The following is a 143,616-nucleotide window of genomic DNA, read 5'->3' as shown; positions in this document are numbered from 1 at the left end:
TTTCACATTAGATTTATACAGTCGATAAGATGCGAGTTGAATAGTGAATAAGCAGCCTGGAGGAAATTGCCTTGTCACAGCATATAAGGATCTGGTGAGAGTATTGCATTATCTCTGCTACGCGATTGCAATCCAGGGCAAAAAGAGCCATTCGTATTTTGTCCTGCTTCCTAGCTGGCTTTTTTTCTTTCTTGATTTGTTTGTTAATTGTGGAAAAATATTTAATATAGAAACTGAGGCTATGATCCCGTAGGGTATTTAAACACGTGCCTAACTTAGGGCATGGAATTAGGTTGGTTGGCTTCCCTGGAATTGTATTTATTGGAAACCATATTTTTGCTGTGCAAGGTTTGATTGGAGAAAATCCTTAAGTATTATCTGTGATACAGAAATGAAGAATATCAAAAGATGAGGGAAGACCAATCAGAGTAAACGCTCTGTGTGTGTGTTTGCTCTGACTGTAACAGGAAGCCGGGATTGTACCTTAAAGTGAAGTTTACCTCTCTTGAGAAACATTAAGATCAATTTATGTCTTGTCCCTATTTTGAGGGTTTTTGCTGGAGCCTTCTGCTAGCTTTTACCAAAGTAGGAGACTGATCCCTAAATGATATTTAAACTTTGGAGCGGGAGATCTAGGAACGATATTAGCGGATCTGCTAGATACGAGCAAGCAGACTGAGGTCAAAGCAAGTGCCTTTCCCGCTCCTCCTGAGGCAGGGACGGGCTCGGGGTTCCCCAAGCGTTCTGCCTCTGCAGGGTTGCAGCAGGCGCTCCGCTCCCTCGCCGTGCCGGCGGGGTCTCACCGGCAGCTGGAGCCCGCTGGCCTGCGTGTGCCGGCGCCCGGGGCGGCCCCGGCAGCTACGGCACCAGTGGGTGAGCAGCCGGCACCGTGCCGTGCTGCACCTCGCTGGCAGGGAAATGTCCCCAGCCCAAAAATTATAATTACGGTTAGCATACTTGGGGGGGGGGGACAGGGACAGAAATAGTCTATCCACGTGGCTTTAACAAGGCGTTAGTGGGGAGGCAGGAGCTTTGCTGTTCTCTGGTGCTGTTTTTTAACAGGCAGCCATCAGATACAGCACAGCTCTGAATGCATGACAGTGCTGGCCCCGCAGTTATAATATGTGCTCTCATGGTCCAGAGGGGAGCAGGGGGAGGATAGCCCTGCCATGATAAAAGCATTAAAAAATGGCACGCTTTGCCTGGCACTGCCAGTCAGTGCTGTTTTGCACTTCGGCAGGACAAGGGAGGAGGGCTGCTCCCTCTCAGCCGCACCGCCGCGGGCCAGGGCCCCCAAAGCCACCCTTTGGGCCGGAGGGCAGAGCACCAGGAGGGTCTCTCCACGCAGGGGAGGCATCGTTCCCACTGCCGGCGCGGCCGGCCCCGTGCCGGCTGCCAGGCTGCGTGTACGCTGGGAGGGAGGTTGCAGGGCACAGGGAGGCAAGGCCAGCTCCTCGCGTGCGCAGAGAAGGCGTACAGAGAACGCCAGGCTAAAAGAAAAGGTGCTAGTGCTCTTCGTTGCAAAGAGCCTATTCCCTCTCCTGGGAGAAACAAAGGTCTCCTGCCTATGCAATCAAAGGCAGGTTGTTTTTTTCTGCCCGTTAGCTTCACTCACAGCGTGATTTTCGAAGCAGGGCTTATTTTGGGTAGATGAAGAGTGGTTTTCTCTGCAGGTGACGTGAAAACAAGCACTCCCCTTGATTGGATTGCTCCTTTACAGCAAGTCCCGTGGGTAGATCTGCTGTCTCTGCGTTGCAATCTGAGCGCACATCAAGCACTCCAAAGTTTATCTTTCGGTTTTGCAACTGGAATGGGTATGAATAGAAATACAGGAAATTACATTTAACATCAGAAGAAACTTCTTTGCTGCGAGGGTGGTCAGACCCTGGAACAGGCTGTCCGGAGCGGTTGTGTGATCTCCATCCTTGGAGATATTCAAAACCTGACTGGTGGTGGTCCTGGGCAGCCTGCTCTCGGTGACCTTCTTGAGCAGGAGGGGTGGAGGCTTTATTTGGAAATCATGTATTTGACAATCCTCTTCTCCTTCCCACCTCCAACACTGCCTCAGTCACTTCTGAAAACAATATTTTGCATTTAGAGTTGCAGGTAATGGGGGAGGTGTTATGGAGGAAGGACTGAACCTTGGGCTTGTCAAGAAATGGTTTGGGAGGACTGTAGAGGCAAGATATTCAAATGTTAACGTGGAGGAAAAAGCCTCAAGACGTTCTCTGACTGCGATACCCTGCCCAAATGCTGCAGAAGCAAAAGGGCTGTGGTTCTGAAAGGAGATATTAACACCTCTGAGAAAGGTGGGATGGGGTTCCTAGTGCTGCAAGAGATGGGTGACAGCATCCCACAGGGTTCAGACGCTGTTCGGTCTTTGTCAGCTGGGCTTAAACCACTAAAACAGCAAGAGACAAGATGTCTTTGAGCTGCCATAAGAGCAGCCGTATTTGCTTTATTTACTACTTTACTTTATACAAGAATGAAAATAAAAAGAAGATAAATGAGCAGGGAACCGAACGGGACCCCTGTTCCGAATGTGACATGCGCCAGGGCTGAAGTGCAACCTGCCCGTCCTGGTGCTCCCTCCCCACTCCCACCGCATGCCTCCAGGTCGTCTCGGGGGGCCCTGCGTTGTTCTGGAAATGCACCATCTTCTCAGGGAGCCTTAGACCACTGCAGACTTCAAAGGAAAGGGATACAGGGAAGCCTTCTATTTAAATATATTTCTGCCTTTGGAAGATACACCTTTCCAAGAAAATTATGAGATCAGCCGTGCTGAGCCTGGGAGTGCTCAAATGCTCTCTAATTAGGCTGCTCTGGCTTCACGCTTCCCAGCGGGGGCATTTCTATAATATAGATGGTAGCCAGTTACTGATGCAATCAAGCTGTTCCTGTGGTGGGGTGCATCCTCATAATGGTTTTCAAGGACTGGCATATGACGGTAATGGGAAGTCTGCTGGGACTCCCCAGGCGCCCCGCTCAGCCCTGCCGGGGAGCCCACCTGTCCCACGCATTTTGTTTCTTTCTCGCTTCTTTGTGCAGCTGCAACACCTCAGCGCTCTGTCTTTGGCTGGATGAGCGGTCGTTAATTTTCAGAGCAGAGAATTGCTGTGGTTTCAGGTGTTATGTTCTGCGTACGCATCTGTACCTGCACGTGTGAACAGCCCAGCTGCTGGCTGCCCCCGATTTACCCCTGCGCTGAGCTCAGTGGAGTCGCTCATCTGCTCCCTGCAAAGTGAATCCTGCTTGGAAGGAGGTCACGGAGAGCAAAACACTCAGGAAGAGATCAGCGCTGCCGGGGAAAGCACCTCTGTGAGCAGCAGCACCAGGGAGGAGGATTTCCTTTGACCCAGAACTGCCCGTCAGCCCGCCCTGCAACCAACAGGCTGATTTGGGGTGAAACTTCTCAGAACTTTGGCAACTCAGAAGCCCTGGAGTTCTTGCCAAATTCCTTGGAAAATGGGCAACAGGATAAAATGTATTAAAAGAAAAAGTTTGTGACGGAGGATGAGGAGGTGAGGCTATAAGGTGACCCGCTGGCTAGCACAGTTAAAGAAGAATAATTTCTTGAGGAACTTGAGCCAAAAACTTGTAGCATTGAGAATTTGCACGTCCCTCTCACACCCACGGAGCACCTGAGTCTGAGCACCCTCCCCGACCAAACCCACCGCAGCTCACGGGGCGGACAGCCACCCTCGTCTTGGCAGCAAGTAAACAGCTTCTGCTAATGAAGCCTTGGTTTTCTGAGTCAGGTTTTAATTCCTTGAAAATGTAATATTGGGTTGTTTGTCAGCATGCTGAACGCTAAATGGGCAAGGTGGTCACGTCCCTGTTCCCTGGCCTGTTGTGTAAATCAGGGAGGTGACAAGTTCTCAGTCTCTGGGGGATGGTTTGCAGAACGGATGGAGGTTGTGGAGTGCAGGTGACATTGAAAGACTCGATTGAAAATCTCCCCCATATTAAGTTGGATGTGGACCCAGAGATTGGCTGATTGTGCAACTATGCGTGTCCCAGAGGCTGAAGTTCTTAAATGACAATTTAAAAACACGAGTATGGAGAATGCTACTTCAGTGAGGCTCCTTAGAGACGCATTTCCAGAGGTCTGGAGTCACTGGATAGGACTGCCAGATATTTGAAAAGCCTCATTCACTAACTGCATCATTGCACATGGATGGAGGCATGGCCACAGATTAGAAATATAGAAAGACTTACACTGGAAAATAGTCTAAGATCCATAGTTATTTAGGTGGTCCTGTCCATTTCAGCACGGTAAGATACCTGCACCTCTGTTTAGGTGCCTTTACCTCTGCTCACCGCTGAATTGCTCCTGGGCAGTGTGAAATGCAGCAGCCCCACGACTCCTGTGGGACACCCTGGCTTTCCCCGGCCGAGAGGCTGGCTGTGAAACCAGAGCGTGCTCCCCTCCACGGCTCGCACCGCCAGCTCGAGGCTTTGCCTGCCCCACGGAGCAGATCGCGCTCTGCGGCGCTCGAGTGTTAACACGGGCTTGACATCCCTCTCCGCTGAACAGCGAGTTTCATTGTGTTCCTGGAGCTGGAGCTGTTCCATTTCACTGAGATGCTGCACAAGCTGCCTCCTCGACCCCGGCAGCCCAGCCATCCCCTCGGCCTGCCTCTGTCGCTTCTCTGCACGTCTGATGTCCCGTCCGGGCACGACAAACCCCACTTACTGCCAGGCAACAGGAGCGAGCGCCTTGCTTGGAGCTGCAGAGAGACTCCAGCTGCAGACTGTAATAGCAGCAGACCACGCTCATGGCAACGAACAGCACGCGGCAGCGGGTTAGGAAGCCCACCTTAGCAGAGCTGTTGAGGGAGCTGGAGAAGGCACAGGCACACCTGACAGCTCCCAAACACACGCACAGCATCACTTTCATCTCTATGGGCAAAGGTGCGGCAGGAACAGAAATGGGAATTGACGGCTTAAAAACCACGCACATAATTGCAGGGAGAAAGGGAGTGTGAAATTCTGGATCAAAGAACGTTGGGGTTTTTTAGCTGGCGAGCTCCAGCAGGCAGTGCTGCCCTGCTTCCCTGGAAACAGCCTGCGTGAGATCTTGTCGGTGTTCGTTTTTCACCAGGATTTGTATGTGCGTGACTGTGTTGTCATCAAATGCTGTGTAATCAGAGTTAATATTCACTGCTCAAATTGCATGCTTTTCCTCCGGAGACCCCCCATGCGCTTTGCGAGAGGAGGGGCGGCAGGCAGAGGACAGGCAGCCGAGTGACCTGCCGCGGGTGCAGACAGGCAGGGAAGGGGCAGAGTCGTGGTGCCCAGGGCAGCGGCGATGCCTGCCTGCTCGCGGCGTGGGTCCTGCCGCCCTCCTTTTGGGGACGCGGTGCAGAGGGCTTTCCAAGAGCACAGGAGGCTGGCAGGGGAGGCAGGCGGGGAGGGCAGCATCCTTCAGCAGGAACATTTTTCCCCTGTTGAATCAGTGAAGTTGTTTCAGTCAAACCCCTGAATAACGCCCCAAATGTCGGCACGCTTTGTGGAGGCATTCTGAGGAGGAAGCACGTGTCCTTTCTGGCTTTTGGATAATACTTAATTTTAAAATATCCTTGAATTTATATTTTTCAAAAATAAAGCTAAAGCTGTGAACAAGAAATGTTTCTTTGAAATGCGTTGGGGAGATACAAGAGAGCTGAAGAAGCACAGTGCCCCTCTGAGGTCACTGGGAATTGTTGGACCCCCAAGATTTCTTGCAGAAATTACCTGAAAAATCCTTGCTGTTGCTACATGTGATTTCCTCAAAATGCGTTGTTTTGTGTTTCTGTAGTTCTAATATAAGCGACCTCATTATGGAGGCAGCTGAAAAAAATGTGGGCTTACAACAGGTGCTAATTAGGCTTGCTCTTTTCCTTTGGAAACCAGTTGCCTGGGGCTGGTGGGCATGGGGAATGCGACTGGAAAGGAGCAGCAGCACTGGGGGGACAGGGCTGGCACCCTGTGCCCTGGGGCCGCTACGTACACCGGACGCAGCAGGAAGGGGAGCTTCCATCTCACGGGAAAGAGTATTTATGAGGGGGAAATAACATATATGTAGAGAGAAACAGAGAGGTGTGATTGAGAATGATGAACTGGAGTCACACACAGGGCAGATAATTAAAAAGAGACAGTTCTGCTCCAGGAAAAACCCGAGTGTGATTGATAGCGCGATACCCTGGCCATGCCGTCTCAGGATCCCAGGTGCCACGGCTGTCTGGAAGGGAAGGAGGCTTGCAGGGAAACAAGACTGAATTTAAGAAAATTGCTCGCCGAAAATGCTCTGGAGTCAAGAGGCTGACATTTTCCGATGGTGAAGTGGTCTGTTGGGAAATTTTCACCCTGGGCTGTGCGCGGCAGCCGGGTCCTGCTCAGTGAGCGGCGGCAGAGCCTTTGCTGGCTGCGAGTGGCAGAAGTGACAACGTGGCTCTGTGCCGGGCAGCGGAGCCGGGGACGGGGAGAGCACATCTCCCCTGGGGTCTCCGCAGGTGGTTCCAGGTATCACCCCGTCGTCTGGAGAAGAGACGGACAGAGAACGCCTATCTAAAAATGAGTACTCGTGAAGATTGTTGCTTTTAATTGGTTCCAGCACCGTGGCTTGTTCAATTTATTTATGTATTTATTTATTTATTGGAGAGATTTAATTTTCAGAAGAATGAGTTAGCTGTTTTGAACATGCCTTTCTGGTGCAGTGACCCTGATGGGGATGCAGGTATCCTGTAAGAAAACCAGAGCCACTCAGACTCCTTTCCATTTGTCTTATTCATGAAAGCCGATTTCCTTCCCTTGCTTTATGTAATTGTCTCGTCCTCAATCTAATATTCCAGGTTTATGAGGAACAACAAATCAATACTCTCTTTTTTGAAAACTGCTGATTAATTAATTGCTGGTGTCTGCCTGCATGCTACAATTGTATTAGATGTCAGCAGTAACTAATTTTAAAGGAAATTGTTCTTGCTGATTTTTGAACGCCAGCTCAGATCCCATCTTTACTGCATATTCATCTGAAGGGACATACACTGCTCCCTGCTGGGATGTATTCCTGACTGATGGGGTGATGAGCGGGCCCGGCTCGTGGGGACAAGGGGAAGGTGACACATCTGCACTGCAGCTCCGGGCAGACTCTCACAGCATTTTCGCATTAAATATGTTACTTTGGCCTCTGAGGAAGTGAAAATGCATGCAGAAAACTGAGACAAAGATATATATCCCTTTGGAAAAAGAATAACCATCTTTACCAACGTAGAAAAAAAATCTGCAAGGTCCCCTTCTGCTGCTTTACAGACACATTTGCTGTTGTATCATATATACTTTGGAGGAAAATCAAACCTCAGCTTTCTCTCTGGCATACAAATTACTTCTTGTTAAAAACCAGACTGAACCGAGCTCTCATTGTAAGTTTTTAGAGAGACTACAGGATAAACAGGAAGGAAACAACCTATCCTCCCCTCCTTTTTTCCTCACCGATGATAACATGTATTTCTTAAAGCTTTACTCAGACCGGTTCTCTCCCTTGAAGGTCAAGTGAGGAAGCTCAGTCGCGACTCAATGCCTCCCACCTGCCAGGCCAGCTCGAAAAACATCTGCCTGTTCGTTCGACATCGAGGGGCATCCGAGACCAAATTCTGGGCTCTTCACATTGCCTCTTCTTAACATTCCTGCTCGGAGCCTTCCCCTCTCTCCGTGTGTATAACAGATATACAGTGTAATTCTTCCATTTATGTAAGCTCTCATGTTGAAGCATGCACTTTAAAAAAATCTCTGGTGGGCGTAGGAATGTTATATATATACGGCCATCATTTCACCCCCCACTGAAATGCAGCCACCCCCGGGACTGGATGCTGCGGCTGCTCCGCGGTGCAGAGCAAGACGAGGGCACGGTTACAGAGCGGCAAAGGGAGATCGTCCTCCCCAGCTAACAATGCGGGGCATTTGAGAACGCTAGGATATAATTAAACAAACTGGAATTAAGCCAGGACACCAGTGTTAAGACAAAGCATCAAAAACTCTAATATTCCAGGGGGTCCCAATTCACTGCAATTCTGCCAACTTTACAGCTTAATAAACGACACTAACAGCCCGGGAGCATCGGTACAACACCAGCGTGAGCTACAAGCCAGCGAAACACGTGCGAGTTGGCCTCGTTATAAGCATGTGCTGAATTCCCATGGACTTTAAACAATGGGGGAAGAGAAGAATACCGTTTGTTGATTCACTAGTATGCTTTAAAAATGCCCCTAAAAATTCTAGTGAAACCTCAGCTCTCTTAGTCGTTTCAGTGACTTATTAATTTAAATAGTTTCTTAATCTGATAGGCTTTGTCCTCTCCCTTTACCTGTTGCCTCTGGGTTATTTCTGCAAAATCACTTGAATTTCTTGTTACATGAACAGATTCCAATGCTAGCAGCATTGATTTACTCTACTGTACTGAGAATTAAGGGGTCATTTTCCAATGACGTTGACTGTAGTTGGTATCCTTTCCTATCCCAGTTTGGTCCTCTGAGGGTTGAGCTTTTGATTTGCAGCTCTGAAATAGCTGGGGGAGGCAGGGGCAGTGCCTGGGGGAGAGGTGATTTTAGCCTTGGCTTCCTGCTTGTTTCGCTGTCCTTGCTTTTTGGATACTTTCTCCCACCCTGACCTCTTTGTGCTTTCAGCAGCATCTCTGCCAGCCCCAGGAGGGCAGGGGATGTCGGCTGAGCTGGCGGGTGCGTTTCCTCAGGCTCTGGTACCGGCTGCTGCAGGAGCCGAGCCGAGCCGGAGCCCTCTCATCTCCTGGAAGACTCCACAAAGTTTACTGCCTCATTAAAGCTCCATTTGTCAAAGATGGGAGAAGGGAGAAAAGCCCCTAAAGACTGAAAGTCCTGATGTCGTAGCAGTCTCTTCTATCAGTAGTAGTCTCTTCTATCAGAAGACCTTCTCCAGCCTGCCTGAAAAAACGCTCCTGCTGTTTGAGGTGCCGGGGGTCTAGGTGTTTGATGATGGGGAGTGAGGGAAGCACAAGTAAATCTGCTCTGAGTTGTGGAAAATTTGTAATGAAGGCAACTTGGGCCAAGTTTGTTTTTATACAAACTACTTGCAGCTGCCCTGCTACTCAAAGCTTTGCAATGACAGAAATTTGAGTCCCGCTGCTGCAGGGGAATACGCAGGATATTGGTGTATTTGTATCCGATGACATATGCTGGTGATGGGTCTGCGCTGGTAGACAGTCCCAGTTTGCTGTCATTCTGCTGGGGGCCATACAAACATCCCATAAGGGACTGACATGGGCTCCCCATGCGGCTGCAAGCAAGTTACCTCCTCTGCCTGTATCTCTGCTCCCCCTCCAGTAAATGTTGGGGTGATGGTAGCCTAGGATTTGCCTGTCCTCTCTGTGCATAAAACCTCTTCAGGGCAGGGTCAAAGCTAGGATGTCTGATACTCTGAGTCCCGGTCCAGCCTCTAAGCTACAAGAATGCCTTCTCTGGAAGCTGTAAGGCAGCTCAGCCCTCGGGTGCGCGCAGGGACCCTGCTCACCCCTCCTGCTCCTGTGTCAGCCTGGTCTGTGCGAGACGCTCCAGTGCACCCTGGGCCAGGGGTGCCGGGGGGCGGCTGGCTCCACAGACCCCCTCGACAGCAGCGTAGACGTGACCGTACCAAGCGTGGTAGCTTCTCCCTTACGCAATGTCCCAGCATGGTCCTAGAAGTTGTTATGCCTTTGAATACCCACACCCCGATGCAGGTGAAGCCCTGCTGCCAGAGCAGTGCTTGGCAGGGATGCGGGAGGGCGAAGGAAACGGGCTTTTCCAGCAAATGTATGGTGTAGTTGCAGCTGCATTAAGAGCTTTAGGCGTAAAGGTGTGCAGAGGGTAACTACAGCTCAGGTCTGTGCTGCACGTGTGTGATAATGTCAGTCGGAGATCTGTCTTTCACCAAAACCGTTTTGGACAGAGGAGGAGGATAGAGCTGTGCTAATTCTTCTGACCTCTTGTTTAAAAACATTTGGATCCACACCATTCAAACAGTCTGGCAGAATATTTTTCAATAAATCTTGAATGTGGCAGTTACATTTTCTATACCGTGCTGGAAAAAGGATTACAGTATTTACTGCAGAGACAGGAAGATTGATTCTCACTTGGAAAATCTGCCAGATTTCTTGATTTAGAGAGCTGATGATTGGTGGAGTGCTTAGACTTGATTTATATCAAGTTTGCTTGCTTGCTTGCTTGCTTTCTCTCTTTTTTGGCCCTGCAAGTTCTTTTTATGTTAACATGAGCTAGTCTTATTCTGAATGATTCTTTGTTTAACAAATATTGTTTTCTTTGGATGTTTTTGATATTCAAGTCAAAACTCTTTTCTCTAATACCTGCTTGCTCGAAGTAATGTGACTAAATCTCACTTGCATGAGGTCTAAATAAAGTCACTGTGCTTTACGGTGAGACCACCTACACTTCTCTGTGCTGGGGAGAGAGGCGTGCTATTTCAGAAACATCGGTCCTTCTTGAGGACCTAATCTGAACTCTTCCAAATTATGTAAGCGATCCAAGCTCCTCAACACGTTCTTCTGAAACACTTTAGACCCCCTCTTACATTAGCGAATAATTTGACTCAAAACAAGGCAAATAGGTCAGCCGGCACACAGAGGCTCAGGGGTTTCCTGCGGCGAGGGCTGCCCCGTGCCGTCCCCGCCGTCGCGGCTCGCAGTGCCGGGGAGCAGCCGCCTGCCTGCACCCTCCGGTTCGGACCCCCGGGGACGCCCTGCTGAGGCGGGGAGGAGGAAGGCAGTGGGGAGGGCTCCTGGGTGGGTTTGTAAGTCGATGACGGCGTGCGTCGGCTCCGCAGGGCTCTTGATCCCACCCAGGAACTCCAAATTCAGCTGAACAATTTAAAACAGAGGCAAGCAAGCAAAGAAAATGAACCCATCAGAGGCAAAGAAACTTTAAAGGATAATTGATGCCCTATCGTTATCACTACAGCAAGCACCTTATATCACAAAAGTAATACATGACACTCCTATATTACAACGAGTTCTGTATCATTAATTATACTATGAGAAGCTTGCTTTCCTGTGCTTTACTTTCTGGCCTAGCCAGCCAGGCTCTTAGTGCCTGTAAATAGCTCGACCCAATGCCCATCTCTTCCACCCAAAGGCTTCGCTAATTGGGTACCCTGTGTGTTCTTTTGTCTTCTCTCCTTCCCCTATTTTCAAGCAATTTTATTATGATTCATTAATAAGATGTGTTACTTCGAAAAATTGATTCACCAAATCAAAAGATCATTAAAAAAATACCAGGCAAGAAGTGATAGCTATTGTGTTGTGTAATATTAGCAATTAATAATATTTATGAGGCGATACTCACAGTGATTAACACAGTTGCAGTTGTATCAATCCAACCTGAGACAAAGTGATACAATTAATTATAAGAGAAAAGAGGAGGGAGAGAAGGATTAAAATCATAGAGCGTCTGCAGTAAGGCATTGATTTTTTTTTTTTGTCTTTTCTTTTTTTTCTTCCCATCCTGCAGAGGTATGCTTTGTGAATGAAAAGATCAAATGCTTTGGGTAAACTACACCATCCTGAACCGGGCTGTGCAGCCCTGCACTGTTCCCTACGCTCTGTACCGTTGCACCGAGGTACTTGTACAAACCATCCCCGTCCAGCAAAACATGAGCTCCCGTCCCACAGACATTTAAATCCAAGCTTTTAATCTAAAGCATGGGCAGATGCTTATTCCCCTTGTGGAAAAGTCTTCTTGGCCCAGAGAGCTCTGCAACAGGTTGTCTAGACCTTTAAAAGTCAAGTTAATATTTTCTTGGCCTAGCCATGGGAAGGAAGACAGATCATAGATCTGCGATACCTCCAGTTCCTGGTCTTGTTTTCAGGACTCTGAGCAAAGTCTGTCTCACACCTGGCAATGTCTGCTAAGCCTGGTTGCAAATGAACACATGCATGTCAAATGTTTAAAAATGGTCCTCCACAAAATACCCATTAGAATTTAACATTTACATTCATATTTTGAAGGGAAGTTTTGTTTTATTTTCTTCTGTTCAAATATCATGTAGCTGAGCAGCAGCAGTCAAAGTGAGTAATAGTTGAATGTGCATAATCTTGATCTAATTACATTGGTATTGAATTGCAGGTGAAGCATTAAATTGATTTGAAAAAAATCTCTTTGCAAGTATCTAGTATTGATGAAAAGGTCATTGTGCATTTGCAGTGAAGTCTGCTTCTGTGCAATGAGGTCCGATCAAGACCAGCGTAGTACTTGGGCCTCCAGGGTTTGAGTGGAAGTCAAATTCTGCATTGGACTAGCACCGACCGGCACAGGCATGAATTTCATCCTTTATACTTCATGCAGCTTTCAGCTAATTAGAAGACATCTGGATTTATCTCTTATGAAATCTTTAGTGCTCTTTTAACAATAAATGGATACATAATTAACATAGGCAATCTTATTAAATCCATATTAGGGTGCTTATTTGAGACAATTGAAATTTTTAATTGGAGGTGTTGCTGAGTGCCTCTCCTTCTTACAATAGTGATTGTGGTTCCTTGCTAAATGCGTCAGACCTGAGGCAGATAATGCCATCAGGATGTTCCTCGGCTGGCACGTGAGCTCTGAAACTGAACAAATAATTCAGGCCGAATCATTTCATTTTCAATGACTGTGCGTGGTTCGTCAGTTGATGCACTGGGTGTTTGCAGATGGTTTCCTCCTTTTCTGCGGGAACGGCCTGGGGTGGGCAGTGGGCTGTGCACCGGGCAGCCGTTGGGGAGCACCACGGGCACCTCCTGGCAGGTGAAATCCTACTGAGGTTCTTGTGGCTGCATCAACCTCGTGTCCGCTGCTAATGAGGAAAGACTTGCTCCTCTTGCCAGCTTTAGTGGCTCCTCTCGCCACTCCGGGTTTAGACCTTCACCCGAGTCCCGAGACCAGAAATCTTGGCATCATCTTTGCTCTGAGCAGTTTGCTTTTACCCTTCTCTCTTGTATCTAAATCTGTCTGCCTCACTCCATCTTCATTACATTGACAGGAACTCGGACGTGGTTGACATTGTGCTGGCTGAAATCCTCTTTTCTTTTTTTTTTAACCAGACTTTTTTGTATCTCATTAAGCTTTGGGGCAAGCCCTGCTGAAAGCAGCATGGATCCCAGCCAGTCCTATTAAACATCCCCCTCCCAGCGCTGCATTGTTGTGCAGTGGGCCAGACGCTTATATGCAGCGAAGGGGGGGCAACGCAACCCAAGGTGTTTTGGGTGGTAGGGGCACGTGCGACAGCAGCAGCCGGTCCTGAGATGGGGTCACCTGTGCAGATGGGTGTCTACTAGTACTGAAATACAGATGCTAGTAAATCAACGTGTTTGTTAATACTTTCAGAAGTGACTTGTGGTTTGTGGTACCCTGTCTTTGTGTGGAAAGGAATGTGCCTGGGATACCTTATGGGAACGGTTTGAAAATGGTGGGCACAAACCTTCCTCAGGAGCAATTTCTCTCCTGCTGTGGCCCAAGATGTGTTGGCAGGGAAGGGGCAGGCGATGCTCTTGCAGCGTGGTCATCGCTGTGCTCTTCGTTCAGCCCAGTGGTGGCTCGGGAGGCAGGACAGTGTGGCAGCAGGGCTGGGGTGGCTGCTGGGCCGGGACAGGGATCCTCTGCGTCCCTTGCCACGGAGTCTGTTGGTCACGACTCGGAGGCCCCCCAACGATTTACTAATCTTGGAAATAATCCCCCCGCCAGATCCGTGGTGGGATCAGGACTAGGTGCCAAGCTGGTGGCTCACATCCCGGGCTCCCCAAGCACTGCCTGCAGCTCGGTGCCCATGCCAGCCGGAGCAGCCCCCTGTGCTGCAGTTGTGGCGGCAGTGCTCAGTGGAGTGTCCTGGGATGCTCTGAACATGTAGAGGAAGTGGGAAGTCAGAATAAAACAGGAAATACTGAAATAAAGCAAATAAATGCAAAAGCAGGTGGAAGGAGCTCAAGGTCATTTCTTGTTTTCCTCTGTATTCATTACTCAGACAAGCAAAAAGAAACATTTTTTTTTTGGGTACAGCTGCTATCACTGCTGCTGTCCTTTTTTTCCATCATCTTCTCCTTGATGAATACGTTCAGATTATGTGCCAGAAATAAAAATCAGCCATCATGCTCCTGAAAGTAGAGGTCAAGATAACATCTGCCTTCCCTACTCTGTTCTGTACTTACCAGTGTAATAATCACACACAGGAAACATCTGCTTTGGAAATAACTTAAGCAGCGAAGAAGCCCAGCTCCGTTGAGTCAGAGCATCCTACAGTAACTTGTCATTATGGCCATTTGTTTTTCCTTTGCTGCAGGGAGCCACACTACCCTTTAAATTTCCCTGTTCTAATTGTTTGCTTTTCTGCAAGACAACGAGAAGCTCGAAGCTCCCAGCCCGCAGCCCAGCCTGCCAAACCCGGGTTCAGAGACAGGGGGAGCTGACAGGGCTGTGGTGGTCCATGGCAGCAGAGGCGAAAATGGCAGGAGCCCTTGTCCTCGCACCCCCCAGCACGCCCAGCCTGGGGAGGTGATGATTTGCAGTTGGTAACCAACACCCTGGCTCAGGCACGGGGCAAGCAGTGTGAGTCACAGGATGTACACGCAGGCATATATATGTGTGTGTGTATACGTATATATGAAATCACATCCCTGGGATTTATACTTCAGTAACACTTGTTTATGGTTACACTGAAAGGCATCTTCTAGACCCAAAATATTAAAAGCCAGCTATACTATTTTTAAGAATATGCTTTGTGTGAAGTGGCCAGAAACCCCCACTCCATGCATGACAGACCCTTTGGCTGGAGGACTAAACCCTTGCGTATTCATACAGCTCTAATTGCAAGAAAAAGCAGTGAGGGTCCCACAGGCAGCCTGTGCCCGCGGACTGCAGGAGCTGATCTTCCACTCGGACTGCTGTAAGGAGACGTCTAACAGCATGTGTGGAAGTGTTTGGTTTAAACAAGAAAGAGCTGAGCGCTCGTCTGTCGCTCAGGTGGAATTGCAGGTCACCTCGGCTGTACGGTGCACTAAGGAACAACTGGGGTTTTTAATTCTTTTCCACGTGCTTCTGTAATCCCCGACTCCTGGGCGCAGCACCAAGAGCAGCGGGAAGCTGCTCTTGCCAGGGTGTTTTGACCTGCGTTAGAGTTGGAAATTTTGGCTGGGGCTAGTTCCCAAGGGACGCAAAGGCCAACCTGCATGCCAGGGAGGGCTGCGCAGAACAGGCAAGCAAATGACTCTGCGTGCTTTTGCAGAATGAAATACTGAGCTAAACAGCAGCGGTGTCAGGGTCTGGCATTACTTTACGAGGCGGTGTTTCAGTTCTTGTCAGGACCTCCAGAACCGCTGTGGCAGTGTGCTCCCTGAAGCCCGTTCAGACAGCGGTGTGACAGTCTCGGCTGGTGGGAACGTGAGTCTGAGGACAGGGGCAAAGGCGGTGGAGGGACAGGAGGAGATGGAGCCTGCCTGGAGCAGAGCGATGGCACGCCGGCAGGGTCCTGTCCTCCCGCGCCCTCGGGGCTGTGCCGCCTGGTCTCGTGGGGCTGCGCCGCGAGCCCTGCCGGGGTGGCCCTGGCCCAGCACCCGTGTGAGCGGAGCTGGGACCGTGGCAGGGGCGGCTCCTGGGGCGAGGGGCCGGGGCGATGTCCCCACGCTCTGCAGAAGCACTGGAGCCACGCGTCGGCGTTACGTGGCGAATAACGGTGGGAAACTGCCGAGGGGATAGTCGCAACCCTGTTCACGGGCAGCCTGTGGAGCAGTTTAGAAGACGTGTTTCCTAATGAAGTATTAGCTATGAATTATTCATCCCGCAGCAGGCTGAGTTAGTGCTGCCTCTCCTGCAATCAAGGAGCTGAGAGGGACAGGAGGCCCCGAGTCCTGCGCAGCAGACCCTCAGCGAGCCTTTTCCTTTCTTTTCTTTTTCGTGTCACTTCAGCTTGTGGAGGGGAACGTGGAATTAGTTCTCCTCCTACCAAACTTGTCTCATCGAGCCCAGTCAGGTCCAGTCAGACCAGTGGCATCATCCCAACTCAAGCAGCCATTGTTGGGGGCAGATGTAACGTGAGGGGTGGACGCGAAGCGTGGCTGCAGCTTGTTCCCTGCTGGTCATCCAGGGAAGGAGGAGCTGCTGGGCAGTGCGGGGAGGCTCTGCACGCATCCGGCATGCAGCATCCCTGAGGGGAAGATCCGGCGGTCAGGGGAGGAGGAGGCACCCCAGCCCACCACCCCGCCAGCCTCTGCAGCCAGAGTCGGAGGGAGCCGGCACGTGCCTGACTTACAGCTGGCGGAAAATGCTTCGTGAATCTTGAAGCAGATAATTTAAATAATCCTCACGCTTTTCACAGCCTTTTGTTCCTCATTTCCTAGTGGGCGAGTGTGCTGAGTCACTCGGTAGTGACTCTGTGCTGTAATGGGGGCCAGGACCCCACTTTCCTGGGTACTCTCTGACGCAGCTGAGTCGTCTCTTCCCTCAGGGGCAGCTGGACTTAGACCAAGCCTTGTAGCCAGCAAAATGCTACATTTCTCCTTTGCTGTGAGAGTATTCCCTTATTTATGGACTCAAAGTTTAAGTGCACATGTAAACCTCTTTGTTGTTGTTTTCAGGGTTTTTTTACTGAGTTAGTAAAAATTTTTGGATTTTCTTTTTTTCCTCCCAAGCAGGAACAATTTTTTTTCTTTCCTTTTTGAAGAAGGACTAATTTTCTGAGCCATCTCTCTGGCAACTTGGAGGCCTGCAATTTGTGGAGCTTTTTGTTTTCCCTTTGGGTATGTCGATCAGCAGGGAAAGAATTATGCAATTGCAGGAGAAGCCCAAAGACTGAATTCTTCTATATACAAATTGCATCAGTGAACCTTGTGTGCATAGCACTGAGATCAGGAACAGGACTCCGCCCTTGGTCTGGAAAAAGGATTAAAAAATCCTTTATTAGCATGCAATTCTTCCTAGCATTTTCACACGATTAAAATCAGAGATGGGTCAAAAAAGAATCAAATCTAATCAGAAAAAAGATGTCTAAAATAGGCAGAATGAACAATTCCGTGAATGGTGTCTCACTCTCTGTTGAGTATGAAGGGAGCCCAGGCAATTAAAATGAGGCAAATACATTAATTTATGGATAGCTTGGTGAGATAAGTTCCTTCCTAAGGTCTAGCAAGTAGATTTAGATAACTTGTAAGAGTTTACCCAATCTTCTACACATATGAATGTTCCCATCATGTCTGTGATGATGCGGTAGATTTGAAAAACAGGTGATGTTGCCCTAAAATGAGTTCCTTTGGTCTGTCTTCTAGATTCTGTTTGTGTTTAAGGGTAATGAGGAGAAATGAATCTCACTTACGTGCCTGATATTAAGGTGAGATTTCTCTTAGGGACAACTCTTCCCCCTTGTTTGTTTGACATGCTGGCTCTGTCACCACCACAGTCAAGACGGTGGCTGAAGCCAGCAGCTGGTGAGAGCCACTAAAATCCTCATGCTTTTGGGGGGGCAGGAATTTTACTCTGCTTCCTCTTTAACACTTGCATTTGTCAGCCTGGGGATCGGCCGATCTCACCCCCCCGGGAGGAGCGTGACTCACTGAAGAACTGCCCCGCCACTTCCCAGGCAAGGGACTGGTAAAGGCAGGGGTTAACTTTCCCAGACAGGCAGGCTTTCAGCTACATTTTTCTGTTCCAATACTGTAGATCTTGCTGCATGATTATTGATTTTTTTTTTTTTAAACTACTAAACTGCTACATTTACTGACTCATTCAGTCTTTTATCGTATCCAATAGCACCACACACATTTTAGAAATAACATCTTTCCCATTCCTTCACAGCTTTGCAAATCAAATTTATTTTTGTCACTGAAAATGTCAGAAGGATCCGGCCAAATCAAAGGTTTCTCCTTATCCTATTGCAAGTGCAAGCACAGGCCATGGTTTTCAAAAAGAGTTAAAAGTCAGGCTTCCAAGCTCATCACTAGAAACTAAGCATCTCAATGCTAGAAAACATCTGGAGAGCCTAGCAACTCCCTCTGATTCAACCCTCAGTTGTCCGAGGCATACGCAGCAGTCTCTGCTGTAAACTCACTACTGGACAGGAGGAGCAAACCCAGATAGTCTCAGCTGTAGCTCTGAGTGCCTTACAAAGCAGTCAGAGACTGGTACCCACAGAAAAACAGATGCACAGAGAGGGAAGATGACTTTGCTCAAAGTCAACCACTAGATCGATGACAGAAGAAGGAACGGACCTAGTGAACAAATATCTCCGTTGGGAGAACTGTCTCCCTTACCATCAACCAAGCACATCCTCTCCTGGCATAAAGTTAACGTGCCGAGTGGAGCTGTGCCCAGCAATGGCGTGGCCCAAGGACTGTGCTGCTCCCTCACCAGGGACACACAGCACCGTTTGCTCCCGGTCGCTGGTGACTGCGAAACCTGGGGAGAGACGACCCGCAAGAGAACGGAAGGATGCTTTCCTCAGCGATGCTTGTGGGCGAGGGTGGGTTTTCCTCTGGCCTCGCCTGCGCCCACAGGAGCTCCTCTGCTCCCTTGGTGGAGCCTGGCTTGGGGCAGCCAGGACCTCCCTCTGTCGAAAGTGGCACTGTAAGCCACAGGGCGACGGCGGGACCGAGGGGCGAGGAGAGTGCTCGGCTGGGGTGGCGCACGGCTGTCTGCAGAATGCCGCTCGTCGCCCGGGCCAGCAGCACAGCCCTGCCGGCAGCCAGCGGTCCTGGCTGCGTGGCAGCCCCCGTGCATCTCCTGCCCCGGCTCCTGCCCGGCTGCGCCGGCAGCAGCGCTGCCCGGCCCGCGTGGGGCCGCGGGGCTTGGCCGTGTCCCTGCCCCGAATGGTCCCTCCCTGGGGCACGGACAGGTGGGGGCACCTTGCCTTCTTCCTTGCTCCGCTTTGTTTGCTGGTCTGTCTCTTTTCTTTCACGAACTCTGAAATGACAAAAGCCTGTCTGGGACTTTGAGTGTTTATTCCAAAAGAAGGTTCCATGTTGATTTTTAAATTTTTTTTCTTTATGATAGCCGTGACTGAAACATTTCACCACCTATTTTTGTTGCTGTTGTGGTTGTAATTAATGTAATTTATTCTGTAAAATATCAGAGTTATTTAGTAAACATGTCTATAGAGATTTGTCCTGAATAACAGTGCTGTATTAGAGATAATCCTTAGCTACTCGGCTCAAACAACTTTTCAGAGCTGGAAATCTCTCACAGAGAAGCCAATTGTGAATATTAAAAGGGATTTGGAGGAGAAGGCAAAAATTACATTTTCAAATATTCCACTGAGTTGAAGATTTAACTTAGCAACATCACTGAATCCCTGCACAGGCTCACAACCTCATTTTGTTTTGTACTAAAAGACTCTTGGCTGCATTTTAATTGTGTGCATAATATTATTGATATTTAGCAATCGTTTCTGTCACCTTCCACCTCAATCAGCATTGCAAAACACAGCTTGAACTAACTGGAAAGTAATTTCCTGGCTAATATTCCTTCTCATCTCCTGAGAGGAGCTGATATAACAGCTAGCAAAGCATGGATCAAACAGCCCCTGTTTCACAGATCTGCTCTTTCTCTAGGCTCCATGTCAGCTCCCGTTGAAGTGAGAGTCATTTTATCTTGCATAATGAGCGGATGGATTCTGAATTTTCCAAGCTAAGCAGCTCTTCTCAGCAGTTCAAGCAGGATGTGCAATGTGACTCGTAATTAAGCACGAGAGACACATAGGAAGTGTCAGGGTGCTGATCCAGCTCGAGGAGGACTCGCTTTTCCCGTGTGTTTGTGCTGGGGTTTGGCTGCTCTGCAGTGCTGAGCGTCCTGCCGTCAGACCGGCCGCTGAGCCGCAGGGCTGTGAGCTCCTGCTCTCCGCCGAGGACAGAAAACGATGGGAGAGTTTCATTCAGCCCCTCATTTGACAGAAGCATGGAGGAAAGACGAGAAGTGCCAGCCCAGACAGACTCCATTGTGCTGAATCCCATTTCCCTCCCATTAAAACATACTAACCCTTAATAAAATATTCCTGAGATTTATACGGCCTTCACCCATGTTGCTGCCCTACAGCTCAGAAGCTAATCGCCCTTTAAGTAAAGCACCTACTGCTCGGTCCCTTCCACTAGTGCCTTATCCTCTTCCTGAAGCAGCCAAACAGTGTGTGAGCTCCTTCAAACACAGATGATGGTACCGCTGTTGAAAAACATTTTTCCCTCTTGTCAATAAATTTTGGTAATAATAAGTGTTGTCTTCACTTGGAATCAAACACACTCCCTAACTCCCACTGAAGGATCCTGTTCCACTGCAGAGGCAAGTGTCGAAGCAAACAGCCCCAGCTTTTTCTTAGTTGGTGTTTCTTCCTTGCAGTAGTTACATATAGCAAATTTTGTAGTTAATACAGTAATTGCATTGTCTGCTGGAATTCCCCACTTGTCATTGAATTAATTGCTTGGTTGGGAGCATGTTAATTGTTTATTGACACTGTTCAGCTCCCAGGCTGGGGTTAGACAAATCTTCAGACTGAGCTGTGCCGCGGGCTGAAGTCTCAGACGAGTTCGTGCTCTGCAGACTGTGAAAAAGTTGTCCCTGTCGCTCCCCACCATCGAGGCTCAGCTGTGCTCACTTGTGGCGCTGGGTTCGCCCATCTATATCGATGCCGATATAGAATAGCATGTAGAAAATTCTCTGTATAATTGGTATATGGCTATCTACATTTTCTAGGTCCAGTTCGTGCGTTGGGTCCATGAAATCTGTGTGTGCACCATGATGCATGTTCAGTGCAGATGCTGGCACTGACCCTGATCCACACCCGTGGGCTGTGGAGGCCGGTGGCTCTGCGGTGAAGACAGGGAAGGCATGATTATCCCTGGAGGAGACTCACTGTGACCTTTGCTTCGGACACAGAGCAGCCGTACAGCCCTGCTCGTCTCCCTGGGTCATGTTTTTGGCATCTGTTGCTGGAGGTGCTGGCTCTCATACCGAGCTGTGCTTATGATTATCAGGCATTGAAGGCGTCCAGCAGAGACGGGTCAAAGTTGGCCTTTGTCCAGTTCTCAAAGACTTTGCTCATTGCATCGGTTGATGGTATCATATCCGTGCTGTGAATGGTCCCTGTGGTCTGTAACTAAATAGACATGTCTGTGAGGGCTTTTACTTTTCTCCTGATCACCAGGCATTAACCAGCATTTTGCCGGTGTTCAGAGATGAGCACTGCAGGGCCATCTGAAGCCCATTTTCTGATATGAAAAGCACGTTTTCTTCAGTGAGCTTTGAATCAAGCTCTAACAGTTTCAGACTCAGTCAGAAGTGGAAAAGAAGGCCATTTGGAGAGGGGAAGCAGGTCTATGTATTATAATATCTTCATGATATATATGTATAAAATCCTCTTCGCTGTTCTAATTTAAGCGTGCACAGCATGATAACATGGACGCTGTGCCTGGCCATCTCCTGATTATGCTGCAGCAGGGAAGTTTTAATTTAACCTTTTGCTATTCTGAATGTCTCAGAAGGACTGTTTCTGCTGGATGCTGTAATAGTTTTCATATCACTAAATTTTCCTAACAAGGCTGCACTCTAATAACCAGCTAAGAGCTTCGGTCCCTTCTGATTTTTAATAAAGTGTATCACTGCAAGTCAATAACCTGTCAAGTGCTACTCACCGCGCTCAGCTAAAACAGCCGATGGAGTCTGTGCTGGTACGCACCCAAGGGATGCACACAGAGAGGTTTGAGCCTGGTCCCGTGCAGCGGGGCTTTCCAAACTGCCGTGCGTGGAAGGGGAGCAGATGCTGCCTGCGGGTGCTGGGGCTGTCGGGGCCAGGGCTGGGGTCAGCAGTGCTGCTCAGGGCAGCCCCTGCTACCTCTGGCTCGCCCGCCGCAGGTGACTGGCAGTCAGGAGACTCTCCCCTTCTTTGGGCACTCTGTGCTCGTGTTAGTGGTGCCAAAGGCGAAGGGAAATAACAGCCGGGAGAAGAGAGCATCCAGTTCAGAATACCTGCCAGCCCAAGAGGAAATACTGCCCAGCAAAAGGAAATCAAATTAATTTGAAATTCACCACTGTCGGAATAACTGAGCACTCACTCCAGGACATAATTTAATTGAGATAACTGTAACTGAATAGGCAGTTTTTCTCTTGGAGAATACTTACCTCTTACAATTCCTTTCCACCAATCTCAGAGTGTTTTGCAAATATGGGGAGATGCAGCAGAAGGGAGATCTTCTGTGCAGGAAAGCAAAGGGACAGCACAGATCAGACCCTGCAAAGCTGGTGACAGGCACCGAGTCTCCTGCCGGCTGGACCGGTGCCGTGTCTGCTGGGCAGGGCTGTCTGATGCATTGCTTCATACTTGCTTTATGCAAGAAATGATCTCTCATCGCCCCTAAGTGTAAGGCCCACCTGGAAAGAAATGGCAGCTGTGTTAACAGCGTGTAGCACCATGGTCTGTGAAAGAAGGGCGGCAGCATAGCGTCTAATTGAAATTACAGGACAGCAAAACCTTCTCTCTCAAGTGTCTTTTAATTCATCAAGAGCGACGAGTGTTTCTGCTCTACCACTCCTGCCCCACCAAATGGGGACCTTCTGCCTCGGGCCGACTGTCCCTGGCAAATACAACTGGCTGCCTTTTTAAATGTTCTTTGCCTTCTGATAGTTTATTTTTTTAACTGAAATCAAAACTTCTCTAAAATCACAGTTTCAGTGCCTCTTGAAAGGTTCTACCTTTAACATTTCTGACGTACAGCTTTTCAGCATTTCTAACTCTGGAGAGAATTTCCAAAATGTTAAATTTGCATTCCAGCAAGGGGATTTTGAAATGTCTAAATTTCCTGAGGAACTCAGAAAGGAGCCCAAAATTAAAGAGACTGTCTCAACTGTATGGTACTGACTGTACACAGCAAGGTTTGCTGTAAAAGCATACAGATCTGTCTAAAACTGTCCTTTTTTTCTCCATTCTAATTAAAAGGTGTGAGAAGAGCATCCTTTCCTGATATTGCCAGAAGCTTTCAAAACAATTTCTTGAGTTGATTGCTTGAAAGAGGGTTGCAAGATAAATTCTCTTAAAACAGTAATAAGAGCTATGAAATAGGCACATGACAAGTTTGCACAGTTATTTATTGTTATCAACAAACTAATACACCTGATCTTTATTAGCATGAGGAATATTTCTGTGTTCGTGACGTGGTGATAGTTGCATCTGCAATCCTAGCTGCTTTCACACATTCCACTTCCTTTTCCCGAAAGATTGAGGCAAAGGGTGGCTGCTTGCCGGGGCAGCAGACGGACGGACAGACTGCCCTGTGAGCTCGACCCGTGTCGGGAGGGTTTCTGAGCCTCTGGTTTAGCAGCAGGATTGTGCAGGGGGTCTAATTATAAATCCTTTCGTAATTAAAACAACAGCTGTTATAATTAAAAGACTCCTCCTTGAATCACTAATAACTGAAGGTTAAGGTGGGTTCTCAGTGAAATGACAGCAGTGCAAGATTTCTGAAGCAAGAAAAGGTATTGGGGAAGAGGCGAATGCTCTTCAACAGAAGACGAAATCTATTTAAACTTTCCTTTTTCCCTGTAGAAATTTTTATAAAATCTTCCAGGGAGAAGTCAGAGCAGGAATGTTGGAGAAAGAGCCTTTGCCTTGGACTGTTAAAGGTCTTGCGGAAGCAGACAGACACTACAGCCTCTCCTCTTGGGTTCTGACCCAGGGGAAAAACTGCAGGAGGCTTCTCCTCTCCCCAGCCTCCCCCAGCAGTGACACGCCGGCACAGCCGGCCTGATGGAACCCAGGGCAATGTCAGCTTGGAAACCCACTCAGCCATGAGCATCCCCCAAGGGCCAGCAGCAAGGAAAATACTCTCATCTCCCCCAGTTCATTCCAAGACAAGGCAGCCCTGGATGCTACGAAACAAACAAGAAACCCGACCAAACCAAGGGGCAGCGCGGCTGTCACCTGCCAGGTACGCATCATTGCGGGGGCTGGAGAGTCGTCCTGAGCAGTCTAATAGGATGTTTTAAGCTCGTTCTCCGCTTTACAGGTATTTGGCTTTTTTGCTGCTGATTAAACATTTTGCAGGAAGACATATCACAGGAGGGATTTTGCACCGATATCCATGGAAACAATAGAATGTTTCCATCTAACATACTAATTTTTCCAAGCTGTTATTAGCTGTTCCTGCCAAAGGGGTTTAAAGTAGCATTAAGAAAGCAAAATAATGTAGCAAAAGATGTGAAACAGAATCGCTGTTGCAGGCATTATGAAAACAGGATTTTTTTCAGATATTTTTTCAAACTATGTTCCTACCTAAGGCAAATTTTAGGCCACATCCTTTAAATTTACAGGAGTGAAGTCATTAGCATAAAAAATTGACAGTGAATTAAGTCACACCTGTACTGTCAGAAGACCTATTTACATTCCAAGAAAGACAATCCATAGCAGAGGAATTCACTAAGGTGAATCAGGAAAAAAAAATTGTCTGGTTTGATTCCATACACAGCCATCATTTACATCTCCATAGGATTTTGCTATTAAAAAAAAAAAATCGGGATTTTTTTACAAAAACTCACATTTCAGTTTCTGGTCTGCTCTGTGCCTCAGTCACTCTTTCTAATGAACTATCCTCAATTATCCTTATGCTCAGTGGTTGGTCATCTTCTTCCTACCTATTTTCTTCACCTCACGGGAGTCCATTGCATGAGGCTCAAAGAGCAAGACCGTTCACTCTTCTGATGGCAAACGTGGAGGGATCAAGTCAGCGCCATTCTACAGACTGTAACATGGCTAGGAAGAAAGAGCTCTAAAAGCGTATAGACTTCAACAAAGAGCAGGAGCTCTTTCTCTTGTGACTCTTTAACCACATTCTGTAGCAGCGCTAAGAAGACACTGTGTGTGCAGGCCAGCAGCTCTGTCCGCTCCGGGGCTGGGGAGGTGTTCAGGAGCCGCAACCGCAGTGGCAGGAGCTGCGGGTGCTGCCAGTGGGTGTTAGCAGCAGCCGGCAGCTCGCTCCAGGCTATGGATCTGGGGGGAAATGGTAAGGATAGGCAGGAGACAGGGCAGGCTTGTGGTCGACAGAGACAAGCCCTTCTTCTCTTCTCTCCCTATTCCCCAAAACTATCTGCATCTGTTGGCCAGTTTTGTTGACACTTATGACAGATCTAAGACCTCAGATGGGACAAGAGGAACACGCTCATGTGCTGGCTGAGCTTGTGCGAGCCGCTAGCAATCCCCTGGGAGAAAGGGGAAAGACAGCAAAATCAACAAATGAAGAAGGACCATGAGTGATTTTTCAGCTACTTTGAATCCTGGAAAGATGCTAATTGGCAAAGACTTTTAAATTGTATGTTCACAGAAAACCCATGAAGGTCTCATAAAAGTTAGACCTGAGTCAGGATGGTAACAGGAGAACAATGTCACATTGCTAGTGGCAGTAACCAATTCTCTGCTTTTGTGGAAAATAGGAGGGAGACTGAAAATGCAGAGACAGGATTATGGCACAGTTGTAATACCATGATCATTACTTATTCCTTTAGCATTCATTATTGTTAGATGAATCATAATGAACTCATCTGGCATTAATATAAATGTAAAATGCAAATCCATGCAAATTCCTGTGTAATTCAGCATCATTTAATGTACCGTTAAACTTCTTCATGAGCTTCCCACGAACTGAGGTCTTTCTTTGAAAGAGTCCAGCTATTACTGAAGAATAAAGTGATAATTTGGCTATTGGGCACCTTATGGGACTAGCAGAAGGCAACAGTTAGTCGCCGTGAGTGACTATTAAGAAGAAAGATTTCTTAATTCAGAAATTAAAACTGAGCAATGTGAGGACACTGCGCAATTCCAGCATCAATTAAAGGCCATTTATTTTCTTTCACTGCTCGGTAATTGTGTCAGATCTGGGCTGTTTTAATTGAAGGTCCATTTTATTGTTTTTCCCACTTCCTTGAGCTATTGATGCAACTTTGAGCTGCAGCCTTTTTATGAGAAGGAGGCAGAAACTCTTTGGGAACTCTTCCAGCGTTGCAAACCTGTTTTCTGATGTCCCTCCTCTTCCTGGGCAGCCGGGACGCGCTGGCACTCAGAGTGAAACAGGTTCCAGAGGGAAACAGGTTCAGTGCTGACTCTTCTGCTTTTATTTCTGGGAATACCTTTGTATTTTATCCACTCCTGCAGTTTATGCAACTCTGCCTGGTTGGGACCTGGGACCTGGGTTGCAGCTGTCCTGGTTTAGCAAAAATTCTTGTGAAAGAAAAAACAACAGGCAGTGTCCTGTTTGCAGAAATCCACGAAGTGCCTGCACTGAGAGAGGTGACTGGAGAGAGTTTTTATTCCTTTCCTTTCAGAGATGTACATGGGATACTTTAACAGAAGATGGATGTGTGGTTTCCACTGCTCAGTAAGACTTAGCTGTTAAGAATGGCCTGAATTTGCCTAATTTAAATTCAAAGGAAAACATAATGTTTTGTTCTTAATTGGAAGAACCTACTTTAAAATTGTGGAAATGCTTTTGAAATGGAAATTGCAGTTCCCACTCCCAAAGTAAAGGTGCACTGAGAACTGCTTGGCATTTCTCACATGATTTAAGATCACTTTCCTGATGAAACCATTCCTGCAGAGAGCCACCTGCCTCGGGGGTTCGCCAGAGCCTGTCCCATTCTTCCAGGAGGAACAGCCCGTTCGCAGGGGAGGGGACCATAGGGACAACCTGTCATTTTCTTATAGTAATTTACAAGTCTGTAATATTGCTGTAATTAATTATTCACTGTCCTTCCAATCAAAGGCAGTGCAGAACAAAGGAATAAACTATTTCCTTTCAGGAGGCGAGGTCTTGAAAATCAAAACGCAACTTACAGCACACATGAGACACCTGCATGATTATCATAATTAATTTAATTACAAGTATTTGCTCACTTTTGAAAGATGAAGAACATTAAATACTAGATGTCTCTTTCTTTAACAAAATATCACTAGACACATTAAAGCAAGACATTTTGAAAGCAGATCAGTTCCCATTTGAGCAGCAGCCTTCATACAGAGTGTGATGAATTCACCTCTTGCAACTTCCACCACATCAGTTTCAATTAATTTAATAAGCAAGACAAAGAGCTGGACATGTGCAAGTGTCTCTGCATTGACTGTGGAAGGCTTCCATGACCAGCTGAAGTGGGACAGAGCTTAACGTGTCAAATGACTGTGAGCCACGTTCAGCACACAAATATAATTTTCTGTGTGGAATGAGCAAAATTGCAATTTGTAGGTGATGAGTTCAAAAAGGGAAGATTTTTTCTGTGTTCTGACAAAAAAACCAGCAATCTTTCGTATGACCAGGGCCAAAGTGACTCCTATTACAGAAATGCACCCCTTCGTTTCTTCCCACACCAGCAGAATATGTGCTTCCTTCTCCTGGGGAGGTATTGGAACAGTTGCTGCTCCTACGTGTCCCTCCCATTGTGCCAGCAGGGTTGCAGAATGGGAGTGTAACTGTTCCTTACTTAGACTTTCATTTAATGGCCTTTTTATTTATTTTATATTCCCGTACTGTCTCAGAAAGAGCAAAGCTCCTAAGTGGTGAGCTAAGAATGAAGCGAAGCAAATGTAAATGAGAGACAGAGAAGAGCAGCCTGCGGGAAGGGCAGCAGCACTGCATGGCACAACCAGCACGGCGCGGCTGTGTCAGGACATTGTCGCGACGGGGACGGCTGCCATGTCCTCCCGATAGCAGCGACCTCTCTTCTCTGAAAAAGGGCAGTGACCACACAAGGAAGCTGGAGCACGGTGTGGCTTTGTTTCCAGTGACGGGAGTTTTGCCCAGCCCTGCAGTGGATCAGGAGAGAAAAGGATCTGGTTTGGTTGGCATCATGGTATTCATCTTTCCAAGCAAAAATTAATGGAAGTGTTTCTCCTCTTTATTGCTTCAGGGTTGGCTATCCAGAGGAAAAAAGAATCTGTTTATGATTCTCCTTGCAGTTACTTCTTACAGCAATGCATACCCAATCTTTTTCTGTCTTCCTTTCTTCCCATTTTTAAATGTACATGTTTAAAACATTTTGCCCACTGGGTATGGTTTGGAAAGGAATCTTCAGTCCTTAATATTGGGCAAGATAATTTCTGATAATATAGGCGAGCAGTGAAAGGATAAGGCTTAAATTATCCTACCCTCCCTCCAAGAAAGGGCACACATTTGCAATAGTAAGTAATGAAGGAAAATTATTGCTCTCAGTGTCTAGGTATGGCTCTCACCTGGTCTGTCTTCTTCCAGACTGAAGATGTATATATCCTTTTCTCAACAAGACAGGTTATGAAACTTATAAAGTTTTGGTGGCTGTTTTCTAAATGGAGTGCAACTTTTCATATTTAAGTGCTATCTCTATAAATGCATAGTAAACATCTGGGAATATATATAGTGAGTGGCTTTCGGATTGGCCCTGGTTTGATATATCAGCAGTTTTCTTGTCCTTACTCTATTTCCGGCTTTTGTTTAAATGTTCTCCCCTGATAATTGAATATGTAAAATGCCAGCCTTGCGAGCAGCCAGGGATCAATGAGGGCTGACACTGAGCACAGCAAATATATGGGCTAATGGCTCCACTTTTATTGAGCCCATTTAACACCCCGTGACAAGGGGCCCGGTCCTCCCCTCACTGGCGCCCTACGAGTAAATCTGTCCCCGTCCCCGGCAAGATGAGCTCGGCTTTAACTTCGGCCGCGAGGATGGTTTGTGTGCCTGACTTAGAGTTTGCTGAATCAGGGCCTCATCGAGACGTATATCTAATGGAATCCTGCGTTTGGGGAAACAAAGGGATTAAAGGACAGCAGCAGAGGCGTGTGGGACGTCATCGCCCGCTCCCGCGGCCCTCGGTCGCGCTGCCGCAGAGGAGGAGGAGGATTTAACCCGGCACCTCACGCGAAGCCTTCAGCTGCTCCGAATCCCGAGGGGGTCAGTGCCGCGCCGGCCGCCCCTGTGAGACGAGACGCCAGCGGGCCCCCAAACCCCTGCTCGCCGCGGTGGGACCTTTGGTGAGGACGGGCGAGCAGGCGAGTTCTTCTCCATTCATGGCCCCGCAAAAACTGGAGCCCTCAAAGTCCAGGATTTAAGGAGTCGGGAGGCTCACACACCCCTCCTGCGGCGTCAGGCCAGCCCGGCTTTGCCAGCGGGACGCCTACGCTGTGGAAAACTCCTTCCCTGCATCCACCCATTTTTCTGAGGTAGCATTAAGTGGAGTTGTAATTTAATATTTAGGTTTGTTTGAGTTATGAGTGTGTTCTCTTTTCCACTGCCTGCAAACTTATCACAGCTGAAGGCCTACCTGTCTAAACCCACCTGGCACTGTGCACGCTGTGAAATTCTGGAAACTATTCTTCATTAATGGTATAAATCAAAGCCTAACCTTTATTTCCTGACCCCCAGTGGGGCATTCACGCTTCTCATATTTTCCTGGCCATGCCCTGCCCGTCTCAGCCTCTCAACTGCAAGGGCAGGGCCGCAGCCAGCCTGCGGGGCTGCCTCGTTACTCAGGGGTGTCGTTAGCGCCTTCCCTTCCCTGGGCACGGAACTCAAGCTTCTGGTCGCGTGGTACCGCAGGCGTTATGGAGCTTTGATTTAGTGAGAACAAGGATGGTCTGGCATGTTATGGGCACCAGTAAAAAAGAGGCTTCTTTAGGCTGACTAAGTGCAGTCGTACACAACCATATATTTATGGTCGTATTCAGTGAGGGTTTGGTTTCTCTCCATTTTTTGCCGGGCCCCCCCCCTCAGCCGCCACATCAAAACTGATGCTTCAGGGTGCTCATGTGTCTGAACGTAGGATTTTTCCAATTGAATAGGGTCCTTAATCATGCAGTAATATCTCTGCTTGTGAATTAGACCCCCCTTCTGTGCGTTACTAAAGCATATGTGCAGCTCGTGGCGCGTGAGCCATTACCAGTGAAATCAGCTTTAGGGGTGAGCACGTAGCGTAAGGGGGAAGGACATACGACACGTATGTGTAAGGAAGGACAAATTTCTCAGGAAGCCGAGTTCCCGCGAAGCTCCTCTTGGACAAATAACAACATCTGTTCTCTTAACTAACTTTAATTCAGTTCTCTTTTTGCCACTCTGCCTGAGACAATATTTAATTGCTCTTAAAGGAGTATGCATGATATTGAGCATGTACTTGAATATTTGGAACAAGGTCTATCAAAATATCACTGATATATTGATATCTAACTAAAAACTTTGATTTGCACCATTTTCATTATGATCTTGTTTTTTCTCTAATGATTAAATACACCCAAGAGAGATGGAAAGCACAACACAGACTATGATTACACAGGTACTTTGTGCAGATTATTAACAAGGAAAGGCACTAGCACATCGAAGCCAAAAAAATGTGAGGAAATAGCAAATTTTTCTAAGGCAAAAGCCTATTTGAAATAAAATAATAGGTTCTCTTCTCCAGGCTTGCAGAGCCTGATACGTTAACATGTTCTGACTCTGGATGGACAGATGGAAGGACAGAGGATGCTCTTTCTCCTGTCAGTGTTCAAACAGAGCATGTTGACAGATGGGGGAAAACTCACAGGGTTCCTTCTCTTTTCCTCCCTGAAATGCATGGGGTTATTTTTTTGTCCCAAGTTTTCCAGAAATTTTGATCAAGTCTTGTATGCCTGTCGTGGTTTAACCCCAGCCGGCTGTGTCCCCTCCCCGCTCCTCCTGCACCCCCAGCCTGCTCGCTGGTGGGGTGGGTGAGCAGCAGAAAAGGCCTTGAGTCTGGGCAAGCACTGCTCAGCCATAACAAAAACATCCCTGTGTTATCATCAACACTGTTTCCAGCACAAATCCAAAACATAGCCCGTACTAGCTACTGTGAAGAAAATTAACTCTATCCTAGCCAAAACCAGCACATGTGTGTGTGTCTGTGTACACTACCTTGATTTTCCAGACGTGGTAATAAATTTTGCCTCAGGCATTCAAAATGAGCCACGTCAGGTTTATAAAGGACTAAGAAAAGCAAGCCCCACCTTGTGCTGGCCACACACAATAAGGTTAATCCCTGGTCAGTGGGAGGTTTGAAAATCTTGGATATTGTGACTACATTTTCCTCTCTAAAATTTTTCTGCTTTTTTGTGTAACCCTTCATTATCTTTTTGTAAACTTTCTCTTCTCCTTTTTCATGGGCTCGCATAAGAAGAACATGAATTTCTCACCCACAGTTTTTTAGAAGGGTTTTGAAATAAGGAAATATAACTGCTGTCTTTCCTTTTGTGTGTATATGTTCAAATTACGTTTCACATTTGTTTGTTTTTTGCCTTCCTAGCTATTCTTATGCAGATGTCAGAGTATATTTTTTCAGCAAAGCTGATCACTCTGCCCAAGCCACCAGAATTCTTCTGAGCACCCCTGGCCGCCAGCTAACCTAAGCCAGGCTCTTCAAAGACAAGGTCGCCTTGTTTATCAAAACCATCCGCATGTCTGCATGTGCAAGTTGAGGGTGTTTGGCTTGCATTTTCTCCATTCATCGAGAGGCATCAGTCATGGTGAGCTGAGTAATGTTTTCATTTCCAACCCTGCAATTACTGTGTGGCAGTTAAGATCTGGGCATGGGGAATGCACAGCCTGAATCATTTGGTGTGTAGAGGGGCTCTGTGAAACCAGCAGGCTAATAGCAAAGATGCAGGGGATTGGGAAAGCCTGCCTCCCAGTTTTATGCACAAGAAGTGGGAAATTACATGCTTTCTGACTGCAAAAATTTTGAATGGCAAGCGGGTTTCACTGGGAGGTGTTGAGGAAAGCTTTCCATCACTCAAACATTTTCGCTCTCCAGCACTCACCATGGCTGGGGATTTCCAGGGGAGCAGACACTGAGTTCCCCTCAGACGGCTAAACCTCAGCTGCTCTGCAGGGGTTGCTCATCCACCTCCTCAGCAGACAGCAGCAGCAGCCAGATCTCAGCTGGTGTGACCTGGCAGGGCTTCCCTGTGTAGTAACTGTGCTGTGAAGGGCATAGATCATGCGTATGTCTTCCTGTATATTAATTCAGAGTGTTTGAAACTCAAAATGGCTCTAGGTTCAGGATGGGTGACAGAACAAAAACCAGCCTGTTTTATTGCACTTAAGTGCCTCTGTCTAACACAGCATGCTTCAGCTGTGACACGACCCTTGTGTACTTTTATTCCTCCTCAGCTGATCGGAGCCCTACATCTGTGGCCTCATTAGGCAGCAGAGCAGTGTCATTAAGCCCTGCATGTGGCAGTAGCCCCCAGGAGGGCTGCAGGGTGCTGTGCTTACTGTGGCAGTGGGAGTCAGGAAAAGCCTTGCTGAAGTGCAGGGCGATGCTGCAGCTAGATACTGGTTTCCAGCAGCATTTAAACAGGTGGTCTTGGGCTTAATGAGTAGGGGCTGAAGGCCTGCCCAAGCCTACAAAACCCCTTGAGCTGCTGAGCTTCATGTGCAGAAGCTGCATTAGCCCAGGGAAGGCAGTGGCTGAACGACTCCCATTTGGTTTTGGCTCCATGGCTGGGATGGGTAAGTACCCACGGGTTACCACGCTGAGCAGGAGCCCTGTGGTAGCAGCCTGGGGTGCCCCTAAACATAACATACTCCTGAGTTGTTGTGCCACCGCACCCCGGCATTCTCACGAGACCAGGACTAGATTTCAAGAGTGAAGGATGGGGTTATAGCAGGGCTCAACTTGGTTTTATTTTTCAGACTCCTAAGAAGGGCCTGATATTCCCTGTTAGCAGAGATGTTCAGGAAAATGTGTATGCCCTAGTTCTTCATTCATATCTAAAGTCTGAAATCCTTGAGAAACTCCTGCTCTTTTGTCTTGGTGCTTTTTGCCCTCCTCAGGGCTATCTGACACTGAAATACGGTGCTGGTATGGGGATGAATCCTGTTCACAGCGCTGTCTCTATCACGCTGTCTTTACTTGTATAGTGCTGTTAAAGTTAGCAGGTACTGTGGGAATGAGTGCAAGAGTCTCTCTTGGTATCTGTGCGCCCCAATATTGGCAGGTGGGCACAGGGCTGCCGGGGGCATCCCTCACGACACGCTTGTGACCACGGTCCTCTGCTGATGGCACTGTGGCTGTCCTGGGGCACGCATGTGGTTAGTGTCTCCTCTCCCAGCCCGTAACACGGTGAGGATGTGCGCTTTGGGCTAGTCCTGTTTTTGTCCAGCTGGGGTTTGTGCCCCTGCCCGGCCTCGGGCTGCTGCTTGCCTGCTGGCAGCCGCTCCTTCAGCCATGCCCTGCGCTGGGGGCGCAAGAGCCCCCCAGGAGAGCTGGGGGGGCTGCTGCCCGAGGGCTTGCCTGACCTGCTGCCCTGGTGTGCCGAGGTGCAGGAGCCCCGTACCGCTCCATCCTCCCTGGAGAGGGAGATTTACCATCAGTGCAGAGCGTGCCTCTCTTTGTCATTAATCATCCTTCCCCTTAAGGAAGTGGGAGGATATTGGAATGTGTTCTGGACATTGCCAAATTATAGGCAAAATACGCTGTTCAAACCCTGCCTCTCACAAATAAGGCCAGATCCTCAGCTGCTATAGGCACCCTTTTAAATTACACATGTGGAAACAGTCCCCCAAACTTCATCTGGTTTCCTTCACTTATGTCTAGAAACCTAGAATTATAATCAGCACTAAATTGTAGCTGGCACTGTATTACACGATTGCTTAGATCCTTGTTGCTGCTTTTGAATTTTCATTTTTGTACTTTCTTTTCACAGGATGTGATATGTAGTGCTCCAATATATTCCTATAGCTGCAGGGTGAATATCACCTTCTTTAATATAGTTTAATGGGACTTTCTTTCCTTTTCTAATCCCATGGAAATAGGAGTTGTACTGGATAAGATCACACATGAATGTTACCATAATTTTGCTCTGTGTCAAAGATATGATCTCATCAGAGCTTGACAGTATCGCTAATTTGAGAAAATGGCACAAGCATTAAAGCTGAGATATGCAACCTTTAGCAATCCTTCAGTTTGTATTGAAGGTATCTGGAATGCAAATTGTTGGGCATTATGCTCTGAAACGTTCCAATAACTTTTGAACTGCAAAATTATGTGACTGTCAGAATTGAGGTCACTTCTACCCCTCCTCCTCACCCTGCTCTTCTGTACCAGACTACAAATCTGAAACACTGCTTGTAAGGGAAAGATGAATGCTATTAGTATTCAAATGGATTTCCTTTTCCATATGAAAAATGGAAGACTTCATTTCTAAAAGTAATTTTAGTGTTAAGCTACCTATTTATGGCGAGTCCTGCACTCAGCTTGTATGAAGTAGATGTATAAATACTCTTTCTAACTGAGGGCTAAATCTTGGCCCTAGCTCTAAGACGGTGCACAGAGAATAGGTCCATGTGACTGGATATAATTCCAACAGAGGAATTACTTCTCTGTTTTGTTGGGTCCCAGCGGGTACCTAACTTCTGATGACTTTGGGAACTGAGAGGTGGAGCAATATCAAGCAATCCCTGGTACAGTGTCTCCAGCTGGGCACCCAAAAGCCAAGGGATCTGAAATTGCACCTCATTTTAAACAACATAGGCCATAAAATAATTTATTTAGAAGCTTGACCCTAGTGGATAAATCCCTCTTTGGCTGTGGTAGTTGCTGGCAACGCTTGGAGCTCTGCATCTCTGGCCTGTGCTCTGGTCCAAGTTGTTTGTTGCACATTGTGGTCCTCCCAGTGACCTCTAAGGCATCTCTCCTAGCTTCCATTCTGGCCAAAGGAGGCTTCAGTCTTTCCCTGAGAAGTTTCAACGCCACCCTTAGCTTCATTGGGAATGCAGGAATGCCAGGGAGAAATGCTTTTGCAAACCTTAACCCATGTTTTTATCATTCATCAGAACCTGTCATTTATTCCACCCTCCTGACATATAAATCTGGCCAGGCACAACATAAAAGCTCATACTTGCCAGCTGTTCACCATTGCACAAGCATGTTCTGTGCTGCTGCTTCCAATAGCTTGGGAAATGCTAATATTACAATTATTTTATGGTGGGTTTTGATGGGATGGGCTTTAAATGCTGATAGGTTTACCAAGTATAATGGCTCCCTTCAAATCCTCGGTGGTCAAATTAAGCTTGCAAACAGAGCATAGTCTGTGTGTTTTCCTTAAAGAAAAAAAGAACACTGCAGTCAGTGTTTGCCCTCGGTTTTCAGGTCCCTGTAGTTGTCCTTGGCCACAGCGGAGGAGGGTGGCGTAGCAGTAGGCTGTTCCCCTCCCGAATGCCAAGAGGTTTGGGGTGCCGTTCGTCGTGCCCTCCAGCAACGCTCTCCATGCTCCCGCCACAGCCGCCCCATCTGTGCGGGTGTGCGACTGGGAGGTGTTTGCCCTCGACCTCTGCATGGTCCCGCTTGTTCCCCACCTGGGCAAGTATGGTCGGCGCATCCCTCCTGGGCAATAAACCAGGATTTGCAGAAGGGCCTAAAGGACTTGGGATCCTGAATCCTGCTGAGTTATATGGGGGAATTCCAGCGCTGATGAAACTGTTGGCAGAAGTTTTCCTGGGCTCCTGACAGCCCCCGGTCTTTGCTCCATGGGAGGCAGGTACCCCATCACAGCCCTGGACCCTCTGCCTCCCAGTCCTGCTCAAAAGGGTGGGAAGGCTTTTTCTGTTTCTCTCTCTACACAGGGAAAACAGTGCAAAAAGGCTGTATGGAAATATAGATAGTTTATGGATGTGGCTAAACATGATTGAAATGATGCTTGTACATGTGGGCAAAACTTGTCAGTGGTTCTCTAGAAGTGAGTAATACCATTTTAATTGTTATCCTTACTGCTATAGATCACAATAAGGTTATGTTGATGGAACCATCAAGCATAGTAAATGCTATAAGTACAATATGTTAGTACTAATTATAGAGTAATTTAACAACAATGTATATGAAGAGGGCAATTTTGCATGCCAATTCACCATAGTAAATTTAATTGTAAGGCAAAATATTTTCAAGAAAGAGTAAAATGATAAGATACTGGGTTGCTTTTCCAGTGCCAGTGGCATTCCTGACTGCTTTTGAAAGGGTCGCTGCCACTTTACCTTATTGAGCATCCTGCTGGTATGTATGTCTTTACAGGGCGCAGGAGATTTTGGACTGGTTGCTGTGCAACAGCTCTGAGTCTTCTCTGCCAAAGCAAAAAGATGTTGGTTTTTATTGAAGAAGGTAAGCTGAGAGTTGTAGTGATGTGAAATGTTAATGGAGAACAGGCACAGGAATTACACCTATGGAGGGCAATGTAAAAATAGGTCCCTAGTTTTTTTCTTCTTTTTATCAGGCTGCCAGAAGTCAGAAACTGTTACTCACTGAAATAAATTATCTAATAGCTTTGACCTTTTTTCCCCTTCCAATGGTTGTAATTTACAGACCTGAGAAAGGACTGAATTTAAGAGGAGTTTCATTGTTTTGGGTAAAATAACTTCTCTTGCTCTTTACCTCAAAGATTTTGTTCTTATTTGTACTGCAGTTGCCTTTGACTGTTCTGGAAACACAAAGGGGCGTTTGGGAGTTTGCAAATGTCGCTTCTGTCCTCTTTAAGGCCCCTTCTTGCGGTCAAGGTGATCCAGGTTGCCTCAGTGTAAATGAGCCATCAGGCTGTGGCTCTTGGCGGGTGATGTGGAGGGCTGAGCTCGAGTCTCCTGGGGATCATGACTGGCTGAGCCCCTGTTCCTCCCCAGGCATCGTTTCTGTGGATGCTCCACATCACAAGCAAATGCGTCAAAACCCTTTGAGTGATATTCCTGCCTATTCTGCAGACTAACTCAGAAAAAGATTTAAGTTCAAATCTCAACTGGGTGACTGGCACGTCCTGGTGAACTGGCCGCTGCTCTCCATTATCTGATGTACCTCGGCGGGTCCTGAGATGCACCGGGCAGAGCAACCTCTTCTGGCTCAGGGGGCTTTGGGGCAGACTCCACCCTTTCATCCCACGACTCCAATGCCAGCACAATACAAAGGTGAATTAAAAGACAAATAACTGTGGCCCGATGAACAAATGAGGGATCCAGAAAATCCCTGCTAGTTCAGTTTCCTAAGAGTAACTTCCTCTTCCTTGCTTCCTTCAGATTTCCTCTGTCACAGACAAGAAACCAAATTCACCAGATGCAAATGACTCTTGCCATGTCTGCAAGAAGGCTGAAGTGATTGCAAGAGATCAGTGTGGCCCAATAAGTATATTCTTTATTCATCGCTCATTCTGATCTATGTATTTTTCTTCTAGTGTGCTCTTTGTGTCTATGTAAAAATTCAATTTGCGTTTTATTATGTCAGTATCAAGGCATTTTTTCCTATGAAGTGAATTTTCTCATCCTCTTGGAAAAATGAAAAGTGAAATAGACTTTTAAATAATAAAAAATTATTTACATTGTTTGCCTTTCATCAGTTGCATCAATTATATATAGCACAGGAGTTTTGAAGAATACATTTATAATTTGTAAAATACACTAATGTAATTAAATTCTTGTTAAATATAGCACATGGAACATTTATTCATGTGTTTCTCTTGGAGGATCAGATTGAACTCCACCTGTAACAACAGCATCTGTATTGTAGCAGCTGGAGTGTGGGAGGCATGTTGCAGAGCACCCTGAAAAAGATGCTGCTCGTGGATCATGCCTCCTCCAAGACAGGAATGGCTCAAAGCCCTGTACTGTGACCTGGAGGACTTCTAGTCTGGCTCTGCAATTCTTCAGGCCCTAACAGCTAAACCTCATTTTCATTTACATACGCTTCCTAGCAATAATTTTAACTTCCAGGTCTTGTGAAGAGAAGAGAGGAAATACCTGCACACTGCACAGGACTGGAGAGAGACACTGGCAGACGTGTCTCCTTCTGGGGAGGATGGAGACCTGTTAGAGCCGCCCTTGAGGAGCACCCGGGGAAACCTTCCCCCTGCTTTCTTCTCACCTTCGGAAACGTGAGAATAGAAACCAGTCCATAAGGAAGCTAGCTCGGTGTTCCCAAAGCCCCTCCTTGAAATCATTTCACCCAAGACAGTCTTGGTTATTTGCCCCTTATCTCACCGGTCTCGCCTCCTACTAGGAGCCATTTGGAAAGAGATTTCCCCAGGGACTATTAACTCTGACTGCGATTCCCTATTATGTTTGCTAATTCTGCTCTTGCTTTAAATTGATCTGATACAGATATTACAGAGATAATGAGTATAGGGTAAGCCTCCTCAGCTGCATCTCCAGTGACTGCAAGTATTCCATGGCCCTAACGGGGCATATGCTCTACCGGTACATCAGCTATTGTACATAAACTGTTTTTTCTTGTTAAGGGTAACTTTATATGCTACCTATTCATTGTAAAGAATGATTACAGAAAGCATTGCCCCTGAATAATGCAAGAACTCTGGAGTCTTAGAAAATGCAAAACTGTTGATAAATCTGTTGTAGCTGAAACAACCTTAAAAATATTACTCTGGTCTCTTACCCAAGGTGAGTAAATAATTTTTAGTGGAGGCCAGCTCACATCATAACTGTATTTCCACCGAATGTCCAAGTTAATTTATACAATGGCTACTGTACATGACTAATGGGTCAAGGTGCTGTGGCCTGACTTTGTGCTGGAGTTGCAGAAGAGAGCGTGCAGGCTTCAGTCCTGGGCTGGGAGGGGGATGCTGGCTGCCAGCAGGCATGGGAGGGTGGATGGCTGGAGGGCAATGCCGCGGCTGCTGCTGCAGGTGCTTGGCAGCACTGCCCGACCATCATTGTGGTCATATCGGAGCCAGCAGGTAACCGAGGCTTCAGCTAGGATTCACCAGCTCCTGCTGTGTGCAGCCCATGATTGTTAGTGCTTTTGTTGCATGCTATACATAATCCTCTTCAGGAAGAGATTAAAACATGACTAAATCTCATTGTTTAAGTTAGTTGCACACTGAAAATCTGGTAACCAAAGTGTTCCTGGAAAAACTTTGGAAATAGAGTTCAAAGGAAGAGTGTTAGTTTTTTGCAAATGTAGCAGAAATTTTGCAGGTTCTTGGACTCATCTGGGAATGCAGAAATATAAAGATGAAGCAATAAACCAATAAATGAAGAAAATTATTTATTTGTGATAGGTTTCTTTCTCCCTTTTACATATACACGCATGCACAAAACCACATGTGCTTTGTTGATTAAGATTGAAATGCAAGGATTGTTATTGCCAATTGGAAAATTATGATTTTAATTTAGTAACAATGAAAGAAGTGCTCAACCCCACTTTTCAATCAGCACAGGGTGTCTAATTAGTACATAAGTGGGTAGGGGGTTAGATATCAGTTGGGTGTTGACTGGCGAGGAAGGTGAGTTTGGCTGTTTTCTTTCTCCAGCAATATAGCATTATGTCACTAGTAAAATTTACTAGCGTTCTTCAGAGTGGCAATGCTTATGGAGTGATATTAATATTCATTGTGTGGTTTATTCCTACAGTTAAAATGAACCAGTGATGACAAGCCTGGGAATGCTGCACGGCTTGCCTTTCATGGCAGAGTAGTGAGTGCTCCTGTGCTGCTTAGATACTTCAGGAGCATGCTGAGACTTAGGCAAACCTCCTGAAGACACTTGCAAGGTAAAAATAAAAATTACTTTCTGTGGGACCTCTGTATTGACCTGGAAGTGTGTGGCTGCTGAGAAATTCAGGGAGTCTTTGGGGTGCTTTGGGTCATGATTATTATGTGCCTTGAAGATGGAGACCAATGTCATTTTTTCTTATGTATGCCAAGACCAAAAATATAAATGAGCTTTGGGTTTTAAGGGTGTGAGAGCTTGTCTGCTGACCACCCTCGCACCATGGGGGTGGCGAAGTGACCCCGGTATCCTGTGGTTCGCTGGCCACGGTCCCCCTTTGACCTGGGGTCAAGGACGTTTCCAGGCCACACAACTGTGAGTGGTGGCTTTGTCCCTCGGGCTGCAGGTGAGATGTGCAGACATGAGCCATGGCTTCCCCTCTAGCACCAGAGGCTTTGATGCCCCATGCTGATCTCCAGCACTCGTGTCCGTCCCTCTACAAGACACAAGGTCCACGTTCCCTGCTTGACCCCCTCCTGCTGCAGTCTGTCCAAAGCAATGGCCTCCCTGGAGGAGTCGGCTGGCGGCAACCTTGTGTGGCTGCTGGCGTCAGTTCAAACGTGTGAAAAATGCTGATGTTGAAATTTGTGTTTCTAAACCCACGTGTTGCACCTTGGCAAGGTATTAGAGAATCCACTTTTATATGCATGGTGCTTTTGGTTTAAGATGTGAGTTTTTATTGGTGTACTATATAAAGATTGGTTCTTTAGATACTAATGTCTCAGCAAAATCCATCTGCAGTCATTTGTGGCCTGAAGGGACTGTTTCCTGGGCAGGAACGCTGTCTTGGAGGAACGAAGAGCTGATTGCTGAGCCTCCGGCAGAGAGTCAGCTATGCAGGAGAGGCAGAGTGGTCAAAAGCAAGTCTTGGTCTTAAGGGCAAATGTGGCTGCTTTAGCATTCACCAGTCTAATTACATGCTTGTAATAGCTGTACAGGATTATATACGTCTATGTTAAAGAAAAACTGAACTGTTGAATATGAGGCAGCAACTTGGAGCTGGCATCGATCACCTGCTATGGGAGTTTGTGTAGCATCCAGGTGAATTCTGGAGATGGTGGTCTTCTTACCCAGTGAATCACAGAAGTCACTCCTGATGTGACAGCACATGGTGTTAAGTGTTTTTTACAGGATCTCAGTGTTTTAGACTTTAACTTTTTATTTTTCCCTGGGAAAATGGGATGCTCTTTTTCCTTATAACTCTATTAGAGTTATAAAACTCTAGAGTTTTAACAATATATTTGTATCTGTTTTATTGATGACAAATGCACAGGCAAAACAGCTAATACCAACATTTAAATTGTCATAATTGCATTGTGAAGTAAACATGCTCTTCTGATTAATAGAAGTGGTTTGTTTCTCTGGGAATTATTATTTTAGGCTTTGTCAGTCTGCAGTACTGGATATAACTGGGTTTCATTTGGAAGGTTTCTGAGAGCAGTTTAAGAAAACTGTTTGTTTTCATTTTAAAAGATGGATCTTCTTTCTGGAAAGACCTCGTGTGGCTGGAAGAATGGGCCACAAAATAAAATGCAAAGCCTCTGAATTTAAGTAATTGCACAACAATTTTCTGCACCTTTCAATTTATAGAGCTTATTTAATGCTAGCTTTCTGCTTCATAGCCAGCACAACTTGAGATAAAATCTCTCTTCAGGGGCACCGAAGGGGAGCGGCTGGTACAAGGCCGTTCAGAAGCAGCGGCCCCTCAGCCCGGCCATTGGAGCCGGTGGCTTGAGCTGAGCTGGCTCTGTGCGGCCGAGAGCCGGGGCACGGGATGGGGAATAACATGGTGTGCTTGGACCGAAAAAATGAATGACAGGACAGAAAGGACAGAAAAGGAGCCCTGCCTGAAGAGCACATGGGACAGTCATTTGTGCTGCTCAAACTGGTTTTGTCTGGCCAAAATGGGTTTGTGGCTTAGTGACAATGTTCCTGGCCCCTCTGGCATCATCTGTACAAGGAGGTTCCCAGAAATCAATGTGCTTCTGCCAAATCCGTGGCTGATCTAGATTAACTGGGAACTTGGCCTTGAATGTTGCATTTGGCTGAGTCCAGCGGAGCATATTGTTTGCCTCAGGACTCTAAGATCTTTTGACAGCCTTTGAATTTGCATGTCCTGGGATCACCTTGGCTAGCCTGAGCTGTCTGGAGGGTGCTGACACCCATGGCTCTACAGAGCTTTTCAATAGACGCTATGTCTCCTGATTCTGTCACTCAGAGATCCTCTGGGCTCACACTCAGCCCAAAGCATTGCAATATTTGTTTCCTTCCTTTGGTGGGGTTTGGTGGGGTTTTTGTTGCTTGTGAAAGCCCAACTTGTCTCTGTTAAGCTGATCATGTTGAGCTGTTTCACTGTTTCAGGTGCCAAGACCTTCTCACTCCCGTCACTGTGACTGGCCAAAATACAAATATGAGGGTGACCTTGTCTGTGCTGAATATTAAAACAGCAGAATTATTGATACTTCCTTCTTCAAGGTGGTTACAAATTCTTCTTCCTAAAGTCTGGGAGTTGTTTTGGCAGTTATTATACTATTACTCCCAACAGAGGTAGAAGCCTGTGGATATTAATAGACCTTAGTTTTATCATTCGAGGCTTTTCCATGTAAAACTGCATCCCTGTTTTTGCCAACCTTTTGCCAACCCTGCTCAAATGTGAGGCTAACAGTACAGCTCTACTGATGAGGCTGGTGCCAAACAAGCTGGTGTCTCTAACGCAGAGCTGCGTTATGTGGTGCAGAGATGCACTCCGTCTTGGGGAGAGCTGGCATTTACAAGACCAAATGCTAAGCACTTCTGAGGACCTTACTGTATGACAGCATATTCATAAAAGGACAAAGCCAGATGTTTTCAGTGGTGTTCTGTCACTGCTGCCAGTTTCTGACTCGGTGGCTTCTGACTGCAGGCCAGAAGGGGCGAGTGGTTCGGGCAGTTTGTTGGTATAAACTTAGAAACTGAATGGGAACAGCAAATATTTACTCTGAAGAAGTCACTTCAAAACACAAAGTCTGGAGAAGTGTAAGTGCTATCTTAAAGTAGATGTATAATGTGCAGCAAAGGAATCGTGCAGCAATGGTGCTCATTGCTCTTGACTGACCGCAAAGGGTGCGTAGCTGCTGAGGCTGAAAGATGAGTGCCTGTGCTGTAGATATCTTGGTCTGGACAGAGAAACCCAGCCCAGGTCTGCTAGCAGAAAATCAGGACTGTGTTCATCCAAAACAGAGGAACAAGGTGGGCTGATCCTGTATGATTCATTGACATACCATGGAGAACCTTAACAGAGGCATGGGGAGCTTTTGAATTAATGCAAGAGTCAGCTCACAGGACACAGACATAACTTGGGTATTGCATGGTGCAAAGCCACAACCAGAAAAAATAGTCTAACATGTTACTGCTTCTGGATATTTTTTTAAAGCTGAAGGAAAGCAGTGTCTTTGAACCTTGCCCATTGCCAATATGCTAATCCTTGCAAAATGAAAATTACCATCTGTCCCTCTGATCAGTGACTGGCATTTGGGTCTAACTGCTCTGGTGGGTTTGGATGGGATATTGGGCAAAGTACATGAACACATGTCATTTCCATGAATATTTGGTTTATGTTCCTCCATAACATTATTATGTATGACATCTGGCATATATAATAATTTAAGTTAGCACAGCCTTTTTAATTCTCATTTCTGTTTCATAGAGCCGACATGTAGGTCCTTCACTTCCTTCTGCTTGACCCTCCTGGAAGAGGTAGTGACTATAATGACTGTGATACTGCGTTTCTCTCGCTAATCTCATTATCATGAAAATCTTCTGAAATCTATGCTACTTCAGTGCAGCACTTTCCCCTCTATTTGCCCTTTTGTGTATCCAAAACCAAGTAACTTCATGACTCCCTTGTCTGTTTTATTGCACAAATAGCAATATAAAAATATCATTGAGGCATCTCTTCAGACTTACAACTTGCACTTAGAAATCTTTTTTAATGTTTCCTTGCATGGACTGTTTATCAGTCGTAATGGGTTTTTTAAACAACCTTTTTATTACCCTGAAATGGCTGAAGGAGATGATCCTCAGCAGTTGATAAACCAAAAGAAATCTGTTTGAAGTCGAGAGAATGATGCTAACTTTTACCAGCTCAAGAAATGGTCCTTGACAGCACTAGAACAGCAGGATGACTGACTCCTGAGCCATATAACTTTATGGCAAAACTCAGGTGAATTCAGTGGGGGTGAGAGCAGAGAACGAGATGCTTTTTTATCTAGTCTTGAAAGCAACAAAAGCTCTCCAAACTTATTGGCATGCTTTTTCTTTAAAATCTGGTTTCTTTGAGCACCATTTGCTGATAATTTAAACATTCTTTTTTTTTGTCTTGTCCCAAATTGAAGATTGCTCTGCTGTCCCTTTTGGGGTTTGGATTCAATAGCCTGGAAGAGGAGGAGTTTCTGGGAAAAGGGATCTTTGAGGGTTCTGTGATGCAGACTTACTCATCTTCCGAACAGAAATGGAGCAGAAGTTTTATCTTTTAACATGCCTGATCTTTGCCATAACAACTGTAGTTTTGTCTTTAACAGCACCTTTAGTGGTGGGTATGAATGTGTGTGGATAACAGCTCTCCCTGCACTACAAGGGGGACTACTGCTTTCTGAGGAGATGTTCTCAGCAGCAGCATTGCTGCTTCCTCCCCCCTTCCCTTTCACTTCCTTTTGCTACAAAGCCTATAAAGTAAAAGTACAATAAAAGGATGGAAACCCAAAACAAAGGGTCCCATTTCAAAGGCTGAGAAAGTTGCTGTATAAGTTGCTTCCCTAGTAGGTGATACTGTACCGTGGTTTGTGAGATTCATTCCTAGAGACAGATTGAAAAAAAAAAAAAAATCTTTTTGGCCTGCGGAGGCTTTTGATTAAGACCTAATGCTGTCTGCTCCTTCAGGGATACCCTGTGTGTCACGGAGGTGACAGCTCTCCTTGCAGTGAAAGCAAAGTGCTGCCAAAGCAATGACACGTTGCACGGGATGGGATTCCCCTCCGCCACGCTCTCTTACTGCCCGACTAGTGCTGGGAGTAAAATGCTTGCTGAGCGCTTCTGCCTCAAAGGTTGCTTGCCGCTGACAATTATGGTGACTGTCACTGGCAATTTGGCGCGCGTCTCCCAGAGGAGAGCTGCAGGCGGAGCCGCAGCAGGTGAGGGTGGGTGCGGGCAGCGCGGGGTGCACACCGACAGCCGCCGCGGTGGGCCCCTGTCCTGGCCCCCCGCTTTGGGAGCAGCAGTCAGTCCTCTGCTCTGTGTGGGGACCGGGTCCCATGGGGGCTGGTGTCCTCGAAGGCAATGCAGGGGAGCGGCCCCTCTCTGTTACCCCTCGCCGTCTGTCCTGTGGGGTGCCCTTCGTGGGTGCTCGCCTGGTGGGAACAGAGCTCCCGGGGGCACTGCTGGGAAGAGGGCAGAAATGGGCAAGAAGGGAGCAGTGACAGCCCCCACAGTGCCAGGGACTGCGTGGGGAGTATCCAGCGTCCACAGAGCAGTCAGGGCTGTTTGTAAAACCTTATTTTGTAGGCGAAAAGGCTGCCCTTATTTCATTGATTGCAAAGTTAAGGGGCTGGCTTTCTAAACCCCTGCCATCTTGGCAAATCCCAGCTGTGCTGTGCCAGGCTGCCTGGCACATTTTTCCTGCTTTGCAGAATCCCAGCACCTCTGGTTGCTCCTGGTCTCGTCCTGCAGCATCTTGCTGCCGGGCAGATGGTCACAGGCTGGGGCGGAGGGGTTGTGCCAGTGACCCCCATGATCCCTGTTTGTGTGGCATCCTTTAAAAGCGTAGCATCCTGAGGAAGGTTTTGTCCCTCTTGCCCATAGACTTGCAGGGTGAGACTCCAGCCCAGGTTCTGCAGTCTTTCAGCTTCCGTATCAAACTGTTCCTTTGCAGAAGTTGCTGTTAGGATTCATTGTGAAAACTGCACTAGGATGTAAGGTGAAAGCCAAGTAAAGTTTAAAATTGCCAGATGCAGAATCTGGAGAACAAAAAGCCTATAGAAGCCGAAGGGGAGCTAACAATGGGCTTTTAGTTTAAAATCAAATTCAGAGGAAACCAAAGAGACCATTTTCGGTCCCAGGAAGGTCTGGCTGTGTCATTGCTTCTTTGATGTTGCCTCTTAATGGCTGTTAGGTTAGTTTAGTTCCATTAATGTCTCGGTGGAGCTCTCAAGCTGGAGACTTTTTTCTCAGGAGTGTTCTTCAAATGTATTTCCAAATGCCCCGTTTACCCTTTAACGGTCGTTGACTGCACCCTTTCACGTACCTCGGTGAATATGGAGTATACGGCACCTTCATGTTACCTTTAGACTAATGGAGTCCTCCTTTTGTAAGCTTTCTGGCTTCTTCCCAAAGCCTATTTGCAGACCGCAGGATGCTCGAAGTGCCCGTGCCTGACTCGTAGGGAATCTAGCCTGATCATCTCCTGTGTTTGGAGCTTTTCTGTGGTTACAACAAGCTTGTTTTATTGATTGCTGGAGACATCCTCATGACTTTCAAAAACCATTTATGGCTTTTGTTAAAAGTTATTTAATTCAGGTGTTGACAGGATGGCTCCTGGCAGTATTACACCAAGTCTAAGCGCTGTACAGAGAGGGAATAATGGCATTTGGTAATGAAAAGCATCCTGCAAAGGTTTCCATGTGTGTGTAACTCGCACACTGTGAACAGCCCATGCGCTTCCGTGTTGATATTTAGCAGGAAAGTGAAGGAGATATAAATCTCTTGATTTTTACCAGGAGAGAGACACACACCCCCCCCCCCAGGTACAGCACGAGCTGGCAGCTGCCTGCGGCACCAGCTTGCGGTGGGGGCAGCCCTTCCTGCGGCGAGCGCCTGCACAGGTTTTGGTCCCAGTTCTTACCAAAAGAAAATACCAAATTGTCCTAAAACTGCTAACTGATGCGGAGAATCATTCACACCCCTTTTCACATGGACATAAAAATTAAGAGGTATAAAAATAAAGATTTCACAAAGGAAAAATGTAATTTCTTTAAAGCGGCTTTCTCTACTATGTGATGAATCATGGTTTCAAGATAAAAAGAAACATGATTGTTTTTGAAGCTGAAGAGGACAAGCATGGCTTTTTTTGTACAGTCTTGTTTTCTTTGGTCAATAAACAGGCACTCGGAAGATGCAAAGCACTACTTTATGTGGAAAACAGGAGGGAAGAAATCTGAATGGAGCGCAGATATAGGGGATTAATGCATTAGTAGCACAAAGGAGAAATGCAAAGCATGTGCCAATGTCGGAAAGAGACTGAACGGTCCCTTATCTTTAAGCTTGTCAGATAGCAGTGCAGTTATTTCTAGACTGACTTCTTGGAAAGAAAACATTGTTCAGTGACAAAAAAATTCAAAAGGCTGTTTTTAATTTGGGAGAAAATGAGGCAATATGAGAAAGCTCTGCTTGGCCTAATTAACTAAATCGGTATGTTTTCTTTCCTGAGGCCGGGGCTCTATTTTGTTTACATTGCTGTTAAAAACAGGCTGAAACTGAAAGCTGTATTTTGGGTTCAGTCCCCAGCTCAGCATGGTCATGGTGAGTCTCACTGTGCGTGAGCTCCTACACCAGCACGGAGCCGTTCCTCCCTCTCTTCCCCCGCGGCTCCGGCTCCCCCTGCGGCCGGCGCCTCGCGGCTCCCTTCCCACCGGCACCCCGGATATGCCCCATCCCTTGGGTGTCAGCGCGTGTCCCAGAGCATCTCTCCTTGCCCCTTGGCAGGACGCATCACGGCTTTGGAGGCAGATCGAGAAAACAAAATGGAGCGATAGAAGTGCTTGGGTGACGACCACCACGACAGACCGTGGAATCGCCCCCGCACTGGCGTTACCGGCGTTTGGTTTTCTGCTGAAACACTAACGGACTGGGTTACTGTGCTTTGTTCGGGGGAGCTTGCTGTAGCCAGGGGTTTACCTTTAGCCCTGGGGCTCACAGTCCTCAGGACCAGGGCCAAGCTTGGTGTTAGATCCTTCCAAAAAGGGCCATGCAGCCTTAACAAAGCACAGGATCAGCAAGAGTTATTCTTGGTAACGCCATGCCAAAAAGTTCCCACTCCTGCCTTTAGTCAGTCATAGGGAGGGAGTATTTCCCTTTCTCTTCCCCACCAGGATTAACTGACTTTAGAAACGCTTCACCTGTCTTCTGGTACACCAGCGGTTTTTCGGAGGTGAGAATAAGACCAGTGGTCCTCACAGCTAGGGCAGGCCCTCTTCTCCTAAACCCGGGGCTGACTCTGTGCCGCTGCCGAGGGGTCGGGCTGGCCCTCGGGTGCTGCGAGGGCGGCAGCGTGGATGGGGTGGAAGGAGAGGATGGCGGGACTGGGAGTGGCTCCGGGCCCCCGGCTCCTGCGCCCGGGGGAGCAGGGACCCTGCTCGCGGCCGCGCGGGTTGTTTCACTGCTGTTGGTGGCTTTGCCGTGGTGCGGGAATGCTGCCGTAGCAGCTGCTGGTTTCTGCCCCTCTGCGGGCAGGGGCTCGTATCGGTGTTTTTGCTGCACCCCGAGGCTCTCCTTGCCTGGACTGAGACAGAGAGTGGGCGCTTTGGTGAAGGAAAGTCCTGACAAAGTGGGAAACCACAGGACTGCTGGCTCTTGCGGGTTTGTCGGGTCTCTGCTTGGCTCTGTAAGTAAAACGTTCTCATTTCTTTGGTGCTCAGCTCCAGGAAAGCTTTCAGCCAGAGCAAAGGCTCAGATTCGCTAGGGCAGCGTAACAAACCTTTCAGTGACTTCGTCAAAAAATAATTAGTGCTTAGAAATTCAGCTGTCTTGGGGGACAGCTGTTACTGCACGTGCCGTGTCGGACAATTTCTTGGCTGTTGACTGTAGCCACTGGGCTGGTAGGACACTGGTTCTTGCTAACGGTGTTGACGAGCTTGGTGTTGCTGGCTGTGGGGAAGCAGAGGGGTCCCTCGGAGCTGGGTCCCCGGCAGCCCCTCCTGCACGCCCCTGCCCCGGGAGCTGCTCTGGTGTTATCGGCTCGTCCTGTCTTTATGTAAGAACCCATGCAATGGCTCTGCTTAAACATGCCACAGATATCGCTTCCGCAGAAAAATCTGTACTTCTTATGTGTGTTTTGGTGTTAGTCCTGTTAATGGTGTTGTGTTGAAAGAGTATGAAATGTATTTGTTTGGTTAATATTGTATGTTCTCCTTTAAAATGATGAACCAAACAAGAATAAGGCACCGTGCAAGTGGGGCATTATTTAAATCTGTTTGGAAACCTCATCCTAATATTTAAATTGCTTCTCATTTTAGTTGAAATATTTACTTCTGGGAAGGTGGAAGATAGAGGCGTTGCTTCCAAACCTTCATGGCATTGACACAGCCACGGTGGGTGATAAATACCAACTTGCAGAAAAAATAAATATGTAGAAGCATTTTCTCTAGAGGCTCAGCAATGAGAAAATAGTGAGTTAAAATGTTTTAGTTATGTTGGAAAAATTAGCAAGAGCCTGCATTAATTGAAATTCACAGTTCTTTATGTATATCAGTTCCTTATCCTTCTGGGATTCTTAGCAGTAAGAAAGAGACAGAGCAACAGATTAAGCTAAATGTTGGCAACGACAGAGATAAATTGAGGGTTTAAAGCCTGCATTGAGACAAATTACTACTAAAAACCTGTTTGCTCTTTTTTCTTGACTTCTTATAAGACCAAATACTCAGTAATACAACAGACCTGCTGTTTGTAAACCTGGCTACGGCAGGTACAAAAGGGAATTTAAGCTTTGTGGATGTGATCGTGTTAATGTTTTCTGCCATGACTTGAAAGTGCATGCTGCGGCACCCTTCCACTGTCTCTTCTCAACGCCTTTCCTCAAATTTCCTCTTTGCCGTGTTACCTTCTACAAACCGAGACCTGATAGCATGGAGGGAGCCAGCAGGCAGAGACGGCTGCTGGTGCTGACCCGCCGCCCCTCTGCCTGTCCCGGGGTTTCTCTGCCTGTCCCTGCCAGCCCTTCCAGCCTCGGCGGCAGCTGCCGGTGCTGAGACCGGGCTGTCGCTGCCTGTGCAGCGCAACGGGGCTGGGGTTCAGAGCGGGGCTCCCCTGCTGTGGTGTCCAGACTTAACAGCTAGGTTGAAATCGGGAGAAAGTTTTTTGTCCGCTTTGGGTCAAAAAGAAGCCAGTCTTAAGGTCTTTGTGGTGTGTTTGAAACAAAATGTGTATTTTATGCGTAGCTCATGTAGAATAAGCCAATTTGGTATTTTGTGGCATTGTTCTATTAATTTCCATCCCCTTCTACCTTGCAGGTACTTGTTTAATTTAAAAGTCTGCAATTAGGCTTGGTAATATTAGTAAATTTTAAATCAGCATAAATAATACAGAAATTAAAACCTAAGAAAGCAGGAATGATTTGAACATGGGCACTATCAGAGGCTTTAGCTGCCTCCTGAGCTTTCTGCATGTTGCTGACACATTGAAAATTATTTATAGAGCATGTGTGTACTATTGTTTCTAATTTAAATATGTGCACTGACTGTTTTAAGACCTGGAGGCAGCCCCACTGGAAGCAGGAAGGCTGTTCGATGCTGTTAGTAATACTGATCAAAGTGGACACGTAGACCAAATTGTGCTGTTGTTGGAAAGGACAGTTCTCCAGGGTCAGGACTGAAATGTTTCATGTTGCACACTAAGAAGCAAGTGGAATTTTTTCTCTTGCTGCGTGTGATTTTTTTTTTTAATTATTATTTTTTTTCAGCAAGCTGGTTGAAAAGTGGTTTATTGAATTAGGATAATCAAAAGCTTATAGCCCTGAGACCTCAGCACCGATTAAGTTGTAGCTGTGGAATCCAGAAATTTAAGTCCAAGGTGCAGTGGATTCAATAGCCACAAATGGAGGGTAACTGATCTCTGGATATTGTCATTATTTCTGTATGTTTCTTTGATATCAGCTCGGCATCATCGCAGTTCTCGGTGGATCAGCATTTGTGCGTAGCGAGCCATTTGTGAATCTCTCATTAAATACATGACACTGGAGGTAGTGTTGCAAGCAAACCGCAAGGTCTGGGTCTGCTTTGGTCTCTGTGCTCGGCTGCCGGGGCGCTGCGGCGGGGAAGGAGCCTCGGGGCGAGACCCCAAGGGGGATCCCGGCAGGGAGCGTGGCGGGGGCCGGGTACCCTGGGGAGGCGATGCCGTGCCCTGGATGCCAGCCCTGCTTTTCAGCACACTTGACTCTGCAGGGCTGAATAGTCGACTAAAACACCACCCGGTAGAACACGGGCTCAGATGGCGTGTTTTGGGAAGGGCCGGAGCGAGTTACACCTTTGCACAGTGAAAAACTGCCTGGCATTAACTAATCACAGCTCTAACCACTTAGACCTGTGGTCGCGCTGGGCCCTCTTTGCCAGCATCTAGAACTTGCCTATAGGCTCATTTCAAATTAAACAATAAATGTCTGCGTTTGTAAGTAAACAGTTGTTAAATTTGCTCAAATATTCAATTTGTTCCATCCCAAGGATTTCCAATCAATATTGCATTCTAGCAGAAAAATAATGTAATAAGCCATTATTAGAATAATGTTGTGTTCGTCTGTTGATGCTTGCAACTGACAGCAAATCTTTATTTTAATTAATTCTTAGATTAGTTAAATAAAAGCCATTCTCATTTTTCATTCTGCTCTTTTTTTTTTTAAGTTTTATTGTGCTCCTAGTACAGATAAAATTGGCAGGATTGACGAGAATTTTATGTTCTGATACAATGTAACTTTTATTTCTCAACACTGTTGATGCAGGCCTATTTTTATTTTTGGAAGTTAGTTGAGTACAAATAGCAATATCAGTTTTCATAAAATGCTGTGGAAACAAGTTGTTTTGGAAGTTCCACTCTGCATGGTTCTGATTAAAGGTATTTTGCATATATGCTAATGCTTTAGCAATTTCCAACTTGGCTATATTTACACTTAGCATATATCTCACAGGGTGTGATAAAATGAAACATTTTAGTTTTTCTAACTTGAAAGAAGTGCGCTGATACCAGGTTATGGTTATCCTATAAACCAAGAATCTTTCTCATGCAACTCCAGAGAACATCAGCGCGTGATTCGCATCTTCTGTTCTAATTATAACTAGCCATATATTTACAGCAATCGCAAATAAAACATCATTAACAATCCTTGGTCAAATAATGCAGAAAGTACATTGAAAATAATTTTGTTGTGCCTACTGTACATGGAGAGTAGAGAGAGGTTGTATAAGCGTTTGTAATAAAACTTTCTGTTTAAAAAAGCTCAGAACTTAATTTTAACATTGCTGTAGATATGAGCAGAAGATTTTGTTTCCTGTCCCAGAAGAAATTTGAAATTTCAATTTATTTACCCTCTTTACTCTCTCATATTGCTGCCACTTTAAATGAGAGATGAAAGGACAATTTGTGTGTGCATGAATGTAATTAGTGGGAGGAAGAAAACAGGCCCAGAAAGGATGTTGCTTCACCTTCAGTCACTTAAAAAACAACCAACCATAAACTGAAATTGTAAAGCTAATGTACTTTGAACTAAACCAAATCTTTTTCCATGAATGCTGCTTTGGCAGTTGCAATTTTTTTTTCCAAGTCTATTCTCTTAATCTGGGACACTGTGAACATGGCCTTTTTCCACAAGCAATTTTTGACAGAGCCAGAAGAGGATGCAGGATGCTCTTGTCAGCATCTAATATTTGGTACCTTACCACTCCCCTAGTGCGCCCAAGTGACCTGAATTGGAGAAGTGAAGAGTCCATGAAATTTATTGATCTTTCTTAGCAATGTAATTAACTTGAGAGTTGCTTAGGTACTAGTTATGGACATCAACACAAAACTTGAAGACAGACTAAACAAAGCACTAGATAATAACCTAGAAGCCCCGGGGGGAATAGCCTGTGCTATCAAATTGCTGGACTGGAGAGCCTAACAGGATTTCTGTCCCTGGCAATTAGGATTAATCCTGTTCACAGTTGGTAAAGAGTTGTCAAAGGCAGAAGTTCTTGTCTCTCTCCTTTCTGAATGAACATTAGAAGAAATGAATGCATGCTTAAAGCTCAGGCCTGTTTCATTCTTCAATAAGGAAATTGAATCATGACAGCGGTGGGTGAAATGATATCTGCGATATTGCCCAAAGAGCGTGGAATTTGCAGAGGTATTTTGGGTTTAGAATAGTTTTTAGTTGGTGTCTCAAGGTATGAAGAGGAGTGATTTACCCTGATGAGTTTTTCTTTTTTTGGTTTGTTTGTTACAATCACATTTGAGAATGCAATTTATTTTAGTTTCCATGCAATTTTGATGACGTTTCCCCCACTGTATAGCTATTTAGCATTGGGAATTGCTCCATCCATATACATGCCAGGGTCTATAGGGACTCAGCAAGTTGTGCAGACTGTCATTATTATTTTGTTCCTCTCTCTTTCTCCTGGCTTGCTTGTGTATAGCAGAAAACATGGACTCTCACATGCAGCACTTTTATTTGTATTCTCCCTTGCAGACCATGAGGGTTTTAACAGCAAGCTGCTACTGTCTCTTCTGCATGCTTTGCATGCTTTTCTTGTATGCGTGTTGGAGACAGCCAGGTGAGAAGCAAGTTGCTATAGACAAAATGGGTTAGAAAATGCCCATTAAATTTCATACTGGAACTTGAAAATTAGTCATGCTTAATTTTAATGTAATCTCACAGTAAACTCTTCTAGCTGAGGCGATTACAAGTGAGTACCTTCACAGAAACCTCCTCCTCCTCCTGTGCATGTCACACTGCTGATGCTCCAAGGCGTGTTCTGCTGCGTGGGTTACCACAGGGGCCTCTGCCCTAACTGTGAGGGGCTGAACGGAGCGGAGCTGGCACTGGGTGAAGTAAATCCACGTAGGCTAAGGTGGGCTGTCCTGATCACCGTACGAGTGCGGGCAGCAAACCTGCCCGATACCGTACACGTTAGTGCCAGTCTGCTGTGATGGGCTTGGTGATACCGGAGGGTGCTGTCAGCGGTGCTGTGCGGCTCGAGTCCTGCAGCGCAGGAAAAACTCTTGCGGCCTCAAGGTAAAAGCAATAGGCAGAGGCTACTCTGAAAAGGTAAGGTAGCAAGGCGAGTCCTGTACATCTCACTCCCTTAAATATCGAGGCTGGGAAAGGAAAGTAGATGTGCCATTGCCTCATACATCTCCTGCCCCTTCCTTTCAGGAGATGTTTTACTTGCAAATTTGAAGTGTTGTGCAGACTAAACTCCACTTGTGATGGTGTTTCTCCTTCTCTTCCCTAAAGCAGGATCGGATAATTTGGGCTGTTGTTGAAATATCTCTTGCAGCTGAGGTGCTGTGGGAGAGGATGTCTTGTGTTGAGGATCCTGACGTTATGGGAGAAACTCAGTCTTGCAAATGGATCTTTATTGGCCTTCTGAACTAATACAGCTCAATTTAAACATTCAAAATTGACCTTAGCAGACTGGAAAATGAAAGGGCTGGTGCTGCCATTCGGTTTGAAAGTGAATTTCATCCTTTAAAGTTAACTTTCCCAGTACTTTGAATAGGAAAGACAGTTTTTTCTAATTTATACCAGGTTGACCTTCTCGATAGCAAAGGTGCTATAAACCAAGTAATGTAATGGTCTGTCTACAATCCATATATTTTTTTCAGGAATAATATGCATAATGACCTGGGTGGATTCAAGATATGATGCGAGTATCACTGTAACAGTTACTGTTCCCTGATGTAAAACTCACTAAACTTTGTACAGTGTCCAGAAAGCAGAGTGGGTCTCCCGTGGTTTGGCTGAGCTTGTTGGTGTTCTGCAGAGAGTGCTCGCTCACTCTTCTCTAGCCTCAGAGGAGCACGATGGCCTCAAAAGGACGATTAAATGACATGCTCGTTTGAGAGGGCCTGTCAAGAGGTGAGACCTCTTCTCTCGCTCCCTTTATTTGGGTTACTCAGCTGACTTCTCCTGCAGTTATTCTGGTTTACGCAAGCATCAGCAGACAGAGAATCAGGTCCTAGCTTTTAAGAATCCTCAGAAACCAGAGAAATCAGCGTGATCCAACAGCCGTTAAAGTGAGTGAATAATTAAGACCATCCCTTTTTTGGAGAAGGTCCTTTATATGCAGGAAGTGTTTGTGCTTGCTACATCTCTCTCTGCTTGTAGCATAATCTGTTTCAAATAAATAATGTATGTTGCTGCTCTATCAGTTACCATGCTTGCTGCAAAGAGTGGGGATGCTAACCTGGTTCCTGTGCCTCCAGCCACCGCTGCTGGAGCACAATTTCCAACACTATATCCAGCAAGACATAGCATTTCAAGTAATAAGGACTGTGCCCGTGGCTGCGTTGCTTGCTGTGCAGAAGCCGTCCATCAGCGCGGCGTCAGGATACCCGCCAGCAGCGTGACTTACCGCGGTCGTGCAGCATCGCCGCGTTCTGCGTGTCTGCTCCCGACGGCCCTGCAAAGCGGATCGGTGCACGGGGGCAGCAGGCCATGGCTTTGGGCTGCTGTGCCGCTGGTCTGCGGAGCCGTGAGCCCCCCGTGGGTGTGTGGACAGGCTGGCGTCCCACCAGCCCTGCCCGTGCCCGCTGCTCTCTCCCTCCAGCCTGGCACCAGTGGGTGCACAGGCCAGGGAGCATCCCCCTGGTCCTCTTACCCCTCCTCGCACTGTGCTGGGGCCACGGGGTGAGCTGGACTGGGATCACTTACACCAGAAGAGTTTTCTAGGAGGGGAGGGAAAAAAAGACCCAAAATGTGTGGGTCTTTTATAATAATACCCAATAATAATTAAGAAAAGATTACTCCACCAGCTGATCTGCTCCTTGAGACAAGTGTTTTGTCTAAACTTCACAGCATCTCCAGGTTTTCCTGTGGTACATAGTTGTATGCAAGTGCTGCAGTATAGGAGGACACAGGCTGAAATTAGTCCAGACTCGTGTATACGAGGTACGCTCCAGGTGCATGCTATTTATTGTTGGAGCAATCGAATACAAATCCTTAACTGATCTTCTAATTGGGACTAAATTGTCATTATTATTCCTGAAAACTGAAATACTACTACTGCTTGATCCCTGAAGACTATTACTATGCCAGGAAAATCCTTGCAAATAGACATTTTGACAGACTACATACTTAGTCAATGGCAAACTGGCAGCTACACAGTTTTATGCAAAATTAAAATGCTTAACTCTTCCCTCCTTTTTGGAAAACCTTATGCACATTTGTAGTCTGCCAGTTTTCTGAGCAATGTGTAGATGTTCCATACTGAGGAGAAAAGTACATGCTCGTTTTAGGTCACTTTCTTCCTCTATCTGCTGTTTAATATTAATGATGTAAGTTGCTGTGTCAAAATATTAAATAACTGTAACCTGTATAGGAAAGGAGTTTTAACCTTTGAAAACTATATTTACATGTTTTAGTATATATGAATAATGCATAAAGTTAGGCGCTAAGGTTATTTTCAAAGTCAGTCATTTCAGGACCAAGCTGTAGAAAACAATAAAAGAGAAGAGTGGTTTCTTTTCTCTTGCTCTCCCCCTTTCTTTAATTCCCCAGGATTCATGAAATAGCATTGAAGTCTTATGCCATTGGGATTTCTCACTAAACTTCAAAGCTTAATTTAGTCTCTGCTGGAATGAAGAGAGGCATAAAACAGGCACAGTGGAATCCATTTAAATGAGTGACTGCGAAAGAAATACAGTTTCTAAGAAAACAAATGTTCTGCAGAGTCTTTTAGCAAAAAATACTCTATCGGAGCCCGGTGGCTAGCACGCGGCCGTTCCCCCGTCCTCCACGGCGGTGGGTGCTCCGCACGGCGCTGCCCATGCTGTGCCCTGCCCGGTGCGGGGGCGGTGGAGCCCGGCGCGGGGTGGGGGTCCCGGCCCTGCGCACCCCAAGGCGGCACGGTGGCTCCGGGGGGCTTGAGGCAGGGACAAGCCTCCTGGTCCCTTTGCAAAGGACGCGGGACCAACTGCCCCTGCGGCCACACGTGCACGTACTTGCATGCATTTGACAATTTTCCGGAACATCATTTTAATAGGGTAAGTCAGCATGGAAGATTTGGTTTATTTTCCAGCATATTTGATGCTTCATGAAGGATGCAGTTTTACTTCAGACGGCTCCTTTATAACCCTACTCGTCAAAGAAATGGTCTTGTCATTAGCAAGGTGTTTCCTTTAAATCATTTCCCTATCTGTATTTTTTATCCATTGTGACGTGAATTTTCTTCTACAAAATGAGCTGTGTAATTTTGCTAAGGCAGTGCTAAGTGCTTTATTTTAGAAGCATTATAGGTTAATGCAGACTTTCGACATATCTTAAAAAACCAAAGGCTGTGATCGTTTGTTCTGCCTCTGCAGTGGTTTTATGATAATTGCTTGTAATCCAGTCAATGTGTATCTGCAGGAACTGCTCCAGCTACGCAGTATTTCTTCTGACCCACCCCACTGATGCAGAACTGACCTTGAAAGATCTCTCCACTATGGTCCACAGGAGAAAATTATTCTCCTTTTCAATAATTGTAGAGCTTGCAATTACATAGCATCTCCTGTCTGCAAACCTCAGGGCTTTACGTTTGGCACTGCTGAAAGGCAGCAGCAATAACGAGGTGGGCAGCCAGATGTTACTCACTGCACTGGGGCAGGACCTGAAGGAGCTCTAGCCAAGGCTTTGGTGAGCCTTGAACCTTGGAAAAATCCTGCCTGGTGTCCCCAGGGTGGGCAGGAGGCAGGAGCCAAGGTGGTGGCTGCGGACCACCCTCCCCTGGGCAGGGAGGGGACGAGCAGGCTCCAAAAACAGGGGGGAGAGACAGCTCTGTGGTAAAGGGTGCCGGCGGGGAGAGACCGGCTTGATGAAATGAGATAGCACTAATTAGAATTGATTTCATTTAAAAATCTTCGGGCCTATCACACCATCTTAAGTATTGCATAAAACATTTCATTTTAATAATGCACTTTAGTCGTATCTCTCTTCATTTATGGGAGTGCTTGACACCGTTCCATGTGACTAAGAGTAGCTGTTCTTCTCTTTGCTGCTCTTACAGATAGCTTGGTCAAAAATACGCATCCATTAATGATGACCATGCCCCGTGTGTGGAAATGGTATACTTTCTGATATGTTTCTTGCATTTTCTTGGGCACGCATGTGAGTTGCTGTATTTGTAAGAAAAAAATAGCATTATGGTGCCGCTTGAGAGGCCTGTAGATTGAAACTGGGCCACGGTGTTCGGGTGGTAGGCTGAGTACTGCAATAGAAAAAATACTGACCTGAAAACCATTAATTGAAGATAAATAGATGCTGTAAGGAACAAGAACAAATGCTGAGAGACAGATGTGTTTGCTGGTCTGAGTATGAAGAAGGCTAAAAAATGCCTTCCTATAAGACATTGTGGTTCAAAGGGGAAGAGCTGATTTACAGGCCATTATAATTTGTACATCTGGAAATTTGTTAGAGTAATTAAATGCTAATGTAAGAACGAGATTCAAAGGGATAGCTTCCTTAAAGATTACTCTCAACTACCCAGGGTCAAAAGTAAATTATAAGTAATGCAGTTGAGAAGTTGGATCTTTCTGGCTGAATAGATGTCACAACTGAGAAAAGCGGTAACTCAACTTTCTATATTTGAACATCTCATTATATTCTAGGCCATTGAAAGACACATTAGGTTCCAGAGAGGTGACACATAAGGTCTCATGCTGATAATCCATCCTTTAATTATTTTATGGAGGTTAATGTTGCTGTAGTAGAGTAGTAGCTTGGTCTTAGCAGTGAATAATAGGTTTTAGTAGAAATGAGTTTAATGGAAAATTAATAAAAGCAGTGCAGAATGGCTGAATTGCATATGAAGGCTGGTGATGACGTTCATGCTTTTTTAGTATTGCTTTAAAGGCTTTATTTTGCAGTTGGTTTCCAGGAAGCAAAACCATTTTCTCTCCTATTATGTCCTCTGTTCCTAGTAAGGTTTACCTCCTTCCCCCCCCCCCCCCCGATAGAAGAGTGCAAGTGCACTCGAGGTAAGTAGATCTCTGAGATACCGACCCAGTCTCTCTCTATAGAGAGGTTGTCTCCCACCTACATGTAGAAGCTTTCCAGGACCTCAGCTTTGCCGGGGGAGAGGGGCTCGCTGTTCCTGTCTTCAAGCCAAGTCTGGCAAAACTTGGTTTTGGTTTTGTGCCGTTACAGTGCGTGTCTGTAGCAAGCTCACGTGCATACGGCGGTTTCATATCTGGCCTGGTTTGTAGGGAATGTGTCCACCTGCCTTGTTACTGCCTGTCATCTTTGGACATGTTAGCTTGAGCAACCAGGCTTTTTGGTATTGGAGCACCTGGGGAATGCTGCTCACTGACATGATGGACCTTGCATGGGTTGCAGAGTGGTGGGGAAAGTGTCTGCAAATGTTTTATCCTGTAGGTCCTGGCAGTGGCTATTCTGGAAGGAGAGGAGAAATGCAAAGCTGAGCAACTTCTTTCTTGAAGAGAAAAGCCTGTTGAACTTGGTGGTGTGGCTGGAGGTTGGCTTCGAGCTCTTGCGTCAACAGGAGAGCGGTCGGGATCAAATAGGAGAGTGGTCAGGGTAACCTGAATGCAGATGTGCAGCAGGACCAAATGTAGCTGCAATTTAATGGAGAATCTTGATTCCAACTTGTTTATTGTGACAGTTGTTCACTTTGAAAAATTCAAGTGTTAAACTCTTCTCCTTTTTCAAATGTAGCATCTCTGTTTTGTTCTAGTTGCCTGCTTATGACTCATCATAGCCTTAACTTCCTGCAGAAAACTGAAAGCTTGAGGGAATTGCATGCATATTTCTATTTCTAATATGTTACTATTGAATACAAAATAAGAAGGAAAATGTACGTGGAGTGAACATCAACATGGCTTTTAATGGCATGATGGCTTTTTTTTTTTTGACTAAAACATCCTGGTTACTTAAAGCTCAGTGTGACAAGCATAGAGCTTGTTGAGTGTAGGAAGACCTGCCTTGCAGGGTAATTGCTTGGGGGTTTTTTAGTAGTTTTCTTCATCTGCCCCTATGTTTCATTAAAATGGATGCAGGGGGAGAAATAATTCAATAAAACCTAACATTCACCAATAGGCTTCTACTGCGTGACAGTCCCAAATGCAAGTTAATTTGGCTGATTTTAGTAGATTTATTGCTAGTGTCACTCCCTGACCTGGCATGAAGCAGAGGAGTCCCAGTAAAATTTGGTCCAAAATCTGTGCTGGATATAACAAACTGCTTCTTCAGAGCCTTCTGTCCTCTCGCTCCTGGTGGCAGGTTTTGGATTCTGACCATCGCTTCACCTGCCCAGATACATGGGGAGGTTTACCTGGGCAGCTTGCAATGTGTCAGGGTCTAAAATGTTATGTTACTTTGGGATATTCGCTATTTAGAGATAACCCCATGGAGAGTGGGAAGGATGAGCAATCTCTAAACCACGTTCTGGGGAAAAGAGGACAAATACAGCTACTTGAGTCAAGTTCTGTGGGTCTTAATCTGCCAGAAGTCCTCTGTGGTCAGAGGGAGGTGGCTTTCCAGGTGAGGAAAGCAGACAAAAGCTTTCCTCTCTGACCTGGACAGCACTAGCCACACATGGTGGTTCACTCTTCTTTTGCGCGTCTGACCAGAGTGCGTGCACCCAGTGGTGACACAAGTGAAAGTTGCACGCTGTTTTTGTAAGAAATGCATATTTTCATATTCCATGAATGGGTATAATATCTGTGCAAAATTCTTACGGTGCAGTGCAGCATGCCAGCATCAGTGTCTGCTGTGCAAACCTGCTGCAGTGCTTAGGTCAGCTGTGGCAGAGAGCTTTGTCTTTCCAAATGCCATTGAACTGCTGACTTAGGATACAAGGCTAAAGCAACACAGATTATTTGCCCTTGCAAGATGGAGCTTGAGGGAGGATATGATCAATGTCTGTGCGGGTATCTGGAGGCAAGTAAGAAGGGCTACTTAAGCTAAAAGACAATGCTGGCCAAAAAAAAAAAAAGGGAGGGCAGCATGACTACACGTATGTTCAGGCTGTCGGTTTGGAGATGGTTCCTAACCATTAGAGGAAAAAGATTCTGCAACCTCCTTCCTAGGAGAGGAAGGGGTAAAAATACTGCAACAGTTTTTGAGATAGAAGTCGATGTATTTGTGTGAATAACTTGCATGCGGTGATGCAGGCAGTAGCAGGGATTGTGTGCAACGGCCCAAGAAGTCCTTGTCTATTCCTACGGTCCTAAATGAACCCTTGCAGAACATATAGCAAGCTGATACATACATATGTGTGTGTACACATATATATGTGTAATGTATATAAGGTGTGTGTATATGTATTTTATATTAAAAATATATATATATAAATAAAGAGGCAGTCCCTGTACCTCATCTATTAAGAATTGGTTAGCTACAATTTCATTTTTAAATGAGCTGATATTTGGCATGCACAGAGCTAATGATTATTCATGATTTTTGCCGGTTCTAATTTTAGCCACCTAGAGTCTTCATTAGAGGACATGCACATAATTAAATAGCCTTCTTCAGAGTTCGCAAACTGTCCTTACTCTCACCATTTACAGGTTTGAAATGATCAAAATATTTTTCAAATGATCCTGTAAAGCCATAGCAGGCTAGAAAGGCAACATAATAAAATGTCATTCTCATAATCTTAATGTTTTGTGGTAGACCCAAATTCTGGTCTGTGGTCTCATGCATGCGATTCAGTGAGGCCGAGAGCAACTTCTTTCTGTGAAGTATTTGTGCACCTCGCATAGGCTGGGCTCAAATTCTGCGGGACGTGACCCGCATCCATCAACAGCAACTGGTGCCCAAATGGACCTTCGAAGCATTTTAATGCCTAATTTCAAAAAGAATCTGCTCTTTACGAAGTCACAGTAAAGATGATGATAGTCCTGTTTTGTAGCATCCTAATTTTTCCACTTTATGCATATGTTTCTGTACCTGCGTGTTTATATACTGTTGACACACTATTGGTGTTTGCTACATCTGTCTAGCACAATCTTCTTTGTTTTTGAGGCTAGTGGGGGACCTGAGGAGAGAATATTAAAACCAGAATAATGCGCACAGCAAGGTAGCAGTCCCAGGCACAAGGAGCCCGGGGGTTTGGCTTCTTCTCCCCAGCAGGCGCTCTAATGGCTGTGTTTGCACCCCTGACCCCCTGATCCCCAGCCCAGGCTGCCAGGAAGCCGTGCTCTTGCGGGATGCGTGTCCATGTGTGCATGAGCCGTGTTCCTGCAGGATGCGTGTCCGTGTGCGAGCTGTGCTCCTGCGTGGGGGCCGTGCGGCGTCCCGAGGAGGGCTGCGCCCCGTGCAGGCGCCGCGGGGTCTGTGGCACACGGCCTCGTGCACGCTGTGCCCTGGCGCCCGCCCGTGCTCCCAGCAAGCACACACCGACAGCGGCCGAGTGCGAGGGAAAGGAAGGCTCCAGCTCGCTGAAATCAGGATTTGCCGATTTGAAGGCAATGTACAGTGCAGTGCATGTATTGTTTTAGAAATATGACCATTTTTGCTATTTAAAGCAAGTACTTTTTAAAAATTCTTCCCACTTGCCTTTATCTGGACTTGCAGCGTCGTAACTCAGTTGCTTTTCTTCAAGCTGTGCCACTTGCGTAAACAAAAGGAGATTTCGGCTTTCCTTGTGAACCAGCTCAGTCGACCACAATCCCGTACTGCTTCCCTGCTGCCCCGGGGCCTTTGCTTTGCGGGGGAGCTGGGGATTGGAGATGGGGGCACGAGAGCCCCCGCGGTGAGGCCCACGCCAGCCAGGTGGTCCTGAGCACAAAGACGAACCGCGCACGGAGCGCAAACAGGGAGAGACTCAGGCCAAAGTGTGCTCTATGTCCTGTATTTTTTTTAAAGCACCAATGATACACATGCAGAGGAAGTCCAGCTCCCTTTATATAAACTTCTTGTTTTATTAAAACTAGTATTTTCACTCAAGTTTTTAAGGAATCCTTTATTTCACATGAACAAAAGCATCTCGCAGCAGGGCAGCCCCTTCAGCTGCGCAGTTTAACCATCTCTGAGCTGCTCGCCGGCGGCTCCTGCCTGCAGGCAGGACCACGAGGCCGGCTGCCCCCGCACCGCACACGCAGCCTAGCGCGGGATGATACAAACCGCAGGGAACCGTAATGAGTTAGAAATAAAACACGCATCGCTGCTGGGGGTGGCTCCAGAAAGCAGCGATAAGTAGCTTAACGTTTTTCAGGTTGGACTGCCTCGGTCTTCCTCCAGGGACGGAACGGGAGGTGGGATCCTGCCCATGCTGGGGCCAGCAGGGCTGGGGCTCATCCCCTTTGCCCCCGCTCCCCGGGTGGTCCAGGCGCACATCAGTGCTGCCTGGCCGTGGCCACTTCTAGCACCAAGGGCACTGAGCACAGTGACGTTTGGCCCCGGTGTCTCCCCGGACCCACCGTGACTCTCTGGGCACAGGGATGGAGGCACAGAAACCTGTGCCGAGCCCCTGGCATGGGTGGCAGCCCCTCCTCTCCCACCCCTCTGGGGCCTCCTCCATGCCCCTGGGGCCAGGTCTTGGGTCTGTCTGGGACTGGTGGCACGCAGGGATTTCCACCTCTGGCCATGCTGAATTTCTGTTTTCTCCTATGGGTCCCCGGCTGTGCACCTCACCACGGGGGGATGCTGCGGCTCCCAGCTCCCTGCGGAGCTCCCGTGGCCCGGGCTGTGCTGTTCCTGCAGGGAAGCCTGGGGTCGGCCCTGAAGCACCTCCCTGCCCAGCATCCAGGGCACCTTTGCCCGCCGGTGCTTTTCGCCCCCTGCACCTCTGACTCGGCTGTGGCAGGTGACCTGACCAGCAAACCCAGGAGAAGGAAGCTAGTGGGCTATACTAAGAAGAAAGCAACTGATTTTCTTAAATGCTCAGATGAAAACTGATGATCAGTGTTAAGACTTTTTTTTTTCCCCTCCCCCTTTACGTACGTCCATTTCCAACCCAGTTGCTGTGAAAACCCCAGCAGCCCCTGGCAGGTCTGTGATGGCAGCGGGGGTGAGGAGGCAGGATGCTCGCCGCAGAAGCAGGGGTGCTCCGCTGTGAAGTTCTGAGCTGCTTGTGCAGGGAGGGGCACGCGCAGGTAGACACTAATAGCTTTTTGCCTTGGTTTATAACCCAATTTCCATCCTTCATTGCTTGCCTTCTGGAGCACTTAGTGCCCTGAAGAACGCCCAAGAGTGGAGAGAATTTGCACTGCTCAGCAGACTCCACAAGTATCTTTGCTTTAACTGCTATAAAGCTCTGGTCTTTTTTTTTTTTTTTTTTTTTTTTTTTAAGAAAAAAATTATTTTATTTTTAAACACAGCAGAGTGCTACCAGGCTATCATCTTGGCACATACTCTCTGGGCAGCCCTGTGAAGTTTCTTCCCCTTAGGGCTTCATCCACTGTCAGGATGTATCTGTTGATAAGATCTTTCATTTCCTGGGTGAATGGCTCAAAATCCTTTTGCTTAGCACCAGACCGCTTGAAATTCCCGTCCCTGTTGTTCTCAACGCAGAGCAGCCGGTCCTCTGTCACTGTCATATTCAGAAACTCCACCATTTCCTTTAGCTTGGGGATGAGGCTCTGCTTCAGGTCCTCGTAGTGGACGACGAGCAGGCGCTTCCCGTACTTCAGCCAGTCCAGGACATGGGAGGCCCACCAGGAGGCATAGCTGTTCACGAAATCGGGCCACTCTAGATGACCGGAAAACCAGGAAAATGAGACAATGTTAGCCGTGCTGCGTTTCAACAGTTTTCCAAACGTTACCTTGTGCAACGAGACTGGCGTTACTGGGCATGGTCTGATGCTGCTGGATGAGCACGCGCTGGAGAAGCGCAGCGTGGCCGGCTGCTGGGGTACGGCAGCTCGGCTCTGCAGCTTCTGGCATGGAGACAGATGATGCTTAACCCTGCTGCGCCCCGGGCACCTGGACTGCGCCGGCTTCGAGGCCCTTGACAGGGCCGGGGGTGCCGCCGAGCTGCCTAGGAAGGCCCAGGGGAGGGACAGGGCACGGCAGCGGCCGGGTGGGCAGAGCTGCAACTTTGCATCTTTACTGTGCCTTGGGTATAGGAGTTGAGCTCTCCGTGCACGCCAGCGGTGTGTGCACCGGGCAGGCGGCTCCGCGCAGGGGCTGGGGGAGGACGAAACGCGCTGGGGAATGGGTGTGAGCAGGGAAGGCAGCGGGTCCCGCTCCGATGATGGCTTAAGCAACGCTTTGCCATGTAACTTCAAGCAGATTCTTTTACTTCCGTGGTTTTCCTGCCCTTTTACCTCCATTTCAAATGTAGACTGAGAAGGAGACAGGTTTATTTTTTAATATTTGTGTAAACAAATAATATATTAAAATTATATAATAATATATTAACTTTTATTATGTAAATGCAGCATCAAGACACTGATCTTGGCTGGGGCCCAAGGTGTTCTTGATTTCCGAATCTGTCAAATAACATATCTTTCTGCATGCTTACCAGCCTGCTTATGGGGAGACTGGATAAGGAAATAGGATTAATAGGGAAGTTTCTTCTGTTCCTAGCACATGGGAGGGATTTAGGGTCACCTGCCAGGATCACTGGGACAAAATTTACTAAATTATTTTCCTGCCTTTGCCTTGGGCATTAATGACACCTCAATCTCTGTTTGCTGTCTGTGATAATTTAATTTTCCAAGGGTCAAGATGGTTCTAGCTAAAGCTTTTGGGCTGGACAAAGAGCATTTTGGCTGCAAAGTAACAATTTGTAGTTTGCAGTACAGGAAAGCCATTCCTTCCAGACTTTTTCTCTTTTCTAAGGGCTATTTTGTGTGGGTTTTGATGTATAGGTCTTGAGTTGTGACTGATGAAAGGTGATACATGAACTTGGGAAAGAAATATTCTGTGACAGAGGACACTTCCCCCAGCCCCCCCAGCCCTGTGCTGCGGGGTTTGCCAAGCCACAGCTGTAATGCCTAAAATGTGCACGAGGAGAAATGCAAGCCGAATCTCTTCTCTGCTGCAGAGTCTGAATGCAGCAGTGTATTCAGTGGGGAAATTGTAGTCACACCATCCAGCTTGCTTGCCACGCTTCATGCCTTTGAGTGGCATATTCTGAAGTCTTTTCATGTGTTCAAGGAACACTGAATCTCAAGTCCCCTTATTGCTATTATCCTTATTTATCTGCAGTGCAGTAGCACCTGTGCAGTGCTGTAAAATTTCCTTCAGGAAATGTCATGCTCCATTGAAGCCTCCAAATCTTAAATTAGATTTCTCATGGTTATTACATGCTGCAGGGGCAAATTTCTTCACCTCCCATAGACTGGCAAATGGGCTGTACACAGGGGTGTTGTACCTGGACATGTTTTCTCTGCCAAAGAGTACGATGGCAGTAATGTTGCTGCATGCCTGTGGCCACAGCATTGCTGCTGCACTACCCTCCTCTCCACGGTGGTGGATGTATGGCAAGACTACAACCGCTCCCAAAGTGCGGGTCTGAGTGCTTCTGGGACTGATCTCGGCTGCGGTGGGACTCAAGTCCCACTGAATTTGTCTGCAGTGCTCACTCAGGTCCCAGTGTGTTACCCCCTCCCCAGCATGCCGAGGAGATAGGTTTCAAACTCTGTCCAAAGCGGCAGCGGGCACCCCAGCCCGGGTGGGTTACCTTTGGGGCGGCACGTTACCTTTGCTCTTCCAGTTGCGGTCGGTGGCGTACCCCAGGTGCCCGGCGTATTTCCTGTTGAACTCCGCCATCAGTGACTTGTACGGGTTCCTTATCAACAGGATCGCCGAGTCGAACATTTCAATCTCCGTCTTGCCACTTTCATGTGTTTTCACACAGATGGTCCTTCTACTTCTCCAGTGGTCTTTTTCTCCTTTAAAACCTGTTTTACAAGACAGGATTGTTGGCTTTTTCACTTGATTATATGTCTGTGCCTTTTCACACTCTAAATCATTCCCTACAGTGGTGTAGAACTGTTGTGAAAGTACCAGTCAATTAAACCCATCACCCAGGACCTGGAACCAGGGCTGAATTTTATTCTTGGCCTGCCACTGACCTGCAAGGCTTATTGACTCTACTTGCTTGGGAATCATCTTCCTGTGTGCTTCTCCATGCCTGCCGTAAGGAGGACCCTGTCCCTGGCTGGAGCCCCAGCCGCTGAGCGGGCCGTGCGCTGGGAGCCAGGCGTTCCTGCGCTGGGGAGGACTTCGTCTGCACCTCGCTGCAAAAGGGCTCTTTTTCACAGGGCCAATGCTTGGTGCTCGCTAAATATCGTGCCCCCACAGGATACTGTCCTCCCAGAATAATTACTACCATTTAAAAATTCAACCCTTGTGTTTCATGTGCTACTGAAGAGTCTTACCCTCAGGGTTTAGTCAACTTTTTTTTAGTTGACTTGTCTTTTGGACCAGTCTTTTAGATGGGAGCTGTGCACGTGCACAGCAGCACCAATGCAGGCAACGTGCAAATTTTGCAAATTGAGAGCCTGTCTGTCTGTGAAAGCAGCTGCCTGTCAGACTCAGAGTGCTGCTGGAGCAGTCCCTGCTGCTGTCTGCACCACCTGAAACCGCTTGTTCCAGGCATGTGTTTAAATTTTACCAAATGTGCTGACAGTGGCAGCCTTTGCTGGCTCCAAGCAGAAGGATGCCAGAGCAAGTTAAGCAAAGCTACGTGCCTCGGAAGGGCTTTGTGTGTCCCATCCCTCTGGATGCAGTACCTTTGTTGTAGAGGGCTCCATCGAAGTAATAGCTTCCCGTGTAGTATCCTGTGGCATGCTCTATCAAATGGCGAGCCCATGTATTCCCAGCCCCAGGAAAGCTCGACAAAGCAACGAACACTTTGGATTTGGTGGTTAAGAATTTCCTGTCCGTGCAGCGGGTGTCTGCGAGGACAGAAGATATTTCATTGTTAGCATTGTGGCTTTTTAATAATTCCACTGACAGCCGTTGATTACAGGGTTTATTGCTTCTTTCTTCTCTCTCTTACGAATATAGGATATCAATTTGAGTCCAGTTGTGAGTCAGCTACTTCCCCAAATTAATTCAGCCGTAAGAGGCCAAAGAGATTATCCTCAGAAGAGGTTTTTGCTGGTTTTGTGTTAGGCAACGCTTTTTTGATAGAGCTGTGGCAAACCATTGTACTTGCCAGCAAGTTGTGATAAAAGCCCCTTGATGCCTGTTTGTTAACGGCTATTTGCCTGGCAGGTTGGCTCTTCAATGAAGCCCTGAATGTGCCATTACTCCTGGAAATTGTGAGTTTTATAATGCAGGAGAAACCCCTCCTACTGAAAAGAGCTGGCATTCAGTTAAACCTCTACACTGCCATTCCTCTCCGAAGGGCCCAAGGCAGTGACGAGCCTGCGTTGCGTTAGTCTCCCATGGGGGCTAGACACCTGGTTTCCATACATGCTTTTGTAAATCCTAACCTTATTTCTTAGCATGCCAATAAAAGCAGGGATAGGATGAGAACCAATCTTGACCCTCTGTGATGATTCATCAAGAAGCCAGGAAATAAATTAGAAATACTCTCTTCATTCTTCAAAGCAGCCTCTAGATGAAGCCATGGCTAGAAAGCGCCAGCACAGTCCAGAGGAGGCTGTCTTCTGCTACTACTGATCTACACAGATGTGGGAAGCACTAGCAATTTCATGAAAGCAAGCGTTGTTCTTGCATGCTCTTTTCATGTGCTGGTGTCTGCAGTCTACCTCTGAACTGGGAGGTGGAAGAAAAAAAGGGTGTCGGGTTAAAAAAAGCCTAGAACCAATCCAGAAAAGCACTTAATTTGTTTAACTTTGAGCTTGTGAGAAGTTTCACTGAACTCAGTGCAAATCATTGCATGGATAAAGTTGCTGGTGCCACATAAATGGTTTACTGGATTGGAGCCTTACTCTCTGCTTTATTTTCCAGCTTTGAACCATGTATGCAGATGAATATTTTAGAGGAAGATGGGTAGAGCAAAATTAGTCTGCAGGGCTGCCTCGGCGGCTGCGTAACATGGGGGCTGGGCGTGCGTTTAAGGAGCAGGAGTGGAACCAGAGTATGGGGTCCTCGTCCCCGGCTGCCCGCGGTGCTGCATGGCTCGGCGTATGCCTTCCCAGGCTCTTGCCTTGTTCTCTCCATTTGCAAAATAATTATATTTTTCCAGGGCGAGGGGAGGCTGTGCTGCTTAATGAGAGAACAGAAAGATGCATTGCGGGATTGCAAGGGGGGATTTAGATAAGGGGTGTTTCCTAAATGCCTGCCTGTATTGTGATGCCAACCATTGTGGCTAAGACTGCTCTAAACGAGATCACTTTGACCCACCGCAGAAGGGGCACAGGGGCTGTTTCCAGCAGTGGTGGCTCTGGCCCTGGCACAATGAGGCTGCAGCTCGTACCTTGCACCGGTGTCTGATAGACCAGGCAGTATTTTCCCTTGGCGGCGCTGCCGGCGTTGTGCATCCCGCTGCAGAGCAGCCCGTCTGCGCCGTCGTGCAGCGAGAAGCGCCCGGTGGGGTAGCCGCAGTAGCACTCCCGCCCTCGGATCACTGCCAAGGGAAACTCCTACGAAAGAGAGAAAATAGATCAGTGCGTAAATGCCACGGCATCAACAGCCTGCGGGGAATGCTGCTGCTGTACAAAGAAAAATAAATCTTCACAAGGCCACTGTCAAGATCAAAGCAGTGTTTGATATATCATTGTAAAGCTCATGCTTCTTATACTACTACTGTCTTTCATATTGCAATTTCTTAAAAAGTGGTTTTCAGACACAAACCTCGTAAAGCTTGAAGATTCACAATATTCTGTTTTTTTCATTATTCATAAAAAATAATTTTATAATGTTCCTGCAGCACCTAGTACGTAATTCCACCTGCAAAACATCAGTGTAGGAAAAGTTGTTCGTATTTGCCCCCAAAATAAGCATTTTGAATTGGATCATCTTTTAAACTTCCATTTATATTCCCTCAAACTGAGGAGTCAGCTGTTAAAAGGTTTGCCTTATTCAGTTGATTTTACCAGAGTTTGTGTAGAGGAAACTTGCCCTTAAACTTAAAGAATTAAAGGGAAGAAGGAAATTTAGACCCAGTAACTGCTGCAATCAGGTTTAAAAACAGAACGAAAAAAATCAAGCCATAAAAACCAGTATGCATCTTAGTCTGACTTCTTCACAGTTTGCAAAAAATGAATGTGCATAGAGGAGGTGATATAGGGTTTGAGAGCTACTGTGTATATTTTTGAAAAAACTAGTTAGAAATCCAATACCAAGTAATTTTTGGCACATCTATTCAGAGGGACCGTGCTGACGGCGAACGTGGGGCTGCACCAGAAAAGGCAGAGGGGGACCTGCGGTGCCTGAGCGGAGCCGTAGCCGTACCTGGTGCTGGAGTGAGCTAAGGGCACGCACAGCTCTGCCTGCCGGTGCACGCAGGGTTAGCTCAGCTGGCGCCTCAGGTCTGTCTTCGGGCACGGACACTTCTTGTTTTATGTTACCTTGCTTCTAGACAGGGAAACCTCAAATGAAATCCAGACTGACCGCTGCAAATGACAGGTATCTCAGCAGAGTGTAAAATGTGCAACCACAAGAAAGTTGCAGGTAGTGTTCATTGCAAGGAAATAATTCCCAAGGAAAATTTTTGGCTGTAAGAAATTTCTTTTCAATGGATTTGATGAAAAGTAATCAAGTTTTGGTGTAGCGGTCTTACCCAAAAGAGGCAACAGGCTGCAAAGCAGCGTTGCTGTGTGGTGTCAGAGCAGTGAGGCTGGGCTAATAATGATGAGAATTAAGAGAAGTTTGAGAGAAACGTGTGCTAATTATTTGCTGAAGAAATTAGCTGTTGCTTGTGTGCTCAGTAGGAAAAGCACACTTACTACTGTGCTGAAACTAGCCCTAAAATTCAGTTTTTCTCCTTGTCGTGGAGAAAAAGCACTCTTTACCAGGAGGACTGGGGTTGTTTTTCCTTGGGTTTCCGAAGTCCCCTGATGGCTCGCTCAGCGGCGCCGGGGTGCACTGGCGTGCAGGGACGGGCTCGGCGCAGCCGCAGAATGGCTGAAGGAAGTTCGGAGGTTATTTGAGCACAGAGCGTTCAATTCCACCTATTCCATGTCAACAGTTTTGCCTTTTAAAAGTCTTTTGGAGTCCGGGAGTGCATGACAAGACTGCTGAGCAGCTTATCTCTCGCTCTTCCCCACGTGTTCATCCTCTGATAAGGAGTCAAATGCAACACATGTGCCATCTGTGCCCAAACAGCCAACATTTGCTTAGCGAATGAGATATGACACTGTCAAAACCTATTTACAGATTTGATCGAAGGGCAAAATAGTTTTGTTTCTGCCTGCAAACAGAGATTTTCCCTCTACAATGAAGCAGTGTTTCTCCATTTGAGAAATTAATAAGTATCCCGGCCCTCAAACACAGCCTAGAATAAAAATGTACCTTTGCCCTGGTTTCAGCTGGGGTAGAGTTAATTTTCTTTCTAGTAGCTGGTACAGTGCTGTGTTTTGGATTTAGGATGAGAATACTGTTGATAACACCCTGGTGGTTTAGTTGTTGCTAAGCAGTGTTTATATTAAGTCAAGGACTTCTCAGCTTCTCATACTGCCCTGCCAGCGGAGGCTGGGGTGCACAAGAAGCTGGGAGGGGGCACGGCCAGGACAGCTGACCCAAACGAGCCAAAGGGGTATTCCACACCATATGATGTCATGCCCAGTATATAAACTGGGGAAGTTGGCCGGGGGACACTGCGGCTCAGGGATTGGCTGGGCATAGGTCAGCGAGTGGTGAGCAATTGTATTATGCATCACTTGTTTTGTATATTCTCCTCCTCTTCTTCTTCTTTTCCCTTCCCTTTCTGTCCTATTAAACTGTCTTTATCTCAACCCACAGATTTTACTTTTTTTTTTCCAATTCTTTCCCTCATTCCACTGGGCGGGGAGTGAGCGAGCGGCTGTGCGGTGCTTAGTTGCCGGCTGGGGTTAAACCACGACAACCTTGTACCTCATGCCAAGTGGCACCTGCAAGCGGTTGACTTTCTGGAAGGCTGGAGATTTTGTGAAGAGACCGAAGCAAACGCTTCTCCGTACTTCTGCATCTGCAGAAGCGCTGGCCGATACGGTGCTGTTCTGCAGCCACTCTGCATGCGGTTCAGGGTAACGGCGGTGCGGCGTGCCCGGCCCTTCTGGAGGCAGGGCGGCCGGGCCGACCCTCGCCTGTGCAGCGTTCCTGCTGCTCGGGCAGCGAGTGGTTGGAGGAGGGGGGGGAACAGGGAGTGAGCTTCACAAGTGAGTTTCAGTGACAGCAGCACACGTGTTGAAAGGAGCACAACAGTAGTTCTGGGAATCGCACCAGGATCCACAGCGTCGGTGCACAGCGCTGTAATCAGCCAGCTGATTATTCGGACTGTCTGTCTACCTGATGCAGCCCACAAAGTGATTGCAAAGTAACGTATTCAATCTTGATTTCCCATCAGTATTTAATCAAAACTACAAGGCATCCACTTTGCTTACCTGTGTATTTATGCATGCCCCAAGCTGTGGTTATGGCTTTAAGCAACCATGTAACTTTTAAGTGCAGGACTAGTCCTCAAGCTCAGTGCGCACAAATCTGCGATGCTTCACTTCGGTTAAACACAAGTGTATCGCCAGAGAAATCTGCGGGTCTGTGAATAAGCATTTTTCTGGATTGAGCTTTAGAGCATGCGTTGACAGGCTCAGGTGTCTGTCCTGCAAGCTGTAACTCAGTGAGAGCTGATGTCAATGGGACTATTTACCTAAGAATTTGTGAGATGAAGCCTCAACAGGTAGTTTAAGTGCTGTAAGGAAAGCAATCATTCTCCAATAGCAACACAGATGATGTGATGATTCAATCACTGATTGTTTTTTATTAGCTTGTATCCAAATTAAGAATTATGAATAGATTAAAAATACACTTATCTGGTTCTACTCTGATTACTCTGTTAAATTCCTTTCTTTTCCAACTTCCTATACTAACTCTCCTATTTGACACAGTTAAAATTTTTCTCTCAATCTACCAAAAAGAATAAGAGATGGGGGGCTAATCATGGAAGGAAATTTCTCTCCCAAGTAAAAATGGTGGGTTTGGTTTATTTAAAAATGGGCATGTTCATTTTGCAACAAACCTAGAAGTCATTCTTCAAGTTTTCATTGAACTGGATATGCTAAGAGCAAAGAATAAATACCATAAAGCCAATCACGCCCTTGCATAAAAATTCTGGCTTGTTTTACACTGTGATCTGTTGAGGCCAGGGGACAATTCCTCAGTGCGCTGTTATACCCAATGTGACCCTGATTTGAAATACTCCTCTCTCACTGCTGCAATGAAGTCAGCAAGGCTGTGATTATCTGTGCCAGCTGAGGTTCTGGCCAACTTATCTCTGTTTTATTGTGTTTAAAAAAAAAAAAAAATCTAAATGAAGCTGTGGAAACACTCTGTATGAATTCTGCAATGGGATTTGGATCAAAATCCCAGGAGTCTTTTGTTTATGGGTAAATAATGGCATGTAGCTACATCTGGAATCCAAAATAGCAAGTCTTTTTTTGAAATTAGAAGATTGCTGTATTCTGTATATTGCTTTATAAGGAAAAGAAAAAGCACCTTAGAGTTGGTAATGTTCAAGTGTGCAAACCTGCTGGCATGGCTTTTGGATGCATTGAGATGCTGGGGTTGTCTCCTCAAGATTTAGTGTTCTTCCAGATTTTATTCATATCATCATATATAACTGCATACAGCAGCTGAGTGGTAAAAGGCCTGTTTATTTAAAATATAAATTCAAATGGAGATGGCTCATTTAGTAGGCAGGTTGGCTTATAAAAGAGCATATATGAAAACTATGGCTTCTGGCCAAGGGACCTAGCATAGAAACACATTCATGGATCTGTGTTATGGGGTGATAATGGGTTGCTATTAAGCCATGTCATCACTCTGTTAATTAAGAAAGAAATTGATAATTAAGGGTATTTAGCAGGTTTCATCTGAAGCTGTTACCTCAAATTCATATCTCAAATGCTTCTAAGGGCTGGAGCTACCATTTCAGCTGCACAAAGCAATTTGCAAGGCTAACAAATGAATATGGTATGCCTCAATTTGCTTTTCTTTTAAGTCCCAAAGAGCAAAAGACTTATTCATGTGTTTAACTTTAAGCATCCAACTAGTTTCATTTAAAAGCCCAATAGCTTTTTCAGGATACATAGAAATTGGTGGGATAATTCCTTTCAGCGTAACAGGCTGGACTAAAATGACAGTGCCTTCCTGATTTCAGGAGAGCTAAGTATGTTGCTATCGGCTAGGAAGTTGCCCATCTTATTTTGAAAGGAAAGGAACCAAAGTCGGGACAAACGTCTGTAGTGTCATAATAGGACTTGTTTTGGTATCTAGAGTTAAAGACAAATCGGTGTGTAACAATTGGACTTCTGGATATGCAATTGCTGCTTCTTAAGTGGAGGGAGACCTTGGCAGTCTTTATGTAGGCAAATACTCTCTAATAGTCACTTTCCAAAGGGTAGCACGGTGCCTAGCTGAGCTAAAGGCTGCAGGGGGGAAGGATAAGCAGGTTGTTACCTGCACCATTTTAGGGAAGGAATAAATGAGAGGTACCAAACCTTTTCTTCACCTTCCTTCAGTACCTTTTCCTCTTAACGTTATCATTTCTGCAGCCCTCTCTGTGCAGAGTCTGTTCAGATAATCCTTTAGAATATCTGGTTTGCTGATGGCTTTCTCACACAAGCTTCATCAAGTCAATATGCATTGACTCTAACTCTGGAAAGGCACTGGCTGTTCTGCGGAGATGGACAGTTTCCTCCATCCTGCTGCTCTCCTCTATCCTAGTCCTGTCGAATGTCACACTAATGTGGTACATTTTGGTTGTGGTCTTTTTCCTATCCTTCTGTCACCAGTAATTTCAGATGCTTCCACTTTTTGGCTGCATGGCCAGAAAACTTTGAAGGAACTATACCTCTGAAAACCCACTTATTTAGAAAAGTCATCTCCCAAAACCAAAATGGCATGACTGTGCTTAAAAACATGGACCTCATGTTTGAGCACATCTGAAAACAACTTCTCCAGATATTTCATACCCAGACAGAGAAGCAATAATTAATTGTACTTCATCAGTAAATATTAATAAAATGATGTTACATGTGGGTAAACTGACACAGAAAGATCAAGATTTTTTTCCACCATTAAACAATAGATTAATGGCAGAGCTTGGAAAGAACTGCTCATGAAGTCCTGCTTTACTGAACATTTATATGCATAGAGGGTGTGAGAGTGTTTGTATGCATGTTTGTGAGGTACTATATACAGGGTATATAGGTGATTCACTGCAATTTGCTGCACAGAGTTAATTCCATGATGCATTCTTAAAACACTGATGAGCTGGTATAGAGGGTATGTTGACTGGGAAAAGCTTTCCCACTCTACCTAGTAATTAAGAAGATTTGTTGTTCATGCCTTAATAGTTTTAATCAATTTTGTGATGCTAGAAGGCAAAGTAGTTGAGTGTTCAGTTTAGTGCATGAGGCTGAATGTGGCTGCAGGCTAAATCTGACCACACGGTGAACCCTCCTCTGTACCAAAAAATAAGCCCCACCGGAGTGGGGAGGAAGGGAAGGGAACCAACCACAGCAACAGCCACTAAAGCAGAGGGTGCCCTGGGCCAAATGTTCCCTACCATGAGGATACCCAAGTCCATCAAAGTCAAACTCCTTTGGTTCTTACATCCATGGTCTTACTCTGTGGTAAGCGTGGAGGATGAGCAAAGGTGATGCTTTGGGCCAAGAGTGTGCACAAGGACAGCAGATGTTAGCATGTCCCTTCTCACCTTCTGTCCAAAAGCCAATAAGCACACAACTGACCTTAGTCGTTGCTTTCTTGTAGTCTTATATATCGGCGTGAAGTTCACAATGATTCCGTTTTAAATTAAAATAAATTAGATTTAAATTACATAGGTTATAGTGAAAGTGGTATAAATTCTTCTGGTGTGGAAAGAGACACATTTGTATAAAAGTACCAGGAAAGTCCACCTGCTTTCAGTGTGCTTATCTGCTAAAATTTTTCTCTGGCAGCTTTTTTTTTTATATTTAAGATGGTATCACGTTTCTAGCCAACACATTTACACACTGGTGTAAAAATTGTGTGTAGATACCTCAGCATTAAATCCTCTTGTTTGCTGTGGCAATGCCTACTGCTGCACTGTCAAGGAGCCTGAGACCAAAAGGGCCACCTTGGAGGGGAGCACACAGGGCTGCACGAAGTGGAGGGCTCTGGGGATCGCTTCTCCCTGCCATGCTTGTGCACCGCGCGAGGCTCCCCGAGAGCTGAGCAGGGACCAGCTCCCCGGAGGGCGCTGGAGCCACATTTCGGGTGCTGCCAGCCCACATCCACCCTCCGGCAGCGTGTCTGTCTCCCCATGAGCCGCAGCCACCGAGACCTCCCCCGGGGTCAGATCTGGCTCTGGGCTTGGTTTGAATGTGACACGGAAATGGTATCGATTTCCTCATGGTCGATACTCGTCACTTAGAACGGCTTTTCTGTGCATCATATTCAGTGGCATCACTCTGATGGCTTTCCCTCCCGCCGTCCCCACTCGAGAGAGCGGTTGGACCAGATGCATCACTGGGTATTTACTCTGATGAGTTTTGTCCTTTAGAAACTCATTTACAAATTCAAAGCTCTAAGGCACTAATCTCTGCTATTCCCTTAGTAGATTAAAATTTAAAATAACAAAAAAGAAGAAAGGATGTGAAATGAGAACTGTTCTTACTTTCTTGGAGCAAAATTCAGAGCACATCTCCACCGTCAAATTGGGCTGTATCAAAGAGGCTGGAAAGGTGTCTGTTAAATTTTCTGGAGCTCTAAAACATCCTCGATAGATAACATTCCTCCCTGCAGGGATATGAAATAGGTTTCTCTTGAGAAAACAATGTCCGTAGTATCCTGCCTCTTTCACAAAGAACAATATTAGGTTCAGAAGCTAAAAATAATAAAAGAAATTTTATATTCCAAATGCTGTAGAAATAAGAGAAACCATGATATACACTAGAAAAATGTGTTGCAAATCCTGTGGTATTGAAAGGAGCACATGCCTTTAGCTTTGTACAAACCGCTGAAAGCAGGGCTGCAGCAAAGAGTTTAAATTAAATTCCACCAGTGGAGGGCATTGCTATTGTTTGCAAGTCCCAGTTTTCTTTTGAAGACATGCTTTCCCCTGAAAGACTTAAAAGCCCCGATAAAAATCTACAAAGCTTCCCATGATCTGCACCAGAAAAGGAAAGGAATTTGAATGAGTCCTGAAAGCCCCCACAGGGACCCACCTTCCTGCACATCTGCTCAGCTGCTGAGCTATCCCTCTCCTCTTCCCACTCGCTTTCTTTTCAGGCCAAGGGAATTTGCTGCTTCGAAATCTAAACTAGGCTTTTGTAAGCTCTTCAGGGAGAACAGCTTTCTTCGAGTCTTTAGCATCAGCCTCTGATCTCACCTGCTCCTCTATAAATGCCACAGAGCTTGGCAGAATTGCTCCATTTTTTCCATCACTGTGATTGAAGTGAGGATTTGGCCCAAATACTTGTTACAAGCAGCAATACAATTTTCCCTCCTTAAGAGAGAAAGGTCTCCTGACAGAACCAAATGAAAACCCAAAGCTGTCATGGAAACTCACTACCCTGGGGTGAGGCTGTGTTTGCACGGATGAACTAATGGTAATGAAGAAAATAACATTGTGTGGCTGGTTAGAAAAGAAAAAAGTCTGCACGCTGTATGACACTTCTGTAATTCTGAGGATTTTGTGGGCTTTACAAAGGTGGAACGTGCCTTTACTTCACCACTCTACTAACCCTCTATTGACAGAATTTGCCTAGCTTGACTCAATAGGGAGAAAGGCGGATTTGGGAATGAATTTGGGTCTTCTGAGTCCTGGTCCGCACCCACTGGCTGCCTTAAACAATACTCACCAGAACTGATGTGGGAAATGTGTGGGATGACAGGAGAGATGCAGTGCAATTTTGAAGGAAAAATTTGGTTCTGCATGAATTTGCTGGCAGAAGGGCCCAGATTCTCCAGCGTGAGCCAAGAGCAATCTAAGGAGAAGCTGCTTAAATATTGTTCTAATAACTGCTCAAACCAGTTACTAGAAGCAATGCTGTATCTTTGGGATCACTCAGGAGATGTGAAAATAAAATAACACGATGCAAGTTGGGGGGAAACAGGAGTCTCCCTGGGACCAGGTCACGGCAAGCACGGCACCAAAGAATAAAGGAACAGAAGTTTTTTGGCTTCTCAGGATGCTTTTGAAAGACTTCCTACTAAATCTCACACTAATATTTAATTCCTGAAACAAAATGTTTATGAACGTGTTTAGAGTTGTCTCAGCAGGTCAGGAAGAAAGCCTGAACTGCCCACACCGGCAGTCGGGAGGGAGCAGGGTTCGCAGAGAACCCATGGATCACACTGGAAATGTGCTGCATTTACATCGTCTGCCTGCTTTCTGGGGAGGGATGGCTGAATCTGGCCCTGAGGACAAAGGCACTCTGTGCCACAGCGATCCCCGGGCTGCAATAGCTGCAGACTTTGAGCTTCATTGCATTTAATGTGACATGGGGGCATGAGTCCTGCGGGGCAGGAGCTGCGCAGCTCATGGTGCCCAGGGAGCCAGGGTGGGAAGGGGGAGGCGAGGGAGGGAGAGGGGAGCCAGCAAACCCCATGTCTGGGAAGGTTTAAATGGAGATGTCACTGGATCTGCTCTGTGTAAGTAGAAGCCTTATGCGAGGTCTGTTCTCTGTATTGCATACTGTAAATCATGGATGCTATTACAGTTTCAGAGTTACTTTCCAATATACTTGTTCATCGTGATTAATACTTCTGTTGGCCCCTCAGCTAGCATGTGTCAGTGGGATTCTTCAAACAGTCAAATATCAGGTATTACTAAGGGCAAACAAAATACAAATCTAGCTCCAGGCTAGACTAATTTGATGACTAATTCATTAATACTTAAGAAAAAAATAAATGCCGCCTTTTCCTGTGAAATATGTATATATATTTTATGCTGAAGATTTAAACAGTGATGCATGTCCTGGGAAACCTGCCAACATGCCCGTCAGCCTGACACTAGCAATTTAGGTCTATGTACCTTTGATATATAATTTATATATAGCTGGGTGGATTATTGTACAAACCTTGACTTGTCTTTAAGAAGAAATGAAGTACCATCAATACTGGCACAACCTAAGGTCTTGGTGCTTCTTCTCAGCAAATAACATCCGTAAGGTCTTGTGAGCTTGCCAAAAGTAAAGACTGCTCAGCTGTTTAGATATTTTATGTGCTTTGTGTTGGCCCAAAGGTTTATCTATTGTATCTCCTATGGTAGCTAATTGAATGACAAGTAGAGTTAAGTGTTGTCCTCTAAAGATGAAACAAAAATCCCAACCGCCGCTAGAACAGAAGTCCTTGGAAGAGCAAAACTCTGTGGTCTCATTTCTCTCACTTAGGAAAGAGATTGGTGTGCCTTTCTCTCTGGCCTTTACTTATTCTCCTGCTGCAGTCACACAGCACTTATTTTGTGTAGGATCATTTCTGAGCTTAGGGTGGCATTGACAGGAGTGCTTTTCTGCCATTCCATTATAAGGCACCCACTTCCAGGGCTGTTTCTTAAACGCATGTGGGTTTGTCCCTCTGCAATGGATGCGAAAGGGAGTAGTTTTTCAGCTGAAATTCTGCTGTTGTTGCAGTCGCTCTGCACTGTATTTTGTTTCTTCCCCAGTGACGCTAACTTCCTATGTGGCAGCCCTGAGGCAGCCGCGCCAGGCACGTCTCGCCGCTCCGAGGCGGTGAGCAGCGCTGCTATTTCGGGGAGGGAGCCAGGGACCGGACCAGCAGCAAATGGACACCGGGCCCCGCGGGCACCTTTGTCCTTTGCTGTTTCAAACTCTGGTGACAAATGGAGCGAGACGAGCCGCGGGGACAGCCCGCGCGCTCAGCCCGGCCGTGGCGTCTCTCCCCGTGGGGTGAGCATCGCTCCTGGGGAGAGCGGCCTCCTCTCTCCGGTCACACACTCACTTACGTCGTCTTGCTCCTGCCCGCAGCTCCTCCACCCTGTAGACAGAGAGCCGGTTCACCCCTCCGCAGACAGAGCCCTTTTCCCCCTTGCACTCGCTGTTGCACTCCTCGGGCTTCGAGGCGGTCACTGGGAGCTTGTTCCCGCAGTAGCACTCTGCTCCGTACGCCAGGCCCGCGTAGGTGTAAGCCCTGTGGGGAAAAAAACCAGGCGCTGTCAGTACAGGCACCCCGTCTATTCCCGAGTTTATACCTAACGAAGGCAGGAGCCTGTCACCATGTACAGCGTGCACTTCTGCCGCCCTGCTCCAGAGATGCAGCTGGCCCTGGGGGCCAGCGCAGCCTCCTCGAGGCGGGCAGCCACCTCGTACCGCAGGCAACGGCAGGGAGCGGTGGTGGTCAGAGTCCGCCTGGCACAGCCTGCCCGGGCCCGGGGCAGTCCTCGGGAGGGTGAGGCGGGCTTTGCCTCCTGATGCGGGTGTCTGAGCGACAGCCCCATCTCTGGCTGCACGGACATGCTCGTGCTGTTCCCACAGGAGCACAGCTCGGCCTTTGCCCACCCGGTGCCGCGGACATGATGGCCTCGCCACTGGGGGTGACGCCGCCCCCACCCAGAGCTACCACTTCAGGTTTTGATCAGAAGTGCTTAGGACGGTTTAGAGTGACAGAGAAGAAAAGCCCCTTTCAGAGGTTCTGTTAACTGGCATTTAAAGTTGAGCATTTTGGATCCAGTCAGGCAATTTCCAAATGCTCAAACCAAGGCAAGGCCGTTGCTCGAACAGCAGGCCCAGGGCTCGCTGCCTCTCCTGAGGTGCCCAAGCCATGGCTTGCTTTCCGCCACCGCGCCGGCTCCAGGAGCAGTCGCTGCAGGCCGCCAATGCCTCCTACGCCGCGTGAAACCACCGCCCGGTCTGGGTGGGCTCGTGGCATGGGAGCCGACACTTGCATGGAGGTGGCAGCCTGCGGTCGCGGTGTGCAGACCCTTGGGTCCCCTTTGCAGGGTGAAGCACTCCCTTGGGCCTCTCATGCCAATGGTGAGCATGTGTTGTGCCCGCGCCGGGTGTGTGAGGGTCCCTCCGGCCAGGCCCACAGCTGACCCCTCTGCTAGCTGCACCGAGCCGGGGCCTGGCTCCGTGTCCTCCAAAAAGTGTCTGACGAGGCCTGATGGTCTGTCCTTCTGAGAGGAGAGTATCGTTTCCTTCACCCAAGCAACAGCTCCGTCTGGAGTGTTTGTGTGGCTGCAGGGGACTGGGCTGGAACTGGGGGGTCTCAAAGCCAGCAAGATGGGGTTAAGCTGCAGTTTGGGCACCCCTAAAGCGATGGGCTCCACGTGCACTGCATTGCTCTATGGACCAAGGGAAGCAGATTTCACAGAAATAGCTCTAAATTGCATTGTTTCTTCTGCTTTCTCTTGTGCTTGGGAGCAATGGGAAGTCTTTTTCATAAATATTTTCATATAGTCCTGCCCCAGGTACCAATGATCATCCCCGATCCGCACCCTGCCTTGGCTGACCACGGCAGGCAGAGCAGTGGCAGGAGCTGCGCCTGCCTCTTCCCCGATGACCAGCAGCTCCCTGGGCCGTGCTGGGAACAGCCCCTCTCCTTACCATGCACCCGGTCGTCTTGCTCTCTCCTGTTTCTGGGAGTGCTAGTTTGTTCGTAGCTTTTTAATATTTTAGATCAAAGATTTGGGCTAGAGGGCAATATCTAACAAATATCTAACAAACACTATCTAACAAAACAGTAATTTTTGACCAGGGCAACAGAAAATATATTGTAAGTAGCCATGCTATAATAAAGAGAATAGGCAGCAGTGAAATAGTCTACTTTAAGCAAGGTGGCAGAGCTATCCCATGCCTGAAGGTATGAGATAATCACAGCTTTCACAGATGCTGTATGTTTAACGTATGCACGCTATTCCCGTTTCAAATTCAGTTCCACTTATTGTCAGAAAAGAGAAAACTTGCAGTGAAAAAATACCACTCACCTCTCAGCACAAGCTTCCTGACAGTGAGATACTGTCATTTTTCTTAAGTCATAAAACACAGCTCCCTTCAGTGTCCTCTCCCTCGAATCATCGCTGAAGCATCCCATGTAGGTGCCTGCGTGCATGCAAGACCAGAGTTAGGCAATGCACATGGGATGGAGATGCGGGAGAGGGAAAAAAAACATCCAGCGGCGATCCAGCGCCATAAGTTGCAAGCAGGGCTGCATTCGATCAGGTCACAACCTGTCTGGGGTCCTGCCTGCTCTGCAGACCTGTCTGCTGGTACCGAACCTTTGCAGGTGCTGTTGAAGGGGTAAGCTCAAATGTCCAATGGAAATGAACAGAAGGGAAATTGGACTTTTCCCTTACCCCGGTTACTTTAAGCAGGCCTGCCTGTGCAGACCCAGAGTCTGCGACCACCCCAGAGCCACGGTTCCCGCAGGCGGCTGCCGCCTGCTCGACTCCCTCTCTTCGGTGACAAAGCATGGCGAATTTCTAAAGTAAAGGAGAAGGTAGTCTTCAAAATGGTATAAACTTCAAGAAATCTTGTTGGATTTCTCCCAAGTTTTCTTGAAAATCTCTCGTTGATAATGAGATGATGCAAGAGAAATATTAAGAAAATCAATTTTCTTTGGGTACATAGAGTTATATGGAAGCTATAATGGAAAGATAACTTCAGTCTTAACTAGGCAGCACTGTCTAGCTATTGCATTGAACTATCTCTTTCTCTCTGGTGCAAATGAATCTCTTAAAACATGTCTTGCTTTACTTAGCATATGAAAGATAAATATTTCTCTTAGACTGCATCCTACGTTAAGCCTCTTTTTTGTTGTCATGAACAAAATACTATAAAAATCCAGCCCATTTTTTAATATACGATTGGAAGGATGATGTGGAGTCCCACTATTATACAGCAATTGTGTGTATATAAGTACATTTTATCATTAAAATATGAAGGAAAAAAGGAAATTTGATTTTAGAAGTAGCAGTATTGAGGTGATAACACAGGGAAATTAAATAACATGAGCTGTGGACGGGAAGAGAATATATGATGAAAAATGAAACGAAAAAGCATTATATTAATAAAATAATCCACAAGAAAAAGAAAGTTCAAGCCACTCTAACAGAGATTTTGGAGCTAGGAATAATAAATCAAACATTTAAATATTACAAACACAACAGTAGATTCGAAGACCTGCACACTGGTAATTTGCAAACATGCAATTAGCAAATGCACAAGCTGCGAATATACACCCACAGCACGCTGTTAACGAGATGGGAGTCACACACCTGCAATAAGGATGTTCTACATTTTACTGGAGACTTTTCATTTGGGTACTTTGATTCAAACCAGTAGCAGCAGAAAATGCAGTGTGTGGGGCCAAAGAGCCCAAGTCGGGAGGCACGGGCAGGCCAGCTGACACAGGCGGCGTCCGCTCTCCTCCCTGCATCCCTCCCACGCTGCCGCCAGCCCGGCAGCAATATCTCATTCACATCCTCCTATGAATGAGTCACGGAGAGACTCCGTGGTCTTAGAGCGGAACGTCACGTCAGCGATCCAGTCCCTGTCACCTCTGCATCCTCTGCAATGGCATAACCAGGCCAGGGGAAACAGTATGAAACATCCCATCCACTGGAAGTGTTTGTAACAGAGAATTTTCATTTTTTACCTAACAAATTCCTGTCTTCATTTGTTGTGCTAATAGTATTTGCCAGTCTCCCTGGCAGGATAACATGCAGTCCCTACCCTGAGCCACTTGCAATGTAAGCAGGCAAGGTAGCTTGATTGGGGGGGGGGGGGGGGGGGGGGAAGGACTTGAATTTTCTCACCCAGGGCTGCGTGATCCTGGGTGGACACAGAGCGAGGCAAAGTGGGCCGGGAGGTGTTCACAATATGCTGGAGCAGATGCCATTGTTTTTGTCTCGAGTTAAGGGTCTGCCCTGGGAAGCCCACTGAGGGCTGGCTTGCAATCCCCGTGCGTGAGCTGGGGCAGAGCGGCCGTGCCGCATTGGGAAGCACGGGCGTTATTAGGATGGCACTGATGAGGAATGCCCAAACACAGCCTCCGCGGTAAGGCAATGTGCCGCTTTACTGAGCAGGAACTGCAGGGCAATGCTGAAACTTTAATAAGCATTATAACCACGGAGGAGTTCATTATATCTTGGAAGGGATCCATAATGAAATAACAAGCCTGTAAGTTTACTAGGAGAAGTGGGGGGGGGGGGGGGGGGGGGGGGGGGGGGGGGGGGGGAAGATAACATGCTCTACATAGGTAGTTAAATTTTTAATTGATAATTTCCAAAGGCATTCCAATGCTTGTTAACAATACTGTTATTAATAATGTCACTTCATGTTCAGTCAGATATTCAAATAATGCATATTTGAATCAACATAATTCAGTGGGATGTAGCAATAAATAGTTCTTCTGACTCCTCTCAGTCAGCAGTTAGAACCTGAGCAAGGCACTAGCTTAGTGGCTGATACAGGCAGTAGCCTTAACTAACTTTAAGGATAATTTTCAAAATTAATCTTTTTGGTTTTAATTGAAGTTTTTAAAGAACAGGTTCATACTCTGCCTGGTATTGGAGTAGCTCATAAAGACTCGCCACGTTTCTCTACTTTTTATCTATTCTTTCGTTCATCGGGGGGGGGAATCACCAAACGCAAGGGGGACTAGGGCAGCCCAAGCAGCTACAGTCCATGAAGTGAGAACCAGGCGTGCTGTCTTCACACAGGTGGGACTGGGTAAGAGGCAAAGCCGAAGGGCTTGTGGCCACCCGCCGAGTTCAGTGAGCCAGGTTTACTTCATTGAACCCACCCAAATGATCCGTGCTGCCAGAGCATGTGCAGCATGGAAGTACAAATCACAGGGCATCCGGAGCACAGGAACGTAATGTGCCCTGTTTTATTGTATTGCTTTCTCTCCTCCCCGGCCCCCTCAAATCTCCCGACGTGGAACAGCAAGCCTGCCCAGGCAGCACCCCGCCTCAGCCATCGTCAGCCTCTACTGAGCAGCTGAGACCAGGGTGTCTGCTGCTTGCAAAAGAGGGAAAAAGTAGTACTTTGTGAATATTAAATACTGGTTTTATGAGGTACAGGTACAAAAGTGGTAGCCTAGAGGATTCGTGTGATTCTTTTCTGCAGCTGTCCGTGAAGAGCTTATGAAAGTAGGTGGTGACCAAAGTCAGCAAAAGACATGTTTGCTGAAGGTGAAGGTGCGTCTTCCTCCCACACAGAGCCGGTGGTGTCTGCGTCCAGCCCTTCCCAGTGGGGACAGGGATGGGGACAGGGCCCCTCCCCAAAGCTTTCTCCTCCCCTGCGCCAGGCTTGGTCCCTGGTGCGTGGGATGGAGTAGCTGCAACCTCGTGTTTCATGCTAGTCCAGGGGCTGTCATTAGGCTCTGAGCACCCAGGCTACGTGCCTGGGGCATGTCACGAAATGCAGTGGGGTTCTCTGGGAGACATCTGCGCTTTGCGGCCTCTCTTCTCTGCCACCAAAACCTGCTACCAGCGGGATGTTATGAAGCGCCTGTGGAGCACTCTTGGAAGCTCCCGCGTGGTGCTTCAGGTAACTCCAGCGGTTACAGTTTGCCTGACTCACGCTGTGTGACTAATCTCCCATACACCATCACTATCTCCTTCTTGTTTCCATTTCTGACAATTCACTCAGTAGGATTCATGAGGTGGCACCCATTTTGTGGGATTTTTGCAGAAGGTGCCCCTTTGTTTGGGTAAATTTATTCAACAAACTAAGAGCAGTTTATTAATGTGGTGTCTAGTCATCCAGATCCCATTCCTTTTTTATTATCAGTGAAACATCTCCAAGAACAACTAGTTCTTCTAAAAGGCAATGGATCGAAGATCACAAACTCATAATTTGATGCTGCAGCCTTGAGAGCATGGTCAGTCACCTAGCCTGAATCCTGATGCTTTCTGTGCTGGGCTCCTCAAGGGGGCTTGTCTGCTCCCTGGGGATGCTCAGCCTTTGGAGGTGACTGCAGAGTTGGGGCTCCAGCTCCCCGCTGCACAGCGAGCAGCTCAGCTGTGTAACAGCCCAACACCGTGGGCATCCAGCTTTGTACACCTCCCCGGAGCGCGGCGTGGGCCCGGCGAGGGGGTGCCGTCCCAAACTCGCCCGGGACGATGCAGCTCCCTGTGGGGGGGTCGTAAGGGTATAAAGCCATGCAGGAAATGTGGACATCTACAGACTCCTGTCGTGCTTCCTTGCTTGCTCTGGATAATAGTTTCTTAAAAGCTTTTCTACTGAACAAACCAAAGCAGTCCATGCATGTATTTATCAGCAGCACTTAGGGCAGCAGAATCAGGCTCACAGTGAAGTGAACTCACATTTCTGTCAAACCTGAGTGGCTTTCCATTTGGACTGGAAAACGTACAGTTTTGTACCCTGTGCTCTGGCCGCTGACGCACTGCACCCGTGCAGCGGTGGGAATTCCCCTTGCATTCCCCTTGGCCTGTTGCAAATTTCCAGCAAACTCGCCAAACACCAGGAGTTCGTCTCCGATTCAGGAGGGTTGTAGGGCCCACGTCTTGTCCCCCTAAGGACAGTGTGTTTGCAGAGACGGTCACAGAGGGCAGGTCAGGAACAGTGAATGTGTTTGCAATAGCAGAATTTAGTATATGCTACAAAGTTTTAGCAGCAAGGAGGCACTTCTAGACTTAAGGTATTGTGTGGTTTTGGATAGTTAATTTAATAAAACCCACTTTTAAAGTGTTCCCTGTTCTGAGAAAGGAAATCAATTAAACAGTGTTCATCTCTGCCTGCTTGAAGAGAAAATAATTTAAATTAGGGAAGCATATTTCACTGTCTGGGCTTCCATTCAATCAATAAAAATAATTTTTTGGAGGAAGTTACAGCTCAGCATGACCAGGGATGTCAGGATCATACTTTGGCCTGTGCAGACACTTAAGAACTGCTTTGAAAGTGGTGATGAGCCAGGAGGAAGGCGTTTGTGCAGGGACACTTTGTGGTGCTCGCCAGTCTCTGCCTGGGACGGTCCTAGGAGGAGGCACAGTTTACGTGCGTGCCAGAAAACGGAGCAGGGGTACATCCCTTACCTTTGTGTTCAGCAGTGTGCTTCATCGCTTTAAATCCTGCTGTTTGCATGGGCTCCTGATCGCTAATGAACCTGTGAAACCACCTTCTTCTCAACTGCCTGAGCTCCGAGTTGCGGGACACGAGCCACCGCGGGCTGTGCCGCTGGTCCAGGGCCGGCTCCTGCAGCGCGTCCATGCCCACCAGCAGCCTGGGACCGGGGTGGGGGTTTTGCAGCGTCCTGGGGTCTACGATCCCAACCCCGGCCATCCCATCCGGCACCGGCAGGGCCTGATTAGCGGAGGTCCCACGCGAACCTTGCTGGATAACCAAGCGGGTCCGCTGTAGCAGCAGGAGGCTGCCAGCCATCAGGTAAGCTGCTGTGAGGAAGAAGAGCAGAAACTGGGTCCGACGGAGAAACTTCTGTAGCCTGAAGAAAGCTTTGGCCATGCCCTTACTGAAACCGGGCCCTTCACGCCTCCCGACAGGCCCCTGAATCTCCGCCTGGCCGGGCGCTGGTTCCTCCCATAAGTTCAGCCCATCACTTCGGTGCCTTCTCCCGACGAAAAGCCTTCTTCCCGGACAGCCGCGGCAGAGAGAGCAGCCTGGTGCGGCACTGCCGCTGGCCTCAGGCGCCCGGCTGGCCGAGGGGCTCCGCACGCAGCCGGGATGGTGCCATCGTCGTGCTCTGCCGAGCTGCCTAACAGCCGATGCTGAAACCTGAAATAGCAAGAGGGGAAGGTTGGTTCACATCCAAATAGAAAATACCCATCATCAGGGTGACTGGCCCCCACTCACCCCTTTGTTTTTGAGCTGAGCGTTTCTCCATCTGTTGTTTATAATTATGCACTTTAAAAACTATAATCCAATGAGAATGACTGATTAAGCAGAAGCTAGTTTCAGATCTTCAGCCTTAGGTGTTTTGTTTTTTTTTTTTTAACTTGGAATGCACAAGAAATACCTTTATGATGACGTTATTTCTCTTGGGATGTTTGGAAAAAAAGTTCTTTATTTTCTTTTGTCAATAGCTGATATCTCCATTCTTTGTCACTGGCTGGAACAGGCAGCCACAGTATAGGCATCTTTTTAGGAAGGTATTATCGAATTCCTTCCTTTCAGCTAAACAGTAGCTAAGCTACAAATGCAGATCAGAAGGAAACAGCAGTGTGGGGGTGTGGGGAAAAAAAAGAAATTGCATCGACTCACAATAGATAAGATAATAATTATTAATCTCTTTGCACCACAATAAAGTCAGGCTTTATGCTGGAAAGATATTTGGGGATTCTGTACTTGCACACAGAGCTGTGTGAGTTGCTGTGCATGTCTCTTTAAAAGAAACCAGCGATCCTGCTATTTTTTTAGTAGATTTCTATTGCTAAATACTGACGTGTGGATGCACGTGGACAAAAACTAGTGAATGTTTGAAAAAAAATTCAAGTTTCACCAGATATCTCTTGACTGCTTCTGAGCTTTGCAGGCTTTAGTTGTGCTGATGTATACCATGATGGGATTGTCTGGGCAAGAAAAGCTCCTTTGTGCTCTAGGGAACCTTTAACCTCCCGTAGCAAATAAAAGCTGGCATCTCCCCATAAGTTCCTGTTTTCCCAGTCAATCACTTCTCTGTGGAGCCAGGCAAGTGTTGAGAAAAGATGCAGTGTTTTCCAGAAAAGAAAATATTATGGCTTTTGCTTAACTTGCAATTGGGGCACACTCTTGAAATCCACAGTCCTGGCAAAGAAACATCCGTTCACTGTATTTCTTGTTTCAGTATCTGATTTAAAGTTTTGTGGATATTCACTTACGCCTCTTTCTTAAATAGATGCTACCAATTAAGTCTCCACCCCATTCCCTTTTTCATTTAGTTGTGCAACTTCTTTCTATCTTAAGCAGCAATCAAAAACAAAGCTTAAAAACTTCTAGGCCAAAAATATATTAAAGCTCAGCTGAATCTTTTGTCAATTGAGCCTGAATTCCTTTTGTGTGACCTTTCAGCCTTGATTGCTAAACGGGGTTGGCGCAAGGCAGAAGTCCTGTCTTCTGATCTTACAAGTCGGGTGGTCTTGAGGACCTGATTTAGGTGCTTTTTAAAATATTTTTTGTTGAAGTTCATATATGCTGATCTCAATTTTATAGAGCTGAGTAATATCCAAAGATATTCTGTGTGTTTGTCTCTGCACTTTCTCCAAGAACTCGGGAGAGCAAGCAGGTGCAAAGGGCTACGGGGCTGTAGCATGCTGTAGTAAATTAAGACCACTTTCTCCACTGTAAAAGTTAATACACCTCCCTTCTGATCAGCTCCAAAGCCAAAGAAAATGCATTGATTTACACCAGCTAAAGAGCTGACCCTTGAAGTTAAATTATTGAAAATCTCTGATCAACGTTGTGAGTGCTCAAGAATTACAGTAAAAGGGTCAGAAGTACCTAGACAGATGAACAGGAAATTAGCCATAATTAGATACTGCAGATTGTTACTGCGCTAATTTATCTGAAGAAATACTGTCTATCAGCATAGGTATGATTTGATTCACTAGTTGTTCCTAACATGGGGCTACTGGAACCTTGAGCTATTCCCAAAAGAGGCTGTCTAATCTAAAAGAAAGATGCGTGCGTGTATTAGCCATTTGAGATTCTGACTGGGAAATGACCGTGCCCCTTACAGCATACAGTATTTTGAGGTAGGGCTTGGCCAACGGAGGAGGCAGCCGCACGCCTTGGCGGCTGGTGGCTGGGCAGACAGCACACTGTTCGAGTTGTCATCTATAATGCAAAGGGATGGCCCTTCTTAACAAAATGCTGCTGCAAAGTCTCATCGGTGAGATGATAATCACACCGGTGCAATCACACAGGTATTCAAAAAGTTTAAGATCTTTTTTCCCCCCTAGGAGCAAGATGAGGCTAGATAAATTTATCAGACTTGCAATCATCTTTGCCCAACTGTAATTCAGAGTTTCATAGCTCTTTCGGTTTACTCACAAAGTGATCAAGTTACAATATCAAGAAATGCTTTGAGCCAAAGTTTTCAAGTGCGTCCAAGTCATTTGCATTGGAAAGGCAGTGCTGCGGCAGCCGGGAACCTTCAGGCGTTGCTAATCGGCAATGCCCAGAGTGGCAGCTCGGCTGGAGAAGGACCATCGAAGCCATGTAGCGGAGGTCGGGCATGTTATGCTTGAAACTGCATCACGGGCCCAGTTTATTCTCTTTTAATGCCACTGTGTGCTTGAGTCTTTCAGCGGATTTCAGTCGAGTTTCTCCGTGTTTGCAATGATGTAAAGTGGAGCAGCTGGAAGCTGCATCATCCCCATGATGAGAGGACCTGCCACTTGTCTGGGCAGCACGCAGAGATGCCTCCTGGTGCCACGGGAGACAGGTCTGGCCACTGCCTGCCCAAACAACGCCTGTGCAGGGCACGATTGCTGCGTCCCACGTTAGCAGGATGAAAAACCTACTATGCATCAGCAGAACTAGGGTAACTGCCCAAGATCTCGAACCTAATTTAAGTCTGCGGCAAGCTCTGCATCCAAACACCAAGAAATGTTTGGCATTGCTCCTGTTGCTCTGCCTAGTTTATTTATTTATTTATTTATTTACTAAGGAGAAGCTGCTTCTGGGTCTCAAAAGGCTAATTTTGCCCTTGCCCAGTGGTTCAAAAAGTTTAAATGGTACAAGCCAATTCTACTGCAGTCAATATGACATATATAAATTACCTCCAGATGCATTCGCCCTCAGTACAGTTGCCATGACAGTACATTGTAGTAAAAACCAACCAAATAAATAAGCAGACTCTCCGCCCACAGCAACTGCTGCAAATGTGCAACTCAAAAATTAGATGTTGCTTTTTAGTGGGGAAATAGCAGAGTGCTGCTGACATAAAAAAAAGTCATTTGATTTTTCCATAAACTGCATATTGCAATATCATCAAAGTATGCCTAAAAGAATTGAAGTGCATCATTTTTGATGATGACATTAAAAAGGAAAGAGTAAGGAGGATATGAACTAGTATCTGGTAATAGAAAATGAATCATTTGTCTTTTTCATACATGTTTCACTTAAAGTGAATTAAGTGAAATGGAAGAAATACCAGTTCTCACAGCCAAAGGGGTTTTAGGACCATATTAATTGAGAGTTGAGTTAGTCAGTAAAATCATAAAACGATAATTGAAAGGACTTTGAGATGGGCAATGAGAACTGTTAAACAGCAGAGAAGACCTCTAGGTGAAGAGAGCAATGAAAGGGTTAACACTGCAACCAAAAAAAAAGGAAAATAATTAGCACTGGCAAGGATCAGCTTTGGAGATGGTGAGTGGTAGTGCAGAAGATCTGCTGGGTGCTGTGCCTTCAGCAAGGAAAGGATCCCTTGCACCACTAAAAAGGTGGTGCGTCTGGTGGCTGTGTTTTAATTATCTGGTTATTGAGGGCAAGAATTTGATGGGGTTCAGAAAAGCATTGAGTGATCTTATTTTATAAAATATTAATTTATCCACTTTACTAGTGACAGCTGAATTATTAACTGTTCAGAAGTCAGATAACCATCCAGTTTTTTGAACAGCATTTTTAGCTGTTTGTGCCTGAAATTTTTTGTCTGGAAACATCATTAGAAAAAATAGTTTGAGGTTTTTTTCTGTAAGACCTCTATATATACCAGCAGGACTGAATGCAGAGCTGAAAAATGCATCTTACCTGAAATCCCAGAATCTCAAAATATGCATCTGTTCCAATCTGTTTCCTAAAATGGGCAATGCTGCGATTCTTCTCACTGTCTCTGGGAAAGCCAACATCTTAAAAGAAAGATCCCTGTAAACCTGGCATGACTTGACCACCAGTGGATTTGCTGCCTGGTAGCCAAGTTTTCAGACCACTGTCCCAGTGCTGGGGAATCCTCCCAGCACTGTTGCAGGTGGGTTATTTGTTTATTCGGGTGCTGTCAGGCTTCAGAGTGCGTGGTGCTGGGCGCCAGCTGTAAGAGATGCTCTCCCAAAGGTTTTGCACGAATCTGCAATGCTCGGACAAGGCATGGTCCTACCAGCACCCACAGAAAAGCCACTTTTCTTTTCTGCAACTTCCCTGCAGGCATATTGCTCAGAGCCTGCTCCTGTGGGGTCTTGCCATTGCCCAGAAGAGCGGGGTGGCAGAGGCAGCAATCCTTGAGGGGACTTCAGTGGTATCCTCTGAGATGAGCTCTGGTGGCCACGTAGCACCCAGCTCCTCTGAAAGTGTCTGTCAGCGGGCAGCCGGCCATTTTCGAGGGGCTATGAGCCCCCTGGTTGAACTCACTGCAGACGCTAGGAACAGCCGCCATGCCTGGTAAAGGATAACGTATCTTTGTAGAGCTCTATCAATATTTCATAAAAATGATGTGGCTAACAGGTAGAGGAACACCTGCACCACTGACATGACTGTAGGGAGCTCTTTTTGGAAGGAGGCAGAGAAGCGGGTTTTCCACGTGTGCTACTCATTTCAGACCACTCTGGAAGCGTACCCCTCCCTTGGTGTCTTTGCAATGCTGCGAGGTTATGCACAGCGTTGCGAAATGCCAGTGCACAGATTGTGAACTCAGCACGTTGCGTCTCAGAGTGCACTGACGGGACTAGGCACCAGACCCGAGGCATTTCCAATTTTAAGTGCTGGTTTTCTTTTAATCCTTATTTTTCTTTCATTACATATATAACACCAGATTTATAACTACCATTGAAAAGTTACTAAGGAAAAGCAAGTCAGTACCTTTCTTCCAAAATGATCTCACAAAGTGTGACAGAAGATGTCACACTAGGCAGCTGCATTAATATACTCGTAAAGAGAAATAGAAGAAAATGTCTTCTATTGGCAATTCTCCTAGCCAAAGGAGTAGTTACAGAATTTTTAAGGGAAGACTGAATACTTTCAGTGATGCTATGAAAGCCGGTAAAGGCTGAAGACACTAAAGAACAGCCCCAGACCTGCAGGTGAAGGGTTGCTCAGTTGAGGGCTGTCCCTTAATAGGTTGCTCAATGCAGAAACTTAGGTCAATACTGCATTGATGGCTGCAGCTCATCAATGCTTGATCTCGTCTAAAGACCAGCAGGATTTTGCAAATTCAGAGTTCTTGGCACAGAAGCAAGACTATGTTTTCTGTTGTAAACTGAAGGGAATTGGACTCATGAACACTATTTTTAGAAAAATCCATCCCTCTTCCACATTTCTCCTTTCTTTTGTCAGCTTTTTTTGAGGACAAATGTAGTCAGTTAGGACCTAGCTGAAGGATTCTGGTTCACAGCCTTTCTTTTGGATACACACTGCCATTTTCTTGAGGCTGTTTGGAAAGTCATGGCCAACATCATACTGCGTGAATGCACGTAGGAAGAAAAACTCTTGAGAAGCCGCAAATTTAATGTTGGGATCCTGTCAAATATTTGCAGTTCCCTTTATTCCGATAGCTAAAAGCACCCTGAGTAACCCTGAGTATCTGCCAGTGTCGGTCCCGAGACGGCCGACAGCAAGTGCTTCTTGCAGCCGTGCTTTCACATGTGGCCAGAGCCGTCTCTGGAGTTTTGAGAAAGGGGTTAAAAAAGATGATGAAGGTGAGCTGTCTGAGCTCTCCCCTTATACCTCGAGTGGAATCAACAGAGAAATTCCACATTATCCCAGTTTCCAAATCATGGGAAAAGAGAGAAAAATGAAACTGTGGATCACATTTCTGTGGAAAGCAGTACATGCGAAAAGTAAAGCTTAGAAGAAACATCCTGGTTCTCTACTGTCTTAAGCCAAAATCCACTCAGACCAAGCTATAGGTGGATGCTGATGGATTTTGGCTCAGGTCTATTGTTACTGTTTCTGGCTCCTTAAGAAAGTGTCATGTGGAATCGTCTCACTAACTTAACAATGTAATTTAGGAATTCATGCAAAGGAAAGAAAAAGAGGTAATTTTGTAATTCCATCACCTTTCCTAGGATATTCTTTCACCAAAGAGAGAGGAAATTTTCGATAAAGAGTTACTATAATATTCATGTCCTTCACCAACTTAAACATGCACTTTTCTATGAGATAAGGTCTATGGAATATAACCTGATTGTTGACCTTTCTGGGAGTTACAATGCAATGCTCAGACGAGACCCATCTAGAATCCAGCAACCTGGCCTTCCCAGAGCATTTGGCTTCAGATGGAGAGGCAGAAACACCCTCCAACTCCGGCCCTGGGCAGGGGTTCCCCCCCGCGCTCTTCCCATGACCCTGCAGACGAGGCTTTTATCGCAGGCCCTGGAGCAACCGCAGCCACTGTCCCAGCAGTGCGCGAGCTGTCCTGCACGGGCAGGGCCAGGGGACAGCCCTGGCACGGCTCGAGCCTCGCGTGGCGACGTGCCATGCGGCTCCAGCAGCCCCTGCAGCTCACACCGGTTCTGTTGCTCTCCCGTTTTCTCATCCCTGCCCTTCCTGCAAGGCAAGTGGAAAACTCAAGTTGCTTTTCTTCTTTGTTCCAAGGCAGGATGTCTAGCTGAGGCACGCGAGGCTGAGGACGAGTTAGTGCCTGTGCTTTGCTCGTGCACATCCTGCATCACCCTCCACGTGAAACACGCCATGTCATTCAGTTCTGCTGCTGCAGAACTTGCTGGGGGTTTGTATTTAAATACAATAAAAGGGTTTGTTCCCCATCTCTTCCCAAGTCATCTCCAATTGTTTGATTTAGAGAATAATTTGGCTTTTAAATATTTCTAGAAACTAACTCTTCCACTCCTTTCCCATCAAAATGAAGCTTACCGTCTAGGGATTTTCAGTAAAGTAATGAGGTGACCAGTGAGACATAAGTGAAGGGACCTTCAGCCTGTCCTCACCACTGAAGCTCTGACGTGTCATGCCAGCTGCCCTACCAAAAGATCTAGCCTTACTATCTGGGCTTTCAGAAGCAACAAGCACTTCTTCCAACTTACAAAGTTTCACTTGTTAGCGGATGGATCTGTGCTGACTCTATGCACATGGCCCCTCGTGAGCAGCTCTTTCCTGACACAATGCTGCTTTGAGCATTACTTTAAGCACAACATACGGTCTGCCAACAAACTAGAAATGAGGTAGAAGCACCACAATTTCTCCACATGCTGTAGTGGCAAACATTGCAGCTTGAGAGGGCTTTCTAGCAAGTTTACCATTGCTTGTTACGAGTGCGCTTGCTACAAGATGTAATCAGATTGCAAAGTTATCTTTGATGCTGATATTGTGTTAAAACTGTTAAATAATGATGAACTGTGATAAATAAAGCAGAAAAAAATCTTTATGCAGAGATAGCAGAAAGATGGAGAAAAACTCTATAGTCCATAAACTAGCCAAATCAAATTGAAAATACACAAGTTAAAAATATACATGATAGCCACTGTACACAATATGGGAGGTGTTTTACAATTGGCAGATAATTCAGCTTTGGAAGTGAAAGGCAATGTCACAGAACAGAGCTGCAGCCTGAGGCTGGAGAGTCAGCGCTAACTTGTGCAGATTTGGTCACAGCAGCTCCTTCACTAGATATTCCACTTTTCTGAGACCAGTTTTCCAGCATAGGTAGGTGTAACTCTGGGCAAGAATTCTGCTGGTGACCGCAGTAGCCTGTGGTGAGGGATGCAGAAGAGCCTGGAGGAGGCAGCTGGTCCAGGCAGGCTTGTGAGAGAGTGCTGACTTGGAAAGTGTTCCAGTGACAGCTTGTCACAGAAAGCACACCATGGTGACAGGGTATTTCTTCCATTAATCCAATACTTTTTACCGAGCTCAGTGATATAGTAACAATCAGGAGGACTGATTCCATGCCAGTATGGAAAAGATGCAGACATATACATACCTACATTTTATATGTATACATACACACACATATATATGTATGTGTATGTGTGCCTTCTGTACGTAGAGCGTTGTGTACTCAAAAGATAACATACAATCTGCTGTCACCATTCACTGATAAACTGAGACCTATCAGCAAACAGTATTCTTGAACCTAGAAAGTATTTTGATCAATAATAAACCATTCATGCATAATGTACATCCCTTTGATATTAAGAACTCAAGCACCCAGCAAATGATGCTTTATCTGCAATTTCAAAAAAACCCCAATACGGTTCTGTGGCTATAGGCTGAAGTTTTGTGAGAGATTGTTGTAAAAAATGTACCATATATTGATTTTTGCCTGAGCCCACAGTAGCTAGAGATGAGATCTTATCCTGTGTGCGAGGAAATCTACTGGAATTAAAATAAGATGCAGATCTGTAACTAAATCATAGGTATTTAAAAAGTGTCTTTCGTAAACCCCTCAACATCCAAATTCCTGCAACGTCCACCTACTAAAGATTATTAGAGTCTATTTATTTAGCATGATGATGCTTCAGAAACTGTTCAGAGAAGCCGAGCATTCTAGTCTGCCTCACCAGGCTCTGTGACACAAACACACACTTGCATTATCCATGCCTACTTTTCAAGTATAATGTTTCGTGGATGCTCAGAGAAGCGCATCTCGAGAGCAAGCTGCAATCTTTATAAATAATGCAGCTAAGCCTCGTGTACTTAGATGCCGTGGATAAATTTAATAAATCAAACAGCTATTCAGACTGCAATGAATGTTAATACCTCAGCCTCTGCAAAAAGTTGTCTGGTTATTACTTGTGTCAAGGCCAGCTGACAAACAGCTTGCAGAAGCAGATAATGCAACTGTATAAGAAAAAGAGGAAAAAACTCACCGTTCTTTTACGGTCGAGGAACTCCTGTTGTAGCCAGGCAAAGTCCTAGACAATCCAGTGAAATATTATAAAAAGCTGTAATGCATGTCTGAAAAGCTGATAAATCCTGCTCCCTCTGCCCTTCCCCAGTAATCCTTCTCCTGCCTCCCGCCTCCAGCGCGCAGAGCCGTAATCCTCCCGAGCACCCCTCCGTGCTCTGCCTGTGTCTGTGCCGCGCTCCGCTCCCTCCAGCTGTTTATATCAGTAAGTAACCCAGCCGCCACGCAGCCCCGCACATGCTCCCTGCTCACCGCCGCCCGTCGCGGTCCCTCGCCGGGGTCCCTGCGGCTCACCGGGCCGGGGCGCCGGGGTCCTGCGCCGTGCAGGGGCTGGCGGGAGAGAAATGCTCCATGGCCTCCTGCGCCAACAGGCAGGATCGAAGCAGCCTCAGCGCTGCGCTGCCAAAATCCTCAGCCACAGCGGTACACTCGTGTTTCATAACGCTCCCCCTGTTCGGGGAAACAGAGCCTCTCCTTTACGTCTGCTTCACGGAAGAGCTCTGCAGCCTTCCGCAGCTACAGACGTTTCCAGACCTACCCGTACGCTCTATCTGTCTATATATTTGTCTAAACGCACGGGTGGCTGCATCGGCAGATACCGAAGTGGCGGCAGCAGCAGCGTGAAGACCTAATGCGATCAGCTGAACGGATGCTCCTGTGTTTGTTTCTCGGTGCCTCTTCCCACTAGGGGCAGATCCCTCTGGAGCTGCTCCTCTGGAGACCCAGACCCCTTCCCAACAGGTCCAGAGGGTCCCGGGAAGGCGAGTCCCCAGCAGCCTCCCGGCACCAGCTCAGAGATTTCAGGCAGCAAATTGTTATTCTGGGCACAGGTGGATAGAAGTAAATTATTTATAAATGTGAGAGCTAAAGGCAGTTTGCTTGGTGTCCTTAAGACTGCCTGCTCTGCTCTGCTGTCTTCACTGCACACACGGACTCCTTTCTGCTACAATGGAGATTGATCAATTTATAATTATTCTTAAAGCATCTGCATTTAAATGGGAGTAGGCTGCACACTTGTAACTGCATGTGGTTTTGAAGCACCCCATAGTCTTTGCATATTTAAATGAAACCTGTGGAGATTTGGCTCTTGGAGCCAAAATCCGATGCGGTTATGGGGACCCTCGTTTACTTCCTGTGCTGAGGAGTGCGGGTCAGTAGTGTCAGACCGAACACCTGCCCGGCCGTGAGAAAGCAGCACTCGGGGATTTTCTTGGATCTGAGAGGAAAGAAGGAATTCGGATGCCACGTGGGAACTGATCCTGTTTCCCTTCTCTGTGCTGCACAGTACTTCACGCTCTGACCAGCCCCGTGGCTTTCAGTGATGCTGCATGTGTGGATCTCTCTCCATACAGCACACCCCATGAGTGGGATCTGAACCTGCCAACGCGATGCTAACACTGCTTAAATTACACTTGGCTTTCCCTTCTCCGCACAATTTAGGAGAAGAGAGACCTGGTTGTTCGCTTCAGATCTCTGCACACGTGCTAGCTCATTCCAAAATCCTCTAGTTGTGAAGCAGACCTGGATTAGAAATGCACCCAAAGATGGGAGCTATAGACTACAAAGACGGGAGGTATAGACTGCAAAGATGGGAGCCATAGACTAATCTCACTTGTTCACCACCTTGCAAAAAATAGCACAGTGATGCTGGAAATGTTCAATCTTTAGTTGGCACCAGCATCAAGGGACGAATTTTGCCACCTTTGTGTTTGCATTGCTTTAGTTACATGTGTGTTTCTTGTCTTAGACCTATGTAAGCAAACCGTGCTGTGCCTGGCTACCGGAGTTTGTCAGTTTACTTTTTCTTTCCTTTTTTGAAGGATGTTTTGTCTGGTTGTGCTTTGCTTTAAAAGCAAGCAAATGCAGGAACTTCTGTTTCTGGCTACAGAACATGGGAAATAATTTGCAGTCACGGCAGACCAAAAAGAAGGACTTTGCATTTCTGCTCACTACCTTTCAAGGGCCAGATCCTTGACCCCCCCAAAATCCTCTTTGCAAGCGGCTTTGGCTGGGTGGCAGTCGGGAAGCCTCGGCTGGGCGGGCGGCAGAGCCCCCTCGCCTCGGCGGCAAGCCCGTGCGGGCGCTGTGCAGCGGGAGCACAGCCCAGGCTGCTGCCGCTGGCACCCAGCACCCAGCAGCGCCTCTTCAAACGGCGACCGCGGCGCTTTGTGCCTGGCCCCTTTGCGTGCGGCATTTCCAGCCCTCTGTGCATTTCCCAGGGGCGAGGGGAGCGGGTGAGGCAGACACTGGTGCCAGGGGGGGACGGCTGCGACATGGGGGTCTCCTTCCAGCTCTGCCCCCAAGGTCCCAGTGACCATGGGCAAGCTGTGCGCCTCCCAGCACCGCGTGCCTCGTCCTGCTGTTTGCGTCCCTTGCCGCGTCCGGCTATGTGCACCGGTGCTGTGAGCATGTGCTTTGGGGCTCATGTGATAGAACTTAAAAGTATAAAATCATAACGACAACTGCAAATCCATTTAGCCATGCCTGTCTTTGTCTATGAGAGAAAAATTGCAGTTGCTGGCAGAAGATCCTTCTATGAACAATTTTGCAATAGTTGCAAATAGTTTTCATATACAGGAATCCAGGAAGGAAATATAGAGAGTTTCAAGCTGTTACGGCATTCACATAATTCTGATGGTCCTTCAGACTTGGTAAGATGTGAAAATGAACAGCTAAAATGCTTTTGCTCTTAACAAATATTTTCTGGGACTTAATGTATTGATAGCGCTGCAATTGTGCAGTGATTTTGTGAATTTTGATTAACGGAGAACCCTGAGACTTAGCAATGTAAGGTTCAAATTTTAAAATACTGATGTCTGGAGATGTATTCTCACCCCAAGAAGTTGTGCATCTGTTAGATTGCAACCCATCCAACCTTTATGTGTGCTTACAGCTTTAAGGCTGCAAAAGTCTGAAATTAATTTAATTTTACTGAAATTAAATTAATCAAATGTTTAATGTAATGACATTTTTAAATGTTATGCTGGGCTGGGGCCTAAATCAGTAGAATTACAGGAATCTGCCCAGGTGAAGCAGTGGCAGGAAATGAAGTTCAGCATTATCAGCGAGAAAAACGATGCTGAAAATGTACCAAACTCCCGATTTGCACTGCAGCGTATCAGCAGCGCGACACGTGCACCCGTGACGTTGCGTTGTTCGGTGCCGTAGCCATGAAGGCAAAGCTCCCCTCCCCAACGCCTGCAGCCGCAAAGGAGCCCTTTCCCTGCCTGAGGTACCTGGTATGAACCGAGGGGTGCCTGACCTCTGCCAGGAACGACCTGGTGCCGGCTGGAGCCGGGGCTGCGCCGGATCGCTTCCCCGAGCAGGCACGCCGGTGGCGCGGGCAGCGCAGGTCTCTGAAGGTGCGTGCAGGCAGGAGCGGCCACCCGGGACCTTTGCTGCAAGAGTGAGCACCAGCTCGGGTCTGCAGCCGTCTGGCACGCTTCTGAAGGTGTTGGCGAGACCTGCTTGGCATGATGAGCGTATCCCAGGGACGTGCTATCGCTTTGACGTACGATCTGTTTTCACAGATTTGACATGAAAACAACCACTATCGTTTGGGGGTCTTGCAGCTGCTCTGCCTTGATTTCTGAATTCAGGCAAAGCCCAGACAAACTGCCAGGTTTTACAAAACATCAGCCCCGCTGCACTGAGCCCTCTTTAATGCCAGCTTGTTTTCCAGGATTTTGTGTACAAAATACCACGTGGGGACTTGCAAGACTCAGTGCAGCCATGAGCAAGTCCCCTGCTGCCACGAGTGACCCGACCGAGGGGGTTACGGGCTGCAAACAGCAGTGTCATGTCACTGTTCAAGACTCAAACCAGCACCATTTTGGGGGGATCAGCAAGGAAAATGAAGAAAGGGTAAGGTTGTATCCCAGGGGAGATGGCAACACTCCTCTCTCCTGGAATTATTGCAGCAGCGCATTTTGGGATGGGGGTAGGAGGTGCTCTGCGTCCGCTGCTGATGCTGCATCACACTGTAGATAGCAATCGTGGGAGCGTGCCGTCGGGAGGCACGGCTGCCCTGGCCCCTCGCAGCGGGCACAGGCAGCGGCAGCACGCACGGTGCTCTGCTCCGCTCGGGCAGAGGGCCCTGTGTGGGTAGGCATCCAGAGTTTTTCTGTACACAAAGTTTCATTGGTTTAATTTAACTTAGTCGAAGCAAGCAAAAGACAGTTTTAAAGCTTGCTTTATTATTTCAGTTTAGCTTGTCTAGAGAGACTAGTTAAGAAGTTGGTAAACCCTTTGGACTGGGTGATGTTAACAATCACGGGGAGCCGTGAAATCTCAGTTCTGTGAAGATGGGAATTATAGCATAGTTTCAGTAAACAAAACAAGGCATTCATAAATTGAAGTAAGGTTGTCCACATAAGGTTTGCAAAGGCTCAATTAAGCCAGCTGAATTAAATCGATGTATACTTTTACAAGGCCACCAGATTAGATGCCATAGTAAAGTGCTTTCCTGTCACCATACTCAGCACTGGTGAGACCTGCGTCACATTGGACAGTCTCTTTTTTAAAAAAAAAGAGTTACTCTGCTGTGATTAGGTAATTAACAAATCTCTAGTAGTACTATCTGGCAACTGACATGAAGTTTGCTCTCTTTGAGAAAGAGAATTGAATCTGCGAGGTCTCCTCTACCCTTTGGTGTGCTGGTACTTCATTTTTTCTGTACGTTGCAATTATCTTTCATTCCACAGTGCTCATGTCAGCTCTGTTTTGTTACTAATATGCTATTACGTGGAAAAAATAATAATCAATAGAGTGTTCCAGTTGAGAAAACAGGAGGCCAAACTCAGCTTTTTCTGTGCCCTGATGTAAATCTGAAGTGATTCCCATAAAGGCCATGGGAACCACTCCAGGCCTGCACCTCTGTAAATGAGAGCAGGACCCTGCCTGGTGAACCTGGGAACATGGAGGTGGATGATAAAAAACAGGACGCTATTAAAAAAAAAATAATCAGAAGGTTAAACGTAATGAAAGCTTCTGTGAAAATGCCGCATTTTTTGGTAAATGGAAAGGCAGCTGAGGTAATCGACCTCTATATGGAAACTGTGATGTGAAAACTAGGAGTGGTTGTAGGAATCTGAAGGTCTTTTGCTAATGCTCATCAACAGCACTTTGGTTTTTCTAATCCAAGAATGTGCAGGATACCAATCCACCAACATCTGGATTTCAATTAAATCCTGAGAGGCAGTACTGGTTTTAGCATCTTATCCTGCCTGCGCATCTAGACTAATACTTTATCTCACATGGCTTCAATAAAAAGTAAGAGAGGACTTTCTAGGACTGGGAATACAGCTCTGACCGGAGAAAAATAACTGCAGAAGCCCTCTGAACCAGGAAAAGCATTTGAATTTTGACAAGGTGGCTGACTGAAGCGGGCCCGTTTCTGCTGTTGGTTATGCCAAATTCTACTCTCAAACATGGATGAAAAAGAGAAACGCGGCATTTTGTCTAAGACAGTGACCAGTAACTTGAGGGACCTGGGCTCAGTTCCTAGCTTTGCCACACACTCACCGTGTGATCTGAAGATATGGGGGGGTCTAAAAGCCTTGACAGGGAGACTTCTGGTGCCTTGTACAGATTTCAGAGAGAGATGGAAGCCTAAATACCCTTCACAGTCCTGGCCATGATCTCTCCACTCCCTAATTTCCCATCTGGTTAATACTACTATTTTTCTCCCATTCCCTGGGGAATTTTTCCGTCCCTCACAAGGAGCGGAGGTTCATCTTGCGATGCGCACTCTGCCTCAAAGCTGCGAGATGATCACCTCTGTTTAATCCAGCCTGACTGGAGGGGGTGCTTGTTTTAATATTTTGTTCACAGTTACAGCTTAAATGCCTTAAAGAGAAATATCTGTTCTGCGTTTGAAGTGCTAACACAGTCTTGAGTATGGCAAAGCAAAGTCATCACTCTAAAGGGTGAGCACAGAAAAGCCTACCTGAAAAGCTTTAAGGTGATTGTGAATAATGGGCCTTCGGCATCCATCTGCATTAGCTCTTGTGCCACCACCTTCCGCTCCCTCAAATGGGACTGCTGAGAATACCTGCCGTTCGGAAAGAGAAGTTAAAAATATAATGCGCTGTATGGGAAGAGGCATGAGCGGTGTTTTCAGACTCAGACCTACAGGACATTATTCCTGTTTTACTCGCACTATTTTCTCGTCTGTGTCATCCCATTGTCTACAGAGAAGTTGTACCTTGACAGGACCCATGTAAGTGCATGCTGCAGCTCCTATTAAATTAAGAGGGAAATGGATCAGATTGTAAATTCAAAGGATGATCTGATTTTTTACATGGCAGAAGTAGTGTAAGAATGAGAAAAGAAAAGGAAAACTAGGTACAAAGCTGAGCAGGATGCAGACGTGGAAAAATTATATCTAATAACACTAAGAGAAAAGGGGCAAAACTAGGAAAATAAAGCATGTATGCATTATGGTCATGTTGTAGAATCAGTCATTTGATGGAATGCGTGGCAGGTGGAGGCATTCCGTATCTGAATAAAATTCTAAGCACTTTCCTTCTCTGCTGGATGGTTCTGCTTGGTTTTTGCACAAAATACAGCACGGAAATTGCTAAATGAGTGGCATTACTTTTAGAATCCTGTTGTGGGAGCAGTTCTTGTGCTAATGACTCAAACTTTCAGTCACTTCAGAAAATAGGCTCAATTGTAAAAGTAAGGATCGGTTCAGAAAAGTGGCAGTTTTTGCTAGTGTGGTTTCAAGAAGAAACATCTAAAAGACTGTGTGGTTTCATAAATGAATGTATGTAGCAAATAGTTTTCTTGTTCTTTTTATTTAATAATCCTAAATACTCAGGGATTAGGCATTCCATGTAATGCCTACCTACAATTTTCATTTTTTTCATGAAATGACTGAGCAAAACAGCTGTTTGGTGCAGTGGTTGACAACGTCATTCTTTTTTCAGAATGACTGGTTTCATAACATAAATGCCGTATGATGCATAACGTAGGAAAAATATCAGGTCTAATACAATTATTGGCAAAACTCCCAGTGATTTCGGAGCACCAATACGTCAAATGCCGTGCACAGAGCATTTGTTGAAGATTGTGCAGATCAGCGAAGAATCTTACGTTCCTAAGTCATCTCTCGGAATTTGCTTTAGCTGTGAAGATAAAGGCAGATGCTAAAATGGTGCTGATCTGTATAGCAATACGGTGTGCTCTGTAGCAAGTGACGCTGTAGCACAGGGTGTTACGCTGTTGCATCTGATTCAGATAATGATGGAGTGTGGTTCAAAACGGTGGGAAGAGGTGCTGGAAGGAGCAGCACAAATCCGCCCATCTGGGTCTGGAGCCTCCAGCTCCAGAGTTTCCTCTTTCCTGCTATCATGGCTGCTAAGGTAGGTTGTAGTTTTGGAAGCAGCTGATAATCACTTCGCACTTTTGGGGGGTCTGAAAGGACAGATGTTGTTCCCAATAACGAGTGCTTGAAGAAACAACCCCTTAAAAGATAAATGAACAAAAAGGATAACATAGGTGAGGCTCTTAACACATTCCTCATGTCTAAGTGGAGGTGAAATAACATTGGAAAATATAAGAGATGTAATAAAGGAAAGCTAAGTTAATTTCCAAGTTCAGGAGGGATTTGAAAGGTGAAGGTAAACTTTCAGCATAAATAAGGATTGGTGTAACTATAGCTGTTCCTATTGCTCATCTTCCAGTTCATTAAAGACTGAAGTATGCTGTGAAAAAGGAACAGGTAAATATGATGAGTTTTGATCAGGATGTTGCTGGCCTAAATGCTGTTAAGATTTTGTTTCTCACCTTTGACATAGCATCACATAAAATGGTAAGAGGAAGCTTCAAACTAAACAAAAAGTGGCAGTGGTTCTTTGCGCTGTGTGTAATTAAGCTGTGCATCTCCTTACTGCTTCAGTAATCATCATCTAGCGCTAGCACAGAAATGTGGGACTGGTTTGATTCAACTGAAAATGGAAAAGGTTTGTGGAAAGCAGCTACCATGTGCACGTTTTGGGAACAGGCTTGCTTTGAAGCGAGTGGGTGTGGAGGGATTCTAGCAAACTGGTGGGAGAGGGGGATTGTGTAGCACTTGTGCAGGGTTTTTTTCCCATTTCAAATATTGTGAACTTGTTGATGTTCCCTTACTTCAGGCGTACATTATGTTGTGTTACAGTTTTTGTCATGTTTCATTTACACTCTTATAAGTTCCACAGATATTTAAATATTTTTTGAAGAAGTGCCAACTACACAGATGGCAATTGCACACATTGCTGCACAAGGAAGTATTGGTGGTATGGTTAGCATCCCTGGGAAAAGAAATGCAACTGGTGGAACAAAAATCAGATGACGACATGGCTTTTCTGTTCTGTTGACAAGGAACTAGACAGCTAGGTGTTGTCAGTGAACAGGACAGGATTCAAGGGGATCAGCTGCAGGCCCTGAGCAGAGTAGATGGGCATGTGAACATGAGTTCTGGGGTAGCATTTATTGTTAGTTTTGCAGTAGAAATCAACATTTTGCTGATCTCTGCTGGTCTTTGTGCTTGCAACTTCATGCAAAAGCAACTAAATTGAGGGTATCATTTGGCCTGACCGTTAAGAGATGATGGTGTTGCAAAGGAATTGTTTCTAAGTGGCTGCTAAAGGTAGATTTGCTAGAAGCACCACTCAAAGATTTGGACCCAAAGAACATAGTAGTGCCTCTGGTGGGTAATGTACATGTATTGAGCATATTGCAATATGGGTGCAGAAACGGTTTTATATACCTGTAATCTTTGAGGTGATTTGATTATGATTTCAGGGGTAACAACCTTAGTCATAAGAGATGGTCTCTGGTATAGCACGACCACAGGACACAGCTATGATGCAAGTTACTGGGCATATAATGGTCTGTATTCTATGGGAAGCCGGACTAGATGGTCTTCATTCTTTTTGGCATCAAAATCTGTTCAGCACTTCTGGTCGCATCTCCTATAGCCCTCTCCGTTCTGCCCACGTGTTTCTGTTGGTTCGTGATGCGCACCTTCCTTTGCCTCAGTAGAAGTACTTCAGCCTACTGGGGTGGCCATGTGTCGGGGGAGCTGGGGGTGCAGATGAGCTGCAGACCCCCCAGTTTGTTCTGTGGTGCCTCTCCACCAGGGCCAGCAGCGCTGGCCGTGCCCGAGCCCGGCAGGACCCACCGCTGCTCTGCGGTGCGTGTCTGGGCCCCGGCCATGCCACGTCTCCACGCTCGGCGTGCTCGACCCGCCGTGGCCCGAGGAATGGAGCCAAGGAGCAATGGCAAAATGCAGAGCGTCCTGGTCTTGAGTGTGTAAACACTAAGGTTTGTGAAGGTACACGGACTAGAAGAAAACAGCATGTTTGCAATCATGCTGTGTGAAGCCGAGCGCTTCCTGCTATTCAAGTGCCTTCAAACGTAACTCGAATGTATATTCCTTCCTGGTATTGTGTGTCTAACTGTGGGATCCCTTTGTGCTGAGCTCAAGGGAGATGGACAGTCCTTGGCCAAATCAGCTTACTATCTTTGTCCTTCCTATTCGAGTGTTTTTCAGCCTCAGAAAACACATTTAGCTTAAAGTACTGGTATTTTTCTGAGTGGTGCCTTTTGATGTTCTTGACTGGTATTATCTTTTAAATCAGCTGTTTGTTGAAGAGAAGAAAGGCCAATGTACCTGCAGTTTCATCAGCACCTTGCATCACTGCTGTCTTAGTTGCACACCACCAAGCTCTTGAGATGTTGCCTCCCTCCCTCCCATTCAGACCCAGAGCTGGATTTCAAGGGGTGCTTTATTGGAGCTGCTCAGCCAGACCGTGTGAAGGAATAATGTGGATGACAAGACCTTACACTGCAGTAATCACAAAGCAACACCAGCTAAAGTCTTCAGTCAAATAAGTCTGCTTTTGTTTTCTGCTTGAAGGCTTGGTCTTTTGACAAGTGCGAGTAATGTCTTGTTCTTTATTTTTAGTGGACCTTAATAAACCTGAGTAGATAGAAAGTCACCCGAGCCATAAACATTTGAATGTCTCCAATGTCTGCCCATTTCTGAGAGGCACCTGCGCCTCTCAGAAACCTTCGTATCCTCCCTTTCAGATTCTGTAGAGAAAAGTGAGGTTGTTAGAGCATTAGATCAGGGGGTTTGTCACATGCTGGCTCAGCCATTCATTATCAGGAACCGACAGCAACAATTAGTGAGCCCTGAACACCCAGCACAACAAAGATTGCACTGATTCAGAGTTTAAATGAGAGTCAGGATACTGTACAGTCCTCTTTGCAAGCTGGCCTTGCAGTTAACACTCACCACCTTTTCCCAGCTTTGAAAGGAGAAATAGTTGAGTCATGGCAATTAATCTGCTGTCTGCGGTGCCTGCGAATTAGGTTATTGTCTGGCAGCACTATCGAGTTGGCCAATTAGGTTTTCTGTGGCAAAAGCTGCCCCCTCCCGCCAGTTCTAAGTGCATCACAAACAACAAACATGGCAAACCGTCAGACGTGAATCCAAAGGGTCAGAGATCACGAAGGAAGGACAAGGGCAACATCACAGAGAAATGTAGGAAGATGAGTGATAGAGAAATAGTGAACTGGAGGTTCATTTCTCTTGTAACATCGGAACAAGCAGGTGTTCAGCAATGCTCAAAGTGAGTTTCAAGACTTAAAAAACTGCTTGCACAGTTGCCTGGTGGCACACAAAGACAGTGAAATATATTTATGTAAGGAAATAATAACAGTGCCATTAGTGATAGTTAATGGAATGAAAGCGGAGTACAGCAAAACCTTTCTTTTCTCAGTTATCCACAAAACAATTTTCCTGTGCACTCACAAAGTCTGTGCAAGTAGTCGGCACCAGTGACAGGATGCGGAATTGTGTGGACAACTGGTTTATGTCCCCAGTCCTAATTCTTTGCGTGATGAACAGAGCAGATGTAGATGGGCATTTTTGGTATTGGCGTCCTCAGCCATCTTGTATGACATTTAATCACTGTCTTTCTGCTGATTTTTCAAGCCGAGACGTTTGAACCCAGACCTCAGCTCCAGACAGCTCGGGGCATTTGGGGGTGCATGCTGCCAGGGAGATGTCTGGGGCAGTGTGAGGCTATGAAGTTTCGGGGCCAGTTCTCTTCACCAAATGGGTGGAAATAAAACCCCTCAGCTCTTTGTGCAGCTTGGATATAGGCTTAGATTTTTGCAAGCTCAACTCAGCCTAAAGTAAGCACATGTTGTGCCTAATTCTCGTTTAGAACAGTGGTGGAGGTAACGAAACAGCTCGTGGATTAGATAAGTGTAATGATATCCTTGTCTGGAGTTACTGGGATGAAACACCGTGGAGCTCTGGACCCAGCCGGAGTTGTGGGTTTTCAGCTGCCCACAGAACCAGCCTTGAAACGTTAGGTCCCAGGAGGATTTATTTTCTTCTTTCCATTGTTAGATCCCTGAGCCATCCAAAATCCTGCAAAACACTTCAGTGTGTCCAATGCATGTGAGAACTGTTAACTTTAATTCAGAGGTTTGTTTGCTGTTTCCCTTAGTTTTAGTAATATACATCAAATAATGCTCACAGTTACACCCCCATAAAACTAGAGCTCTTCTGCTGCAGTTACTGGGTTTATTTCAGATTTTCCTCTTCTCCCTGTTCCTCCATCAGACTCTGTCAAGTGAAATGCATCAGTCGGTTTTCCATCCTCATTACTTTCAAAGCTCGGGTTTGTTTCTGGAGCAGGGGCTGGGCTGTGGCCGCTCCCCGTGGAGCACCCTCAGCTCCGCACGCCGCGGGGTGTGCCTGCTCTCCGGACTGCCCAGCCGCACGAGCTCCCCGGGGCCATTTCCAGCGTCGGGGGGCTCAGCGGCGGGGCTTGCCCCCCGCCCTTCCCGCCTCGAATCCGGAGGCGCTGCTGGCAGCGGCGCGGGGGCTCAGCTGTTGCTTGGTAACCGCAGCCACATTTCAAAAATGTACCCTTTTACAGCCAGCTTCCCAAACCAATGGCTTTGAAAGGAACAGTTGTTCTTTCAGGATCATTTTCATTTTGTTCTTTCTTGAAAAAAAAAAGGGGAAAAAAAAAAAAAAAGAGTCTTTCAGCTCCAGCTTTGCTTTTCTTCTCCGCTCCCTTTCCTCGCATCTGGTCCCACAAAGGGGAGTAGTGTCACATGCCCGGGAGCAAAGCCCTTTCATCCTCATCTCCTTAGGGTTTAGCCGTTATCATTTCTGAATTTCAGTCTGAGCGGAAGGAAACTGCAAGCGCTTCCCATAACGTCTGCATTTGTCTTACCTCTACTCTTCCCTGAGCATGGTTTTCCTCTTCTAAGAGTTATATATTTCACCCTCTTGAGGGAGGATGGGTTAGTGTGGTAGGTAGGACCAGTGCCATAGAAGTGTTCGGTGTCTGTTCTCAGCTCTCATCGTGGTTTGCTGGATGTCCCTCTTGGACGCTGAAACTAGACTGCTGCTGTTCACCTAATGGCAGCCTTCTGTTCCTCTTTAGCCTAACGGACAGCCATCTCAGCCCTGCGGGACGCGTCTGCATAAGCCACTGCATCATTGACTGAGGTCAGCAGAATTACATGTAAACCTCCACAGGCAAGATCGGTTGGCTTGGCTTTAATCTTCGTGTTCCTGCCCATGTAGCATCTCTGTCATGGATGATGCAAGTGCTTTGATCTAGTGGGAAGCTGAACAGCCATTGTATGTCACTCACATTGCAATTATTCCCAAAGACACTGTACGGACCTGTTGTTAGTAACTAATTTCTATCCAATCTTTAGGTTTTGTATGGCATCAATATCGGGGCATCTTCCACATAATTACTTTTACAGAGCTGATAATAAATACCAGGAGGATGATCACTCTATCCTGATCCCTTGATTAGCAATTAGAAACTTTCCAAATTGTACACAGAAGGGCGCAAATTCTCACACCCATTAAATTGCTGGGGATGGAGAAGTGGCTCTGCAAAATAATCAGAGTTCACTGGTGTAATGAAATATAAACCTTTATCATCAGAGCAGTGAGAAGGTCTACCTGGTATTTTCATGCCAAGGCAGGTTTTTCAGGTTTTAATGATAGTTCCACCAACTGTAATGTTCCTTGGCTGTCCAAATGGCACTCTTCCTACCTCTGAAAACATCAAACGCTGTTGCTGTTGTTTTGAATTTCAGTCCAGCCTTTAGAACAGGATGTCACAGAGCAGCAGATGAGAAGGCCAGCCACATTACCCGCAAAAGAAAGTAGTAGTGAGGTATCTTTCTATGCTGCTAGCAGAATAACATCTAATTGTCTCAGCCAAATTCAGAGAGACAAAGCAGGTTGTAAGCATCCTGATGACCTGCAAGTTGCTGCAGTACTCTGTGATGAAGGTGTTAGCCATGCAATCACATGGTGTAGGATACCAAGACAATTTTGTCTTGGTCCCTGTTGCTGTAGACTCTCAAACATCAGTGAGTGAGCCCATTTTGGGATGGGGACGGGTCAGGTTCTTCATGCAGATTCAACGCTGGGCGACTGGTGGTCTGAAGAGGCTGGTGGAAGAGCCCAAGGTCATTCCTTGTGTACAGGACCGTGCACCTTGCCAGGATGTACAAGTAGCAGCGGCTCCAGTGTCAGTGCTGTGCATCTGAGAGGGCTCCTGAGCGCAGATGCACAACCCCTTTCCAGCAGTACCCAGATCACTGACTGACTGGCAGCGGCAGTGGTATGAAACGTTAGGTCATCCTTTGTGTTTTAAACGACAGCACTACGTCTTGGGCTCAGAGGTCAGTTCCACCAATCATGCTAAAGCCATTTAGTGCGTCTGAAGAGCTGCATTCAATTTGTGCCTACTCCATCTGTTTAAAAATTGAAATGACAGTGTCTTAACAACACTTGACGTGGACTGTCACTTTTTATTTCACCACTGCTGTCCCATCACCTAGAAACACACACAGCTGCAAAAGAAGATACGGCTAACAGCGCAGAAAACACGTCTCTGAGCCATATCCCAAATTTGTAGTGTCATAGCAAATGCAACAAGCTGGGCACCCAGATTAATTTGGTGCTGGAGCCGGGGATGCCTGGCTTCATGAGTTCAGCCCACTGCTGGAACCGGAGGTAAGGCTGACTTCAGATGTCTTTGTGCCTTCTGAATCCGAGCACCAAGGCAGGTCCTGAAGGATATCCATCATGGCTCAGGACTACCTGTGAGCTGTTTCAAGTGCCTGGAGCTGTCTTGGCTCTCTGGGGACCATTTCAGGGATGAGATGTGAGAGAGCACGTCATGCCCCAGCTCTCCTGCAGGATGGTGGCCTCCCTTTGGGAACGCTGGGCTCAGTGCTCTGGTATTTGGCTGAATCGTGGTGGATCAGGTTTCTGCAGTGTTAGTGGGCAACAGTCTATTTTCTGTTTGTTGCCTTTCCTTTGCCCTGTTCCCCTCTTAGGAGATACCCTGCTAATGCATTTGCTTGTGAAATCTGCCTGGAACTCTCAAAGAAGGTGAAGTGGGATGGGGGAAAAGAGATTTTCTAGAATAAATTGTAGGGGAAGAAACATTTCCTTGGTAGTTTCCTTTCATTCCTTTTTTTTTTTTTTTTTTTTTGACTTTCACTGTGATGAACAACAAATCTATAAAAAGTCTCTATGCATCAAAAAAATGCCAATACATAAAACAAGAACGCTGTTCCATAACACAGTTAAAAACAGGTATAATTCGAGCAATATCAATACTCTTTCAGAAGGCAGTGGCATTACAGAAGTAAGCACTACTAACACATTTATAAACAGCTGTCGGAATTATTTCCGGAGGCAAGGGAAAGTGACATCCAGCACAATCTCATTACTGAATTTATCCTAATTTTCACAGCTGTGTATGTAACAAAAAATAACGCTTACAGCAAATACCATCTCGTGCGGTAATGCTTTGGTGGGAACTGGGCTGGAGGAAGGAGTACTCACTTGGTCTTCACCCATGCCAGGAACTGTGATTAACACCTTGTAGACCACCTGCCAAACGTATCTTTCTTCATCCACGTCTGTGTTCTTGTGTCCCCTTCAGCTCCCGCTGAAGTCCCCAAGCCCCTTGTGCACTGGCCCTCTGTGCTTCTCCATCAGACCTGGCTGGGGTATGATTCTTGAGGCAGAGGGGGTCTTCACTTACGCCCCAAGCAGCGCCATACCCGTCCCTGGGATTATTATTCTTGATAATAACCATAATCGTTATCATCATTGAGGTGCCCTCACTTGGTTTTATATTACAGGATGGGACAAAAGAATTGAAGATCTCTGTACCCTTGGCGCCATTACTGAGTCACATTTCCACACCAATTAACATCTCTTCCAGAGCAGGCATTCAGGGCATCTGCTCATAGTCCACACCTCGTAGCCAGCTTTTGTTCACATAAATATTAACCATGGTCAGTTGGGTGTGGAAAGAAAACTCTTAGTCTGTATTAGTCATGTATCGCTGATCTCCTCAGTCAAGCCAACCAAATATTCAGAATGTTTAAGAAGAATGAGACAAGAAAACTGCCCATCTTATTTTTAGACTAGCAGTTAACAACATCCAGAGAAACAGGCTGTTTACACAATGAGAGTATATGACACGGAAAGAGCCATGGAAGAAAGCTAGCTGGACAAGCTGGGCAATATATTGGCACTGCGGTAGCTGAGTACAGAAGCTGAAAAGCTGTCATGGTGAACATGGTGTGAAGACAGAGCTGGTGGGAATCACACGAAAAGGAGTCAGTGCTAGTAAGTGTTGCATCTCAAGCTGCATGTATGCTCACCTCCTCTTTTAACAGCAAGTCCAGAACCAAGCGTTCGTTACCAGGTTTTGTTCTGCCTCTTTGCTTTTAATTTCTGATTCTCTGTTCTGGGTGGTTGCAGCCATCTGAACCTTTGGATGCATTAATATTTTAGCGAGATGGGCAACAGGAGGCTGTGAAATGTCAGTCATCTTTGAAAAGCAAAAAGGGTTTGGAAGTAGATGATGGGCAGGTGGTTGTCTTAATTCAGCATTATAACAGCTGAGATAACACTGACTCCCTCCTCTGTCTCCTCCCACTCCCACACACACTCACACTGAAAGAAAAATAAAAGACATTTGCATTCATTGGCAAGCTGGTGATGTGCTCAAAAGGATCTTTATCCAGCCTGTAAACACAGTCATGATTCCCTCCCCTCTCCTTCCCCAAATTCTGGGTTGATGACTAGTTTCCCTTTGCTTCTCAGATGGATAAGGCTCTTCAAAACATAAGCATCGATGTAATAAATCAGAGAAAGAAAAAAAAAGTGCGCACTCATACTTATGTATCTCGGAGGGCTTGCTCAAGGCAAGCAGAAATGAAGTCAAATGGCACACTACTCAAAGCCGGCATTTTCAGAAAACTGGAGTCAGACCTTCCAAGTCCACACTTAGTGTCCTTTTAGGAACTATTCATTTATCAGAGTATTTCATATAATCTGACAGGAAATTATATTTACGATGCTTTTAGCTCCATTTGGGACATCTTTTTAATACTACTTCTGGGATGTAAATTATTTAAAAATCATCAATTTAGTTCTTTACATGAAGAGATGAAAGCTTAACCAAAAAGCTTTCCTGTTCATGGCAGTCTTAAATTCTGCAGGAGATCTATGTGTTTTTGCTTAATTGAACACCTAAAGAAAAAAAAGAGCTTGGCCTCATAACATTTTTAGTAGAAGTAAACGTTAGATTTATTTAGCCCCATTGACTTTTGAAATACAACCACTAATAGCATCTGTTTAAATATTGTCCTCCAGAATGGATAAAACGTTTTATCACTAGGCACTAAATTCACCAACAGAGCATTTTATATACCTCTCTGTCCCTCGTACGGCTTTTCTGGCGGCTCCAGCCGTGTATTCCCAAGTGATGGGTAAAGACGGGCTCCCCCGAAGAGGCGTTTGCGGTGCAGCCGCCCGGTTTGGAGGGGGGCAGCCCCGAGAGCCCCGAGCCTGGGTGGCCAGAGGACGGCTGGGGCTCGGGACGGAGCCCGGGAGCCCTCCTGCTCCACCTTGCCCATCCGGAGGTGGGGAGGTGCCCACGGCTTGCTCCGACCTGGTGGGTGATACCTTGGCACTTGCTGCTGGCAGAGCAGAGGCTCCAGGACATCGGGGGGGGGAGAGGCTCCCGACCCCCTGTGTTAGCCAGCTGGGCACGCCTAACCTTACGTGTTCGTGACTCGTACTTTTAGCTGTGGCCCAGGGCAGTGCTTTGCGCTAGCTCTGTGTACCTTTCTTCCCCGTAGCCAACCTGGTCTGGATGCCAGCAGGGCTTGTTCCTGTGGTGTAACCTTCTGGTCACAGAAACTGATATTCTTCTTCCTTAGGTGGTATTTTTGGTTGCATATGATTCTTTTGTCTTGGTAATTCTTTTAAAGAAATAACGCGAGCAGTGTCTAAGAAATACTTGAACTTGTGGCAGATATATAGCAGACGTAAACAACCTCAAAGACCAAAGGTAAATGTAATTGAAAAGTCTCCAAATAAAAGATGTCTGTATGGATACCATTTTCCTCTCTGAACAGTTCCAACCCCAAACTAATCCTCAGGAAGCAGGCATGGGATGGAGCCACAAAACTGACTGCTCCTAGAAAAGGGACTGCTCTAATTGCACAAGAGAATTGCAGTGAATGGTTTTGACATTCTTTTAAATCCAAAATACATCTGTCATGAATAAGAGTGTGAGAACTTGCTGAATATTCATGAGTCTGGGTTTTCTTTTGTTCCAGTTATGCATGGGGAGTATGAGATGTTTCCCCCCTACCAATTATTGGCAGTCTGATCCCTGTCAGCGCAAGTCTGAGGGCAGAAGGACACATTTCACGTCAAGGTGCTGTGCCTGATGCTAACCTTAAAATCAATATGTGAAAAGTTGGTGGTTGCAGGTGAGTGTCACTACAGATGCACTAGAGACACTAGGATTCCCCATCGTAATTAGCATTGATTCCCCTTTCATTTGGGGGCTTTGTTGTCTGTAAACTCATTAAATTGTGACCTGCATGTGAGACTGCCATTTATGCTCTGGAAAAGTTAGCATATTTGCTATAGGTTATTATACTCCTGAGGCTGGAGTAGTTTAAATGAATCTCATGAGAGGACTGTTTAGAAATATTTCAAGTAAGAACTATAAAAGCAGGTTCCAAGGGTACTTTTTTACAGCCAGAATCTGTTCTCTTGCCTAAATGTGACATACTAAAAAGGCAGCACTCTGTTTATAAAACCAGCGTGGAATCTCAATGCCTGCACTCATTGTTCCTGATGAATAGGGGGTGGCAACAGCACTGATGGAGCTTACTTGGAGGTTGATTTGGCTCGGTTATTGCTTTCTTTAGGAGGACTTGACTCTTTTTTTGTGCTGCATTGACTTCCAAGTGATTCTGGAAAATCCAGATCCAGGACAAGGTGCAATACATCCAGCGGGGCTGGATACATCCCATAGGAGTCTCTGACTGAGTGCATCCAGTGAGTACTTCTCCTTGGCATAGGCTCTCCTCAGACTAAGCTCCTATAACCAGGTATTTGGGAAGAAGCACTGCTTGAATATGGCTTGATGTAAATAGACATCTTTGTCCAAAAGGAGTGAGAAAAAAAGGTAATTTTCATCCAAGAATGGAGGTAAATAAACTCAGTTCTAAGACAAGAATCAACACACAACAAATCAGCAAATCTTTGGTTTCAGTGTGTGTTTAGACTGATCTGTGACACAAAAAATAGCATGCTGTCTGTGACATGAAAGTCCTGAGTCACAAGTTACATCTGGGAAACGCTTTCATACAACTAATCTTCTGGGTTGGACCCCTGTACGGCTGTGAGACCTCTCTCTGGCTGTTGATTACCTGCAAGGTTGAGATGACTTGAATTTAGTTTGGTTTGACGCGTTTGAAGTACTTAGCAGGGCAGCGAGAACCAATGAGCTATTTACTCTTCCTTGCCAGAATAAAATAATATTGGTGTACCAGCTAACAGGAACTCATAATAAGTAACTCATGTTGCAAGAGAAAAGAGCTGGAAAGAACTGCTCCATGTGCTGTTGGCTACCTTCAACGGTAAACAGCTCTCCTAACAAATGAAAAAGGCTGCAACTTAGGACTAATCCTAAAAAATAACGCATTGTTTGGAGACCTGTAAGCTTGATTTTCCAAAGCAGAATTCCCCAAGGCATAGGGATACAGAACAATTCCCTAAGGCCATGTATATACCTGAAACCCTCTGTTTAAGGATGACATGAATTTAAAGGGATGATGAGAACTTCTATTGGCTCTCTGCAGAGAGATAAATGTCTCCCCTATGTGACGCCCAAAATTTAGAAGCTCTTCTTACACTATAAGAGACCAGGTGAAATATGTTTATTTTTAGACCACACTCTGCCCGGAAAGATACCCTGAAGTGAATGCTGTAAATAAATACACAAACCAAAACCATGCTTGAATACGTCTAGAGATAGAATAGCACATATTGGCATTGTGACAAGAAATTTGTGGTCTACCCTGAGTATTTTAAATGATGCAATGGACAGCGATAACCCTGAGAGTGGCTATGGTAACACACAAAAACTTCCTTTGTAGATAAAAACACTTCTGCATTTTTATTGCCATCAGACCACTAATTAAAAGACAGGATCACAATAGAGAGGTCATGAGAATTTAACACAGTTTTCAGCTCTGGGTGAGGTTTGTGTCCACATTTGAAATGTGAAGATTTTGTGCGGTGGCTGTAGGACTAGTTCTGTGCAAAAGGAGGAAATGTTGCGATGGAAAGCATCTCCCCTCTCTGCCTGTGGTGTGACACGGGGCAGGTCACTTCACCCGTTTGCTCTGCTCCACCAAAGCCTTCTTGTTTGCCTGCTGGTTATTCCCCTGGGACTCTGATCCTGACCAGGGCCACCTAGAGTGGTGGTAGCAGAAGTCTGCAGTTCGTCATTTCTAGAGCATGGTTTGCAGGGCAGGCATGGGGGTATGTGCAGTCAAAGCACCTAACGGGTATTAGGTTAAAAGACCATGAGTTATAACTATAATTTCCCCCAGGAAAAGAGCCATGGAGATGTGGCTGTGTTTAAGGGGCATAGGGAATAAAAAAAGAATTAAAATGGGGAAAAAGGCAGAAAGCACAACAGGATCATCTTAGAGCAGCAGGATGGTGATTAAGCAGTTGAAAAGTCTCCCCCTGAAAATTAATATGATGTGAAAGTATAAATGACTTACGCAGAACCATTTCCTAATCCAAAATAAAAAGAAGCCCTTATTAAGAGATGAATCTTGTTGCCCTTGCATGTGTTAGGCTCCTGGGATATGACTGTCCTGTGTCTTCATTACCCTCCTGAACATCTTTATGTATATTCTTAACTTTATCAACAGATGCAGTTTCACTGGGACCATAATTGCACTGTGCTGTATTATTCTACCCTATTCTCCTTTACTCTTTTTTCCCCTCTCCTCACTTTTAACCCTGGGTATTATGTTATTCTAGGATGGTTTTTTTTCTTCAGAAGTCCTCCAATTTGTTTCAGTTGATGAATCAAGGACTCAAGCTTCCTTTTAAGCACTAATTGGGAATGTGCTTTGTCCTTAAAATGAAAAATGCACTGAACATCCTCGTGCTGCTGACTGGGCTGAGGATATTTACATGACTTATGGTTCTGTTCCTTTAGGTAGCTGCAGCACAAGTTTTGACCCTGTTGTCAGGGACAGAAAGCAACAGCTATTACACAACCCAGTGCAATTTTAAATTAACCAAGTGAAGTTCAGGTTTTTTTGCAATTCTGGAGCCGGTTTGTTTGCTGATGTCAACAAGCACCACTCCATTGACTGGCTGGGGTGGATCTTTGTTGGTTCGTGCTGGCCGTGTATCCTGTCCATCGTGCAGTTCTTGCAGTGGCCTGGTGCTTTCCTGCAGGATGCTCTCACTCTGCCTCCAGCAAAGATGCTAAAGTAATACAGTTTCCAAAAATTATTGATGTACCAAAACTGGACTATTTTGGTCTTGAGCTCAAATACTTGATCACTACTGCTTTTTTTGGCTGCTGAGGCCATTTGTGATTGCCTGCTCATCACTGTGTGACAGTTACCAGTGCTATCTAGACACACAGTTGACTATAAAGTACAGATCCCATTTTCCCTGTGCCTCTGCTAAATATTCTATGTTTTAAATTAATTCTGAGTTGCAGAGCTGGTGCGGATTTACCTGGCAGATCTAGGATAGCTCCCCTTAGCGCCGTTCCAAGGGACACGAGTTCTGTCTCACATCACAGGAATGAAATTGCATAGAAAATATAGCCCTGCAGTAACTGCACCAGCATTGCAAAAGGTGTAAGAGAGGAAAGTGTTCATGTACCTGCATGTGAAAAGTAAGACTATATCTGTGTCCGTGACCAGAGTCACCTTCCACCTGAACGCCCGTTCTGGACTAGAGAACCGTCAGCCAGCTTCACCTCCACCAGCAAGGCTGGGAAGCACAGAGCAGTGCAATAGGGACTGTTACACCTCAGGGTACTTGGTCTCGCCATGGATGTTTTCCTGCTGTACAGGAGGCACATGTACTGTGCCTGTACTCAATCACTGACATGGGCAAAGAGGACAGTACTTCTACAACTCAGTGGATGCAGCTCCAGAAGTAAAAATGTGAGGAAGATCTAGAACTAATGTGCAGAACTGGGCTCATGTAAAATTAAAAACACCCAAAAATCTTACCGAGATCAAAAATAGTAATATTGATTTGTCATAATAATATTGTAACTCTTAATGAGAAGCTGCCCTACAGATATGGATTGTTGTAGCACAAGTTGAGTCATTGCTGCATCGCTGCGCAGACTGATTCGTCATCCATGGCACTGACACAGAAACATCATCGGCAGATGGCGGGTTTTGGTATAGATTAAGCACCTTTGATGGAATTATGCCATTATCGCAGTATCACACATTTTGATGATATTCACTTCCACTGATACCTCAAACTCATGAGCTTAAATTTAGGTTAGTAGTGCTGGAATGCAGTGGCAGCTGAGTAGAGCACAAATTTGCAACTATGCGGACCACAGTAGGAAAGTAAATAATTCACCAGCATTTCTTTTCCTACAGTTTTACACTCTAACAGCAATTAGCTTAGGTTCTGCTGGGATTTCTCTGTTTACACGATGCCCGTGAACTTTGATCTAGATAAATTTCAATCTTCTTCAGTAACAATTTCTTCTTAAGTGCAGTTTGTTGGGTGAGCAAAGCACCGAGTGCAGAATGCAGATCCAGCCTAAGGCCAGGTGCTGCAAGTGCCGTTAAATCGGACACCAAAGAGGAATACAGTTATAAATGAGACTCGGGCCAAGCTATCCTGCGCTGGTACTATTCCACATTGATCTGAGCACTTCTGTGAGCAATTTTCACTTGAGCAAAGCGCATCTGCAGTGATCTCGTAACAGCAAGGGGGGGTTATTACAGCTATCTACATGGAAAACTCACACTACAGTGTAAACTACTTCATGCAAACAAATTGGGTTTGGTGCAGCACCAGGGAATGCCCTCGAATGCCAGTTTCTGCTGGAGGAACAGACCAAATATTTACAATAAACGTAAGGGCAATGCAACCAGGTTGCCTGCATGGGACCATGTATTTCAAACAGCTGACAAAATTCTCTAACGATCCGTAACCGGAGTGTTAATGGCTTATATGTAAAGCTGAGCTTTCATTCAGGTGCAAAAATATGAATTAGCATATGTTGCAGATCAAAGTTGGAATAAGAATATTTGGGATCAACTGCAAAAAATCTTTTTCTTCTGTTTTCTAACCTGAACAGGAAACTTAACCAAACATAATTCAGTCTTCTTTGGTCAAACAGTTCTTTCAGCCTGAAACTTAACTTGGTCAAAACCAACCTAGTGGTCTCAAAAACTGACTCGAAAATGGCATCTCTTCATCCTGATTCAGTTCCAGCTACCCACTGCACCCAGCGATATTTGACTGTACCACTACTGATAGTATTTCCACAGTCAAGATCAGAGATGTTAAACTCTCCTGGAATTATACAATTCCCAATAGCATTTTTTTCTTTAATAGCATTGTGGCTCTTTCTCTCTCTCTCTCTGCCTTCAGTACAACTCTTACTGATTATAGCAGACTCCCAGTATCACTGCATTCACACATCTTTCAGCAACTGAGTCCCTAATAATTTTGATTCAGTTTCTTCTGTTGCTAATCTTCTTTATCTACAGATTGCAGAAAGCATTTTGCCAAACCAACGGCCTGGGTGCATGACCTGGATTCGCCCCACTCTATACTGGAAGGCACCCCAATACGCTCCTCTTCCCTCTGAGGACGACCCTGGCAAACCACCTTTTTGTCTTACTTGCAAGACTTGCCCGGCTGAACTGGGTGTGATTTCCGTGCAGACCCTGGGTTGTCTCGGAGCTCAGCCTCAGCTCCACAAGTGCCGGGATGCCTGAGGAGGACAGGCAACCACTGCCGGCGTGGATAAACCCCCTTTTACTCACCCAGGCTTGAAAATAAGCATTGCTGTTTTGGTGGCACAGAAGTTAGACAGCGTTGGAGTTTTTTTGTTTTATTTTGTTTTGGTTTGGGGTTTTTTTGTGAAATTTGAAGCTGAACATCTTCATCTAAACTGGGGCTCTCAGAAACACTTGAATTAATTACACCTTGCTCATCAAGCTCTTCCTTTCAAATAGAAAATGATGAACGACTTCATTTCACTACGTGAGCTATGAGGGCTGCCTGAGTTCGGCATCGGTGTAGCTGCCAGGCGTCTGAAGAGCTCTTGACAGACCTGCTACTGTCAGCTCTCCCCACGTGCTCTGAGAGAATAGTATGCACTTTTTGGTGTTTTTTGTGGTTTCGGGGGGCTTTTTTTACTGTTGGATTCAAAACAGAAATTTCACACAATAAGGCAATTTATTGTCCCCACTCTTAGGCCAGTATTCATCAGGGGGCCAATTAAAATAGTGCAGTGCTTGTTAATAATAGTTCAAAGTAACTTTTCAGTTCAGTTTTGGTTTATTTAGCGATGCACGCTGGGACATACCCAGCAAGCTTCAAAGGACCAAGTGCATTGCATGGACCAGACGTAGCTCAGGTTCTCTACTCTGTTAACCATGACTTACTAGGGCAGCTGAAGGGCAGTTTTACTGACTCTCAGTGGAAATATTGATAAGTTAAGGAGAAATTAGCCCAAGGTTTATATATTGTTTATGTCCCACTTAACTGCTGGGCGCTGAAGTGGAATTTCAGTTAAAATGCTGTTCTGGCTCTTTGCAACTCTGATGGACAGTGTCTCTACATTAGTCATTATACTACATCATAAAACCATGGCATGATTTACATGCTTTAGTAAGTAAATGGACACACATCCATAGGTCTCATAAACTAGTGCAGCTCCAGTGATTTCACTCCTACAGTTAATGAGTTGCTGGAATTAATTACAAATTTGGTTGATGATATTCACCTATATATAGCTCTATTTAAACCTCTCCCCTCCAAAAAGTAAGCATGTGCTTACATTACTTGTTCTCAAGAAAAACTCTGACCTGTGTTTTAATTTATAGTACATGATTAAACCTTACTAATCTCAGTGGGGTCCCTTATTGAAAAGAGGTATTGTCTTTAGATATGCTTTAAGGCATATTCTTAAATGTGGGTGTCTATGTATGGTGACACTTTTGAAGTAACTGTGTAAGATCAGAAATTATGGAAATTTTCAAGGGGGAAAAAAATTTTTTTTAGGCCTACTGATACAGCTGGCAAATGCAGATGGTTTTGGGGAGCTCCAGTCCCGCCGGAGCAGGACCCTGGATGCACTCAACAGAGTTGCATTTATAGCCCTGTGAAAAGGCTCTGCTGAGGCTTCCCAGTTAATTGCATTTGTCCGCAGGGGCGGGGGCTCAAGCATCTTCTCCAAAGCCCCATTGTCGAGGGCTCCCCCAGCTCGTTGGTTGCCCGGGTGGGAGCACCTGGAGCCTGGGAGGGACCCCGGGCCAGGTGAAGAGGGGCTGGAGGTGGCCGAGCCCAGCCCCTCCGTGGTGGGGTGGCCGGTGGGAGCGTGGGGTGGTGGTGCATCCTGCGCAGAAGGCTCCGAGCTCACCGGAGCGGCTGCAAAGCTCCTGCTCTGGGGCAGGGAGGCTTCTTTTGCGTTGTTCCTTGGTCTCTCAGGTGGTGATCTGTTTTCCTCAAGGGTGGAGCAGCGACAGAGGTGAGCTACATCTTCCTGCTAATGCTGTGCATGGAAATTCCCGTGGTCTCTTGGGGAAGGGTGGGGGGCTGTGTCCCTGCTCCTGGCTGATGGCACCGGGGCACCTCATGGAAAACAGTTACAGCTTGTTGTAAAACTCCTGTTTTATATCCTTCCTGCTGGCTATTGTTCATGCACACACAATACCTCTGGCCTGGGGATGTGGGGAATTCCTCAGGAACCCCTCAAGGTAATGGCATCCATCGAGTCGGAGTCTGATTTCCTCTCGATCCAATAACAGATCAACCTACGGGATCTTTCTGACTCGGTGCATTCTGATAAAGTGGTTGTACAGATCAGGTCCTATTGTTCAGCTAATGTAAGTATTTCCTCTGACATTTTCTTTTCCTAATAGTAAGATGAAATAAGTCCAGGATTATCACTGTTTGATAAACTGAAGCCTGGTAGCCAGCAGTGTACAATTAGCGTGCATGTGGGAGGTACAGCATGGTGTTTTGTGCAACCTGATATTTGCTGGTTGTCGGCTCACAAGTCAGAGAGGAGAAATGAGATGTACAAGGGAGGGCAGGCTGGGCTTGGCCCTGGCTGAAGTAGCAGCAGAGGAGGGGCAGGGAGAGGACCGACCCCCTTGTTCTCTGAAAACCCAGCTTAGGACTTGGAGGTGGTCAGACCTTTGGGTAGTGGCAGATGCTGCGTCCCAAAGGGACTCGGGGTGTGACAGTGAGCACTGCCAGCTGAGGACAGCCAGCCCCTGGAGCAGGACCCTCTGTGTGCGTCCCCAGCCCTGGAGCGGGACCCTTGGGTCAGGGCCTCCGAGCCCTCCCGTGGTGCCTGGGCAGAGCTCCGGGGTCCTGCCGCCCGGGGTAACGGCGATTGCCACCCACGGGATGAGGGCAAGGAGGGCCAGCGGGGTCTGAGGACAGTGACGTCTGAAAAGCAGAGGCAGACCTACGCGTGCACAAAAGGAGAACTGGGCACCGAGGGGCCTTTACTGGTGAAGCTGGGGGTGCTGAGGGGCTTTACCTGTCTGAGAAATCTGCTGTGCAGTGGAAACCGCACCTTCACGTTAGCTCTGGGATTCAGCTGAAGGCTGCGCCTTCATTGTGCAGAGCCATGCTCTCCGTGCTGCTGTGCAGGGAAAATGCTTGTACCAGAGGGGTTTTGCTGAGATGGCCGCTCCCGCCTCGTGCTCGGGCAATAGGATTAAGATACACAATAATTGGGTTCTGTATTTATGAAACCTTGTGAGAAGAAAATCAAGCTGAATATGTACAATACATTGAAGTGTAATAAAGCCAACTTGAATGGGTATGTTATTGCAAAGCAGACTGTTTAAATGCATAACATTGGTACGTTGCCTGACAGTACAGTCCTCTGAGAAATACAAGAATCCTTGTCAAATATGACTTGCAAAAAATGTGAATGAATTCCACTACCCCTGGTCTGAAACCTGTAACGACTCAAAAAGCCTCCCCGTGTGCCGAAAAGCCTCATGGCAGCAGCAGGTCTCTCCTTGACCAGCCCTGAGTGGTTCACCCGTGCTGCAGAGCAGGGGTTTGGAGCTGGGTGGCCGTGACATACAGCGGGCAGAGTGTCCGGCCGGTGCACAGCACCGCGAGGCAGGAGCCCGGCAATGGCAGGAAACCACAGGTTTCCAAAGCTAGAGATTGCAACGCTTTTGGATGAAATGTCAACTTTTTGCTTTCCTGAAAAAAATGTTGGGTGCTTCCTTTCCTCTGCTAAAGCCCTGTGTTGTCTCACAGAGCAGAGAGGATCCATCCTGGGAACAGTCTGCTCAGCCTGTATCAGTTCCTGCGATTTTCTTCCTCCCCAGGACCAAGAAATGCAGAAACAAAGATAACTGCAATGGTTCCAGCCTTTCTGGTCCCACGGAAGAAGCTCACTGTGAGAGAGAAGAGCCAGATAACTCCCGAGCACTAAGTAAACTCTTACTTAACGGCACGCCACACTTAAATGCTGAGTGCTCTGAAACAGTGTGCGCCGTGGTTACAAGGGGTAGTCTTTGTGCACTTGCTTTGCTGTATGACTATTTAAAAAATACTCCCATCTTCATCTCTTGGCCTAAAAGTATTTCCTGCCTTCAGTGTGGATTTGCGAATACTTCAGCTTTTCTTGAAACTCTTTTTCAGATAGTTTTTATTTGTCAGAATACAAGTTTTGCTCATCTCTGTAGCCTAGCCTCCCATTAGTGATGCGATCCAGACCCCTTAGAGGCCTGTGTTCATAAGGCTCATACTGCATTTTCTCTGTGAGCTTGTGTTTAGTTAACGCCATAAGGACATATCATAAGCTCTACCATTTTGGTACGATGATAGTTTTCTTTAAAAAGTGGCTGTAAGTGTAAATTTATTCTACTTATTTTTGATGTCCAGTGAAGCTTTAGACAGCAATTTAATCATTATTATTGCTATTGTACAGCTGTTCTCTGGAGGAGCTTAAACCATGTCAAAAAGGGAACCAACATAATGAGTCTGACAGAATTTCAGAGGGAGCGATTAAATTTAGGATAATGAGTTCTGCTGAATTTTTAATGTTATTGTAACAATTCACACCACTGCAGCCTGTTCATCTCTGGACTCAAAACTGAAATGTGCAATTGGGAATTGGGCTGTGCAGGTATGTCCTTCTCCAAGTCTCTTCCTCTTAAGAAAAAAAGAACAATCGAGACAAAAGGAACCCTACAAGCACTCGTGCTCCCCGCCCCCGCTTCAGTTTTCTCAAATCTTCAGGCCGTGTTGCTGCCAGCCATCCTTCCCAAATTCAGTGCCTGCGACTTGCAAACCTCCAGCCCAGGTGAGGGTATGGGTATCTCTGTCCCGCTGCTTTCCCGTAGCTGCAGAGAAGGTCCCAGGCCAGTTTTCAGTTGTGCGGATTATACTGTCTTTGATATTTGGGGACCAAATGAGTAGAGGTAAATCAAACTTCATTAAATTGGCTATTTTTCACTGGTTCTTTAGAAATGGGTAGTGGGAACTGAAAAGTGATTAGCTGCAATGAGAGGAGGACAGTACTGTTTTGTTTAGTTTTTATTTTGCTCCGATGCATGCTGGGGTTTCTCACACTCCACAGCAGCTGCTGGAGCTTGCAGATTCACAGGAAGAAGCTCTGATATCACAGTACTTAGAACGCAACGTGTCATCCAAGTCTTGTTGCTTTTTGCTACGCTAGCTGTAGCCTGAAGATTACAGCCAGGGTAAGCTGTGCCGGAGTCTTATTATACTGTTGCAATGCAAAATCATTGGTAAGAGGGATTTTGCTCTGGAGGTCAATAGATATTAAAAGATGTACTGATTTTTGTATGCAGAAGAGCTGGAAATGAGAGATGTTTTGTGCTATTTCTGGCTGGTGCTATAAAAAAAAAATAAAATGTTTGTCCAACACATGAACAAGCATTGAATTCAAGGCTGTTGTGTTCCACTCTGAGCTCTGCTGCATGCTTTAGAAAAGCTGCTGAAGCTGTGGACCCTCGCAGCTCTCTCTAACTCACCGTAATAAAATGAGCTTCCCTCCAGCGCATGCACGTGGCAGTGGATGCTTGCTGCTGACCACCAGCAGCCTGCTGCCGGAGCCGGGACCCCTCCGGAGTGAGGCAGACGAATGCCCACCCTCACCCCCGGCCCCCGCGGCGTGCCACAGCCTCGGCAGGGCTGGAAGGCATCTCCCGCTCTTCCAGACGTGCAGCGGGTCCTTTCTGCTCCTTTGACACTGAATCTTTTTTCAGATATATTCCGGTTTCTGTATCTTCTTAGCAGCCTCTGAACAAAACCTTTATCTACTCCTAGTCGGGATTGAATAAATTCTACCCGCGTACGAGCTGAAGGAGCCCATTCTTGCTTTCCTGAATAAGACACCAACATACAGATTAACTTTAGCTTTGTGAACTCCTATCTGTGAATTTTTAAAACTCAGTGGCGACTTCAGAGACAGGGAGGCAGTGCTGCGTACGCTGACGTTGCAGTGGTCAGTGTGTGTGTATGTACTCACACACAGGACAGGAGTGGTGCCTGGGGAGGTGGCTTACTTCCACTGGTAGGAACGTGTTATTTTCCTGCCAGGGCTGCAAGCAGAGTTCAGAGCTCAGAAGTGCTGGTAAAAGGCATCTTTCACTGGTGAAGCATTACTTCTGGACTTGCTTACCTATTCCTCTCGGCCTCTCTCTCCTGACAGGAACGGCATCTCTGTTTGGTATTGAGAACAGTAATTCCTTTATCTTGGGTGTTGAACAATGTGATATAATTAATGAAAGTAATGACAATTTATTCACTGAATACCAATTAGTGTTCAGCTTTCTAAGGGAATGGAGATTGGGAATGGAAAGCAGATTGGATGATACCACATAAAGAAATTATTTCTTTGATGTAAAAGACATTAAGAAAGCGTTTCATCCACGACAGGATGAAAAATGAAGCAAGCTTTATGGAAATCATAAATATTTTCATCTGTCAGTGGTTCATTCTTTAATGGAGACATGAGGGAGCATAGTTCAACACAAACACCCTGGTGCTCATGGCTTTAAATGTCACCGCTTTACTCACGAGTTAACTCTGTTCTGGGGATGCAGTCGCTGTAACAGGATTTCTTCCATCTGAAAAGATGCACTGGTGACAGAAAGGAGAAAGCACAAAGCAACTCAAAATTATTCCAATAAAACAGAAGAAGTAGCCCCAAATTATGTTGTTACTCTCGTTTAATCAGCCCACCCTGCTGCTCCTGCCCGCACAGAACATCAATTGCTAAACCCATCTGTGAAATGTGGCATTTGAGTTGCATTGGCTGAGAAAGAACAATATATCTAATGGTTGCTTAATCTGTTGTGTATTTTTTTTTATGGTGTGCTGAAATGCCAGGGTGAAATCTGAAATGCCTCATTTATTAGCTCAGTATTAGGAAGCATAAAGATGCAATTAGGATTTGGAAAAATTAGGTTAAATACCCATTTCCTGATACAGAGATATTAAGGCTCCTCCTGTTTCACATTAAGCTCCAAACTGGAGGGCAGACTGGACGGCAGCCCTGTAATTGGTGCAAATGACACAGGACATGCTTGGAAGCACCTCAAGAGTTTAACTTCAGCTAATCTGACTCATAAAGAGCTGCAGGAGAGTCACATATCCTCACGCTTTTACTGCAGGCTAAATTGCCTTTGTCCTTGCTTCTCCTTGTTTAGCCAAGTCCCATTTCCAGTTCAAATCTCACCAGCTTCTGGATAAAATGGATGATCTTCATTGCTGCCTGTCCTGCCCTCGCTCCTCTGATTCTTCTCCATCCCCTTTCTCAGTCTCTCACTTACCCCTCAAAAGTGTTTCTGTTCTCTGATGCCCTGGCATGTGAAAAGAACTTGACGCCGTTATGAGAGGTGGCATGCTGCTGAAAACTCACGGTCACCCAAAGCATACCCTTCTCCCTACGCCAGGCCAGTTAAACCTATTTCTTTCTGGATGCTTGTATTAAGTCTCCTGAAGGACCTGATTTCTGGAGATGCCATAACCTCTCTGAGCAAAGAATTGCATTGCTGGGCTCTTAGTCTTTGAGCCGGCTTGGAAATGCATATTGCTGGGATAAACAGAAATGTACAGCGGAGAAGTTCTTAAGCTGGGACCGCTAATTGTACGTTGGTTATTTCCAAGTGCTGGGATGAAATGAAGCAAACCCTCCCAAATCCAGCCGTACCTGTGTCCCTGTCTCCCTGCAGAATCATGAAATGACTTTTAATGTGGAGTCAGGACCATCGGTTTGCAGCAAAGTACCATCCTCTGTTAATATATCCATAGCATTTCCTTTGAAGTACTGATGAATTGGCACAGCATTGTCTCACTGATGAAACTCAGCAGCTAATTGGTCCCCAGATAAATGGCCTTCCCAGTAAGGCAAAGCCTTTGTCCTAGATAGCACTCTTAGAAAAACATCTTTTTCTTGAAAAAATATTTTAAAAATATACTTACTTTCCGCTGTGCGTCCCCTGGCAAAAGGAGCATGATGTTGTTTAAATGCTCTTTGAAAAGCGTTCTTGAGATAAGATCATTAGTATATAAAAATGGTTTCTTAACAGAGGCAGCTTTTGTTGGAAAACCTTCATTGGTGGTAGATTGGGAGTAATTAAGTGCAATGTAATTTAATGACTCAAAACAACAAACAAGCTTTGGCATAGCTATTTATGAACATGCTGTTCTCCTGGGGAAACCTTCTAATTTGAAACGAGTGCAAAGCATGCATTGTTGTCAGGGGGTTGCCTCTCTGCCATGACAGACAGACAGACAGGAGGAGCATTTCTGAATTGCAGAGTTGCCTCGGTCCCGTGCAGAGCTGGCTCTCTCCCCCAGAGACGCGACCCCGCAGTGCTGTGCTCGCCGCTCTCAGAGTGGTTTGACGCATTCACTCGTCTCACACGCCGTCGGTTTGATCCTGACCGTGCAGTTCCGTTTGTCTGTCCTGGTCTGTAAGCTACTGGGGACAGTGACCTTCAGGTAGCTCTGGTTTTGCATACGATTGTGGGTCTTAGTTGTTAACCTGAGTTCCTGTTGTCACTAACATTAATATATATCCTCTCTGTGCATCTCCTAATCCTTTACGCGCTGCGAAAAGCAAGTGGGGGAGTTTCTACACCAAAGTAGAAAAACCAAATGCAAACGAGAAAGTCTTTACAAGGATTTATACAGAAAGCGAACCTCCACTGCGTGTGTTTTACTTCAGCTAAGTGATGTACAGTAGTGTCCCGGAGGACAGTCAGTCCTGTGGTGCTTTTTAGTACCTCTTAGAGACACATGAAGATCAGAAGTTAAGTTTCATGCCTCTTCTATAGCTGCTTCATAATTAATTTCTCTGAACCAGTTTGTTTTTCTGCTGCCAAACACTTCAACACTTATATGTAAATTATCAACATCTGAAGCCTTCTTTCTTTAGAAAAGAATACAGGGCAATCATCAGATAAAAGTCATTACATATTCAGAGCTATTCTGCTCCACTGATAATAAAACATTCTTAGGGGAAGGTGACCTTTTTACAATAGACTTATTAACGTCAGGACTTCAGAATTGTCTTTTCTCATTACAAGTCTTACCAAAAACATTAGAAAGAGTAAAGTTTATGATCTTAAAGATGTGTCAAAGCACAACCGTTAAAGACATTTTCACAGAATGTTATTTAAATAACCCATTTTTTGTGTTTTATGTGGCAAGTATTGTGAGTCTTAACAGAACTCTCTGTTCATGACTACTCGCTATTTCTGACCTTATTCTAGAAATTTCAGGTAAGGTTTCCAACACTCATGTTTATAGCCTTGGAAATCTCCCCGGCTGCCTATGCAGTGCGGTTGAGTTGGCCTCCAGATGAGACGGACTCACCCAAACTGCTACGCTCCATTGAGGAGCAAGTGTTGGGGGACAATCTTTACGTGAGGACGTACAGAATTATTCTGCCAAGGAAAAAATGAAAACTCTATTGTATAATTTAAAACTAAGTTTAAAAAAAGGCTGCTAGTACCAACTACAAACATGGAAGAGGATGTTAACTTCCCTTGAAAGAGTTAGATGGCTCTTCGAGAGGAATCCCGTTAGAGCACCCATTACATTAAAAATATGCGTGTGAGATGACAGTCCTAAAGAAGCATAACTTGGAGGGCACAAGCTAGTAAGAAAAACTGAAAGATGTAGAATATAAAGCTGCAAGTTTAGGAATTTTTTTTTAAAAATATGTATTACCAGTATGCCTCCAATGTAATGGGGGGCTGGCTGGGAAGTGTATGAGAAAGAAGGGAGGATGGCCATCTCAAGGTTTAATGGGTTGTCCTTTGACATTCAGTGGTACTGAGTATGTCACCTTTGTAACTCTGAATACCGCCATGCCCCCCAAGTTTTGAAGGCACGCTCTCTGTCATCTCTAGCAGTGATCTATCTATCACACGTGTGTTGCAGGGGTCTTTTATAAAAGCTACCATATATTTTTCATTGCTTTTACAGAGGAAGAACTACAAGTTATCAAAGGCCACTGCTGTGGTTAATGTTCAGGAAGGGTATTAATATTATTAAGTACGTGCCCAGCTACAGGCATTTGAGCTTTGAAAAAAGATGCAACTCCATCATAGTTTCTTGCATTTTTTCGAGTAGGGGATGTGCGTGGGTACACCCTGAATTGTCATCTGTCTCGGGCAGAAGATGGATGATGTGTAGAGCCCTGTTGAGAGATGAATATGTGAAAACAGACAGATTTCCTTGTCTTTAATTTCAGATTTTGAACTCAGCAGTTCTGGCCAGGTGCTGTCACTAGTGTTACTTGCCTGACGTCGGCCATTTCAGCCGGTTAGCCTGGGCTGAAGTTCTGCAGTAACAGAAAAATCACATTTTCATTGCCTGATACGTGCTGGGAGCTTGTGTCTCCAGAATTGGTCTCAGTGAAGGCCAGAAAGCTCCAAGAAAGAGATGAGCACACTTAGTGGCAATGAAAAGCTGATACAAAATGAGTTTGGTTGGTGGAGGTTTTTTATTTTATTTTTTAGTTAAATGAACTAGTTTGTGAAACTGTTGTGAAAGTGGCAAAGATGATTTGAAACATTTTAACTGAAATGTGTGACAGGCTTTAGCAAAGGAAGAAAAAGGTGGAAAAAGAGAAAACTGGGACTTAATTTCCTAAATTTATCTTTGAAAACATTCATAAGATTGAAAGGTGAGCCCATTTATCCAGTGAGTTACAGTGATATATGCAAGTGACAACTTGATAGGTCTCTGTCGTCAAATATTCCTGTACACATGAGGAGAACATCAACTCCTTCAAATGTGAAAACATTTTTGTGCTTTTTCTGAATTTGTGCACCGAGCTGAGGATAGCTCTATTAAAACGCTAGCCCAGAATTTCCCTCTGCTTTTTTGGATTTCCATCCCGCCGTAGCGTGGCCGGTGATGCTCATCCTTGAGCTGCTGTGACAGCAGGAATTCAGCCCGTATGCCTGCACTTTGGCATCTTTCCAAAATCAATATTTTAAAGAAACTGAAATTATTCCTCCTACTGGAATCATGATTCACGCAATGATAGCATCAATATTAATACAATAATCGAACTTTAATTTCAGTTGCTAAGTAACCTATCATCCCCACAGAGCAAACTGGACTTGAACCAGAACAACTGAAAATGGAGAAAACTTAATATGAAAAAGGAAACATTAAGGGGAGGAAAACGTCAGTCAAGTACCAGTTTCTGCAGAACCATCCTCTTGGCTCGGCTAAAGGCTTAGATCTTCCTTTTTTAAATGTTCCCTTTCTGTCTTTTCTCCAGTCCTAAGCTCTCTTGCCTGAGACCCAAGCCTCTCCTCTGTGCCAGATGCTAATCGTGGGCAGCGCTACTGCAAAGGGCTCGCAGGCAAGATTTATAGCAGAGCTGTTTGTTGGCTGTGTGGCTATTCAAATCTCCTGCCACTCAGTATTCAAAAGGTAATGGTTGTAAAGAAAAATTATGTAAATATAACCTGTGAAGTTCATTCTGCTGTATGGGTGACGTCTGTAAGGTTTTTCTGCTTGAAATGTGAGTCGGTAACAGTCTGAGCCTCAAAAGGTCAAACAGATTTCTCAGTTCAGGCAGTTTTCATGTCAGAAACGTTCAGCTACGACCGCGCTCGTGTCGCCTCGCGAGCGCTGTGGTTTAAGCACCTGCAGCCGCCGACGCTCCCGGCGAAGGGGCAGGCTTGTGGCTTGGCTGACCCCGGGGCTTGGGCCACGGTCTCGATGGCCACAGGCCGCCGTTCCTCAAGCGGCGGGCGCCGCTCGGCTGGGTCCAGCGCGGTGCTCGGCACCCGGTGCAGCGGCATCTGCGCTGCCCCCGCGCCCCGGCCGGCGCTCGGAGCTGCCAGTGACCGTGGCGGCTGGCAGCACCGGAGCTGCGCCGCAGCCGCAGCGCTCGTCGTCCCATCGCTGGCAGAAAGGGCCACGTTCTGCTCAGTTAAAATTCTGTTGAAATAAAGAATCAAGAAGAAACACTTAAAGAAAAACTAATCTGATTTTCTTTCTTTTCAGAAGTGTGCAGAAAAAAAAAAAAGACAACCAATTCAGTGTTTTTCTTCTGGCAAACTATTTTGTCAGAGAAATCCCAGAGAGCTCTGTTTCTGCCATTTGAAGGTTATCTAATGGGTTTCAGTGTGGCCAGTTTAGAAAGATGGGTCTTGATGTGTGGAGAGCTGGGATTAACAGAAGAGAGAAAAATGACTTATTTCAATAGCTCTTTAAGTAAAAAAAGTAAGTACATTTAAGAGAGGGAAGCCCATGCAAAGTATTTCCATTGTACTGGTTTTTTTCATTAAGCATTATCTTGAGGAGCCCAAAGAAGTCTGTTTATCTAGGAAATGAGATTCTGTTTTGGTAGATGATGTGAGTGGAAGTTGGGAAAGGGTATCAGAGCCAGCTGGTGGAGAAGGAAAAAAGAAAAGAGGTCATTCATTATAATTTTTCCTCATGGTTGCCAGCAAAACAGAGGAAGGAACATGTCCTCTGGGATTTCCCAGCTGGCAAGAACATCCTTACAGGCTGACTTCCAAACACACCAGCAAATGGAGGCGGGGGGGAGGGAATCACTAGAGACCTACATCTTCGTGGATTATATCAGTGTATTGGCTAGCACTCTGGTTATTTTAATCTGAAGAGTTGCAGGATGAGGTGAAGTAGGAAAAAAATAAGATCCCCAATTCTAGGAACAGACCCAAATTGCTCCTGTTTTTGTTTTTCAGGGCTCATCAATGTTTCTCTGCCTCTTCTGTCTCTGCTTTGCTGTGCTTTCCTCTTCCTAAAAACCAGTTCTGCCTTTTGGCCCCATGTGATCCCTGTGCAGAGCATGGCGATGGCCACGGAGAGACGCCTGGCAGGTCTGTCACGGTCTGCAGGATGTTTTTTCATTTTCCAGACATCAGCTACCTCATTTTCCACTGACTGTAATTTCCTTCTTGTCTCTTTAATTAGCTCACCTAATGCATTGGCTGCAAACAGCGACCCAGTCTGCTCTTTCTTCTTTTCACATATCGATGTATCATCCGCTGTGACTACTAATTTATGCAGACCCAGCTGTCCTGCTCCCTTGTCTTTCTGCTCGCCTGCTTGTTTATCCGCCTGAGGTTTGGTACTGCAGAATGGGAAGCCTTCTGACAACAGAGCTACCTTCCCGTGCTCGCCACGAAGCACACATGTTGAGCTGGACCTAGACCCGTATAAGTACATTTCTGGATCAAAAGTTGCCTAAGGGCAAGAACTGTCTCTGTGGCATTTGTTTGTACAAAAGGCAGTTCAGGCAAGTCCCCGTCACTCTTCCGAGTCTTCTGGTGCTCCTGCAGAATTACTGTTAAATGATCATCATTTAGTCATTTCTTGGGAACCTTGACCCTGCCTGGATGCGGAGATCAGCAGGCGCTCGGCAATTTTCACTCAGATTTATTGCTACTGCAAACAAATGAAATCATGTCGAGCTCTTTTCTCTCTCTCTTGTGCCATCATGTAGTTGATTAGCTTTATGGGCAGCTATCAATTTAAGGTGGACTGTTTTGTGCTAATCGTCAGCAGGTCTCGTGTGATTTTTTTCTGACTGTTGTCAGCCTGTTCACACCATGCAGTCACAGCGTGGACGTTGGCAGAGGTGCTCGGTGTTGTCTCCTAAGTCAGAAAGGAGGTCCCACAGCATGTGCAAACCTACCATCGAGTGAGAACCCAGCGGCCTTTTTCCCATAAACCGTTCTCAGGGATGTTCCCCCTCTGAGCAATCCTCGTAGGCGCTGCTTAATTACCTCTTAGCTCCCCAGAGTCTTCCCTGTTCTGCTCTGATTTAGTGTCTCCATGGCTCTGCCACAACTGGAGCTCACAGGTCTCATTTGCTAGGTCTAATCTATATTTTCCCTTAAACACATGATATGTGTTTTATCACTGCAGGCACAAGGCTTGAGCAGTCACTCCAAGCCCGCTGTCACCCTCAGGTGGTTAGTTGCTGTGGTACCTGATCTCGGCTGAGTGCCAGTACTTAATTGCAAATCCTAATCCTGTTTATAAGATCTGGTCTGAAGAAGTGAGAAAAGCTTGTAGAAATTTATTTGATTTTTAAAAACATCTTAAAATTCTGAAATTCAAATTAAAGCAGGAAGTAGGATTAAATCCACTTACTCTGGGAAGTATCCTTTTGTTGTTGTTGTTGTTGTTGTTGTTGTTTTTGTTTTGTTTCACTTCGTTTGGACGGTTTTCTTTCAAGGCATAGTCCAGGAGCACTGAAGTCAATGAAAATTTTGCTGTTGACTTCAGCCACAGCAAGATGATACCCTTGAGGCAAATTCGGGTTACGCAGGGCTGGAATACAGAACAGGGCTGCTGTAGCGTGCACATCCTGCTCAATAGCTGGGGGAGGAATGGACTCACTGGACCTGGAGGGGTTTTGAAGAGCCTGTGTGTTGTGCAGTTGTTTAGGCAGATGGACGGATCCTTCTCCCTGTCAAAGAGCAGTAACTGCTGAAATCGGCGGTGCTGATGCAGACACCAGCCGGCCACTCCTGCTTCATCACCAGTGCTGAACCTACCACACCTCCGCTTGCAGGAGAGTGTCTGGTGTTATCTGAAATTAAAAGCTCACTGTCCTGCCGGGTGAGCATTTAACTCGCTGAGCTTAATGTGATTGTTGTTAATCCTCCGATCGCTGCGTTTGTCTTGCAATGATAAATGATGATAAAGTGAGCTGCAGTGCTCGGTCTGCGGTGAGCCCCGGGTAAGCGGTGGTGAGTTTCCTTAAGCCACAGTGCACCGCTTTAGGAAACAGCCTGGTGTTGCCCCCCGGGATGGGGGGGACGTGTAAGCCCTTGGGATTCCCAGCCTGCTTCTAGAGAAAAGAGCGGCGTGCAGCGCAGGCATGCCCCCGCGCCGTGCAGCTCTGGAGCCCTGCCGAGAACTGGGTCTGCAGGGTCTCGTTTGCTAGGGCTGCTTTATCTTGAAATAAAGCCTTGGTGAATAAACGTGATGAAACGGTGCCTGATAAATAATAACAATAATGGGTACATTTGACTTTTGCTTTCTGCTGGTGAGTGTAGCTAACGGCAAGTTGAGAAGTCTCTGTTTGCACAGACATAACAGCACCAATATGCTCCAGTCACCGCCGCTCCTGTTCAGGATGCTGCCCCAGCCGAATCGTGCGCTGCTGAACCACGCTGGGCACGCAGAGACAGAGCCCTCAGCAAAGTCACCTCCGCGCTCTGAGTCGAGGTAATTTGCAACTCGGGAGAACTTGACATTTTAGACTCTGCTGCTTCAGAAAATGCATGTGGCTGGAGCGGTGCAGCCGCGGCGCCGGGGTTTCAGTGGAGCCAGCTGCCCTCGCAGAACTTGCGCACCACCGGGAAGGCAAACCGGCCACCTTCTGGGCTTTGCGGCAGGGAAGCAACACTGTGCTTTGTATTGCTGAATTTTTCTTAGTCTACGCACAAAATTCTCGCTAGATAAACCATTAGCCTGGGGTTTCAAAGGAGCTTGGAGTTAGATACCCAGCTCCCTTTGTTCTGCTTTTTCAAAGGTGAAAGGAGAAATTAATCACAAATGCACGTGAGGAGGGAGTGCTACAGCAAGTGAAAGCTTTGAACATGGTGCTTAGTGGAGCTAAATGAGCTGTTGCCTTCAAAAACCGAGCTGACAGTCGGGAGAGATGGTAAACTTATGCTTGGACAGGGAGAAAGTCAAGTCTCTGTTAACCCTGTCTTCCAGCCCGCACTGATCTGCACGAGTGAGGGGTTTCTTCCTCCCCAGTGTTGGCAAAGCTATCCCACATCAGACCTTGTGTGTCTGTAGGAGTTGAGACGGCCTGTACAAACATAGTGACATGACAGAAATGTCACTAACCTTTACCAGAAAGTAGAATTTTTTCTTCCCTCCGCATCTTCTGGCTTTCCTGAGAGTGTTGTTGACATTTCTTAACAACAGTGCTCCAAAAGGCTCTTCCATTTCACTGATGTAGGATATATGGAGACCACTTGTAGTCTTTGTTAATTGGAGTTATCTTTATCTTATGGGAGAACACCATTGCCTGGGCATCTGTATCAGTATTGCATCCCTCAGTGTGGCATCTGCACTTAAAACTGATCCATCTAGTTTGTCTGCCATAGGAAATAATTTTAATTGTAACTATATAATGTAGTTCTACAGTCCACCACATTTTGTAAAGGTGTCTGCAAGGTTTTGATCCCACAGCAGCCCAAAATACTGCCAAATACTCAAAAAAACCCACCACCATCACCCCCCCCCAACCCAAAACCAACCACAAAACCCACCCAAGCCCCAGCCTGCAGCCAGGTCATTGAGAGACTTGTGGCTGGCAGAAGGTGCTGTGCGCTGCAGTGGGTGCTGTTACTGAGGTCCCTCACCGGAGAGCTCGGGCGCATGCGATGGACTCCTTCAGCCCCTCAGCTCCGTACCTCAGAAGGCACACCGGTGTGCCTCCTCACAACCCAGGCGCCTGCTCTCAGCAGCGAGAGGTCTGGGGGGCTCCCCGAGCTCGGGCACCCTTGTGAGCACGAAGAGCGTGGCAGTGCCGAGAGCTGCGCGAGTGGTTTCAGCACGAGCTCGTACCTTCCTGCTGCAAACCGAAGCCGCTGGAGCCGTAGGAGGGAGCGAGGTCAGAAGGCAGAAATGGCTATTAAGCACACAAATTTTGCTGACTTTCAATGGGTGTCAGGTCCTCCAGTGCCTCTTGTGCTCTCAAAAAAATAAAGGACCTTGATTAAAGCAATCACAACAGAGAGTAAGCCAGGACTTTGTAATTGTAGGGAGCCTTGACATTGTCTTCTGAATATGTTGAGGGCAAATTATCCATGGCAAATTACTTTGATCACTACCTCCGTTATTTGGTCTTAATCCTAACTTGATACCTTAGGCTAGACGATAAAATTCTCCCGTTGCAAACAAATTACGCTCCCCCCCCCGAGGGTTTCAGTCGTTCTTGCTGATGTGATTTCTCGGTGGTAGGCTTCTGCTTCTTTCCTTCTTCCAAACTATGTATTTTTCACGGTTCTGATTTTTCTGCAGCTATTTATTTTTCCTTTGAAGGAAGGTAGAAATCAGCCCTAAATAATCTGCTTGATTTTTATCTGAGGCAGATGTGCTGGGACAGAACCCATCGTTCAGATCTGTTACCTTTTACACAACAGAGATAAATTAATTACAGGGCTTTCCCCTGACATCCAGACTCTTGCCTGCAAATGTTCACATAAAAGATGAATGACAATGAGATTCTCATTATAGCTTGATGAATTAGCCTTTTCACTTCAGTTACAGCAAAGTCTACTTCATGGTCAACAGTCTTGTTTAGGCCCAGCCATTTTTTTTTCTCTCTTTGAATTCAAATCAAACAGTTGCTGTCAAACTACTTCTCTTGGCACAATCCGTTATTTTGCACTGCCCATTAGAATTTTCCACTTTTCCAGGGAATTTGCCACACTCGTTTGCCAGGAAAAATGTTACTCAGCAACTGCATGTTCCTCATTTTCTTTAGTGCAACATGTTGCAAACCTAAGGCTGCCTTGAGAAGTGGAAGCTTTCTATAAAACAAAGGATGGACCAGAAGACCATTGCCTCTGCAGTCCTGGGCGTAATCCTCTCAATCAAGGTAAGCCAAGCCGCTTCCCCACGAAGTTTGGTGTCTCAGTAGGCAAAGCAGGCGAGATGGGGTGGGAGGGGAGGTGGCCCCGGCGGCCCCGCGGCCAGTGCTGGCCACAGCAGGGCTCCCGAGGCCCGGGGGTGCGGCCCTGTTGCAGCCGACGCTCTTGGGTGGTCAGCGCCGTCGCATGTCCGCTCGCTTGCCTCTGGTGGTGGTGTTGGGCGTTTGGGAAGCTTGCAAGTGAGACTGAGCCGTGGGGTTTTCAGCTCTACCAAAGTAAAGACAGACATTCGGAAATCCTACTCATTTTAATGTAGCGTGTCTCTCTCGTTTTCCCAAACCGTATTTGGGAAACACCCTTCACCGGCTGCAGGACCCGATGTCTCTGTTGTGCTTCCTACCTTTGTTCCTGCACAGTAATGTTTTGATTCTACTGCTATCTTTTTTTTTTTTTTTTTTAAGTAGCAGAAGCTTAAAATAACGTAAATATTTTATTTGGCTGGAGTGGATGTTGTAATACAAAAGCTAGAAGGGAAGGAACACTAATTATCCTCCACTAAAGCGAACTGGGCTAACAACTGTTGCTAACAGTGCTTCGGGTGTTCCGGACGGAGAAGAGGGGACACGGCTTCTGCACGCCTCCCAGTCCGACCAGGCTGCGAAAGGAAAGTGCAAATTCTGTCTGTCTCTTCCAGGATCTTGGGGGGCTGTGATTTAGTCGCACTACGTGGCACGTCATGAAGCTTTCATCTTCAGGTGGATGTGGAGTAAAGCAGTGGGATTTCAAGGCTGCGTGCGCTCCAAGTCGTGCACTGGCATTTACCCGTCTGCAGCCCGGTCCTGGAAAGGGCTGACGGCTGAGGGTTTGTTGGTGTAACAGTTCGCTTCTCTAAAAACAACTGAGCAGAGATGTCTGTAGTGTGAAAACGAACATGCCTAAAGCTGTTCACCTCACCGAATGCAGGCTTCACCATACAGAGATATTACAGCAGTGCAATACTTACATAGTGTCCCTGAGAGCCCACTGCACGTGTTCACAGATTTTCCGGGGGTGGTGGGTGGGGGTGGTTACAGCACCCTCAGAGGCATCTGACCCTGGCTGCGGTCTCCATCAAGGCACTGCCTCGACTGGCTGCTCGACCTCATCCAGGGAATCAAGGCGATTTGTAGGAGCGCTGGGAAGGAGTGCCTACAGCTGCACAGGGATCTGAGGAACCCTGGGCTGCTATAAGGAAAAAAGCACAGGAAGGGAACGGTTATTTTACAAACCCTCTTTGCAGTACTCAGAGTTAATGATTGGGAAATGGACTTGGAAATAGCTATCAGTTCTTTCATACAAACTGGGCATATACACACAATAATCTTGTTGACGTATAATACGTAGTTTAGTTAAAACTGAAATATAAATGGGCAGGATGGAAATGTGCAGAGGTTTTTACTGGAGTTGTACACGCAGTTATTTGTTTCCAGTTTGTAGGAGGCTGGGACGACTGAGGATACAGCCCCCGTGCCCGCTGCGTCGCCCTGCAGGAGAGACCAGCCCCGAGCAGGCTGCAGCGCAGGGATGCCTTGTTTTCAAGGGCACCAGTGCTGTTTTGCCGACCCTTTCTGCTGTGAGAGGCCAAATGGTTTTCCTGGGTAATTTGAAAAGCTATTGACTACACAAAAACAAAGTCAAAATAACCATCCCTGCCAGGTGCTATTTTACAAAGAAAGAACATTGTGTTTCTTGCTCGTAGTTCTTGGCAGTTTATCATGTTCATTTGCTTGTATCTTTAAGTGTCAACATCTTGATCAATTTTATTGCACCTGCCTGTGGTCAGAATATTACTAATGGTAGCTCTGATTGGTGTTTAGGGACAGGAATAAGTCATTTATAATGACCATAAGTGAAAACATCAAAATATCGGTAGAAAAATAGTAGCCATAGCGTCAAGCTGTCATTATTTGTGTAGCAATATTTACTTGTACATCTTTTCTATGTATCCTAGTGCTTCCCAGGCCACACTTACTTTGCTGGCTCTTCTTGGTTTTAGGAAGTTTGTGTGCTTTTGGAAGTATTATCAGAACAAGATGCCAAGGCAGAGTGATGGTGATGGTCACTTCTGCATCAGGAGGCAGTGCCTGTTCCGACCGTGTCATTCCCTCCCTCTGGGGCAGCCCCAGGAGCAGAGGTGTCAGTCTGAACCTCACCGATACATTCACGCATCTGTGGGGACATAAGGTTTTCCAGAGTTTTCCAAGCCCCCTTGTCTGTCTGCCCAGAAACTCCCTTTCACTGAGGACAACGCAAACGTCTGAAAAAAGTATTTTTCTGTATAGCCAGTGTGCGAAGGATGTGTGTGCAGAGGTATCGGGAAGAGTGGAACTGGAGGGAAAAGTAACAAGTCTGGGGCCCAACTGTAGTTTTGAGGGAAAAGACACCACGATTTCATTACTTGTTCATCGTCTCCCGAGACCCTCGTAAACGCCAGCAGAAACCGGGCTTTGGCTCACCGTTTGCAGAGGTGATGATCGGGATGAGGACTCCCATGTTTCACCGCTGGGCTGGACCCGGTGCAGCGATCACTCCCTGGGTTACGCTCCTGGCCTGGAGCGGTTTGTCTGTCTGTCTGTCAGCCCCAGCTCCCCTAACGGCACGATCGCGGGTGGATGGACCGTGGCACTGCTGGGTCTGGTGGGGTGTCTAAGGCAACCCGGCGTTTGTCTGTACAGCAAGAGAGAGCTGCTGAGAAGCGGGTGGCTGTGTCCCGCAGTGGGGCTGTCCCAGCTCTCTGGTCCCAGCCCTGCGGCCTCGGGAAATCACCTCCCATGGCACCTGCCGCCTTCCAGCCTGCTGGCAATTTTTAAAGTCTCTGTAGGGAATATAGATGAGGGGAAAACATGTTCAATCCTTTGCAAGATGCAGCAAGCAAGTCTCCTCGCATACAATGACTGCACCAAACGCAAAGTCTCCGTGTGTGCCATTTAACCTGCAGCCCCTTTGCTGCAGCTGTTTGTGGAGTTGCTCAGTCATTGCTGCCGCTGCTCACAATGATGTTTCTGTCTGTGTAATCGTTATATTAAAGCAAGGCCAAAATGGTGATTGGCATAAGTGACTTGCGTGGAAGACGGCTAGGGCTATCCATCAACCAAGGAGGAAATGGCTTTGATATCATAGTTTTCTCTAAGAGAGGTATACGTATAATGCAGTGTCACCAAAGTTTTAGGTATTTGTTCATGGCTGTATTAAAAAGCGAAGGCCTTATGCAACTCAGTTGAAAGAACAAGTCATTGAAATCATGAAACCCCTGAATGACATCATTACTGCAAAATGAGCTGGGGTGGGAGGGAAGGAGGGTGCTACCTCTTTTCCCCCTTGCTTTCCCCCCGGGAAGGGGATCTCGCCCGAGCTGGCGAGGCTCCGCAGCGGGATCCTCCTGGGCGGAGGAGCTGGGCGGCTGCTTTCCTGGGCACCCTGCCCGTGGCTCTGCGCAGGGACCTGCTCTCTCAGGACTGCCACAAACCTGGCTCTCCTGCCTTCTCACTAATTGAACCTGCCTGGATTAATCTCCTCCAAGTGCTCCTTTGTAAATATATATGAATTCAGAATTTCATTCTAATCTGTTTCCAGCTATTTTATTGCCTTTAAAATGTTGTTTTATTATTCATTTCAGACAATTGCTTTAATTCTTCATTTTAGAAGTCTGCAGACAGTGAAACATGGGGATAGAAGGATGCAAAAGTCACACGTACTAAGCAATCAAATGTTTTTGGCTTTTACCTGCTCTTAAAAACACTTGTAAAATAATCCTCTTCCTCCTCAAACAGTCACTATTGAACATAGTTGCTGAAGAAGAGCATAATTATATATTTGAACAAAATACAACGGTTGCATAAAATCTAGTGAGGGACTTGTGCATTTCCCCATTGGCGTTGTGCCTTGGGATCCCCTAAGCCTCGGCAGAGTGTCTCCTCACGGCTCTGTTGAGGATGTTAATGCTTCCCTTGCCAAGTCACACGTGCATCGCATCGCCAGCCGTTACCAGTGGGAGCCTCTTGGTTGATGCTGCTGTGCTGTGGATCAGGCTGTGAGGAACGGCTTTTCAAGGCCTTGATGCCTGTGATCTGGGTCATGCTCTCGGGGTGGCTCAGCGCCCAGGAGAATGCCAAGCTTTCAAAATCTCTCAGCCTGCTTTTGGTTATTTTTTTTTTTTAATCCAGTTTTAGAAATTGTGATCATAAAGTAACCAGAGGGAGCCAATAATAAATAAGCTAATCTGGGAAATGACGTGTGCTATAATCACCTTTGCCAGAGGCCTGATGGCACTTCCCTCCCGGCATTCGAAGGGACCTTCACTGGTGTTTGAGGCACGGGGTCGTCCCTTCTCGCCGTCGGTGCTGGCGTGGGTGCCGTTCTGCAGGGAGGGGCACAGCCGAATTTGATGGCTGACCTTGCTGGGGATGTTTTGCTCAGCTCTGATTCCCAGGGCTGGCTCTCCAGCAAGATTCCCTTCCTGCTACTCCAGCACTTCTTGGAGGAGTTGTCCCCAGGCTCCTCCACGATAGCTCTGTGTCCTGGCACGTCACTACGGCTCCAGAGTGCTCTCATCCGCGAGAGCCCCTGAGGGACTCTTCTCCTTGCAGCGAGCTGCCAGAACAGGAAAATCCCTTGGGAATTTTGTCTGCTCTGCCTGCCAGCTCTTCAAGGAAAACTCCAATCTCTCCAACCGTGAAATAAAACCGAGCAAAATATCACTGAGCCATATGGACACAGAGCAGCGTAACACCCTGATGTAAAGTCCTCCCTGCTGTCTCTGGTGCCGATTATCAACGCAGCTTAGAGCAAAGCTGAGACTTTTAATGCCCAAAGCATGATGCACTCCTTTGACCTTGTAAATTATTTTTATTGCTACTTTGGCTAGCTGTCGTCTTTGCAGGTTGCTGGGCTATAAGCAGATGCAACAGAAATGGTGGAGACAGCTAATTTCAAAGGTACACAGCGTTTTTCCACAGCACGTGGGAAACGTTAATATTCTGAAATCTCATTCTTGTGGCATAGGTTAAACTTGGAACTGCAAATGGTACCACAGAAACTCCTTCAGTCGCTTGTTGTAGCAGAAATTACACAAACGTCCGTGCTTACATCATTGCCTGTGTTCCTGCTGCCTGGGCTTCTCTGTGGGATTTTTTCACAGTGGCTGGGATGGATGGAGTATTTTGGCCATGGGAGCACAGGGCTGAGCTGGGGCCGGAGGAGAGGAGCGCTGCTCTGCTGCACGGGCACTGCTGGAGATGTGCAGGGTGCTCAGCCTGGAACGGCTCGCTACCTGGGCTTCAGAAGCAAGCCGAATGCTTTATTGAAGGTTACTTAGCCTCCAGGCTCTTACGCTTCTTTATTTCCTCTTAAATGGATGTTTTCCCCAAAGACAATCTTTTTAAAGCAGTTCTAACAGGTTTCCAATTACTTTTCATCACATTAGTCTTCCATTCTAAGAATTTCTCTCTGAACATTGAGTCCATTTCGAGAACTTGGGAAAGAGTTTTTTTCTTCTTGTTCTATTTTTGTAAGATGAGTGTGTTCACCAAAGAGCTTTCCCAAGCCTCCCTCCTCTCTCCACAAAGAAAACGCCAGCGAATTGGTCAAAAATAGGACCAGCCTCTTCTGCTCTAATAGCCAGGTGCTTTTACCTGCTCCCAGTTTGTGCTGTGGAAACTTGCTGACAAATGACACTCTTGTAACAGGAGACTTGAACATTTTGGGTTAGGAACATATTTAAATACGTGAACTTCAGATGTAGCGAGGAGTGCCTCATGTTGAGTAGGTACTTAATCGGTGCTTATGCTGACCGTATTCCAGACTACATTTAAGCCGGTTTTCTGAAACCAAGGCTAACAGATCAGATATGGTCCATTTAAATCAATGAAGTTATTTTCATCAGCATTACTGGTCCCTGGATCTTCCATAGCTGTAGAGGTGAGTTAACTGGTATTACGTTTGGGTATCAGTCAGGCTGTGAAGTAGGATAATAACCATTATACTCCATTGTTTTAAATCCTGAGAGGAGCTAAGAGTAGAACACATTACTGAATATTCATTAGATTTGGGAAACTTCAAGTGAAAAAGCATATCACAGTATTAAGAATGAACATTTAAGATTGAAGAAAGAACCTTATCTGTATCAGCTCTGTTCTTCCCATCATCTGGAGAGCAAGAACTAATGTCAGAAAGATTATTTTCACTACCTAATTGTTCTGAGATTGCTTTGAAAAAGGCGCGTCCCATGCCGCACTCCAGAGCGGTCTTTTCCCGTTTCCTCGCCAGCTGAAAGTGCGGGAAGTCGGACGTCGTGACAGTTCCAGAAAGGCCAGACAACAGGGGAAAGGGGTTTACATCAGGAGAGCAAGGCATCCCGGAGTGCTGCTGCTGCTCTCACAGCACCAGAAAGAAATTAGTAGTCTCGCACAGGAAATACCAAATACTGCTCTACGTCCAACGTAGCAGTGGAGCTGGATGAAATTTCCTGGAACGGAGCTAAGCACTTACAGAAGAGGTGCTGGCATCCCATCCAAGGCAGGCTGACACATGACTGGCAGAAGTGATTGAATGCTGCTTTGCATGAAGTGAAATGTCAATACTATTAATTTTATGGCGCAGCAGCCAAAATGCTTGTAACTGTCAA

At 46.4% G+C, this 143,616-nt stretch overlaps 1 protein-coding gene across 1 annotated transcript; it reads right to left on the bottom strand.

Moving 5' to 3' along the window:
• Positions 1–63,751: 63,751 nt before the first annotated feature.
• Positions 63,752–87,099, bottom strand: WSCD1 (WSC domain containing 1). Its single transcript, XM_050909010.1, has 8 exons — positions 86,497–87,099; positions 81,421–81,535; positions 79,441–79,625; positions 76,150–76,271; positions 68,770–68,935; positions 67,112–67,276; positions 66,077–66,277; positions 63,752–64,119 (listed from the first exon to the last, which is right to left on the bottom strand). Exons 1-8 carry the CDS (start codon positions 86,921–86,923, stop codon positions 63,767–63,769), a joined length of 1,734 nt encoding a protein of 577 aa, XP_050764967.1. The 5' UTR covers positions 86,924–87,099; the 3' UTR covers positions 63,752–63,766.
• Positions 87,100–143,616: the final 56,517 nt, after the last annotated feature.

This window comes from Gymnogyps californianus, chromosome 20 (assembly GCF_018139145.2).
Source record: "Gymnogyps californianus isolate 813 chromosome 20, ASM1813914v2, whole genome shotgun sequence".
Taxonomy (NCBI): Eukaryota; Metazoa; Chordata; class Aves; order Accipitriformes; family Cathartidae; genus Gymnogyps; species Gymnogyps californianus.
This window is presented reverse-complemented; position numbering and strand designations above follow the sequence as displayed.

What these genes read in the sequence shown, in the direction of transcription:
- WSCD1 (XM_050909010.1), bottom strand. Translation starts at nt 86,923, where the DNA reads ATGGCCAAAGCTTTCTTCAGGCTACAGAAGTTTCTCCGTCGGACCCAG. An exon ending in GCGGGCAGGAGCAAGACGAC is followed by an intron (nt 76,272 to 79,440) that starts GTAAGTGAGTGT and finishes ATATCCCTGCAG; the next exon opens with GGAGGAATGTTATCTATCGA. An exon ending in CCGCAACTGGAAGAGCAAAG is followed by an intron (nt 64,120 to 66,076) that starts GTAACGTGCCGC and finishes CCGGTCATCTAG; the next exon opens with AGTGGCCCGATTTCGTGAAC.